This window comes from Phyllobates terribilis, unplaced genomic scaffold (assembly GCF_046119375.1).
Source record: "Phyllobates terribilis strain yellow unplaced genomic scaffold, ASM4611937v1 Scaffold_9__5_contigs__length_417890890, whole genome shotgun sequence".
NCBI classification, from domain to species: Eukaryota; Metazoa; Chordata; class Amphibia; order Anura; family Dendrobatidae; genus Phyllobates; species Phyllobates terribilis.
This window is the reverse complement of record NW_027362769.1, coordinates 256389732-256533910: the sequence shown is the minus strand read 5'-3', so window position 1 is coordinate 256533910 and position 144179 is coordinate 256389732. Positions and strand designations below refer to the sequence as shown.

At 44.8% G+C, this 144179-nt stretch overlaps 1 long non-coding RNA gene across 1 annotated transcript; it reads right to left on the bottom strand.

The window, feature by feature from the left end:
* Nucleotides 1-86141: 86141 nt before the first annotated feature.
* Nucleotides 86142-120515, bottom strand: LOC141160951 (uncharacterized). Its single transcript, XR_012250593.1, has 3 exons — nt 120405-120515; nt 88314-88483; nt 86142-86433 (listed from the first exon to the last, which is right to left on the bottom strand). It is a non-coding gene; the product is annotated as an uncharacterized lncRNA (long non-coding RNA).
* Between the last annotated feature and the right edge of the window lie 23664 nt (nt 120516-144179).

Below are 144179 nucleotides of genomic sequence, written 5' to 3'. Positions count from 1 at the left end.
TGTAATATGCTGTACTGCATGGTTCTTGTAAGGGGCATTGCAAGTTGCTCCGTCCTAATTTTTGGAAGCTTTTGCTTGGAAGGCATAAGCAAATCCTATGGGAGACCCACTCCCCAATAATGGGACTTATGTTTGTAACTAGATGGTGGCCCGATTCTAACGCATCGGGTATTCTAGAATATGTATGCGGCTGACCGGGCGCAATTAGCAGAGCGGTGTTTAAATTTGGCGCCAAAATCGCTGATTGGTCGCGTTTGGCAACCGCGACCAATCAGCAAAGCGGTGTTTAAATTTGGCAGCAATATTGGAGATTGGTCGCGGGCGGCGGCCGCGACCAATCGGCGAACCATGTTAGTGAGAACTGTAGAGCGTGTTTAAATTTGGCACCAAAATCGCTAATTAGTCGCGACGAATCAGCAGAGCGGCTTTTAAATTTGGCGCCAATACTGTTGATTGGTTGCGACCGCCGACCGCGACCAATCAGCAGAGCGATGCAGAGCGTTGTTTAAATTTGGCGCCAAAATCACTGATTGGTCGCGGATGGCGGCCGCGACCAATCAGCAGAGCGGTGTTTAAATTTGGCACCAATCTCGCTGATTGGTCGCGGCTGGCGGCCGCAACCAATCAGCAAAGCAGTGTTTAAATTTTGTGCCAAAATCGCTGATTGGTCGCGGGCGGCGGTCGCGACCAATCGGCGAACAGTGTTAGTGGGGACTGGAGAGCGTGTTTAAATTTGGCACCAAAATCGCTGATTAGTCGCGACCGCAACCAATCAGCAAAGAGGTGTTTAAATTTGGCGACAATACTGCTGATTGGTCGCGGCCGGCAACCGCGATCAATCAGCAGAGCGATGCAGAGCGGGGTTTAAATTTGGCGCCAAAATCGCTGATTAGTCGCGACCGTGACCAATCAGCAAAGAGGTGTTTAAATTTGGCCCCAATACTGCTAATTGGTCGCGGCAAACGACCGCGACCAATCAGCAGAGCGTTGTTTAAATTTGGCACAAAAAAGCGAAGATTGGTCGCGGCCGGTGGTTGCAACCAATCAGCAGAGTGAGGTTTAAATTTGGCGCCAATACTGCTGACTGGTCACGGCCGACAACCGCGACCAATCAGCAGAGCGGTATTTAAATTTTGCGCCAATACTGCTGATTGATCTCGGCCAGCGACCACGATCAATCAGCAGAGCATTGCTTAAATTTGGCGCTAATCTCGTTGATTGGTCGCGGCTGGAGTCCTCGACCAATCAGCAGAGCGTTGTTTAAATTTGGCGCCAATCTCACTGATTGGACGCGTCTGGCATCCGCGACCATTCAGCAGGGCGTTGTTTAAATTTGGCGCCAAGGTCGCTGATTGGTTGCGGCTGGCGTCCGCGACCAATTAGCACAGCAGTGTTTAAATGTGGCGGCAAGATCGGTGATTGGTCGCGGCCGCTATTTAAATGTGGCGCCCAAATCGGTGATTGGTCGCGGGCAGCGGCCGCGACCAATCAGCAGAGCGGTGTTTAACTTTAGCGCCAAGATCACTGATTGGTCGCGCTTAGAGATGAGCGTTGTTCTACTCGAACTGTTCGCCAATCTCAAATTCGAGCTGTTTTGGGCGGTGTTCGAGCCGTTCGGCGAACACGAACAATTTGAGAAAAATTCGGCTGTTCGAGGTTATGTTCGATAACTGTTCGTGCACCAAAATCATAACTGGATATTTTCTCAGTAATGATGAAAATTAATGTTAATACGCAGTTTGAGTGTACAGCGGGGTGGGGGGAGGGGCAGGGGATGGATCTCTGCAGGAACAATGAAGATCTCCATTTTTTTTTCTCTTTCCCGCATTTGCAGTGGGGAGGTGCAATCTGTCAGCCTATCAGCAGCGCACACACGGAGCGAAGTGCTTTTTTTCACACAAGCAAGGGGATGTGTCATTGGCAGTGTATGTCACATGTCCTTGCCCTATAAGACCAAGCCATTTTCCCCGTCGCCACCATTTTCTCACTGCTGGAGCTGCGTGTTAGACGGCACCGCTGTTGCTGTGTGCGCTATACCTTGTTAATTTCAAGCCAATTTTCGCACAAATCTACAGATAGCTTGGGAGTAGGGAATAGTTGTGATTGCAGTCCTTTTAAGGACTAGGTTACAGCATTTCCTACGACTTTTATCAGGCAGGTCTGTGCTCTTAAATAGATAGATTGTGGGAGTAAAGACTAATTGTAATTGGAGTCCTTTTCAGGACTAGGTTACATCAGTTCCTATCAGTTTTTGCCAGGCAGGTCTGTGCCAGTGCTGTGCAAGTTTTTTTCACAGCATTTGGCTGAATCTAGCAAAGCTAATCCTTTTTGGCCTATTGCAGAGTGTGTTAGTCAGTGGAGTAGCCTATCTGTGTTGCAAGATATACCACCTGTGTATAGAATACCAATTTTTTTACTGCACCTAGTGAAGTGAAATCTTTTGGGCATAGCATCATTCTATTAGTCCATCTATACTGACCTCCATCAGGTTGCAAATTGAATATAATTTTTTTCTGCATCTAGCTCTGAAAAAATATTGGGCTTCTAGCTGTGTGTGGGACTTGCTCTATTAATCCATCTGTACAGACCTCCATCAGGTTGCAAACTGAATATATTTTTTTCTGCATCTACCTCTGAAAAAATATTGGGCTTCTAGCTGTGTGTGGGACTTGTTCTATTAATCCATCTATACAGACCTCCATCAGGTTGCAAACTGAATATATTTTTTTCTGCATCTACCTCTGAAAAAATATTGGGCTTCTAGCTGTGTGTGGGACTTGTTCTATTAATCCATCTATACAGACCTCCATCAGGTTGCATACTGAATATATTTTTTTCTGCATCTACCTCTGAAAAAATATTGGGCTTCTAGCTGTGTGTGAGACTTGTTCTATTAATCCATCTATACAGACCTCCATCAGGTTGCAAACTGAATATATTTTTTTCTGCATCTACCTCTGAAAAAATATTGGGCTTCTAGCTGTGTGTGGGACTTGTTGTATTAGTCCATCTATACTGACCTCCATCAGGTTGCAAACTGAATATATTTTTTTCTGCATCTACCTCTGAAAAAATATTGGGCTTCTAGCTGTGTGTGGGACTTGTTCTATTAATCCATCTATACAGACCTCCATCAGGTTGCAAACTGAATATATTTTTTTCTGCATCTACCTCTGAAAAAATATTGGGCTTCTAGCTGTGTGTGGGACTTGTTGTATTAGTCCTTCTATACTGACGTCCATCAGGTTGCAAACTGAATATATTTTTTTCTGCATCTACCTCTGAAAAAATATTGGGCTTCTAGCTGTGTGTGGGACTTGTTGTATTAGTCCAGCTATACTTACTGACCTCCATCAGGTTGCAAACTGAATATATTTTTTTCTGCATCTACCTCTGAAAAAATATTGGGCTTCTAGCTGTGTGTGGGACTTGTTCTATTAATCCATCTATACAGACCTCCATCAGGTTGCAAACTGAATATATTTTTTTCTGCATCTACCTCTGAAAAAATATTGGGCTTCTAGCTGTGTGTGGGACTTGTTCTATTAATCCATCTATACAGACCTCCATCAGGTTGCAAACTGAATATATTTTTTTCTGCATCTACCTCTGAAAAAATATTGGGCTTCTAGCTGTGTGTGGGACTTGTTCTATTAATCCATCTATACAGACCTCCATCAGGTTGCAAACTGAATATATTTTTTTCTGCATCTACCTCTGAAAAAATATTGGGCTTCTAGCTGTGTGTGGGACTTGTTGTATTAGTCCATCTATACTGACCTCCATCAGGTTGAAAACTGAATATATTTTTTTCTGCATCTACCTCTGAAAAAATATTGGGCTTCTAGCTGTGTGTGGGACTTGTTCTATTAATCCATCTATACAGACCTCCATCAGGTTGCAAACTGAATATATTTTTTTCTGCATCTACCTCTGAAAAAATATTGGGCTTCTAGCTGTGTGTGGGACTTGTTGTATTAGTCCATCTATACTGACCTCCATCAGGTTGCAAACTGAATATATTTTTTTCTGCATCTACCTCTGAAAAAATTTTGGGCTTCTAGCTGTGTGTGGGACTTGTTGTATTAGTCCATCTATACTGACCTCCATCAGGTTGCAAACTGAATATATTTTTTTCTGCATCTACCTCTGAAAAAATATTGGGCTTCTAGCTGTGTGTGGGACTTGTTCTATTAATTCATCTATACAGACCTCCATCAGGTTGCAAACTGAATATATTTTTTTCTGCATCTACCTCTGAAAAAATATTGGGCTTCTAGCTGTGTGTGGGACTTGTTCTATTAATCAATCTATACAGACCAAAATGAGTGGAAAAAGGCCTGCTGCTGGTGGAAAGGGTAATAGGCGTGTTGGGAAGGGGAAAAAAGGTTGTGTCCGTGGGGTAGGTGTTAAAGCAACAGTAACATCTGCAGAAGAAAGACCATCTTCCAGCCAAACTAAAATGTCTACTTCTTTTAGCGGACAATGTGATAAGATCCCTTTCTTACGGCCACGCCAATCGCTACAAATTCCAGATGAGGCACAAAAACAGCAGGTGCTTCAACGGATATCAAGTGCTCCTTTAAGTGGGCTCTCCTCCACATCAACTTCAACATCACAAATACTCCAGTCCTCAAAGGTGTCACCCCAATCGCACTTGCTTCCTCACAACTCCCAAATCTCCAGCTGCCCGTCTGAGTATGAGGTAGAACAAATGGTTGAGTCTGCAGAGCTGTTTACTCATACTATAGCCTGGGAATCAGAGGTCGACTCCAGCGCTTCTGTGAATCCAGACGAGGAAATGATCTGCACTGATGCCCAGAATCTTTATGAGTCGGATCCAGGACCAGACGCAGAAGGTTCTGACCATAATGTAGACCCTCATTCCCAAACTGTAACTCCTGTTGGTGGAGACAATGAGGAAGACGATGATAAGACTCAAATACCTGATTGGAGCGACAACTTTAGTTTTTTGTCAGGGCAGGAACAGGTTGGCTCTGAGGACGACGGGTGTGATAACGCACAGGGTGATGATGATGAGGTTGGAGATCCCACTTACTGTCAACCCACAGTCAGCCAAGAGATGAGGTCAGCAGAGGAGGTGGAGGAAGATGCTAGTGACGACGAGGTCAGGTTGCGCCTTCCTGGACAGAGACGTAGTACTGGAAGCACGTCAACAACTGCATCCTCAAACACAACTCTGCCTCTCACCACAAGTCGTGGTTGCTCTTCAGGTCGCATGGGTGCTAAGCCTTGCATAGCCTGGGCATTTTTTCAGATCGATAAAGATGACCCAACTCGTGTTATCTGTAACATTTGTCAGCAAAAGCTAAGTAGAGGCCAAAAAATACATAGTTTGAGTACTTCATGCATGAACCGGCACATGGACATGAAGCATAAGTTGCAGTGGGAAGCTCAGTGTGCTACAATGCGGCCTAGCCGGCCCGGCCAACCACCGTCTGCCATATCTTGTGCATCCGCGGCCTCTTCATCCTCTGTGACTGGGGGGACAGCAGTCACACCTGTTTTGGGGCGCAGACCTGCCACCTCTTTACCCGCAACAGCCAGCGTGATTGGCAGGTCATCATTTTCTTTGGAGGTGGTAACACCAGCTGGTGTTGAGCGCTGTCCGACATCGATAGCACCACCTTTGGATCAAGGCAACCTAACATGTCCGCCTGCATCTTCCTCACAGACCGGCAGTTTGCCGGGGACACCCTTATCAACCCCGTCTAAGCACAATAGCCAGCCCTCGGTCCCTCAGATGTGGACAAGTAAAAGACCATTTCCTCCTAGCCATGAGAAAGCTAAGAGGTTGAATTTCACCATCTGCAAGCTCTTGGCTACAGAAATGCTGCCTTTCCGCCTGGTGGACACAGAGGATTTTCGAGACCTTATGTCCGTCGCAGTGCCCCAGTACCAGATGCCCAGTCGGCATTACTTCTCAAAGAAAGGTGTGCCTGCGCTCCACCATCATGTCGCACACAACATCACCGCTTCTTTGAGAAACTCTGTGTGTGACAGGGTGCATTTCACCACAGACACTTGGACGAGTAGGCATGGACAGGGGCGTTACATGTCGCTGACTGGGCACTGGGTAACTATGGTGACAGCAGGACAAGGGGCTGCTGTCCAAGTCTTGCCGTCCCCACGAGTTGTGCGTCAATCCTCTTTATGTCAAAGTTCCTCCACTGCTTCTGCCTCCTCAACCTCCTCTCGGTCTTCCACCTGCACCCAAAGTCTGTCTGGTCATGCCACAAGCTTTCTAACTGCGCAGAAGGGATCCTGCACACCTCCTTACTATGCTGGCAGTAGGGCTCAACGTCATCAGGCGGTTTTTACATTGAAATGTCTGGGAAATGTGAGTCACACAGCTGAGGAGTTGTGGTCAGCTCTGGAGAACCAATTTCATGAATGGTTGTCTCCACTGGACCTGAAACCAGGGATGGCCGTGTGCGACAATGCTGCAAACCTGGGTGCGGCCCTTCGCCGGGGCAATGTCACACACGTGCCTTGTATGGCTCACGTGTTGAACCTGGTTGTCCAGCAATTTTTAGCCCACTATCCCAGACTAGATGGCCTTCTGCAGAGGGCACGGTCGCTGTGTGCTCACTTCCGCCGTTCGCATCCCGCAGCTCAGCGACTTACATCTCTACAGAAGTCATTGGGCCTGCCACTTCACCGGCTAAAATGCGATGTGCCTACCCGGTGGAATTCAACTCTGCACATGTTGCAGCGACTGTGGCAGCACCGACAAGCCCTGGTGCAATACGTTCTGACGTATAGCCTGGGCCAACGAGATCCAGAGGTGGGGCAAATCACGCTGGAGGAGTGGTCTCAGATCAGGGACCTATGCACCCTTCTGCACAGTTTTGAAATGGCGACGAAGATGTTTAGTGCTGACGATGCCATTATCAGCATGACTATTCCGGTGATTTACATGCTGGAGCACAAGTTAAACAGAATTCGGAGTCAGGTGGTGGCACAAGAGGAGGTGGAGGAAGTAGAGGAGGAGGAGTTGTATGCGGAAGGGCTAACATCTGCAAGGTCCAGACGGTCGGCAGCACTAAGGCGGCAGGCATGTGGGGGTGGGGGAGATGGTTTTACCAGGGCGCATGGTAGCAGCCAAACTAGTGAGGAAGGTGCAGGAGCCCAGGAAGAAGTGGAGGACGAACTAATGGAAGACTCATCAGATGAGGGAGACCTTGATCACATTTCTGTTGTGCGAGGTTGGGGGGAGAGGACAGAGGAAGGAAGCATGATTGTTACCTCGCCACCAACACAACAGGGACTTGGTGCTCCTGGATGCACAACACACATGAGTGGCTTCTTGCTGCACTACCTGCAACATGACCCTCGAATTGTGAGAATTAGAAATAATCCTGACTACTGGGTTGCCACACTGTTAAATCCCCGGTACAAAAGTAAATTTTCAGAAATTATTCCTGCCATAGAAAGGGATGCACGCATGCAGGAGTATCAGCAGAGACTGTTGCAGAATCTTACATGTGCTTTTCCACAAAATACCAGTGGTGCACGTAGTGAATCTCACAGTTCCAACTTGCCAACCGTGGGACCGTCAAGTGTTCAGCACTCAAACTGTAACAGAACCACAGTATCTGCAGGTAACATCAATTTTGCGGAATCATTTCACCACTTTTTTTAGCCCATCCTTTGCAAGGCCACAGGAGACAAGAAGTCTGACACATAGTCAACGCCTAGAGACGATGGTACAGGAGTATCTCCAAGTAAACATTGAAACCACGACTGTGTCACTGGACCTTTGCTCTTTTTGGGCTTCCAATCTGGATAAATGGCCGGAGCTAGCCACTTACGCCTTGGAGATCTTGTCATGCCCCGCAGCCAGCGTTCTGTCTGAATGTGTGTTCAGCGCTGCTGGTGGTGTGCTGACAGATAAGCGCACGCGGCTCTCCACTGATAATGTAGACAGACTCACGTTCATAAAGATGAACAAATCATGGATCCGAAACGACTTTTCTACCCCTGTGTCATCCTGGGGAGAGTAAAAGCTTGATGATTGGTTAAAATCACCCTACCAACCGTTTTAAGCTTTCAAATTACTAATCATGTTTATCTGTATCTTGGCTGGAAAATAATTTGGGCTTTGTAGCAGTGTGCAGCACTGATCCTATTAGGCCATCTATACTAAAGCTTCACCAGATTTAAAATTAATAATAATTTTTAGCTGCATCTAGCCAGGAAAATAATTTTGGGGCTCCGAGATGCGCAAGACACATAAGTGCCTTCTTGCTGCACTACCTGCAGCATGACCCTCATATTGTCAGAATTCGAAGTAATCATGACTACTGGGTTGCCACACTCTTAGATCCCCCAAACTTTTCGATCAACCTTTTCATTTTAATAAAGACCAAAAAAATGGTCATTTTTGAAATTATAAGCATTAGCAGGTTGTTAGAAACTGAAATCAAACAGTTTTCAACTCAAAACTTTATTCTAGGTGATGTTACATTTTCACATAGGACCCCTTGTTCGAAAGGAGCTTCTGAACTCTCTCGTCCATTGAATTTGTCAGGTTTTGGATGGTTTCTGCTTCAATTGTTTTGCATGAGGACAGAATACCCTCCCAGAGCTGTTGCTTAGATGTGAACTGCCTCCCGCCATCATAGACACTCCTTTTAATGATGCTCCAAAGGTTCTGAATGGGGTACAGGTCAGGGGAGCATGGGGGTCACACCATAAGTTTGTCCCCTTTTATGCCCATATCAGCCAGAGATGCAGATGTTTTATGTGCAGCATGAGATGGTGCATTATCATGCAGAAAAATGATCTTGCTGTGAAATACATGGTTCTTCTTCTTGAACCATGGCAGGAAGTGCTGTTTGAGAAAATCCACATACATTATGGAGTTCATCTTTAGCGCCTTCAGGGATCCTAAAGGGGCCGACAATCTCTCTCCCCATGATTCCAGCCCAAAACATTACTCCACCTCCTCCTTGTTGGCGCTGTAGCCGTGTTTGCGTGGGGTGTCCATCAACCAGCCATCCTCCACTCCATCCATCTGGACCATCGAGCGCTGCACGGCACTCATCCGTGAACAAAACAGTTTTGAAATCAGTCTTCATGTAATGTTTGGCCCACTGGAGCCGTTTCTGCTTGTGTGAAGTGGATAGAGGAGGTCGACAGGATGGCGTATGCACAGCTGCAAACCTCTGAAGGACCCTGCATCTTGTTGTTCGGGGGACGTTGGAGGCACAAGCAGCTTCAAAAACTTGTCTGCTGCTATGACAAGGCTTTTTTGCCGCTGCTCTTTCAACCTGACGTAATTGCCTGTAGGAAAGAGTCCTCAATTTGCCCTTATCAGCACGCACACGTGTGTACTGTGAATCAGCTACATACTTCTTGATTGCCAAGACACTTCATCCTGATCATCGCATAATGTTGATTGTAGTCATGCCTTGACCTAAACACTCCACAATTTGTTGCTTCTCAGCAGCCGACACATCCTTTTTCTTTCCCATTTTGGCAGAAAATGTAGGCTGCTTAATAATGTGAGACAGCCTTCTTAAGTAGTCTTGCCTTTCATTGGACACACCTGCCAAACTAAATAGCACAGGTGTCTGCAATTGCTTACAGTGATATTAAGAGCCCTGACACACATCACCATCAATGAGTTTAAATGACAAATAAACAAATTCTTCCCTTATCACTCCTAAACACTTTTTGCATAATAATTTTGAACGCAGTGTACATGTGCTTTTCCACAAAACACCAGTGGTTCACGTAGTGAACCTTACAGTTCTAACTTGCCAACCGTGGTCTGTATGGAGTTTTTCAATAAAGGGCCCAAAATTAAGATAACATAGATGGGAGAGGTCTCTATGAATAGGAATTAATAAGTATTTGATACCCTGTGAGGGCCAGGCAAAGGGAAAGTTGGACTGGATGGAATCCTATATGGATTTGGGGAGGGAGACATCGAGGGCCTCAGACTTCGCTGCATTGATTTTAAAATATGACCATGTAACAAAGTGATCTATTTCAGCCATAACAGCATGGATGGATATATGTGATTGAGTGATATATACTAGGACATCATCAGCAAATAGAGAGCACTTGTACTCGGTGCCTCCCACCTCAATCCACCTAATATTGGGGTTATGGCGAATTGATGAGAGCAGGTGCTCCGTCACTAGGATGTATAAGAGAGGGGACAGAGGACATCCCTGCCTTGTCCCATTGGTGATTGTGAAAGGTGATGAAAATGTTCTGATGCACCCCCTGGGCCTTGGGACACCCGGAGCCGGACCCTTTTTGGTGGATGCTGGTGGTTGTAGTCTTCGTGGCGGCGACCCGGTTCCGTGGCTCAGGGTGGTCAAACCAGTGGCGGAACTATTTATGTGGTTTTGATGTTTAAATGTCCGACTACGCCACCTGTGGATTGCGGTCAGAGTGAACCGCCGCTGCAGGGTAGACCGCTGAGGCTGGTGTTGTGGGTGCAGCAGAGCGTAGCATAACTCCCCACGGGAGGAGTATAGCCTCAGGGCAGTGTATGCGGAGGATGGGGGTGATGGTGCAGGGCAGCAGCAGTAACGACACGGAGTCAGTGATGCAGTCCAGGGCCTTTACTCACAGTTCTTATTATCCAGACCACGTCTGCAGGTAATGGCTGCCCACGTCGTACTGTGCTCACCAGGTGAGGGGCTCAGACAACTCCCAGATAACTTTGGAGCGCTTCACAGGACCCCCTTTGTGTGTCCTTTGTCTGGCCTTTCTTACCAACCCTTCTGTCCGGCTGCCTCGAGCCTCCTCTGACCCTATGTGGTGCCTTCCTAGCGGGTGTAGCGAGGGGCTGCGCCACATAAAATGTCACAGCCTCCGGTTTCTAGCTGAGGGTCGTTTCCTGCCTCCACTAGTTTCGGGGACCGGTCTCACCCTTTGGCCTGACCCCTCCACGCAGGTGGATTCTGGCGTGCGGTGGCGACTCGCCCGTCCGCACTAGTGTTGAGCCACCCCCGTAGTGTTCGAGTTCGGTTCGGTTCGTCGAACACCCGTGTGTTCGCCGAACTGTTCGTCGAACTGTTCGTCGAACACCTTCGAACACCGTTAAAACCAATGGCAGGCAAACAAAAACACATAGAAACACATAGAAAACACCTTCAAAGGTGTCCAAAAGCTGACAAACTGCTCAGAAGACACAACTAACACATGGAAAAGTGACAAGTACATATAGTCATGCGAAAAGAAAAGAGGTGGAGGAGTAAAAGGAGGGGGAGACACAGATATAGGCATGTCATGCCCTTCTAAAATCCAAGAAGTGAGAAGCCGAGACGGCCAGTCCTCTCCTGCCCGTGCCACCTCCGTGTCGCCGGGTTTGTGCCAGAGCCGCGGTGAACCCTGACGGCCAGCCCCCCTCTCCCAATACTGGTGCCTGTCCGCTGGTGGGTCGAGAGAGCCCCCCTGTGGTGGAGGCAGCTCTAAGCTTTTTAATTTAAATTGTCCCTCTAATTTGAATGAATACACTTTAAATCCATTTACAAGGATCTATTGGAGGGCAAGTCTCATGCCAGCAGCCGCGTAATTCCAGCTCCAGTAGCGTCCACTAAAGCTGCGGCAGTTAAAAAGCTTTTATAAGGATCGAGCTCGGCTGTCCACCGCAAGGCATCCTAGTGCCAGTCCCAGCCCCTATGCCTTGGGGTGCCTCCTGATGCTCTTCACTGAGTATCCCGTGGTCCCGAAGCATTTCCTTTGAAAAAATTAAGTGTCCAAACTACAGGTGGTGTAGCTTGCTTAACAGCCGGGATAATCCGCTGACTAGCAGACACTGCTACTAGGCACAAAGTATTTCCTGGGCTAGATGCAGTTAAAAATTTGTAAGTAGATACTCTCGTTGGATGCTGAGAAAGCATTCCATAGAGTCTCCTGGCACGCCATATATGATTCTCTTAAAAAGCTTGGGGTAGGGGTCTAGGGGACCCTTTTATAGCCAAAATCACGGCCCTGTATCACAATACGTCACCTAGGCTGAAGATAAATGGAACTGTAGCACCGAGGGCTCGGTTGCTACAGACGTATTGCACCTCACCCAGAGGTGTGATATCTCACTCTCAGATAAGGATGGAGTGTGGATCAGGACCCGACACCTGCATGCATTACACCACATTGCCGTGGGGCAGGGCGACCAATATGCCCCTGAGATGGGCACGACAGTCCCTGTCCCTGGCTGGAGTGGGGGGAGGGAACACTGAGGAAGGGGAACCCTGCAGTGCAGGAGCAGGGAGGAAGCAGTTCCTGGGTGCATTGAGAAGGGAGTATAAAAGGTGGGCACCATCTTAGTTCAGTGCAGAGAAGTCTGAGCAGAAGTGGCAGGGAGCAGGGGCTCTGCATGAGCTCTGCTCCGGAGGCGGGCCTAGTAACAGAGGCCCAGGCCTGCAAGAGGGAGAAGGAAGGAAGAGGAGCGGAGAAGGCTCCAGGAACGAGGAATGAAGGGATCCCAGGGGTGCGGACGGGCGAGTCGCCACCGCACGCCCGAATCCACCTGCGTGGAGGGGTCAGGCCAAAGGGGGAGACCGGTCCCCGAACTAGTGGAGGCAGGAATCGACCCTCAGCTAGAAACCGGAGGCTCTGACATTTTATGTGGCGCAGCCCCTTGCTCCACCCGCTAGGAAGGCACCACATAGGGTCAGGGAAACTGGCGCCAAGTTTACCAAGAGGAGGCCCGAGGCAGCCGGACAGAAGTGTTGGTAAGAAAGGCCAGACAAAGGACACACAAAGGGGGTCCTGTGAAGCGCTCCAAAGTTATCTGGGAGTTTTCTGAGCCCCTCACCTGGTGAGCACAGTACGACGTGGGCAGCCGTTACCTGCAGACGTGGTCTGGATAATAAGAACTGTGAGTAAAGGCCCTGAACTGCATCACTGACTCCGTGTCGTTACTGCTGCTGCCCTGCACCATCACCCCCATCCTCCGCATACACTGCCCTGAGGCTATACTCCTCCCGTGGGGAGTTATGCTACGCTCTGCTGCACCCACAACACCAGCCTTAGCGGTCTGCCCTGTAGCGGCGGTTCACTCTGACAGCAATCCACGGGTGGCGTAGTCGGACATTTAAACATCAAAACCACATAAATAGTTCCGCCACTGGTTTGACCGCCCTGAGCCACGGAACCGGATCGCCGCCACGAAGACTACAACCACCAGCATCCACCAAAAAGGGTCCGGCTCCGGGTGTCCCAAGGCCCAGGGGGTGCGTCAGAACATTTTCATCACCTTTCACAATCACCAATGGGACAAGGCAGGGATGTCCTCTGTCCCCTCTCTTATACATCCTAGTGACGGAGCACCTGCTCTCATCAATTCGCCATAACCCCAATATTAGGTGGATTGAGGTGGGAGGCACCGAGTACAAGTGCTCTCTATTTGCTGATGATGTCCTAGTATATATCACTCAATCACATATATCCATCCCTGCTGTTATGGCTGAAATAGATCACTTTGTTACATGGTAAAATTTTAAAATCAATGCAGCGAAGTCCGAGGCCCTCGATGTCTCCCTCCCTAAATCCATATAGGATTCCATCCAGTCCAACTTTCCCTTTGCCTGGCCCTCACAGGGTATCAAATACTTAGGAATTCCTATTCATAGAGACCTCTCCCATCTATGTTATCTTAATTTTGGGCCCTTTATTGAACAATTCCATACAGACCACGGTTGGCAAGTTAGAACTGTAAGATTCACTACGTGAACCACTGGTGTTTTGTGGAAAAGCACATGTACACCGCGTTCTAAATTATTATGCAAAAAGTGTTTAGGAGTGATAAGGGAAGAATTTGTTTGTTTGTCAGTTAAACTCATTGATGGTGATGTGTGTCAGGGCTCTTTATATCACTGTAAGCAATTGCAGACACCTGTGCTAATTAGTTTGGCAGGTGTGTCCAATGAAAGGCAAGACTACTTAAGAACGCTCTCTCACATTATTAAGCAGCCTAAATTTTCTGCCAAAATGGGAAAGAAAAAGGATGTGTCGGCTGCTGAGAAGCAACAAATTGTGGAGTGTTTAGGTCAAGGCATGACTACAATCAACATTGTGCGATGATCAGGATGAAGTGTCTTGGCAATCAAGAAGTATGTAGCTGATTCACAGTACACACGTGTGCGTGCTGATAAGGGCAAATTGAGGACTCTTTCCTACAGGCAATTACGTCAGGTTGAAAGAGCAGCGGCAAAAAAGCCTTGTCATAGCAGCAGACAAGTTTTTGAAGCTGCTTGTGCCTCCAACGTACCCCGAACAACAAGATGCAGGGTCCTTCAGAGGTTTGCAGCTGTGCATATGCCATCCTGTCGACCTCCTCTATCCACTTCACACAAGCAGAAACGGCTCCAGTGGGCCAAACATTACATGAAGACTGATTTCAAAACTGTTTTGTTCACGGATGAGTGCCGTGCAGCGCTCGATGGTCCAGATGAATGGAGTGGAGGATGGCTGGTTGATGGACACCCCACGCAAACACGGCTACAGCGCCAACAAGGAGGAGGTGGAGTAATGTTTTGGGCTGGAATCATGGGGAGAGAGATTGTCGGCCCCTTTAGGATCCCTGAAGGCGCTAAAGATGAACTCCATAATGTATGTGGATTTTCTCAAACAGCACTTCCTGCCATGGTTCAAGAAGAAGAACCGTGTATTTCACAGCAAGATCATTTTTCTGCATGATAATGCACCATCTCATGCTGCACATAAAACATCTGCATCTCTGGCTGATATGGGCATAAAAGGGGACAAACTTATGGTGTGACCCCCATGCTCCCCTGACCTCTACCCCATTCAGAACCTTTGGAGCATCATTAAAAGGAGTGTCTATGATGGCGGGAGGCAGTTCACATCTAAGCAACAGCTCTGGGAGGGTATTCTGTCCTCATGCAAAACAATTGAAGCAGAAACCATCCAAAACCTGACAAATTCAATGGACGAGAGAGTTCAGAAGCTCCTTTCGAACAAGGGGTCCTATGTGAAAATGTAACATCACCTAGAATAAAGTTTTGAGTTGAAAACTGTTTGATTTCAGTTTCTAACAACCTGCTAATGCTTATAATTTCAAAAATGACCATTTTTTTGGTCTTTATTAAAATGAAAAGGTTGATCGAAAAGTTTGGGGGATCTAAGAGTGTGGCAACCCAGTAGTCATGATTACTTCGAATTCTGACAATATGAGGGTCATGCTGCAGGTAGTGCAGCAAGAAGGCACTTATGTGTCTTGCGCATCTCGGAGCCCCAAAATTATTTTCCGGGCTAGATGCAGCTAAAAATTATTTTTAATTTTAAATCTGGTGAAGCTTATTATAGATGGCCTAATAGGATCAGTGCTGCACACTGCTACAAAGCCCAAATTATTTTCCAGTCAAGATACAGATAAACATGATTAGTAATTTGAAAGCTTAAAACGGTTGGTAGGGTGATTTTAACCAATCATCAAGCTTTTACTCTCCCCAGGATGACACAGGGGTAGAAAAGTCGTTTCGGATCCATGATTTGTTCATCTTTATGAACGTGAGTCTGTCTACATTATCAGTGGAGAGCCGCGTGCGCTTATCTGTCAGCACACCACCAGCAGCGCTGAACACACGTTCAGAGAGAACGCTGGCTGCGGGGCATGACAAGATCTCCAAGGCATAAGTGGCTAGCTCCGGCCATTTATCCAGATTGGAAGCCCAAAAAGAGCAAGGGTCCAGTGACACAGTCGTGGCTTCAATGTTTACTTGGAGATACTCCTGTACCATCGTCTCTAGGCGTTGACTATGTGTCAGACTTCTTGTCTCCTGTGGCCTTGCAAAGGATGGGCTAAAAAAGTGGTGAAATGATTCCGCAAAATTGATGTTACCAGCAGATACTGTGGTTCTGTTACGGTTTGAGTGCTGAACACTTGACGGTCCCACGGTTGGCAAGTTGGAACTGTGAGATTCACTACGTGCACCACTGGTATTTTGTGGAAAAGCACATGTAAGATTCTGCAACAGTCTCTGCTGATACTCCTGCATGCGTGCATCCCTTTCTATGGCAGGAATAATTTCTGAAAATTTACTTTTGTACCGGGGATCTAACAGTGTGGCAACCCAGTAGTCAGGATTATTTCTAATTCTCACAATTCGAGGGTCATGTTGCAGGTAGTGCAGCAAGAAGGCACTCATGTGTGTTGCGCATCCAGGAGCACCAAGTCCCTGTTGTGTTGGTGGCGAGGTAACAATCATGCTTCCTTCCTATGTCCTCTCCCCCCAACCTCGCACAACAGAAATGTGATCAAGGTCTCCCTCATCTGATGAGTCTTCCATCAGTTCGTCCTCCACTTCTTCCTGGGCTCCTGCACCTTCCTCACTAGTTTGGCTGCTACCATGCGCCCTGGTAAAATCATCTCCCCCACCCTCACATGCCTGCCGCCTTGGTGCTGCCGACCGTCTGGACCTTGCAGATGTTAGCCCTTCCGCATACAACTCCTCCTCCTCTACTTCCTCCACCTCCTCTTGTGCCACCACCTGACTCCGAATTCTGTTTAACATGTGCTCCAGCATGTAAATCACCGGAATAGTCATGCTGATAATGGCATCGTCAGCACTAAACATCTTCGTCGCCATTTCAAAACTGTGCAGAAGGGTGCATAGGTCCCTGATCTGAGACCACTCCTCCAGCGTGATTTGCCCCACCTCTGAATCTCGTTGGCCCAGGCTATACGTCAGAACGTATTGCACCAGGGCTTGTCGGTGCTGCCACAGTCGCTGCAACATGTGCAGAGTTGAATTCCACCGGGTAGGCACATCGCATTTTAGCCGGTGAAGTGGCAGGCCCAACGACTTCTGTAGAGATGTAAGTCGCTGAGCTGCGGGATGCGAACGGCGGAAGTGAGCACACAGCGACCGTGCCCTCTGCAGAAGGCCATCTAGTCTGGGATAGTGGGCTAAAAATTGCTGGACAACCAGGTTCAACACGTGAGCCATACAAGGCACGTGTGTGACATTGCCCCGGCGAAGGGCCGCACCCAGGTTTGCAGCATTGTCGCACACGGCCTTCCCTGGTTTCAGGTCCAGTGGAGACAACCATTCATGAAATTGGTTCTCCAGAGCTGACCACAACTCCTCAGCTGTGTGACTCACATTTCCCAGACATTTCAATGTAAAAACCACCTGATGACGTTGATCCCTACTGCCAGCATAGTAAGGAGGTGTGCAGGATCCCTTCTGCGCAGTTAGAAAGCTTGTGGCATGACCAGACAGGCTTTGGGTGCAGGTGGAAGACCGAGAGGAGGTTGAGGAGGCAGAAGCAGTGGAGGAACTTTGACATAAAGAGGATTGACGCACAACTCGTGGGGACGGCAAGACTTGGACAGCAGCCCCTTGTCCTGCTGTCACCATAGTTACCCAGTGCCCAGTCAGCGACATGTAACGCCCCTGTCCATGCCTACTCGTCCAAGTGTCTGTGGTGAAATGCACCCTGTCACACACAGAGTTTCTCAAAGAAGCGGTGATGTTGTGTGCGACATGCTGGTGGAGCGCAGGCACACCTTTCTTTGAGAAGTAGTGCCGACTGGGCACCTGGTACTGGGGCACTGCGACGGACATAAGGTCTCGAAAATCCTCTGTGTCCACCAGGCGGAAAGGCAGCATTTCTGTAGCCAAGAGCTTGCAGATGGTGAAATTCAACCTCTTAGCTTTCTCATGGCTAGGAGGAAATGGTCTTTTACTTGTCCACATCTGAGGGACCGAGGGCTGGCTATTGTGCTTAGACGGGGTTGATAAGGGTGTCCCCGGCAAACTGCCGGTCTGTGAGGAAGATGCAGGCGGACATGTTAGGTTGCCTTGATCCAAAGGTGGTGCTATCGATGTCGGACAGCGCTCAAGACCAGCTGGTGTTACCACCTCCAAAGAAAATGATGACCTGCCAATCACGCTGGCTGTTGCGGGTAAAGAGGTGGCAGGTCTGCGCCCCAAAACAGGTGTGACTGCTGTCCCCCCAGTCACAGAGGATGAAGAGGCCGCGGATGCACAAGATATGGCAGACGGTGGTTGGCCAGGCCGGCTAGGCCGCATTGTAGCACACTGAGCTTCCCACTGCAACTTATGCTTCATGTCCATGTGCCGGTTCATGCATGAAGTACTCAAACTATGTATTTTTTGGCCTCTACTTAGCTTTTGCTGACAAATGTTACAGATAACACGAGTTGGGTCATCTTTATCGATCTGAAAAAATGCCCAGGCTATGCAAGGCTTAGCACCCATGCGACCTGAAGAGCCACCACGACTTGTGGTGAGAGGCAGAGTTGTGTTTGAGGATGCAGTTGTTGACGTGCTTCCAGTACTACGTCTCTGTCCAGGAAGGCGCAACCTGACCTCGTCGTCACTAGCATCTTCCTCCACCTCCTCTGCTGACCTCATCTCTTGGCTGACTGTGGGTTGACAGTAAGTGGGATCTCCGACCTCATCATCATCACCCTGTGCGTTATCACACCCGTCGTCCTCAGAGCCAACCTGTTCCTGCCCTGACAAAAAACTAAAGTTGTCGCTCCAATCAGGTATTTGAGTCTTATCATCGTCTTCCTCATTGTCTCCACCAACAGGAGTTACAGTTTGGGAATGAGGGTCTACATTATGGTCAGAACCTTCTGCGTCTGGTCCTGGATCCGACTCATAAAGAGGCTATAGTATGAGTAAACAGCTCTGCAGACTCAACCATCTGTTCTACCTCATACTCAGACGGGCAGCTGGAGATTTGGGAGCTGTGAGGAAGCAAGTGCGATTTGGGTGACACCTTTGAGGACTGGAGTATTTGTGATGTTGAAGTTGATGTGGAGGAGAGCCCACTTAAAGGAGCACTTGATATCCGTTGAAGCACCTGCTGTTTTTGTGCCTCATCTGGAATTTGTAGCGATTTGCGTGGCCGTAAGAAAGGGATCTTATCACATTGTCCTCTAAAAGAAGTAGACATTTTAGTTTGGCTGGAAGATGGTCTTTCTTCTGCACCTACCCCACGGACACAACCTTTTTTCCCCTTCCCAACACGCCTATTCCCCTTTCCACCAGCAGCAGGCCTTTTTCCACTCATTTTGGTGTTTAACTAATTCACAACTCTGGAGTTGTTTGCACAAAAAAACAATGGATGGTAACCGAGCAGAGCTGAGTGGCCAAACTGTGGTATTAGGCCAAAACTATTGGCTGGGTTAGATGCAGAAAAAAATTATTTTTAATTTGCAACCTGATGGAGGTCAGTATAGATGGACTAATAGACCAAGTCCCACACACCGCTAGAAGCCCAAATATTTTTTCAGAGCTAGATGCAGAAATTTTTTTTATTCAATTTGCAACCTGATGGAGGTCAGTATAGATGGACTAATAGACCAAGTCCCACACACTGCTAGAAGCCCAAATATTTTTTCAGAGCTAGATGCAGAAAAAAATTATTTTTAATTTGCAACCTGATGGAGGTCAGTATAGATGGACTAATAGAACAAGTCCCACACGCTGCTAGAAGCCCAAATATTTTTTCAGAGATAAATGAAGAAAAAAATTATTTTTAATTTGCAACCTGATGGAGGTCAGTATAGATGGACTAATAGACCAAGTCCCACACACTGCTAGAAGCCCAAATATTTTTTCAGAGCTAGATGCAGAAAAAAATTATTTTTAATTTGCAACCTGATGGAGGTCAGTATAGATGGACTAATAGACCAAGTCCCACACACTGCTAGAAGCCCAAATATTTTTTCAGAGCTAGATGCAGAAAAAAATTATTTTTAATTTGCAACCTGATGGAGGTCAGTATAGATGGACTAATAGAACAAGTCCCACACGCTGCTAGAAGCCCAAATATTTTTTCAGAGATAAATGAAGAAAAAAATTATTTTTAATTTGCAACCTGATGGAGGTCAGTATAGATGGACTAATAGACCAAGTCCCACACACTGCTAGAAGCCCAAATATTTTTTCAGAGCTAGATGCAGAAAAAAATTATTTTTAATTTGCAACCTGATGGAGGTCAGTATAGATGGACTAATAGACCAAGTCCCACACACCGCTAGAAGCCCAAATATTTTTTCAGAGCTAGATGCAGAAAAAAATTATATTCAATTTGCAACCTGCTGGAGGTCAGTATAGAAGGACTAATAGAACAAGTCCCACACACTGCTAGAAGCCCAAATATTTTTTCAGAGCTAAATGAAGAAAAAAATTATTTTTAATTTGCAACCTGATGGAGGTCAGTATAGATGGACTAATAGACCAAGTCCCACACACTGCTAGAAGCCCAAATATTTTTTCAGAGCTAGATGCAGAAAAAAATTATATTCAGTTTGCAACCTGATGGAGGTCAGTATAGATGGACTAATAGAATGATGCTATGCCCAAAAGATTTTACTTCACTAGGTGCAGTAAAAAAATTGGTGTTCTATACACAGGTGGTATATCTTGCAACACAGATAGGCTACTCCACTGACTAACACACTCTGCAATAGGCCAAAAAGGATTAGCTTTGCTAGATTCAGCCAAATGCTGTGAAAAAAACTTGCACAGCACTGGCACAGACCTGCCTGGCAAAAACTGATAGGAACTGATGTAACCTAGTCCTGAAAAGGACTCCAATTACAATTAGTCTTTACTCCCACAATCTATCTATTTAAGAGCACAGACCTGCTTGATAAAAGTCGTAGGAAATGCTGTAACCTAGTCCTTAAAAGGACTGCAATCACAACTATTCCCTACTCCCAAGCTATCTGTATATTTGTGCGAAAATTGGCTTGAAATTAACAAGGTATAGCGCACACAGCAACAGCGGTGCCGTCTAACACGCAGCTGCAGCAGTGAGAAAATGGTGGCGACGGGGAAAATGGCTTGGTCTTATAGGGCAAGGACATGTGACATACACTGCCAATCACACATGCCCTTGCTTGTGTGAAAAAAAGCACTTCGCTCCGTGTGTGCGCTGCTGATAGGCTGACAGATTGCACCTCCCCACTGCAAATGCGGGAAAGAGAAAAAAAAATGGAGATCTTCATTGTTCCTGCAGAGATCCATCCCCTGCCCCTCTCCCCGCCCCGCTGTACACTCAAACTGCGTATTAACATTAATTTTCATCATTACTGAGAAAAAATCCAGTTATGATTTTGGTGCACGAACAGTTATCGAACATAACCTCGAACAGCCGAATTTTTCTCAAATTGTTCGTGTTCGCCGACCGGCTCGAACACCGCCCAAAACAGCTCGAATTTGAGATTGGCGAACAGTTCGAGTAGAACAACGCTCATCTCTAGTCCGCACCCCTGGGATTCCTTCATTCCTCGTTCCTGGAGCCTTCTCCGCTCCTCTTCCTTCCTTCTCCCTCTTCCAGGCCTGGGCCTCTGTTACTAGGCCCGCCTCCGGAGCAGAGCTCATGCAGAGCCCCTGCTCCCTGCCACTTCTGCTCAGACTTCTCTGCACTGAACTAAGATGGTGCCCACCTTTTATACTCCCTTCTCAATGCACCCAGGAACTGCTTCCTCCCTGCTCCTGCACTACAGGGTTCCCCTTCCTCAGTGTTCCCTCCCCCCACTCCAGCCAGGGACAGGGACTGTCGTGCCCATCTCAGAGGCATATTGGTCGCCCTGCCCCACGGCAATGTGGTGTAATGCATGCAGGTGTTGGGTCCTGATCCACACTCCATCCTTACCTGAGAGTGAGATATCACACCTCTGGGTGAGGTGCAATACCTCTGTAGCAACCGAGCCCTCAGGGTGCTACAGTTCCATTTATCTTCAGCCTAGGTGACGTATTGTGATACAGGGCCGTGATTTTGGCTATAAAAGGGTCCCCTAGACCCCTACCCCAAGCTTTTTAAGAGAATCATATATGGCGTGCCAGGAGACTCTATGGAATGCTTTCTCAGCATGCAACTAGAGTATCTAATTACAAATTTTTAACTGCATCTAGCCCAGGAAATACTTTGTGCCTAGTAGCAGTGTCTGCTAGTCAGCGGATTATCCCGGCTGTTAAGTAAGCTACACCACCTGTAGTTTAGACACTTAATTTTTTCAAAGGAAATGCTTCGGGACCACGGGATACTCAGTGAAGAGCATCAGGAGGCACCCCAAGGCATAGGGGCTGGGACTGGCAGTAGGATGCCTTGCGGTGGACAGCCGAGCTCGATCCTTATAAAAGCTTTTTAACTGCAGCAGCTTTAGTGGACGCTACTGGAGCTGGAATTACGCGGCTGCTGGCATGAGACTTGCCCTCCAATAGATCCTTGTAAATGGATTTAAAGTGTATTCATTCAAATTAGAGAGACAATTTAAATTAAAAAGCTTAGAGCTGCCTCCACCACAGGGGGGCTCGCTCGACCCACCAGCGGACAGGCACCAGTATTGGGAGAGGGGGGCTGGCCATCAGAGTTCACCGCGGCTCTGGCACAAACCCGGCGACACGGAGGTGGCACGGGCAGGAGCGGACTGGCCGTGTCGGCTTCTCACTTTTTGGATTTTAGAAGGGCATGACATGCCTATATCTGTGTCTCCCCCTCCTTTTACTCCTCCACCTCTTTTATTTTCGCATGACTATATGTACTTGTCACTTTTCCATGTGTTAGTTATGTCTTCTGAGCAGTTTGTCAGCTTTTGGACACCTTTGAAGGTGTTTTCTATGTGTTTTTGTTTGCCTGCCATTGGTTTTAACGGTGTTCGAAGGTGTTCGACGAACAGTTCAACGAACAGTTCGGCGAACACACGGGTGTTCGACGAACCGAACCGAACTCGAACACTACGGGGGTGGCTCAACACTAGTCGCGCTCTCCGCACGCGACCAATCAGCGAATCGTATTGGTGAGGAGCGGGGAGCGGAATTGTATTAGTGAGGACCGGGGAGCGCCGCTGCCTGTGCGGGTACTTCCGCTGCGAGAACCCGGGACATGATCGGGCGCTCGGAGCAGAAGTATCCCGACCCGCAGCGCCGCTCCCCGGTCCTCCCTTCACACCCTAGCCGCTGATCTCCCCACAGTATCCGCATGGTGTTACAAAGGTCCGGACATTTGTGTTAAAAATCGCTGATTGGTCGCTGGCGCTGCCCGCGACCAATCACCTATTTGGGCGCCAAATTTAAATATCGGCCGCGACCAATCAGCGATTTTGGCACAAAATTTAATCAACGCTCTGCTGATTGGTCGTGGCCGTCAGCCGCGACTAATCAGCGACTTTGGGGCCAAATTTAAACCCCGCTCTGCATCGCTCTGCTGATTGGTCGCGGTCGCCAGCCTCGACCAATCAGCAGAGCGTTGTTTAAATTTGGCGCCAATCTGGCTGATTGGTCGCGGTTGGCGGCTGCGACCAATCAGCAGAGCGGTGTTTAAATTTGGGGCCAAAATCGCTGATTGGTCACTGGCGGCGGCACCGACCAATCAGCGAACCGTGTTAGTGAGGAATGGAGAGCGTGTTTAAATTTGGCACCAAAATCGCTGATTAGTCGCGGCCGGCGACCAATCAGCAGAGCGTTGTTTACATTTGGCGCCAATCTCGCTGATTGTTCGCGGCTGACTGCCGCGACCAATCAGCAGAGTGGGGTTTAAATTTTGCGCCAATACTGCTGATTGATCTCGGCCAGCGACCGCGATCAATCAGCAGAGCTTTGTTTAAATTTGGCGCCAATCTCGCTGATTGGACGCATCTGGCGTCCGCGACCAATGAGCAGAGCGTTGTTTAAATTTGGCGCCAAGCTCGCTGATTGGTCGCGGCTGCCGTCCGCGACCAATTAGCACAGCAGTGTTTAAATGTCGCGTCAAGATCGGTGATTGGTCACGGCCGCTATTTAAATGTGGCGCCCAAATCGGTGATTGGTCACGGTCAGCGTACGTGACCAATCAGCACAGCAGTGTTTAAATGTGGCGCTAAGATCTGTGATTGGCCGCGGCCGCTATTTAAATGTGGCGCCCAAATCGGTGATTGGTCGCGGGCAGCGGCCGCGACCAATCAGCAGAGCGGTGTGTAACTTTAGCGCCAAGATCACTGATTGGTCTCATGCGGAGAGCGCGACCAATCAGAAAATCGTATTGGTAAGGAGCTGGGAGCGGAATCGTATTAGTGAGGAACGGGGAACGCCGCTGCCTGTGCGGATACTTCCACTCCGAGAAGCCGGGAGATGAGCGACTGCTCACAGCAGAAGTATCCCGACCCGCAGCGCCGCTCCCCGGTCCTCCCTTCACACCCTAGCCGCTGATGTCTCCACAGTATCCGCATAGTGTTACAAAGGTCCGGACATTTGTGTGAAAAATCGCTGATTGGTCGCTGGCGCTGCCCGCGACCAATCACCGATTTGGGCGCCAAATTTAAATATCGGCCGCGATATGTCCAGACCTTTGTAACACCATGCGGATACTGTGGGGACATCAGCGGCTAGGGTGTGAAGGGAGGACCGGGGAGCGGCGCTGCGAGTCTGGATACTTCTGCTGCGAGCAGACGCTCATCTCCCGGCTTCTCGGAGTGGAAGTATCCGCACAGGCAGCGCCGTTCCCCGGTCCTCACTAATAAGATTCCGCTCCCCGCTCACCAATACGATTTGCTGATTGGTCGCGCTCTCCGCACGCGACCAATCAGTGATCTTGGTGCTAAAGTTAAACACCGCTATGCTGATTGGTCGCCAACGCTGTGCGTGACCAATCACCGATTTGGGCGGCACATTTAAATAGCATCCGCGACCAATCAGTACAGCGGTGTTTAAATGTGGAGCCAAGATCGGTGATTGGTCGCGGTCGATATTTAAATTTGGCGCCGAAATCGGTGATTGGTCGCGGGCAGCGCCAGCGACCAATCAGCGTTTTTTAACACAAATGTCTGCACCTTTGTACCACCATGCAGATACTGTGGGGACATCAGAGGCTAGGGTGTGAAGGGAGGAACGGGGAGCGGTGCTGCTAATCCGCTCATGTCCCGGGTTCTCGGAGCGGAAGTATCCGCACAGGCAGCGCCGCTGACATCCAATTGGTCGCGGACGCTATTTAAAATTGCCGCACAAATCGGTGATTGGTCGCTGTCTTGGCCCGCGACCAATGACTGATCTTGGCGCCAAAGTTAAACACTATTGTGCTGATTGGTCGCGGACGCTGACCGCGACCAATCACCGATTTGGACGCCAAATTTAAATATCGGCCGCGACCAATCACCGATTTGGGCGCCAAATTTAAATATCGGCCGCTACCAATCACCGATCTTGGCTCCACATTTAAACACCGCTGTGGTGATTGGTCGCGGCCGATATTTAAATTTGGCACCCAAATCGGTGATTGGTCGCGGGCAGCGTCGGTGATTGGTCGCGGGCAGCGTCGGCGACCAATCAGCACAATAGTGTTTAAGTTTTGCGCTAAGATCAGTGATTGGTCGGGTCCGAAGACCGCGACCAATCATCGAATCGTCTTGGTGAGGACCGGGGAGCGGCGCTGCCTGTGCGGCTACTTACGCTGCGAGAACCCGGGACATAGCGGGCTCTCGCAGCAGAAGTATCCCGACCCGCAGCGCCGCTCCCCGGTCCTCCCTTCCGCATGGGGGTCAGCGGCGCCGGCGATCCTTCCGCTGTTGCCGGCCGGGAGATGAGCGCCTCACGCCGGTCATCTCCCGGCTGCATCGCCGCTCAGCTCCGTCCCGCAGATGAGCCGCTAACGGCCGCCATCTTTTTTTAGAAATCCCCCGGCGCTGATTGGCCGCTGCCGGACCAATGAGCGACGCTGGATTTCCTGGACAGACAGACACACAGACACACAGACAGACAGACAGACACACGGACAGACAGGATAAGACGATTATATATATAGATATGCTGTACTGCATGGTTCTTGTAAGGGGCATTGCAAGTTGCTCCGTCCTAATTTTTTGAAGCTTTTGCTTGGAAAGCATAAGCAAATACTATGGGAGACCAACTCCCCAATAATGGGACTTATGTTTGTAATATGCTGTACTGCATGGCTCTTGTAAGGGGCATTGCAAGTTGCTCCATCCTAATTTTTGGAAGCTTTTGCTTGGAAGGCATAAGCAAATCCTATGGGAGACCCACTCCCCAATAATGGGACTTATGTTTGTAATATGCTGTACTGCATGGTTCTTGTAAGGGGCATTGCAAGTTGCTCCGTCCTATTTTTTGGAAGCTTTTGCTTGGAAGGCATAAGCAAATCCTATGGGAGACCCACTCTCCAATAATGGGACTTATGTTTGTAATATGCTGTACTGCATGGTTCTTGTAAGGGGCATTGCAAGTTGCTCCGTCCTATTTTTTGGAAGCTTTTGCTTGGAAGGCATAAGCAAATACTATGGGAGACCCACTCCCCAATAATGGGACTTATGTTTGTAATATGCTGTACTGCATGGCTCTTGTAAGGGGCATTGCAAGTTGCTCGGTCCTAATTTTTGGAAGCTTTTGCTTGGAAGGCATAAGCAAATCCTATGGGAGACCCACTCCCCAATAATGGGACTTATGTTTGTAATATGCTGTACTGCATGGTTCTTGTAAGTGGCATTGCAGTTCCTCATAATTTTTGGAAAGCCTTCCATTCACTGCTTAGGCCAAAAGTGCACAGGAGACCCAGTTGCTATAAATGGAAAAAAAGGTTTAGTTAAGGCCCTCTGACCTCCATGTCATTTCCTAGGGGCATTGGAGTGCCTCGAAATTTTTGGTAGGCATTGCACTCACTGTATGCCCTATAACTGTGTAGCCAAACCGCTCCTTTTGTTACAGAAACATATCCTACACGACATATCTGGTTGACTGGCCTGATATTGATGTGAATGGTCCCTTTTCCTCCTGCTCTTTCTCCTTTGCCACTACCTCATCCATCATTTATCACCTGAAGCTTTGTTTTAACGGTAGTCATAGAACTTGGATAGTAGCAGGAAAACATCCAGCAATCCTCGGAGGAGGTAGGATATGCGCCAATACGCTGACCACCTCAGGCCTAGCCACTACTACATATATGCGCTTGCATTCCAAAAAAACAAAGCAGATGCTAACTTCTATCATCCTCATCATGCTCGTCACCTTGGCACTCTCAACTCCCCTGATGGAGAAGCCAGGGCCCACCGGAGCAGTCTGGTTGTCTGGTGGGCTCGGCCAATGCTGCCCTAAAGCAGGCCAGGCTAAGAAAAGTGTGGCAAAGGTTACCGGGACAAATAGGGGTGGCTGGGGACCGAGTACGGACACCCGGCCGTCCCCTGGAGGCTGGGGAGCAAGCGGGGACATCCGGCCACCGGGCGGCTGGGGACTGAGTATGGATACCAGGCCGCCGACGCAGCCATGGCGTGGTGGCCAGATTCGGCCTCCACATGCCTAAAAGGCCCAATTTAAAGTGCAAGCAAGCAAGCAGTATGGTATTGCAGCCTGGGGGTGGGTGGGTGGCAGTCTGCATACTTGCGCTTGCATTGCAAGGAATGGGAGAGGTACAATTGAACACTGCCCTGGGACAAGGACTTGAACGGGGATAGTTGCAAGTCTGCAATGACAGGTGCAGGGTGGGAGGCATCTTCGCATGTACCATGAACAGGGGTTTGGCATGCACACACTACAGCGGAATAGGCTCTCCTTCCCACTAAATGCACTGGGGAGGGCACAGGTAATGTTTTGGTATATGCGCTTAATCTTATGTATAAGGCACACCAGGACAAATAGGGGCGGCTGGGGACTGAGTATGGATACCTCGCTGCTGAAGCAGCCATGAAGTAGTGGCCAGCTTCGGCCCCCTCCAAACTAAAAGGCCCCATTTCAAGGGCAAGCTAGCAGTATGGCATTGCAGTCTGGGGGTGGGTGGGTGGCAGGCTGCACACTTACACTTGCATTAAAAGAAAACAAAGCAGATGCTAACTTCTGTCATCATCATCATGCTCCTCACCTTGGCACTCTCAACTCCCCTGATGGAGAAGCCTGGGCTCACCGGAGGAGTCTGGTTCTCTGGTGGGCTCGTCCAATGCTGCCCTAAAGCAGGCCAGGCTAAGAAAAGTGTGTGGGGGGGATGTTCCAAGGAGAAATAGGGGCGGCTGGGGACCATTTATGGACACCCGGCTGCCCCCAGGCGGCTGGGAACCGTGTGTGGACACCCGGCCGCGGGGTGGCTGGGGACCGAACATGGACACCCGGCCGCCGGGCGGCTGGGAACTGAGTATGGATTCCAGGTCGCCAATGCAGCCATGACGTGGTGGCCAGATTCAGCCTCCACATGCCTAAAATGCCCAATTTCAAGTGCAAGCAAGCAAGCAGTATAGTATTGCAGCCTGGGGGTGGGTGGGTAGCAGGCTACATACTTGTGCTTGTATTGCAAGGAATGGGGGAGGTACAATTGAACACTGCCCTGGGACTAGAACTTGCACGGGGATAGGTGCAAGTCTGCATCTTCTGATGCGGCAAGGATCACTTATGATGGGCACACTTTTAGACAGTGACCTGGGTGTCAGAGATGCTTCCAGGGGTCTTCCCCATGCTGTTCCCATGTCTTTTCAGCACTTTATGCTTGTGTCACACAGCACATGGCCAGATAAGGTTGTAAAATGTTATAATGACATTTCCCGGTTAATGCATTTGTCACAGTTGAAAGCAATACAAAAGTGCAAAAACGCATAAAAAATGCTACTTGTGAACATAGCCCAAGGTGTGGAGGAGTATTTTTGTTTTTGGTTATTTATTTTACCTAATACACAAGTCTTTACCCTGGAAAAGAAATTCCTTAACATATTTCACAGGAAAAAAGTTTCAGTTTCGTTTTTGAACGTTTTATTGTGAGCCCGTAAAAGTGGCTTAATACCTCTGACCACGTTGTTGACAGCAGTGACCTGGGGGTCAGAAATGCTTCCTGGGGTGATCCCCATGCTGTCCCCATGTCATTTGAGCACTGTCACTATCGTTTTGGGCACTTGTTAGGCTTTTAAAAGACTGCCGGGGGTGCCACCGCAAAAATGCTCGGGTCTCCCATAGACTAACATTGGGCTCGTTGCTCGGGTCAAGCACCCGAGTATCACGGCGAGCTCGGCCCGAGCTTCGAGCACCCGAGCATTTTAGTGCTCGATCAACACTAGGATGGACGTGTTGTGTATGTAGGAATCATTACCCAGATTGGGTGGAGACCTGTTGTGTATGTGGTGCCCCCTGTCGGCACATAGGAACCATTAAACCTCCTACTCCTAAAACAGTATTGTAACATTTTGTTAACACCACACATTCCATTTGCATAGTAAGCCCCCCTTGGCCAGTGTCCCAAGTGCAACACCCCCATAAGTCTGGGTCAGGCCCCCAATGAATATTTTATGCCTGCACTGGATGGGACTAACGCCCCTTCAGACCCTGCCTTGCCCTCCAGCACCTCACATGACACAACCCAAATGGATGCAGCAGTTATACATCACCCTTTTGCTGCTATGATAGACTCACTAGGACAATTACTCAGTCAGGATGGTTAGCTCACCTTAACCCCCTCTGCTGCTCGCCCACAGCTCTCGCCCAGACTGCTACCACTAGCCCTCACACTCCAGTCCGGGGGACCAGATACTAGACAGCACCAGGAGTGTGTGACGTCCCTGTAATCCTAGTGAAATTCTGGCCATGATGAGTAGAATGCCAGATCCGGAAATGTTTCCTATGCAATTTGTTAGAGAAAATTAGAAATGCTTTCTCCTGTTAGTAGAAAAAAAAATATTATACTCGGCTCTGGCAGAGATGGTAGAACTCAGTATATGAGAACAAGTCTAAAGTTCACACCCGTTTACTGTCCTGTGCCTCTGTTGAAGTTTTAAAAGCCCTGATTAAAGAGCCACTAATATTGTCCCACATAGAGTACCCGGCTGTTATACAAAGTTGCCAAGGGTGTGGAAGCAACAAATGCCCTGAATAACAAGGCAAAAACCCGGTCCAGAGCCCCTCTTATGTACGACCAGTCCAGGCAAGGACAAAGTAATTACACATGTTATAATTGTGAGGAGCCTAAAAACACACAAACTGCAGTCCAAGGTCGGGAGGGAGAGGAGAGCGAGATAAACCCCTCCTTCGCCCTTCTCCAGATGGGAGGGGGAGAGTCAGTGGCTCACTGAGAATCCGATTTCTGCTTTATCAATCTGCAGGAATTTCTTTTAACTTTCTTTCACGGCTTACATCTCTCATGCTGTTACTGCCCTTCTTTCTCAGTACTGCTGGACATCTCAGACTTTAATCTGCCCTCCTCATGCCTGATAACTTCACCATTCACTACTCTGAATAGGATGGTAGTGATAATGTGGGTGATCTGCTAGTTAAGCCACAAGAGGAACACAACTGTATACAAATAATGTCCCACGGGGAGGGGGGGTTTCAGTCATGTTACCGATGTCCCAATAGATAACCCAGACCATGAGCTCTTTGTGGATGGATCGCGGTATGGCATGGATGGCCAGTTCTACACTGGATATGCTGTTTTTTCCCTTCATGAAATTGCTGCCCCCACACATGTCCACCCAGGAAGCTGAACTCCGTGCCCTTGAAGACGCCTGCAGACATGCTAAAGATCAGACTGCCATAATTTATACAGACAGCTGCTATGCTTTCATGACTATGGACCTATATGGAGAGCTGTCTCTTTCCTCACAGCGGCAAGTAAGCCTATCAAGAATGATAAATCAATCCAAAGCCTGATGGAGGACCTTCCTTTACCCAAGAAATTTGACATGGTGAAAGTCAAAGGCCATGCAAAGGACAACTCAACTACAGCTGAAGGCTACCATCCGACCAGGCTGCAAATTCTGCAGCTTACCAACCAAGGGACAACCCTGCCAGGGTGACAGCTGCACAGGTGGGCTCAGTTGTAGACCCACTGGTGACCTATGACCTTCTCCAGAAGCTACAAAATAGGCTGGTGTTGAAGAATTTGCCAGATGACAAGAGAAGGGAACCATGCAGTTACCAGAAGGACTGTGGCACGTGGGGGACAAAGGTTGCCTTCCCCGAGTTCTGTATCCTATGATGGCTCAAGCTACCCATGGCAATACCCACCATTGAAAGACTGCCATGACAGACCTTGTCCACTGCCAGTGGTATGCTCTTGGGTTCAGTGTCACTGCATACAAACAAGTTCAAGCCTGTCTTACCTGTGCACTCAACAATGATAGACGCGCCATCAAGACACCTATGGGACACATACTGAGGCCCCTGTACCTGTTCTAGCGTCTTCAGAAGGACTACATTTAACTTCCCGAGATGCAAACCTATGAGTATGTACTTGTGTGTGTTGTTCTCTTCTCAGGATGTACAGAAGCGTACCCTGTGTGTAAAGCCACCGCCAAGGCTACAGCAAAGAGACTATTCTCTGAAGTCGTCTGCAGATACGGGGTGCCTGAGACAATGAAGAGTGACAGAGGAACCCACTTTACCGGAGAAGCAAAGCAGGAAATAACGCCCACCCTGGGAGTGAAAAAGGCCTTCATGCAGTGTACCATCCAAAAAGTAGCGGTAGAGTAGAGAGATTGAATGGGACCATGAAACTGAAAATCCAGAAAGCCATGGCAGAAACGGGCAGACCATGGACAGAATGCATTCCCCTTGCACTCTTCTCAGTCAGGTATACTCCCAACAAAATGACAGTCCTCAGCCCATATGAGGTGTTATTTCAGCCCCTTGGCTAGGGTTGCATTTTCCACAATAGCTCCAGATGCAACATGATAGGCTGTCTTCTTATGTTTTTGAACTTACAAAATGCTGGTCTAACATATATTCTCGAGTTTTCTAGATCCAGATTCTGTGTAAGGGAACCACCCCTGCAGCCCGGAGACTGGGTGGTAGTCAAAAGACACGCCAGGAGAGCTCTTAAGCCTTGATTTGATGGACCCTTCCAAGTCCTGATGTCAACTGAGACGGCTGTAAAGCTCGAGAGAAAATCCAACTGGATCCACACCTTACACTGCAGGAGGACAGCTGAGGCCAAGAAAGCCACCGAGTGATGTAGACGGACACCCTGTGCCCTATCCTTGATAAATGTGGGCTCATCAAAGACTATGTCCCAAGAAAGAGAGAATGGGGAGCTAGTTACCACTTTCTGGTTTGATACCTCAGATCCAGTAGTCCGTTATAAATTTGACTTGTGAAACATGGTTTCCTGCCCTAGGGAGGAGTGGCAGCTTGGGGACACCTATAGACTCACCCAAAGTATATATATGTCACCACCGCCAATACTGGCTATGGGTCTGATTGTAAGTCCTGGAGTATGGTGGGGTAGAATACTGGGGAAAACTGGGCCTATAACCCTTCCAAAGCCCAAGAAAAGACAGAGAGCATGGGAAGAACCCTTCTTACTAGAATGACTGTTACAACCAGAATACGTCTCCAAACTTTGAACAGTAGTTTCCTGCCTTATTTGTAAGTCTGACAACTTTCTTCCCTTATACTTGATGATAGAGAACCCCTCTGTTACTGATGCAGGACTATATATGTGATGGCATAAATATCTTGGGGGCACTGACTGATTAGGACACTTTTACCTTAAAGATATCGGTGATCAATCTATTCTAAATAAGACTGAGACTCTGCAACTTAAGATTTCCAAAGACTTATTTCTGGTGCCCTTCCCTATAAGCGACTAGACAAACCTCATTGTTTTCTTCTGCCTAAGGCTGTGTGCCCACGATGCATTTTTTAAGCGTTTCCGCAGCTGCAAAAACGCTGCAGAAACGCTTAAAAAATGCATGGTAGAAGGCCTGCCATGTTTCCCGATGATAATCCGCATGTGCTGTGCATATGCTGTGGAAATTTCCACAGCGGATTATCATTGCGGAAAAAAATGCAGCACTACCAATTATTTTGCAGAAGCGCTGCGTTTTCGCCGCCATTGACTTGCATTGAATCGCTTGGATTCCGCATCACTGCATCTGTAGATGCGGAATCCAAGCATTTCAATGTGCGGATTGTACCCAGGTGTGGAGGACAGGAGACTTTCCTCCGGACCCGGGTACTGACTCGCCCCCTGGGCCGTGGGGCACACGGATCCTGGCGATAGGGGAATGATGGGGGTAGTAGTAGTGGCGGCCCGGTCCCGCGGCTCAGGGTGGTCAGGCCAATGGTAGTCTGCTATGCGCTCCAAATAATGTTCGACTACGCCACCCGTGGATTGCGGTTATTAGGAACCGCCGCTGCAAGGCAGTCCGCTGGGGCTGATGATGGGTGCAGCTGAGGTGATGTGACTCCCCACGGGAAGAGTGCAGCCCCAGGGCAGTGTAGTGAATGTTGGGAGTGATGGTAGTGCGAGTCCCGGTGCTGATAGTGCTGGAGGCGCGAAGGAGCACACAGACAACAAGTTACAGTCCAGGGTCTTTACTCACAGTTCGTTTGTTCCAGGTCACTTCGGCCAGCAGTGACCGCCCGAGCCGTGCTGCGTCCACCAGGTGAGGGGCTCGGTCAACTCCCAGGCAGTTCAGGAGCATGGCACAGGACCCCCTTTTATCCTTTCTCTAGCCTGCCTCACCAGTGACCCACTTTTGTCCAGCTGTCACGGACCTGTGCGGTTAAACGTGGGCCCCGTCCTCCGCTGTCCTATATGGTGCCTTCCTAGCAGGTTTGATGAGGTGTTTCACCAATATATGATCACGACGACCGGTCTTTGGCTGAGGGTTGTTTCTCCTCCACCAACTTGGGATCCGGTACCCTTAATCTGCCTGACCCTGCACCCTGGATTCTCGTGGGTTCTTAGGGTCCCTTCCACCTTCTTGTTCCTGAGCCCTTCTGTTTCTCTGTCTCTCCTTCTTTGCAGTTCCTTTCTGTTTCTGTTCCTTTCTCTTGGAGCTGAGATGAGCCAGAATCTCAGCTCCCCTTCACCTCCTCCTCGGCCTCTTCTCCAGGCCCACTTCTCCTTCTCCTCTCAGGCCCCGGCCTCTTCCCTAGGCCTGCCTCTGGAGCAGCACTCAGCCTGAGCTGCTGCTCCCTGTCTTCTCCTCTCCACAGAACTGAACCTAGATCTAAGATGGTGCCCACCTTTTATACCTCCCTCTAGCCATGAGCCCAGGTGACCAGCAACCAATGGGCTCCTTCCTACGCTCAGGAACCGGCCCCTATCTGCCCCTACAGCACTGGGTGTTCCACCCCTCCCTCCCCACTCCAGCAGGGACATGGTCGGTCGTGCCTGCACTTCTGTCTAGTGGGAGCACCGTTGAGCTGTCCCTCGGAAATGGGGTGTGTGTGCTGCATGCAGCTAACTGAGCCCTGGTCCACACTCCATCCTTACCTGGGAGTGGAATATCACACCTCCGGTCTGAGGTGCAATACCCCTGTAGCGGCCGAACCCTCGGGGCGCTACAGTACCATAGAACCTGTAAAAAAAAAGAATAAAATAAATATTATATTTACCTTCTGATGGCCCCCGCTGCGCTTGTCCTCCCTTGTCGGCAGATCGCGGTGGACTGAAGGACCTGCGCTGATGTCATAGTCATGTGACGGCAGGTACTTCAGTGTAGTGCACCGCGAGCTGCCGACATTCTTTAAGGTCACACTACATAAATCCATGCCGTTTGCATGGATTTATATAGTGTGACCAAGTTGTCAAGCACTTTCCAAGTGATGCGAAAATCGATTGGAAAGCGCTTGTCAATCCGCATGATAAAATGCATGTGAAGAACGCTTCACATCCGCATGTCCCTGAAAAATGCATGTACAATCTGCATGCGTTTTTTCTGCCAGGGAGATGCAGAAACCCTCAGGAAAAAATCCTGAGCATTTCTGCATCGTGGGCACATAGCCTAATTCTGCTACAGAAGGAGAAAATACTTTAGAGTATAATCTGCTCCAGCAGTTGTATCCCCTTATAAACCTTAAAAACGTAAAAGGCCAGTGGGCCTGGGAAGTACACGTGTTTCCAGAATTTAACATGTACCATTGACCTGAAGCATTTAGGTTCCTCCAACTGAAGTCCCAACACCACCACTAACTTGGTATGGGGCCCTCTAAAATCAGATGGTAGCTAGGGCTGACTTGGGAAATTGGTGACTTTTATCCAGTACTGCCAGTGGGATGGGAGAGCTCTTGTGCTATTGTTAAATTCCTGATACCACTCTAGATTGTGACTCTAAATACAAACAAGCTCCACAAATATGCAACAGAAAATCGTAGACACAAGCGTGACACCAGCATTCCTACTTCTTTCGACCCTCACATGTACATTGACTTTATTGAGATTCCAAGATGAGTACCGGACTAGGTCAAAGCCAGAGATCAAGTAGCAGTAGGACTTGGAATAGTTATTCCACATCATTACAGAGAATACAAATGTTTACTGGATAAATGATATCTACAGTGACAAACTGTTGGATGCCAACTCTGACAAGCACATGAATGTGACACCAGTATAGTTTCCTTGCTTGCTGTGGCTTGAGTGTGTGTGTGTGTGTGTCCATAAGATGGTGTGACAGAAAGACCGATCCAGAGAATCCGGTGTAGCAGTGTAGGAAGACCGACTTCTTCTATTGGGGGAGGAGAATGTATCTGGGGGAGTCTGTAGACAGGCAATGCAGCTGGAACAGCCACCCACTGCTACAAGAGAAGGGAATTGTGAGAGCAGGAGTTATACAGGGTGGGCCATTTATATGGATAAACCTAAATTAAATGGGAATGGTTGGTGATATCAACTTCCTGTTTGTGGCACATTAGTGTATGGGAGGGGGAAAACTTTTCCAGATGGGTGGTGACCATGGCGGCCATTTTGAAGTTGGCTATTTTGGATCCAACTTTATTTTTTTTAATGGGAAGAGGGTCATGTGACACATCAAACTTATTGAGAATTTCACAAGAAAAACAATGGTGTGCTTGGTTTTAACGTAACTTTATTCTTTCAGGAATTTTTTACAAGTTTATGACCACTTAGAAAATGTGTTCAGCATCTGAAACAACGGATACTGGAAGCCTGTGTTAGCATATCTTCTGCGGTGTTGCTATCAGTGTGTCAAGAGTGGGAGAAGAGGGTTGCATTGACAATCCAACACAATCTGCTGCACTTTGAACACATTTTATAAGTGGTCATAAACTTGTAAAAAACTCATGAAAGAATAAAGTTACGTTAAAACCAAGCACACCATTGTTTTTCTTATGAAATGCTCAATAAGTTTGATGTGTCACATGACCCTCTTCCCATTGAAAAAAATAAAGTTGGATCCAAACTTGCCAACTTCAAAATGGCCGCCATGGTCACCACCCATCTGGAAAAGTTTTCCCCCTCCCATATACTAATGTGCCACAAGCAGGAAGTTGATATCACCAACCATTCCCATTTAATTTAGGTGTATCCATTTAAATGGCCCACCCTGTACTTTGTCTATCCTGACTCCATTTTGATTTTTGTACATGCATCTTCTGCTTGCCAGAAAGGAGTTTGAGCCCGCATGTGTGTGTGAGATAAGGAGTCTTTTGGAATGTCTTTGTCTAGAGAATAGAGTAAACAGAGAAACAAAACTAGAAAGTAAGAAATTCCTAAAATCTAAAAGCTAGGTGTAGACAGAATTACCTTTAGCCAATTTGATGTATGTATGCTAAAGCCAGCATATATTTAGCGATAAGCTGAGCCAATTATATTGTTTTAAAGTATGAATACTAATAACCTATATAAACCTGGACCACAGCATGTAATAAAGCAGATCTAGCCTGATGCTCAAATGTATCAGTCTTAGTGATGAGCTAGCATGCTCGCTACTGCTGGGCGCTTGCCCGGGCATCTCACTGCTCGAGATGCTCGGTGCTCGCCGAGTATTTCCGGGGTTGCTTGATGAGAGCTCGGGTCCTCTCCCTCCGTCTTTGGCGCTCTTTAGAGCGCCAATCAACATGCAGGGATTGTCTGCCACACACTGTAATGCCGCAGCCATATTGGTTGTGGCATTACAGTGATTACCTGGCTGCACAGTGTCATCAGGTCTATTTCAGACCTGGCGCCGCCATGCTTGTCACAGTCACTCTGGAATCAGGCAGTGTAGGAAGAGCTGCTGCTGAACTAGGGAGAGATTTGCTTGTTTCTAGTTAGTGTAGGTATACCAGACTATATTAGAGACACATATCCATCTCAATTAACAGTCCTTCTGAGGACTAATCCAGGTGCACAGATATCAGTGCTAGGCAGACAGGCAGGGTATATAGCAGACTGCAGTGCACATAACAAGAGGGTCCGTTCCAGTTCTGTCTGCTGCTGGTGCTTTTACAGGTATTTCTATAAAAAGCCCCAGGTATCAGGGGCCAGGAATATTTTTTTTATATCTTAATCATAATTGTTTGCTTAAAAAGCAATCCAGAGAACACCGTTTTCTGCGCCATTTGCTTGTTGGCACTGCAGAATACAGCCAGGTCCTTTCCATATTACCGCGCTAAAAATCCAGCTATTTAAAACTTTGGTTTGTCCATCACATGGATCACATTGCGCTGAAAATACTGCCATTTCTGGCACCCATTTAAATTTTGTTGCAGCGTGTCAGCGAACTTATTGACAGAGGTCGGCGCTGTTAAAATAAGTTACCTACAGGCCAGCTATTTAAAACTGTGGTTTATCCGTCACACGGATCACATATAATTGCGCTGAAAATTCTGCCATTTCTGGCCTGCATTAATATTTTGTTTCAGTGTGTCAGTGAAATTATTGACACCAGTTTGCTGTTAAAAATAGTTACCTACAGGCCAGCTATTTAAAACTGTGGTTTGTCCATCACACGGATCACATATAAGTTCGCTCCAAATTCAGCCATTTATAGTGAGTGTGGAAGATATTGTCCTCCATTTAAAATGAACAAGGCACGTGGCAAGGGACAGAGAACTGGAAATGATGGTGATGATGCATGCAGAGGCCGAGGCCGTGGGCAAGCTGAAATTGTGCCACAACAAACACCCACATCTTCTCGCTCAACCTTCCTGTCCCAATTAATAGGGGACCGCAGAACACCATTATTGAACACAGAGCAGTGTGAAAAGGTTATTGGTTGGATAGCAGATAATGCTTCCAGTCACTTAGACACCACCACCACCACCCTGTCTTCCACATGGTCAAGTCTCAGTAGCCGTGAGTCTGAACCAGATATTCCTTACCCTAATCTTCCTTCCTCCAACCATGCGAGTGCCCAGAGACAACTGATCCCACACTTGGACACTCTGAAGAGTTGTTCACTTTTCCATTTACAGATTCGGGTCTCTTGCCCGATCCACTTGAAGCGGGGCAAGAGGAGATCGCATGTAGCTATGCAAAAATATTTGAGCAGCCACGGTCATACGAAGGCGACAGTGGGAAAGTGTCACAAGAGGTGGACGATGATGAGACACAATTGCCAGTAAGTCAGGAGGAGGACCAGGGTGCGGAAATGTAAGTCGAGGTGGTAGATGATATAGTAACTAGACAGAAGGCAGGCAACTGTTCCCAATAACACCAACATGACGGAAGTTGCCAGTACAACTGTTAGATCTTCCCGAGTCTGGTTGTTTTTTAAAGACTCAGCCGATAACCCCAAAAAGGCCATTTGCACAACCTGGCAGGCCAGCATCAGCAGGGGTAGCAAAACTATCAGCCTGACCACCACCAGCATGATCAGGCACATGGTAGCAAAGCACCCGACTTTGTGGGTCGAACCCCAGAGTCCAGGAACAGTGTCTGCGGCTGACACCACTTCATCTTCCGCTGATCTGCGTGCAAGCCAATCCCCTGTCCATAGTGCATGTGAAGATGCCTCCTGCCCTGCACCTGACGTTGAACACTCTCAACTAGCACCATCATCAAGCACGTCCTTGTCCCAGCGCAGCATTCAGTTGTCCATACTTCAGTCCTTGGAATGCAAGCGCAAATATGCAGCCAATGCACCACCGGCCACACTTCTAAATGACCACATTTCCCGACTGCTTGCGCTCAAAATGTTGCTTTTTAGGCTCGCGGAGACAGAAGCTTTCAGCAACCTGATGGCGGCGGCCTCACCTTGGTACTCGGTCCCCAGCCTCCACTATTTCTCCCAGTGTGCCGTCCCCGCATTACACAAGCACGTATCCCACAACATTAGCCATGCTCTCAACAATGCAGTTACAAGGAAAGTCCATCTAATCACGGATACATGGACAAGTGCTTGTCCCGACGCCGAGGATTGCAGGCCCTAGGTGAATCAGGGCTGCCCCCACCTGCCACCCACCTGCCCACAGCTCCTGCACCTCATTCTCCTCAGCCTCCTCCTCCTCATCAGCCTCCATCTCCGAAATGATCACATCAGTCACAAGCTGGAAGCACTGCCTCAGCCAAGCGGCAACATGCTGTGCTGAAGCTAATATGCTTAGGTGACAAACCACACAATGCTGAAGAGTTGTGGACAGCTCTGAAAGAGCAGGCAGATCTGTGTCTGACACCGCTGAACCTACAGCCAGGCATGGTCGTGAGTGACAAGGGCCGGAACATGGTGGCGGTTCTGAGGCGAGCTCACAAATGTACCATGCCTGGCCCATGTGCTTAACCTCATGGTTCAGCGGTTTCTCAAATCCTACCCAGAGCTTCCGGATCTGCTTGTCAAAGTACGCCGCCTGTGTGCCCATTTTAGAAAGTCAGCTACAGCTTCCGCCGCCCTTGCCGTGCTTGCCGTGCTTCAGCAGCGTTTGCAGCTTCCGGCTTACAGACTGGTGTGTGATGTCCCCACACATTGGAACTCTACACTGCAGATGTTGGGAAGGATTTGTGAGCAGAAGAGGGCAGTTGATGACTACCAGCATTAACAAGGCTGTTGGTATTCAGTTCAGACTCCACACATAAGACCTCAGGAGTGGACATGGATGTCAGACATCTGTACCATCTGTACCAAAGTTTGAGTACTCCACCAAGATGGTGAGCGGCGATGATGCCATAATTAGCGCCACCACAATCAAAGAGGATGCATTGCAGGTGGAGCACAATGAGATGAGGCAAGGAACCACACAGGGTGATTACACACAGCCCAGCCTCACCTCATCCCAATGTGGATTGGGTGAGAATGAGGAAGAGGAGGAGGAGAAAGAACAGGAGCTAGTTTCATGCGCTATAGACGGTACTACCTGCACAGCTGTCATACCGTCTGTTCAGCGTGGATGGTCTGAGGACAGGGAGGAGAAGGAGGTGGAGGAGGAGTAGAGCATGGTCAGACGTCCTCTTGGTGAGGACACAGAAGTCTTGCCTGGTAGCAGTCTGGCATGCATGGCTGAGTTTATGTTACGCTGCCTTTCTCATGACCCTAGCGTTCTCAAAATTTTGGGTGACAGTCATTACTGGTTGGTGACACTTCTAGACCCACCCTACAAGGGGAACTTTATATCTCTTATTCCTGAGGTGGACAGGTCTACGAAAAAGGGGCAGTACCAGAAGGCCCTTGTTGCAGAACTTTTAAAAAAATTCACATCTGAAAACACTGGTGGCAGAGGTTACAGATCGTTGGACAACCAAGGAATACAGCTGAGAGAAACACAACTCCAATCCAGCAGAGGCAGGGGAACACTGTCAAAGTTCTGGGAGAGTTTTCTCATCCCCTCCCATCGCACAGGCCTTGAGGCGTGGGGTACTCTCACAAGGAGGGAAAAGTTTGGGAAGGTGCTGAGGGAGTACCTTGCCGACCATACCAACGTCCTCCGTGATCCCTCTGTGCCTTATAATTGTGCCTTATAATTATTGGGTATCCAAGCTGGATACATTGAATGAACTGGCTCTCTATGCCTTGGAGGTCCTGGTCTGCCCTGCCGCTAGCATTGTATCATAGCGGGTTTTTAGTGCCGCTGGTGGAAATATAACTGATAAGCGCATCCACCTGTCAACTGAAAATGCTGATAGGCTGACTCTTATAAAAATGAACAAGAATTGGATTGGGCCAGACTTCTCAACACCACGAATGATAGCAGCGTAACATAAACTCAAATCCAGTGTCTTTTTTTGGGAGGTGTATTCACATGCACCTTTTCACACTCACACATGGGTATACGCTTCCTGATTTTGGCTATTTGCTATAGGAGGCCCGCTCCTTTCTAATGGGAACATTTTTTCATGAGGCCCCCCTCCACGTCTATTCCAAGGTGCATTGGAGTGCCTCCCAATTTTTGGCAGCCCTTGCATTCACTGCATAGGTCAACACTATGGGGACCCACTTACTAATAATGGGAACATTTTTTCATGAGGCCCTCTACTTCTCTTCCAAGGGACATTGGAGTGCCTCCAAATTTTTGGCAACCCTTGCTTTTACTGCATAAGCAAACACAATGAGAGACCCACTTCGTAATAATGGGAACATTGTTTTCAGGAGGCCCTCTGACCTCCATGTCTCTTCCAAGGGGCATTGGAGTGCCTCCAAATTTTTGGCCACACTTGCATTCACTGCATAGGCAAACACAATGTGAGACCTACTTCCTAATAATGGGAACATTGTTTTCAGGAGGCCCTCTGACCTCCACGTGTCTTCCAAATGGTATTGGAGTACCTCCAAATTTTTGACAACCCTTACATTCACTGCATAGGCAAACACAATGGGATATTCACTTCCTAATAATGGGAACATTGTTTTCAGGAGGCCCATTGACCCCCACGTCTCTTCCAAGGGGCATGTTAGAACCCTCCTGTTTGTTTTTTCCATCTTGTATTTTGCGGTCACATGACCATTTGCCTTTATATTCCAGCTCCGCCCTTTTGGCTGTGCTGGACTTCAGTGTTTGACTGTTTCTCTAGCCAGGTGCTTCTTTGCCTTTCTCTGTCAGTTTGTTTGGTCCTTCTGGGACCTCTAGTACTTTTTTGTCTGTTTGTCTTTTTGTGTTCTCCAACAACTTCTCTGTTTAGGCGGTGTCCCATTTTTGTCCCAGTCCTTAGTTCTTTTAGGGACCCCTCCCCTTATGCTATAGGTCTTCGTTCAGACTAGCCGAAAACTATGGCGGGTCTGTTCGCTAGGAACAGGCAGCTCGTAACTTCGTAGAAATTCAGCTTAGTTTTACTGTAGGGACAGTTTTCCCTTATCTTTCCTTAGTTCATGTTGCAGATCATAACAGTAAGTCCAGCCCTAAAAAACTAAAAGGAAAGAAATTCGGGGATCAGTATGGTTTCCATCCAGGATTTGGCTCAATGCCTGCAGGGATTGTCTCTGGAGGTGGCCGAGCTCCAGCAACACGTATGTAGCTGGTCTGAAGCGCATTTTGTGGAACCCAAGGTAGGACTGCCTGATGTTTTTTATGGTAAACAGCAATATTTTTTTTCCTTTAAAAATGCTTGTTGTTATATTGTTGTTTGAGACCAAGGTCCTCTGGGAATGAATCACAGTGCATTGGTTTTATTATGTCACTTTTGCGCAATGAACCACAGGGGTGGGCCTTTTCTCTCCAACCTAATGATCCATGTTTAAGATCTGTAGGAGAATTTCTTTCTGCTATGGGGCTATTATATGATGATCCTGATCGAATCTCATCTGCTAAGGCAGAATTCAGGCGTTTGAATCAGGGGTCAGGTGATGTTGAAAATTATTGCACACACTTCAAAAGATGGGCCTCAGAAGTTAAATGGAATGATCCAGCTCTGAAATGTCTATTTCTTGCTGTTCTGAGTGAAAGGGTTAAGGATTTGCTAATTGCATTCCCCACATCTGAGACTCTGCAGGATGCCATGCAATTAGCTGTTCGTGTGGATAGGAGACTGAGATTTAGACAGAATAAGGTAAAGACTCCTGTAATGCCAGGTCCTAGTCCCCAGAAAATCTGCTCTGATGGCGGAGAACCGATGGAGGTTGGGGCGAAGCCGCTACTCTCTCAGGAAAGAGACCGGAGGTTTGCCGAGGGATTGTGTCTTTATTGTGGTAAAGCTGACCATTTGATTAAGTATTGTGAGCTTCGGTTAAGTAAAGAAAGAAAAAAGGTCAGTTACGCCCGTATAGATTGTTTACGCTCTGCAGGAGAATTTCTTTCTGGGAGTACTACTCTGCAGGAAAATTTGATGGAATTTCAGGTATTTGTGGATTGTGGTTCAACACTTAATGTGATTGATAAAGGGATTTTGGAAAACCTTAAATTGAAATCCAAACCTTTGTCATCACCTATTTCTGTGATTGCAATTGATAACGCTCCCTTGAAATGTATTACTCACAAGGTTGCTGCATTTACCCTCACTATCAATGGAGTTCACCAAGAAATTTTGGACTTGGTTGTATTAGATAATTATGTCTCTCCGGTCGTTCTAGAATTGCCTTGGTTAAAACTGCACAGTCCTTTGCTGGACTGGTCTACTAATGTGATTAAGTCTTAGAGTCCGAAGTGCTATGATAAATGTTGTAATGGTCACATTGCGGCTGTGGAAAAGGGGGAATTACCTGTACCTATTCAAGATTTTTTGTGGGTTTTTTCAGAGGAGGAGTCGCAAGTTTTACCTCCTCATAGGGATTATGATTATGCCATTGAGTTTGTTCCTGGAGCTACTCTTCCCAAGAGTCGCTTGTTTAATCTGACTATCCCTAAAAGAAAGGCCTTGGAGGAATACATACAGACTAGCCTGGCTGCTGGTCACATTAGACCTTCTAAGTCACCTGTAGCAGTTGGATTTTTCTTTGTTAAAAAAAAGGACGGGGGTTTACGTCCATGTCTGGATTTTCGTGAAATTAATAAGATTACCGTACGCAATTCCTACCCATTGTCGTTAATTCCTGACTTGTTTAGCCAGTTGGTGGAGGCAAAGTGGTTCTCTAAAATTGATCTCTGGGGGCCATACAATTTGTTACGAGTGAAGGAGGGTGATGAATGGAAAACTGCTTTTAATACTGCGGTAGGTCATTTTGAGAATCTGGTGATGCCTTTTGGTCTTACCAATGCACCTACATTTTTTCAGAACCTTATTAATGACATCCTGAGACCTTTGATTGGTAAGAATGTGGTTGTGTATTTGGATGACATTTTGATTTATTCACTAGATCTAGAGTCCCATTGGCAGAGTCTACGTGAAGTTTTGCATTTATTGAGTGATAATTCACTCCTTGCTAATCTGGAGAAATGTGAGTTCGCTGTGCAGAAAATTAGTTTTTTGGGCTACATTGTCTCCAGCGAGGGCTTTGAAATGGACCCGGTGAAGGTTTAGGCTGTGCAGGAATGGCCTAGGCCTATTGGTTTGAAATCTATACAGAGATTTTTGGGTTTTGCCAATTATTACAGGAAATTCATTAAGAATTTTTCTGTAATTGTTAAGCCTTTGACCGATCTCACCAGGAAAGGTGCAAATACGGTCCAGTGGACTGCTGAGACCATTGAAACGTTTGAGTATCTCAAAGAGAGGTTCAGTTCTGCCCCTATCCTTATGCAGCCTGATGAGACCAAGCCTTTTTTGGTCGAGGTGGATGCTTCATCGGTGGGGGTCGGAGCAGTTTTGTGTCAGGAGAACAAGGATGGAGTACATCCTTGTGCCTTCTTTTTGAAAATTTTTTCGGAAACCGAACTGAATTATGATGTTGGAAATCAGGAGTTGCTGGCTATTAAACTCGCTTTTGAACATTAGCGTCATTTTTTGGAAGGCGCTAGATTTCCTATTCAGGTTTTCACAGATCATAAGAATTTGATCTATCTGAATGCTGCCAAGCTAGGTGGGCACTTTTTTTTTCTCGGTTTCATTTTTCTGTTACCTATATCCCTGGTACTAAGAATGTTAAAGCCAATGCATAACTCACAGCTTCTCTCCTATGGTCGGTGCCGAGGAGGAGGAGAGCATTTTACAGAAAGGAGTTGTGGTAGCGACATTGGACTCTGTTTTGGAGAATGGGATTCTGAAAGCTCAAGATGATGCTCCATCTAACACTCCCCATGGGAGGTTGTTCGTGCCTAGAGCCTTTAGGAGAGATTTGTTTGTGGAGTGTCATGAGTCTCGGTTGGCAGGTCATCCAGGAATTTCGGAGACTAAGAGACTTATCAGTCGCAGTTTTTGGTGGCCTGGATGGCAGAAGGAAGTCATCAAGTGAGTGCATCAATGTACTGTGTGTGCTAGGTCAAAGTCATCACATACTCCTGCTGTGGGGTTGCTTTGCCCTCTGGAGGTTCCTAGTGCGCCTTGGACGCATCTCACAATGGATTTTATTACTGATCATCCTGTGTCCGAGGGTTTTACTGTCATCTGGGTGGTCATGGACCGTTTTAGTAAGATGTGTCATTTGGTTCCATTCATTAAGTTGCCCTGCGCCAAGACACTCGCTAAGGCATTTGTTAAGGAGATTGTCAAGCTTCATGGCGTTCCCACGGATATTGTTTCTGATAGAGGACCTCAGTTTGTGGCTCGCTTTTGGCGTGCTTTTTGTGACAAGTTGGGAGTCCATTTGGCATTTTCGTCTGGGTATCATCCTGAGTCTAATGGACAGACTGAAAGAAAGAACCAGGATGTTGGACAGTTTTTGTGTTGTTTTGTGGGGGACAATCAAGAGGTGTGGTCTGAGTTTCTGCCTCTCGCAGAATTTGCTCTTAACAATCATACATCCTCTTCTGCTGGGTGTTCTCCTTTTTTTTGTTGTACTGGGAGACATCCGTCTTTTGGTTCGCTCTCCAAATTGGGGTCGGCGGTGCCAGAGGAGGAGAATTTTTCCGGTGATTTGGAGAGAGTTTGTCCTAATGTACGTTGCAACCTTCAAGAGGCTAACAAGAAGTCCAAGAAGTATTTTGACAGGAAACATAAGGAGGTTTTGTTTACTGTGGGTGACATGGTTTGGTTGTCATTAAAGAACCTGCAGTTGAGAATTCCCTCTAAAAACTAGCTCTTAAGTTTGTGGGTCCATTTAAAGTGCTTCAGGTTGTTAACCCGTCTGCGGTTAGGTTGGATGTCCCTACTTCCTGGAAGATTAATCCTGTGTTTCATGTTTCCTTGTTGAAAAAGGCTGCTGTATCAGATAGGGATGCCACTGTCTCAGTTCCTCCTGTGGTGGAAGACAGCGAATATGAAATTTCTCGTATCTTGAATTCTAGATGGCATAGAGGGAGATTACAGTATCTTGTCTCCTGGAAGGGTTTCGCTCCCGAAGACAACTCCTGGGTAAGGACGGATGATGTCTCTGCTCCTAGGCTTGTTAAAGCTTTCCACAAGAGGCTTCTGAATAGGCCTGGGCCTGGAGGATCCGGAGGATCCTCATAAAAGAGGGGGTACTGTTAGAACCCTCCTGTTTGTTTTTTCCATCTTGTGTTTTGCAGTCACATGACCATCTGCCTTTATATTCCAGCTCCGCCTTTTGGCTGTGCTGGACTTCAGTGTTTGACTGTTTCTCTAGCCTGGTGCTTCTTTGCCTTTCTCTGTCAGTTCGTTTGGTCCTTCTGGGACCTCTAGTACTTTTTTGTCTGTTTGTCTTTTTGTGTTCTGCAACAACTTCTCTGTTTAGGAGGTGTCCCATTTTTGTCCCAGTCCTTAGTTCTTTCAGGGACCCCTCCCCTTATGCTATAGGTCTTCGTTCAGACTAGCTGAGGACTAAGGCGGGTCTGTTCGCTAGGAACAGGCAGCCCACTACATCGTAGGGATTCAGCTTAGTTTTACTGTAGGGACAGTTTTCCCTTATCTTTCCTTAGTTCATGTTGTAGATCATAACAGGGCATTGGAGTGCCTCCAAATTTTTTGCATAGGCAAACAGTATGGGAGACCCACTTCCTAATAATGGGAACATTGTGTTCAGGAGGCCCTCCTCTAAGTCTATTCAAAGGGGTACTGGGATGCGTCCAAATTTTTAAAGGGGTATTGGGGTGCGTCCAAATTTTGGGAAGCCCTGCCACTCACTGCATATGCAATAACAGTATAGGAGACCCACTCTCTAGTAATGGGAACAACAAAACATAGCCAGCTGATGACTCTCTATGAATAGTGAGGGCTGACAGCTGGCCCTTTAAGAATAGAAAAGGCCACCCGATGGCCCTATAAAAATAGGCTTTGTGACTTTCAGAGTCCCTCCTTCATAAATGAAACAGGATGTGTCTGATCATGTCTCACACACCACATGGCCAGATAAGGTTGTAAAATGTTAAAATGAAATTTACCGGTGAATGCATTTGTCACTGTTGAAAGCAATGCAAAAGTGAAAAAACGCATCAAAAACGCTACGTGTGAACATAGCCCAAGGTGTGGAGGAGTATTTTTGTTTTTGGTTATTTATTTTGCCTTATATACAAGTCGTTACCCTGGAAAGGATGTTCCTTAACATATTTCCCAGGAAAATCCATTTTGGTTTAGTTTTTGTATGTTTTATTGTGAGTCCATAAAAGTGGCATAATACCTCTGACAATGTTGTTGACCGTAGTGACCTGGGAGTCAGAAATTCTTCCAGGGGTCTTCCCCAAACTGTTCCCATGTCATTTGAGCACTGTTTCCATTGATTTGGGCAATTTATGGGCTCTCTGCAGACCGCCGGGGGTAGCTGCCTGAAAAATGCTCGCGTTTCCCATAGACTTACATTGGGCTCGTGGCTCGGGAGATGAAGAGGGAGTGCAGTATTGTTTTTGCAGATTCGTGGTTGAGGAATGTGCGGATCTGGGAGATATTTTTGTGTTGGAGTCAGCAGAAAGTGGAAATGGCTTGGATATGTGGATTGAAGGAGAGATCAGTGTTCAGGGTTACCCCAAGGCAGCGAGCTTGTGGGACTAGGGAGAGTGGACAGCCATTGACGTTGATAGATAGGTCAGGTGGGGGGATGAATGAGATGGTGGAAAGATGATGAATTCTGTTTTATTCATGTTAAGTTTTATAAATATAGCAGAGAAGAAGGATGAGATAGCGGACTGACATTGTGGGATTTTGGTTAGTAAGGAGGAGATATCAGGTCCAGAGAGGTAGATCTGTGTATCATCAGCATAGAGGTGATACTGAAAGCTGTGAGACTCTATGAGCTGTCCTAGGCCAAAGGTGTAAATGAAAAGAGCAGGGGTCCTAGATCTGAACCTTGGGGGACACCGACAAATAGGAGGTGAGTTGAGGAGGTGGTGTGTGAGTGGGAGACACTGAATGTCTGTCTGTTAAGTATGAAGAGATCCAAGATAGGACCAAGTCTGTGATGCCGAGAGATGAGAGAGTCTGTAGTAAGAGGGAATGGTCCACTGTGTCGAAGGCAGATGACAGGTCAAGGAGGAGGAGGACAGAGTAGTGTCACTTGGATTTGGCAGTTAGTAGGTCATTGGTGACTTTAGTCACGGCAGTTTCAGTAGAATGGTGAGGTCGGAAGTCAGATTGGAGGCGGTCAAAGAGAGAGCAGGATGAGAGGTGGGAGGACAGTTCAAAGTGGACATGTTGTTCCAGTAGTTTTGAGGCATAGGGGAGGAGTGATATGGGGCGGTAGCTTTTCAGACAGGATGCATTAAGGGAGAGCTTTTTGAGGATGGGTGTGATCGATGCATGTTTAAAGCATGAGGGGAAGACACCAGTTGTTAGTGACAGGTTGAAAAAGTGGTTTAGGGTTGGGATGATGATAGTGGTAAGGTTGGGGATGAGGTTGGACGGGATTGGGTCAAGTTCAGGTGAGGTGTGATTTGGAGAGTAAGGAGGAAAGTTGATCTTCCGTAATGGTGAAGAAGCTGGTTTTGGAGTAGGAGGATTGAGTAGATGTGAGGAAGGGCTGGGGGGACTTTAGGCACAAGCTTTGCCTGATGGTGTCAATCTTCTACTTGAAGAATGAGGCAAAGTCTTCGGCTGAGATGAGAGAGAGTAGGCGCCGTGGGACGGAGGAGAGAATTGAAAGTGTTAAATAGCTGTTTAGGGTTGTGAGACAGGGAGGATATAAGAGATGAGAAGTATGTTTGTTTTGCTGCAGTGAGTGTGGACTTGAACATAGTGAGGGACTGTTTGAATGTGGTGAAATGCTCATTGGCGTGGGACTATTTCCTTCTACGCTCAGCAACCCTGGAGGCCCGTCTCAGGTCTTTAATCAGGTTGGAGTGCCAGGGTTGCCTGTTGATTGTGCGAGCTTTGATATGTATGAGGGGGGGCGACCGAATTGAGAGCTGCAGCTGTTGTTTTGTTATATAAAACAGCAACATCTGCATCATGTAAGGAATTGATGTCTGTAAGAGGGAGGAGGGATTCAGAGAGTGAGTTTAGGTCAAGGTGTTCAAGATTTCTGCGAGGGTATGCAGGTTTTTGAAGTGGGGATTATTACCCTTAAGAGGAGATGATAGAGAATGTAAGTAGGTTGTGGTCAGAGAGAGGGTGAGGGGAGTTAGAGAGGTTAGATAGGGAACAGAGGTGGGTGCAGATGAGGTCCAGAGTGTGGCCATCTTTGTGAGTAACTGCAGAAGACCATTGAGTAAGGCCGAAGGAGGAAGTGAGGGATAGAAGCTTAGAGACAGCTGAGAGGGAAGTGTCGAAGGGGATATTGAAGTCACCCATGATGATAGTGGGGATGTCAGCAGATTGGAAATGAAGTAGCCAGGGGGTGAAATGGTCTAAGAAGGTGGTGGCTAGTCCTGGGGGACTGTAGATGACAGCCGGTCTTATTAGTTTAGTTCTCCAACCCCTGGTTTCTATTGGTTTAGTTCTCCATGTTCTGGTGTGTATTTGTTTCATTCTCCAACCTTAGCTGTTTAGTAGTTAAGTTTTCCAACCAATGTTGTATATTAGTTTAGTTCTCCATGTTCTGGTGTGTATTTATTTCTTTCTCCAACCCATCCATGCCCTCCCCCAGGGGTTAACGTCTGGTGACGAGAGTTTGGATTCTTCTCTGACCCTACTTCGTCCGGGCCTGGATCAACTGAAAAACAATGTGGGCATCGCTACACATGCTTTCCCCATCTTGAGTCTGTGATGCTTTGGATTAGACCTCTGATACCCCGGAATAGAATGTGTGAACAGCTCTGCAGACTTGCCCATCTGTGCTTGCCCACAGTCAGTTGGCTGGTTGGATAGTTGTGACATGGATGAAAACAAGGTTAATTGGGGTGCCACCTCTGAGGACTGTACTGTGTGTGATGTTAAGGTGGAGGAAGAGGAGCAGAGGCCCCTTGATGCAGCACTTGTCATCTACTGGAGCACCTGTTCTTCCTGCCCTTCATCTACAAGGCGTACCGCTGTGTGACTGCCAAAGAAAGGGAGTGGAGTCCAATAATAGAAGTTTTAAAAATTCTGCACAATTGCTTACTGCAGCAAGACAAACCTACTTCTCACCTCTCATATCATACGTGTCCCACAACCCTAAATAGTTATTCAGTACTTTCAAATCCCTCCTCTGTCCACCAGCTCCCCCTCCCTCTCCTCTCCTTTCCTCTCATCTCAGCTGAAGACTTAGCCTCATTCTTCAAGCACAAGATTGACAACATAGGGCAAAGCTTTTGTTTAAAGTCCCAACAGCCCCTTATCATAACAACTCAACTCTCCTCCTCCAAACCCAGCTTCTCCGCCATCATGGAAGATTATCTTTACTCTCCAAATCACATCTCACCACCTGTGAACTTGACCCAATACCATCCCACCTCATTCCAAACCATACCACAGTCTTCATCCCAAGCCTAACCCTCCTCTTCAACCTGTCACTAACAACTGGCGTCTTCCCCTCATGATTCAAACATATCTCGATCATACCCATCCTCCAAAAGCCCTCCCTTGACCATCCTATGTTTAGCTATCGCCCCATATCACTTCCAGCCCCGGGGCCTCCAAACTGCTGGATCAACATGTCTATTTTGAACTGTCCTCCCACCGCTCCTCCTGCTCCCTCTTTGACTACTTACAATCAGGCTTCCGACCTCACCATTCTACTGAAACTGCCCTGACTAAAGTGACCAATGACCTACTAAATGCCAAATCCAAACAAGACTACTTTGTCCTCCTCCTCCTAAACCTGTCATCTGCCTTTGACACAGTAGACCATACCCTCTTACTACAGACTCCCATCTCTTGGCATCAGAGACTTGGCCCTGTCTTGGATCTTTTCATACCTAACTAGTGTTGAGCCACCCCCGTAGTGTTCGAGTTCGATTCGGTTCGTCGAACACCCGTGTGTTCGCCGAACTGTTCGTCGAACTGTTCGTCGAACACCTTCGAACACCGTTAAAACCAATGGCAGGCAAACAAAAACACATAGAAACACATAGAAAACACCTTCAAAGGTGTCCAAAAGCTGACAAACTGCTCAGAAGACACAACTAACACATGGAAAAGTGACAAGTACATATAGTAATGCGAAAAGAAAAGAGGTGGAGGAGTAAAAGGAGGGGGAGACACAGATATAGGCATGTCATGCCCTTCTAAAATCCAAAAAGTGAGAAGCCGACACGTTCAGTCCGCTCCTGCCCGTGCCACCTCCGTGTCGCCGGGTTTGTGCCAGAGCCGCGGTGAACCCTGACGGCCAGCCCCCCTCTCCCAATACTGGTGCCTGTCCACTGGTGGGTCGAGCGAGCCCCCCTGTGGTGGAGGCAGCTCTAAGCTTTTTAATTTAAATTGTCTCTCTAATTTGAATAAATACACTTTAAATCAATTTACAAGGATCTATTGGAGGGCAAGTCTCATGCCAGCAGCCGCGTAATTCCAGCTCCAGTAGCGTCCACTAAAGCTGCTGCAGTTAAAAAGCTTTTATAAGGATCGAGCTCGGCTGTCCACCGCAAGGCATCCTACTGCCAGTCCGAGCCCCTATGCCTTGGGGTGCCTCCTGATGCTCTTCACTGAGTATCCCGTGGTCCCGAAGCATTTCCTTTGAAAAAATGAAGTGTCCAAACTACAGGTGGTGTAGCTTGCTTAACAGCCGGGATAATCCGCTGACTAGCAGACACTGCTACTAGGCACTAAGTATTTCCTGGGCTAGATGCAGTTAAAAATTTGTAATTAGATACTCTCGTTGGATGCTGAGAAAGCATTCCATAGAGTCTCCTGGCACGCCATATATGATTCTCTTAAAAAGCTTGGGGTAGGGGTCTAGGGGACCCTTTTATAGCCAAAATCATGGCCCTGTATCGCAATACGTCACCTAGGCTGAAGATAAATGGAACTGTAGCACCCTGAGGGCTCGGTTGCTACAGAGGTATTGCACCTCACCCAGAGTTGTGATATCTCACTCTCAGGTAAGGATGTAGTGTGGATCAGGACCCGACACCTGCATGCATTACACCACATTGCCGTGGGGCAGGGCGACCAATATGCCCCTGAGATGGGCACGACAGTCCCTGTCCCTGGCTGGAGTGGGGGGAGGGAACACTGAGGAAGGGGAACCCTGTAGTGCAGGAGCAGGGAGGAAGCAGTTCCTGGGTGCATTGAGAAGGGAGTATAAAAGGTGGGCACCATCTTAGTTCAGTGCAGAGAAGTCTGAGCAGAAGTGGCAGGGAGCAGGGGCTCTGCATGAGCTCTGCTCCGGAGGCGGGCCTAGTAACAGAGGCCCAGGCCTGGAAGAGAGAGAAGGAAGGAAGAGGAGCGGAGAAGGCTCCAGGAACGAGGAACGAAGGGATCTCAGGGGTGCGGACGGGCGAGTCGCCACCGCACGCCCGAATCCACCTGCGTGGAGGGGTCAGGCCAAAGGGGGAGACCGGTCCCCGAAACTAGTGGAGGCAGGAAACGACCCTCAGCTAGAAACAGGAGGCTGTGACATTTTATGTGGCGCAGCCCCTCGCTACACCCGCTAGGAAGGCACCACATAGGGTCAGGGAAACTGGCGCCAAGTTTACCAAGAGGAGGCCCGAGGCAGCCGGACAGAAGGGTTGGTAAGAAAGGGCAGACAAAGGACACACAAAGGGGGTCCTGTGAAGCACTCCAAAGTTATCTGGGAGTTGTCTGAGCCCCTCACCTGGTGAGCACCGTACGACGTGGGCAGCCGTTACCTGCAGACGTGGTCTGGATAATAAGAATTGTGAGTAAAGGCCCTGGACTGCATCACTGACTCCGTGTCATTACTGCTGCTGCCCTGCACCATCACCCCCATCCTCCGCATACACTGCCCTGAGGCTATACTCCTCCCGTGGGGAGTTATGCTACGCTCTGCTGCAACCACAACACCAGCCTCAGTGGTCTGCCCTGGAGCGGCGGTTCACTCTGACCGCAATCCACGCGTGGCGTAGTCGGACATTTAAACATCAAAACCACATAAATAGTTCCGCCACTGGTTTGACCTCCCTGAGCCACGGAACCGGGTCGCCGCCACGGAGACTACAACCACCAGCATCCACCAAAAAGGGTCCGGCTCCGGGTGTCCCAAGGCCCAGGGGGCGCCTCAGAACATTTTCATCACCTTTCACAATCACCAATGGGACAAGGCAGGGATGTTCTCTGTCCCCTCTCTTATACATCCTAGTGACGGAGCACCTGCTCTCATCAATTCGCCATAACCCCAATATTAGGTGGATTGAGGTGGGAGGCACCGAGTACAAGTGCTCTCTATTTGCTGATGATGTCCTAGTATATATCACTCAATCACATATATCCATCCATGCTGTTATGGCTGAAATAGATCACTTTGTTACATGGTCAAATTTTAAAATCAATGCAGCGAAGTCTGAGGCCCTCGATGTCTCCCTCCCCAAATCCATATAGGATTCCATCCAGTCCAACTTTCCCTTTGCCTGGCCCTCACAGGGTATCAAATACTTAGGAATTCCTATTCATAGAGACCTCTCCCATCTATGTTATCTTAATTTTGGGCCATTTATTGAACAACTCCATACAGACCACGGTTGGCAAGTTAGAACTGTAAGATTCACTACGTGAACCACTGGTGTTTTGTGTAAAAGCACATGCACACTGTGTTCCAAATTATTATGCAAAAAGTGTTTAGGAGTGATAAGGGAAGAATTTGTTTGTTTGTCAGTTAAACTCATTGATGGTGATGTGTGTCAGGGCTCTTTATATCACTGTAAGCAATTGCAGACACCTGTGCTAATTAGTTTGGCAGGTGTGTCCAATGAAAGGCAAGACTACTTAAGAAGGCTGTCTCACATTATTAAGCAGCCTACATTTTCTGCCAAAATGGGAAAGAAAAAGGATGTGTCGGCTGCTGAGAAGCAACAAATTGTGGAGTGTTTAGGTCAAGGCATGACTACAATCAACATTGTGCGATGATCAGGATGAAGTGTCTTGGCAATCAAGAAGTATGTAGCTGATTCACAGTACACACGTGTGCGTGCTGATAAGGGCAAATTGAGGACTCTTTCCTACAGGCAATTACGTCAGGTTGAAAGAGCAGCGGCAAAAAAGCCTTGTCATAGCAGCAGAAAAGTTTTTGAAGCTGCTTGTGCCTCCAACGTCCCCCGAACAACAAGATGCAGGGTCCTTCAGAGGTTTGCAGCTGTGCATACGCCATCCTGTCAACCTCCTCTATCCATTTCACACAAGCAGAAACGGCTCCAGTGGGCCAAACATTACATGAAGACTGATTTCAAAACTGTTTTGTTCACGGATGAGTGCCGTGCAGCGCTCGATGATCCAGATGGATGGAGTGGAGGATGGCTGGTTGATGGACACCCCACGCAAACACGGCTACAGCGCCAACAAGGAGGAGGTTTTGGGCTGGAATCATGGGGAGAGAGATTGTCGGCCCCTTTAGGATCCCTGAAGGCGCTAAAGATGAACTCCATAATGTATGTGGATTTTCTCAAACAGCACTTCCTGCCATGGTTCAAGAAGAAGAACCGTGTATTTCACAGCAAGATAATTTTTCTGCATGATAATGCACCATCTCATGCTGCACATAAAACATCTGCATCTCTGAATGATATGGGCATAAAAGGGGACAAACTTATGGTGTGACCCCCATGCTCCCCTGACCTCTACCCCATTCAGAACCTTTGGAGCATCATTAAAAGGAGTGTCTATGATGGCGGGAGGCAGTTCACATCTAAGCAACAGCTCTGGGAGGGTATTCTGTCCTCATGCAAAACAATTGAAGCAGAAACCATCCAAAACCTGACAAATTCAATGGACGAGAGAGTTCAGAAGCTCCTTTCGAACAAGGGGTCCTATGTGAAAATGTAACATCACCTAGAATAAATTTTTGAGTTGAAAACTGTTTGATTTCAGTTTCTAACAACCTGCTAATGCTTATAATTTCAAAAATGACCATTTTTTTGGTCTTTATTAAAATGAAAAGGTTGATCGAAAAGTTTGGGGGATCTAAGAGTGTGGCAACCCAGTAGTCATGATTACTTCGAATTCTGACAATATGAGGGTCATGCTGCAGGTAGTGCAGCAAGAAGGCACTTACGTGTCTTGCGCATCTCGGAGCCCCAAAATTATTTTCCGGGCTAGATGCAGCTAAAAATTATTATTAATTTTAAATCTGGTGAAGCTTTAGTATAGATGGCCTAATAGGATCAGTGCTGCACACTGCTACAAAGCCCAAATTATTTTCCAGTCAAGATACAGATAAACATGATTAGTAATTTTAAATCTGGTGGAGCTTATTATAGATGGCCTAATAGAATCAGTGCTGCACACTGCTACAAAGCCCAAATTATTTTCCAGCCAAGATACAGATAAACATGATTAGTAATTTGAAAGCTTAAAACGGTTGGTAGGGTGATTTTAACCAATCATCAAGCTTTTACTCTCCCCAGGATGACACAGGGGTAGAAAAGTCGTTTCGGATCCATGATTTGTTCATCTTTATGAACGTGAGTCTGTCTACATTATCAGTGGAGAGCCGCGTGCGCTTATCTGTCAGCACACCACCAGCAGCGCTGAACACACGTTCAGACAGAACGCTGGCTGCGGGGCATGACAAGATCTCCAAGGCGTAAGTGGCTAGCTCCGGCCATTTATCCAGATTGGAAGCCCAAAAAGAGCAAGGGTCCAGTGACACAGTCGTGGCTTCAATGTTTACTTGGAGATACTCCTGTACCATCGTCTCTAGGCGTTGACTATGTGTCAGACTTCTTGTCTCCTGTGGCCTTGCAAAGGATGGGCTAAAAAAGTGGTGAAATGATTCCGCAAAATTGATGTTACCAGCAGATACTTTGGTTCTGTTACGGTTTGAGAGCTGAACACTTGACGGTCCCACGGTTGGCAAGTTAGAACTGTGAGATTCACTACGTGCACCACTGGTATTTTGTGGAAAAGCACATGTAAGATTCTGCAACAGTCTCTGCTGATACTCCTGCATGCGTGCATCCCTTTCTATGGCAGGAATAATTTCTGCAAATTTACTTTTGTACCGGGGATCTAACAGTGTGGCAACCCAGTAGTCAGGATTATTTCTAATTCTCACAATTCGAGGGTCATGTTGCAGGTAGTGCAGCAAGAAGGCACTCATGTGTCTTGCGCAACCAGGAGCACCAAGTCCCTGTTGTGTTGGTGGCGAGATAACAATCATGCTTCCTTCCTCTGTCCTCTCCCCCCAACCTCGCACAACAGAAATGTGATCAAGGTCTCCCTCATCTGATGAGTCTTCCATCAGTTCGTCCTCCACTTCTTCCTGGGCTCCTGCACCTTCCTCACTAGTTTGGCTGCTACCATGCGCCCTGGTAAAACCATCTCCCCCACCCTCACATGCCTGCCGCCTTGGTGCTGCCGACCGTCTGGACCTTGCAGATGTTAGCCCTTCCGCATACAACTCCTCCTCCTCTACTTCCTCCACCTCCTCTTGTGCCACCACCTGACTCCGAATTCTGTTTAACATGTGCTCCAGCATGTAAATCACCGGAATAGTCATGCTGATAATGGCATCGTCAGCACTAAACATCTTCGTCGCCATTTCAAAACTGTGCAGAAGGGTGCATAGGTCCCTGATCTGAGACCACTCCTCCAGCGTGATTTGCCCCACCTCTGGATCTCGTTGGCCCAGGCTATACGTCAGAACGTATTGCACCAGGGCTTGTCGGTGCTGCCACAGTCGCTGAAACATGTGCAGAGTTGAATTCCACCGGGTAGGCACATCGCATTTTAGCCGGTGAAGTGGCAGGCCCAACGACTTCTGTAGAGATGTAAGTCGCTGAGCTGCGGTATGCGAACAGCGAAAGTGAGCACACAGCGACCGTGCCCTCTGCAGAAGGCCATCTAGTCTGGGATAGTGGGCTAAAAATTGCTGGACAACCAGGTTCAACACGTGAGCCATAAAAGGCACGTGTGTGACATTGCCCCGGCGAAGGGCCGCACCCAGGTTTGCAGCATTGTCGCACACGGCCTTCCCTGGTTTCAGGTCCAGTGGAGACAACCATTCATGAAATTGGTTCTCCAGAGCTGACCACAACTCCTCAGCTGTGTGACTCACATTTCCCAGACATTTCAATGTAAAAACCGCCTGATGACGTTGAGCCCTACTGCCAGCATAGTAAGGAGGTGTGCAGGATCCCTTCTGCGCAGTTAGAAAGCTTGTGGCATGACCAGACAGGCTTTGGGTGCGGGTGGAAGACCGAGAGGAGGTTGAGGAGGCAGAAGCAGTGGAGGAACTTTGACATAAAGAGGATTGATGCACAACTCGTGGGGACGGCAAGACTTGGACAGCAGCCCCTTGTCCTGCTGTAACCATAGTTACCCAGTGCCCAGTCAGCGACATGTAACGCCCCTGTCCATGCCTACTCGTCCAAGTGTCTGTGGTGAAATGCACCCTGTCACACACAGAGTTTCTCAAAGAAGCGGTGATGTTGTGTGCGACATGCTGGTGGAGCGCAGGCACACCTTTCTTTGAGAAGTAGTGCCGACTGGGCATCTGGTACTGGGGCACTGCGACGGACATAAGGTCTCGAAAATCCTCTGTGTCCACCAGGCGGAAAGGCAGCATTTCTGTAGCCAAGAACTTGCAGATGGTGAAATTCAACCTCTTAGCTTTCTCATGGCTAGGAGGAAATGGTATTTTACTTGTCCACATCTGAGGGACCGAGGGCTGGCTATTGTGCTTAGACGGGGTTGATAAGGGTGTTCCCAGCAAACTGCCGGTATGTGAGGAAGATGCAGGCGGACATGTTAGGTTGCCTTGATCCAAAGGTGGTGCTATCGATGTCGGACAGCGCTCAACACCAGCTGGTGTTACCACCTCAAAAAAGAAAATGATGACCTGCCAATCACGCTGGCTGTTGCGGGTAAAGAGGTGGCAGGTCTGCGCCCCAAAACAGGTGTGACTGCTGTCCCCCCAGTCACAGAGGATGAAGAGGCCGCGGATGCACAAGATATGGCAGACGGTGGTTGGCCCGGCCGGCTAGGCCGCATTGTAGCACACTGAGCTTCCCACTGCAACTTATGCTTCATGTCCATGTGCCGGTTCATGCATGAAGTACTCAAACTATGTATTTTTTGGCCTCTACTTAGCTTTTGCTGACAAATGTTACAGATAACACGAGTTGGGTCATCTTTATCGATCTGAAAAAATGCCCAGGCTATGCAAGGCTTAGCACCCATGCGACCTGAAGAGCCACCAGGTCTTGAGGTGAGAGGCAGAGTTGTGTTTGAGGATGCAGTTGTTGACGTGCTTCCAGTACTACGTCTCTGTCCAGGAAGGCGCAACCTGACCTCGTCGTCACTAGCATCTTCCTCCACCTCCTCTGCTGACCTCATCTCTTGGCTGACTGTGGGTTGACAGTAAGTGGGACTCCAACCTCATCATCATCACCCTGTGCGTTATCACACCCGTCGTCCTCAGAGCCAACCTGTTCCTGCCCTGACAAAAAACTAAAGTTGTCGCTCCAGTCAGGTATTTGAGTCTTATCATCGTCTTCCTCATTGTCTCCACCAACAGGAGTTACAGTTTGGGAATGAGGGTCTACATTATGGTCATAACCTTCTGCGTCTGGTCCTGGATCCGACTCATAAAGATTCTGGGCATCAGTGCAGATCACTTCCTCGTCTGGATTCACAGAAGCGCTGGAGTCGACCTCTGATTCCCAGGCTATAGTATGAGTAAACAGCTCTGCAGACTCAACCATCTGTTCTACCTCATACTCAGACGGGCAGCTGGAGATTTGGGAGCTGTGAGGAAGCAAGTGCGATTGGGGTGACACCTTTGAGGACTGGAGTATTTGTGATGTTGAAGTTGATGTGGAGGAGAGCCCACTTAAAGGAGCACTTTATATCCGTTGAAGCACCTGATGTTTTTGAGCCTCATCTGGAATTTGTAGCGATTGGCGTGGCCGTAAGAAAGGGATCTTATCACATTGTCCGCTAAAAGAAGTAGACATTTTAGTTTGGCTGGAAGATGGTCTTTCTTCTGCAGATGTTACTGTTGCTTTAACACCTACCCCACGGACACAACCTTTTTTCCCCTTCCCAACACGCCTATTCCCCTTTCCACCAGCAGCAGGCCTTTTTCCACACATTTTGGTGGTTAACTAATTAACAACTCTGGAGTTGTTTGCACAAAAAAACAATGGATGGGAACCGAGCAGAGCTGAGTGGCCAAACTGTGGTATTAGGCCAAAACTATTGGCTGGGTTAGATGCAGAAAAAAATTATATTCAATTTGCAACCTGATGGAGGTCAGTATAGATGGACTAATAGAGAAAGTCCCACACACTGCTAGAAGGCCAAATATTTTTTCAGAGCTAGATGCAGAAAAAAATATATTCAGTTTGCAACCTGATGGAGGTCTGTATAGATAGATTAATAGAACAAGTCCCACACACAGCTAGAAGCCCAATATTTTTTCAGAGGTAGATGCAGAAAAAAATATATTCAGTTTGCAACCTGATGGAGGTCAGTATAGATGCACTAATACAACAAGTCCCACACACAGCTAGAAGCCCAATATTTTTTCATAGGTAGATGCAGAAAAAAATATATTCAGTTTGCAACCTGATGGAGGTCTGTATAGATGGATTAATAGAACAAGTCCCACACACAGCTAGAAGCCCAATGTTTTTTCAGAGGTAGATGCAGAAAAAAATATATTCAGTTTGCAACCTGATGGAGGTCTGTATAGATGGATTAATAGAACAAGTCCCACACACAGCTAGAAGCCCAATATTTTTTCAGAGGTAGATGCAGAAAAAAATATATTCAGTTTGCAACCTGATGGAGGTCAGTATAGATGGACTAATACAACAAGTCCCACACACAGCTAGAAGTCCAATATTTTTTCAGAGCTAGATGCAGAAAAAAATTATATTCAATTTGCAACCTGATGGAGGTCAGTATAGATGGACTAATAGAATGATGCTATGCCCAAAAGATTTTACTTCACTAGGTGCAGTAAAAAAATTGGTATTCTATACACAGGTGGTATATCTTGCAACACAGATAGGCTACTCCACTGACTAACACACTCTGCAATAGGCCAAAAAGGATTAGCTTTGCTAGATTCAGCCAAATGCTGTGAAAAAAACTTGCACAGCACTGGCACAGACCTGCCTGGCAAAAACTGATAGGAACTGATGTAACCTAGTCCTGAAAAGGACTCCAATTACAATTAGTCTTTACTCCCACAATCTATCTATTTAAGAGCACAGACCTGCCTGATAAAAGTCGTAGGAAATGCTGTAACCTAGTCCTTAAAAGGACTGCAATCACAACTATTCCCTACTCCCAAGCTATCTGTAGATTTGTGCGAAAATTGGCTTGAAATTAACAAGGTATAGCGCACACAGCAACAGCGGTGCCGTCTAACACGCAGCTGCAGCAGTGAGAAAATGGTGGCGACGGGGAAAATGGCTTGGTCTTATAGGGCAAGGACATGTGACATACACTGCCAATGACACATGCCCTTGCTTGTGTGAAAAAAAGCACTTCGCTCCGTGTGTGCGCTGCTGATAGGCTGACAGATTGCACCTCCCCACTGTAAATGCGGGAAAGAGGAAAAAAAATGGAGATCTTCATTGTTCCTGCAGAGATCCATCCCCTGCCCCTCCCCCCACCCCGCTGTACACTCAAACTGCGTATTAACATTAATTTTCATCATTACTGAGAAAAAATCCAGTTATGATTTTGGTGCACGAACAGTTATCGAACATAACCTCGAACAGCCGAATTTTTCTCAAATTGTTCGTGTTCGCCGAACGGCTCGAACACCGCCCAAAACAGCTCGAATTTGAGATTGGCGAACAGTTCGAGTAGAACAACGCTCATCTCTATACCTAACCGACAGGACATTCAGTGTCTCCCACTCACACACCACCTCCTCATCTCACCCCCTATGTGTTGGTGTACCCCAAGGTTCAGTTCTAGGATCCAGGCTCTTCTCCATCGATACCTTCGGCCTGGGACAGTTCATAGTCTCACGGCTTTTGGTATCACCTCTAGGCTGATGACACGCAGATCTACCTCTCTGGACCTGATATCATCTCCTTACTAACCAGAATCCCACTTTGTGTGTCCTGTATTTCATCTTTCTTCTTTGCTAGATTTGTAAAAATTAACATGGATAAAATAGAATGCATCATCTTTCCACCATCTCATTCATACCCCCCAACTGACTTATACATCAAAGTGAAAGGCTGCCCATTCTCCCCAGTCCCGCAAGCTTGACTCTGATCTGTTCTTCAAACGTCAGATCCAAGCCCTTTCTACTTGCTGCTGACTCCAACTCCAAAGTATCTCTGGGATCTGCACATTCCTCAACCATGAATCTAGAAAAACACCAGCCCACACCCTCATGATCTCTTGCCTTGTCTACTACAAGCTCCTGCTCTGTGGCCTCTATTCTACCACTCTCGCACCCCTCCAATCTAACCTAAACTGTGCTGGCTGATTAATCCACCTGTCACCCCGCTAATCCCAGGCTTCTCCCCTCTGTCAATCTCTGCGCTGGCTCCCTGTTGCCCAGAGACTCCAGTTGAAAAGCCATCGAAAACCTGTCTCCTCTATATATGTTTGACCTAGTCTCCCTGTACTAGTTACCTGCACGCAACTGCCCATCCTTCCAAGATCTCCTTCTCTACTACCCTCTTATCTCTTCTTGTCACAATCGCATACAAGATTTGTCCCGTGCATCTCACCTACTGTGTAACACTGTACCCCAACACATCAGACTGTTGCCTACCGTGGAAACCTTGAAAAGGAAGCTGAAGACCAACTTCTTGTGAAAAGTGTACAATCTGCGGTAAGACTCGCTCCAGCATACCGCTGCATGACTAGCTGTACCCTGACCTACTGTATCCTCACCCATCCCTTGTACATTGTTTGTGCGCCGTGATGGGCGGGGTCCTCTCTCTTCTTGTACCAGTCGGTGACCCCTTTTCACATGTAACGCTCCACGAAATAAATGTCGCTGTAATAATGATAATAATTATACTTCATGTACTCTGAGTCAATTGGTGGCACTTTCCTGGTGTCTACCCCTAATTTGATGTGTTTTGGCAGCTTCTGGGCCCATTTGAAGGTGTTGTATATGGGGTTTTTTTGTCCCCCCATTGAATCCTATGGCATTCGGAAATGTTCGACAAACATTCGACGAACAAATTCGGCGAATGTCTAAATATTCTGCGAACATTTCCGAACCGAACATTGAAATGTTCGCTCATCTCAAATTAACAGTTAGATGCTAATCAATGGTGGAGGCAGAGCTCACCAAGGTTCTAGGTGAGGAGAAGAATTGGATTCATTGGCACAAAATGTCTAAACGAACAAGAAGTGTATCCAGCTTCTTAAAAATTGCAAGTTTATAGAGAAAAAATATTAAAAATTATCCATATCATAATGTAGCAAGTGAGTGTTACTTGCTACATCATGATATGGATATTTTTTCATTTTTTTTTCTCAATAAACTTGCAATTTTTATGAAGCTGGATACATTTCCTTGAATTTAAATTTTGCCTGATCCACTGATCTGTAGTTAAAACCTTACAGGGTATAGTTTATTCCAGATTAGGGCAAGGAGCATTGTCCATTGGCAAAATTATTAGGACCCTAATCTTATTGTTTTAGGGCATGAGACTTCACATGAAATTCTACTCAAATTAAAATGGATAATTATATTCAATTCCACCCCAATCAGTGGAATACATAGAACATTGGTAAAATTATTGTCCTAAAATGGGCAGTTGAGGCTAGCACCCTCAAGAGGAAGTTTAGTTACCATTTCTTAATGTCAATACCATAAACCTTTATAAACCATAGTTAATTCCAGCCTATTGCTGAGAAATATAGAACATAAATAGTGTTTGTTATTGCAGATGCTGACAAAAATGTATGATTAAGGAGCCCCTGTGGTGGACTTTTGGTCACTTCATCCCATAGGGGTATCATTAACCCTATTTCCTAACAGGAACATTTAGTTATATCCCAATCAGTGTAACACATGGAAGGTGTATAGTGGTTAATGTGCCATATGAGACAGTTGGGGTTGACATCATATGTCCCAATATAGACCTTATATTTATCCAAGCCACTCTCCCAATTGAGGGGATACTGTAGATGCAACTTTAGAAGTTGGAAGATGGTTGTCGTCCTATGTCCTAAGGAGCAACGGTTTGGTTTTTGCCCTCAAAAGTACATTTGATCATCTGTCCATATGAGGATGCTGTCTACCCTATATCCCAATTGTCACTATGGATCTATTTAGTAAAACCCAATCGGTGCCCTACATGGAGTATAGAGAGTGGTAAATTTCCTAAGAAGTGGTCAACTAACTAAGAAGGGCGGCTGGAATAAGCGCCAAAAGGAATGGTTAGGAGTCGGACCAGTGCTCTAAAAAGGATGTTTGTTAAGCTCTCCCTTATGCATAATCCTGAAGCCCAGTGTCAAAGTCCGAGAGGAACGACGACCCTTAAATTGCCCTAGCACTGGTACATAAGTGGTGAGGGATCAGAAAGGTATTTCCATTTTTGTTACATTTGAAGCAGTTAACAGTTTTTTTTTAAATTTGTAGCAAATTGACAGACAACTCGGGTCTCTGGCACTATCATCAGTATTGTAACAAGCAATAAAAGCTTCTTCGCAGGACATTGTGGAAATAGTAGAGTTCCTCTTTACTAAATGATAGGAATAATTATATTTTGTCACTAACCAATTTTCAGCCCTGTACCAGGACATTCATCAGGTACAAAACAGTTTTTCAATTAGTGTCTGGACAAACCCTTTAAAATCAGTTGAATTGTTGATCTGTCTTCTGTCCCTTTGGACAGTGCCATTTTCCATTTTCCCCATTGTGATCTCCTAGGCATGCACACTATGAATGCAGTGCTGAGAGACTCTATTATCAGCGGTAATGTTAGTACAGTATACAAGCAATGCATGATTATTATTGACACAGCTCATCGTAGAGTTATTTGCTTGGGGTAAAACCCTCTCATGGGCCAAATCTGAGGGAATAGCAGATTCAGTTTACATATTCATATTAACAAGATAAGCCAGGTGGGAGTCGCAAGGATAAGCATCTGCTAATATATATAGTTCTGGGTTATGGGAAACATCATTTTATTTTAGTAGTTTGCATAATGTGATATGCAGGGCATGCCTCCAATTCCTCATATTTTTTTTCTATTTTTCTTTTTTTGCTAGCTCTGCTGATTCTTCACTGATAAGATATTCTGGAAGGTATCATCTCTTACTATGAGACTTCACTGTTCAAAGAGAAGATTTATTCTTCCTAATCCTACAGGATGTTCTTGTTTGGTTTTCTAGGTACATGGAATGAATGTCATAGCCTCCGAATGAGTAAACAGAGATCCTTCTCCGAGTTTACTGGTACACGACATGATTTGATATAATCTGGGAACCTGTTATTATAGGATGGCAGTGCGAGTGGGTTTACACGATACTTCTGTCAAAACAAAACTATCCAAATACAAAGGACAAGAAAGTCCGATGCAACAACTGTAGTGTTCAACAGCCCTAACTAACTCTTATAAGGTACAATACACACAGAAGCTCCATTACAAAATAATAGTACTGTTGTTCAGTATAATATATGAGAAGTACTTTCCCTCCATTATTTAGTATTATATAGTAAAGAACGTTTCTTCCTTAGAGGTTCTTATAGGCTAACCACTCTCAACTGTAATTAATGGCCATGGATTAGCTTTTATTCTAATAGCGACAATTTTTTTTAATAATTTCAGGACTGGTGCATTTCATCCCATTCCTGACCTGACCTATTTTAAGGTTTTATCATACATTCAATTTTAACAGCTCTAAAAAAATATTCTTGTTTGCATGTTCAAATCATTTTTGCCTTTTGTTCTATTGTTTTATTCTTTTTTTCTTTTGCTAATATTAAGAGAACTTGTAAAAAAAAGGGAAATACCTGACTATTAGTGTTGAGCCACCCCCGTAGTGTTCGAGTTCGGTTCGGTTCGTCGAACACCCGTGTGTTCGTCGAACACCTTCGAACACCGTTAAAACCAATGGCAGGCAAACAAAAACACATAGAAACACATAGAAAACACCTTCAAAGGTGTCCAAAAGCTGACAAACTGCTCAGAAGACACAACTAACACATGGAAAAGTGACAAGTACATATAGTCATGCGAAAAGAAAAGAGGTGGAGGAGTAAAAGGAGGGGGAGACACAGATATAGGCATGTCATGCCCTTCTAAAATCCAAAAAGTGAGAAGCCGACACGTTCAGTCCGCTCCTGCCCGTGCCACCTCCGTGTCGCCGGGTTTGTGCCAGAGCGGCGGTGAACCCTGACGGCCAGCCCCCCTCTCCCAATACTGGTGCCTGTCCGCTGGTGGGTCGAGCGAGCCCCCCTGTGGTGGAGGCAGCTCTAAGCTTTTTAATTTAAATTGTCTCTCTAATTTGAATGAATACACTTTAAATCCATTTACAAGGATCTATTGGAGGGCAAGTCTCATACCAGCAGCCGCGTAATTCCAGCTCCAGTAGCGTCCACTAAAGCTGCTGCAGTTAAAAAGCTTTTATAAGGATCGAGCTCGGCTGTCCACCGCAAGGCATCCTACTGCCAGTCCCAGCCCCTATGCCTTGGGGTGCCTCCTGATGCTCTTCACTGAGTATCCCGTGGTCCCGAAGCATTTCCTTTGAAAAAATTAAGTGTCCAAACTACAGGCGGTGTAGCTTGCTTAACAGCTGGGATAATCCGCTAACTAGCAGACACTGCTACTAGGCACAAAGTATTTCCTGGGCTAGATGCAGTTAAAAATTTGTAATTAGATACTCTCGTTGGATGCTGAGAAAGCATTCCATAGAGTCTCCTGGCACGCCATATATGATTCTCTTAAAAAGCTTGGGGTAGGGGTCTAGGGGACCCTTTTATAGCCAAAATCACGGCCCTGTATCACAATACGTCACCTAGGCTGAAGAAAAATGGAACTGTAGCACCTTGAGAGCTCGGTTGCTACAGAGGTATTGCACCTCACCCAGAGGTGTGATATCTCACTCTCAGGTAAGGATGGAGTGTGGATCAGGACCCGACACCTGCATGCATTACACCACATTGCCGTGGGGCAGGGCGACCAATATGCCTCTGAGATGGGCACGACAGTCCCTGTCCCTGGCTGGAGTGGGGGGAGGGAACACTGAGGAAGGGGAACCCTGTAGTGCAGGAGCAGGGAGGAAGCAGTTCCTGGGTGCATTGAGAAGGGAGTATAAAAGGTGGGCACCATCTTAGTTCAGTGCACAGAAGTCTGAGCAGAAATGGCAGGGAGCAGGGGCTCTGCATGAGCTCTGCTCCGGAGGCGGGCCTAGTAACAGAGGCCCAGGCCTGGAAGAGGGAGAAGGAAGGAAGAGGAGCGGAGAAGGCTCCAGGAACGAGGAATGAAGGGATCCCAGGGGTGCGGACGGGCGAGTCGCCACCGCACGCCCGAATCCACCTGCGTGGAGGGGTCAGGCCAAAGGGGGAGACCGGTCCCCGAAACTAGTTGAGGCAGGAAACGACCCTCAGCTAGAAACCGGAGGCTGTGACATTTTATGTGGCGCAGCCCCTCGCTACACCCGCTAGGAAGGCACCACATAGGGTCAGGGAAACTGGCGCCAAGTTTACCAAGAGGAGGCCCGAGGCAGCCGGACAGAAGGGTTGGTAAGAAAGGCCAGACAAAGGACACACAAAGGGGGTCCTGTGAAGCGCTCCAAAGTTATCTGGGAGTTGTCTGAGCCCCTCACCTGGTGAGTACAGTACGACGTGGGCAGCCATTACCTGCAGACGTGGTCTGGATAATAAGAACTGTGAGTAAAGGCCCTGGACTGCATCACTGACTCCGTGTCGTTACTGCTGCTGCCCTGCACCATCACCCCCATCCTCCGCATACACTGCCCTGAGGCTATACTCCTCCCGTGGGGAGTTATGCTACGCTCTGCTGCACCCACAGCACCAGCCTCAGCGGTCTGCCCTGCAGCGGCGGTTCACTCTGACCGCAATCCACGGGTGGCGTAGTCGGACATTTAAACATCAAAACCATATAAATAGTTCCGCCACTGGTTTGACCACCCTGAGCCACGGAACCGGGTCGCCGCCACGAAGACTACAACCACCAGCATCCACCAAAAAGGGTCTGGCTCCGGGTGTCCCAAGGCCCAGGGGGTGCATCAGAACATTTTCATCACCTTTCACAATCACCAATGGGACAAGGCAGGGATGTCCTCTGTCCCCTCTCTTATACATCCTAGTGACGGAGCACCTGCTCTCATCAATTCGCCATAACCCCAATATTAGGTGGATTGAGGTGGGAGGCACCGAGTACAAGTGCTCTCTATTTGCTGATGATGTCCTAGTATATATCACTCAATCACATATATCCATCCATGCTGTTATGGCTGAAATAGATCACTTTGTTACATGGTCAAATTTTAAAATCAATGCAGCGAAGTCTGAGGCCCTCGATGTCTCCCTCCCCAAATCCATATAGGATTCCATCCAGTCCAACTTTCCCTTTGCCTGGCCCTCACAGGGTATCAAATACTTAGGAATTCCTATTCATAGAGACCTCTCCCATCTATGTTATCTTAATTTTGGGCCCTTTATTGAACAACTCCATACAGACCACGGTTGGCAAGTTAGAACTGTAAGATTCACTACGTGAACCACTGGTGTTTTGTGGAAAAGCACATGTACACTGTGTTCCAAATTATTATGCAAAAAGTGTTTAGGAGTGATAAGGGAAGAATTTGTTTGTTTGTCAGTTAAACTCATTGATGGTGATGTGTGTCAGGGCTCTTTATATCACTGTAAGCAATTGCAGACACCTGTGCTAATTAGTTTGGCAGGTGTGTCCAATGAAAGACAAGACTACTTAAGAAGGCTGTCTCACATTATTAAGCAGCCTACATTTTCTGCCAAAATTGGAAAGAAAAAGGATGTGTCGGCTGCTGAGAAGCAACAAATTGTGGAGTGTTTGGGTCAAGGCATGACTACAATCAACATTGTGCGATGATCAGGATGAAGTGTCTTGGCAATCAAGAAGTATGTAGCTGATTCACAGTACACACGTGTGCGTGCTGATAAGGGCAAATTGAGGACTCTTTCCTACAGGCAATTACGTCAGGTTAAAAGAGCAGCGGCAAAAAAGCCTTGTCATAGCAGCAGACAAGTTTTTGAAGCTGCTGGTGCCTCCAACGTCCCCCGAACAACAAGATGCAGGGTCCTTCAGAGGTTTGCAGCTGTGCATACGCCATCCTGTCGACCTCCTCTATCCACTTCACACAAGCAGAAACGGCTCCAGTGGGCCAAACATTACATGAAGACTGATTTCAAAACTGTTTTGTTCACGGATGAGTGCCGTGCAGCGCTCGATGGTCCAGATGGATGGAGTGGAGGATGGCTGGTTGATGGACACCCCACGCAAACACGGCTACAGCGCCAACAAGGAGGAGGTGGAGTAATGTTTTGGGCTGGAATCATGGGGAGAGAGATTGTCGGCCCCTTTAGGATCCCTGAAGGCGCTAAAGATGAACTCCATAATGTATGTGGATTTTCTCAAACAGCACTTCCTGCCATGGTTCAAGAAGAAGAACCGTGTATTTCACAGCAAGATCATTTTTTTGCATGATAATGCACCATCTCATGCTGCACATAAAACATCTGCATCTCTGGCTGATATGGGCATAAAAGGGGACAAACTTATGGTGTGACCCCCATGCTCCCCTGACCTCTACCCCATTCAGAACCTCTGGAGCATCATCAAAAGGAGTGTCTATGATGGCGGGAGGCAGTTCACATCTAAGCAACAGCTCTGGGAGGGTATTCTGTCCTCATGCAAAACAATTGAAGCAGAAACCATCCAAAACCTGACAAATTCAATGGACGAGAGAGTTCAGAAGCTCCTTTCGAACAAGGGGTCCTATGTGAAAATGTAACATCACCTAGAATAAAGTTTTGAGTTGAAAACTGTTTGATTTCAGCTTCTAATAACCTGCTAATGCTTATAATTTCAAAAATGACCATTTTTTTGGTCTTTATTAAAATGAAAAGGTTGATCGAAAAGTTTGGGGGATCTAAGAGTGTGGCAACCCAGTAGTCATGATTACTTCGAATTCTGACAATATGAGGGTCATGTTGCACGTAGTGCAGCAAGAAGGCACTTATGTGTCTTGCGCATCTCGGAGCCCCAAAATTATTTTCCGGGCTAGATGCAGCTAAAAATTATGATTAATTTTAAATCTGGTGGAGCTTAGTGTAGATGGCCTAATAGGATCAGTGCTGCACACTGCTACAAAGCCCAAATTATTTTCCAGTCTAGATACAGATAAACATGATTAGTAATTTTAAATCTGGTGGAGCTTATTATAGATGGCCTAATAGAATCAGTGCTGCACACTGCTACAAAGCCCAAATTATTTTCCAGCCAAGATACAGATAAACATGATTAGTAATTTGAAAGCTTAAAACGGTTGGTAGGGTGATTTTAACCAATCATCAAGCTTTTACTCTCCCCAGGATGACACAGGGGTAGAAAAGTCGTTTCGGATCCATGATTTGTTCATCTTTATGAACGTGAGTCTGTCTACATTATCAGTGGAGAGCCGCGTGCGCTTATCTGTCAGCATACCACCAGCAGCGCTGAACACACGTTCAGACAGAACGCTGGCTGCGGGGCATGACAAGATCTCCAAGGCGTAAGTGGCTAGCTCCGGCCATTTATCCAGATTGGAAGCCCAAAAAGAGCAAGGGTCCAGTGACACAGTCATGGCTTCAATGTTTACTTGGAGATACTCCTGTACCATCGTCTCTAGGCGTTGACTATGTGTCAGACTTCTTGTCTCCTGTGGCCTTGCAAAGGATGGGCTAAAAAAGTGGTGAAATGATTCCGCAAAATTGATGTTACCAGCAGATACTGTGGTTCTGTTACGGTTTGAGTGCTGAACACTTGACGGTCCCACGGTTGGCAAGTTGGAACTGTGAGATTCACTACGTGCACCACTGGTGTTTTGTGGAAAAGCACATGTAAGATTCTGCAACAGTCTCTGCTGATACTCCTGCATGCGTGCATCCCTTTCTATGGCAGGAATAATTTATGCAAATTTACTTTTGTACCGGGGATCTAACAGTGTGGCAACCCAGTAGTCAGGATTATTTCTAATTCTCACAATTCGAGGGTCATGTTGCAGGTAGTGCAGCAAGAAGGCACTCATGTGTGTTGCGCATCCAGGAGCACCAAGTCCCTGTTGTGTTGGTGGCGAGGTAACAATCATGCTTCCTTCCTCTGTCCTCTCCCCCCAACCTCGCACAACAGAAATGTGATCAAGGTCTCCCTCATCTGATGAGTCTTCCATCAGTTCGTCCTCCACTTCTTCCTGGGCTCCTGCACCTTCCTCACTAGTTTGGCTGCTACCATGCGCCCTGGTAAAACCATCTCCCCCACCCTCACATGCCTGCCGCCTTGGTGCTGCTGACCGTCTGGACCTTGCAGATGTTAGCCCTTCCGCATACAACTCCTCCTCCTCTACTTCCTCCACCTCCTCTTGTGCCACCACCTGACTCCGAATTCTGTTTAACATGTGCTCCAGCATGTAAATCACCGGAATAGTCATGCTGATAATGGCATCGTCAGCACTAAACATCTTCGTCGCCATTTCAAAACTGTGCAGAATGGTGCATAGGTCCCTGATCTGAGACCACTCCTCCAGCGTGATTTGCCCCACCTCTGGATCTCGTTGGCCCAGGCTATACTTCAGAACCTATTGCACCAGGGCTTGTCGGTGCTGCCACAGTCGCTGCAACATGTGCAGAGTTGAATTCCACCGGGTAGGCACATCGCATTTTAGCCGGTGAAGTGGCAGGCCCAGCGACTTCTGTAGAGATGTAAGTCGCTGAGCTGCGGGATGCGAACGGCGGAAGTGAGCACACAGCGACCATGCCCTCTGAAGAAGGCCATCTAGTCTGGGATAGTGGGCTAAAAATTGCTGGACAACCAGGTTCAACACGTGAGCCATACAAGGCACGTGTGTGACATTGCCCCGGCGAAGGGCCGCTCCCAGGTTTGCAGCATTGTCGCACACGGCCTTCCCTGGTTTCAGGTCCAGTGGAGACAACCATTCATGAAATTGGTTCTCCAGAGCTGACCACAACTCCTCAGCTGTGTGACTCACATTTCCCAGACATTTCAAAGTAAAAACCGCCTGATGACGTTGAGCCCTACTGCCAGCATAGTAAGGAGGTGTGCAGGATCCCTTCTGCGCAGTTAGAAAGCTTGTGGCATGACCAGACAGGCTTTGCGTGCAGGTGGAAGACCGAGAGGAGGTTGAGGAGGCAGAAGCAGTGGAGGAACTTTGACATAAAGAGGATTGACGCAAAACTCGTGGGGACGGCAAGACTTGGACAGCAGCCCCTTGTCCTGCTGTCACCATAGTTACCCAGTGCCCAGTCAGCGACATGTAACGCCCCTGTCCATGCCTACTCGTCCAAGTGTCTGTGGTGAAATGCACCCTGTCACACACAGAGTTTCTCAAAGAAGCGGTGATATTGTGTGCGACATGCTGGTGGAGCGCAGGCACACCTTTCTTTGAGAAGTAGTGCCGACTGGGCATCTGGTACTGGGGCACTGCGATGGACATAAGGTCTCGAAAATCCTCTGTGTCCACCAGGCGGAAAGGCAGCATTTTTGTAGCCAAGAGTTTGCAGATGGTGAAATTCAACCTCTTAGCTTTCTCATGGCTAGGAGGAAATGGTCTTTCACTTGTCCACATCTGAGGGACCGAGGGCTGGCTATTGTGCTTAGACGGGGTTGATAAGGGTGTCCCCGGCAAACTGCCGGTCTGTGAGGAAGATGCAGGCGGACATGTTAGGTTGCCTTGATCCAAAGGTGGTGCTATCGATGTCGGACAGCGCTCAACACCAGCTGGTGTTACCACCTCCAAAGAAAATGATGACCTGCCAATCACGCTGGCTGTTGCGGGTAAAGAGGTGGCAGGTCTGCGCCCCAAAACAGGTGTGACTGCTGTGCCCCCAGTCACAGAGGATGAAGAGGCCGCGGATGCACAAGATATGGCAGACGGTGATTGGCCCGGCCGGCTAGGCCGCATTGTAGCACACTGAGCTTCCCACTGCAACTTATGCTTCATGTCCATGTGCCGGTTCATGCATGAAGTACTCAAACTATGTATTTTTTGGCCTCTACTTAGCTTTTGCTGACAAATGTTACAGATAACACGAGTTGGGTCATCTTTATCCATCTGAAAAAATGCCCAGGCTATGCAAGGCTTAGCACACATATGACCTGAAGAGCCACCATGACTTGTGGTGAGAGGCAGAGTTGTGTTTGAGGATGCAGTTGTTGACGTGCTTCCAGTACTACGTCTCTGTCCAGGAAGGAGCAACCTGACCTCGTCGTCACTAGCATCTTCCTCCACCTCCTCTGCTGACCTCATCTCTTGGCTGACTGTGGGTTGACAGTAAGTGGGATCTCCAACCTCATCATCATCACCCTGTGCGCTATCACACCCGTCGTCCTAAGAGCCAACCTGTTCCTGCCCTGACAAAAAACTAAAGTTGTCGCTCCAATCAGGTATTTGAGTCTCATCATCGTCTTCCTCATTGTCTCCACCAAATGAAGTTACAGTTTGGGAATGAGGGTCTACATCATGGTCAGAACCTTCTGCGTCTGGTCCTGGATCCGACTCATAAAGATTCTGGGCATCAGTGCAGATCATTTCCTCGTCTGGATTCACAGAAGCGCTGGAGTCGACCTCTGATTCCCAGGCTATAGTATGAGTAAACAGCTCTGCAGACTCAACCATCTGTTCTAGCTCATTCTCAGATGGGCAGCTGGAGATTTGGGAGCTGTGAGGAAGCAAGTGCGATTGGGGTGACACCTTTGAGGACTGGAGTATTTGTGATGTTGAAGTTGATGTGGAGGAGAGCCCACTTAAAGGAGCACTTGATATCCGTTGAAGCACCTGCTGTTTTTGTGCCTCATCTGGAATTTGTAGCGATTGGCGTGGCCGTAAGAAAGGGATCTTATCACATTGTCCGCTTAAAGAAGTAGACATTTTAGTTTGGCTGGAAGATGGTTTTTTTCTGCAGATGTTACTGTTGCTTTCTTACACCTACCCCACGGACACAACCTTTTTTCCCCTTCCCAACACGCCTATTCCCCTTTCCACCAGCAGCAGGCCTTTTTCCACTCATTTTGGTGGTTAACTAATTCACAACTCTGGAGTTGTTTGCACAAAAAAACAATGGATGGGAACCGAGCAGAGCTGAGTGGCCAAACTGTGGTATTAGGCCAAAACTATTGGCTGGGTTAGATGCAGAAAAAAATTATATTCAATTTGCAACCTGATGGAGGTCAGTATAGATGGACTAATAGAACAAGTCCCACACACAGCTAGAAGCCCAAATATTTTTTCAGACGTAGATGCAGAAAAAAATTGTATTCAGTTTGCAACCTGATGGAGGTCAGTATAGATGGACTAATAGAACAAGTCCTACACACAGCTAGAAGCCCAAATATTTTTTCAGAGGTAGATGCAGAAAAAAAATATATTCAGTTTGCAACCTGATGGAGGTCAGTATAGATGGACTAATAGAGAAAGTCCCACACACTGCTAGAAGGCCAAATATTTTTTCAGAGCTAGATGCAGACAAAAAATTATTTTTAATTTGCAACCTGATGGAGGTCAGTATAGATGGACTAATAGAGAAAGTCCCACACACTGCTAGAAGGCCAAATATTTTTTCAGAGCTAGATGCAGATATAAATTATTTTTAATTTGCAACCTGATGGAGGTCAGTATAGATGGACTAATAGAGAAAGTCCCACACCCTGCTAGAAGGCCAAATATTTTTTCAGAGCTAGATGCAGAAAAAAATATATTCAGTTTGCAACCTGATGGAGGTCAGTATAGATGGACTAATAGAACAAGTCCCACACACTGCTAGAAGCCCAAATATTTTTTCAGAGCTAGATGCAGAAAAAAATTATATTCCGTTTGCAACCTGATGGAGGTCAGTATAGATGGACTAATAGAACAAGACCCACACACTGCTAGAAGCCCAAATATTTTTTCAGAGCTAGATGCAGAAAAAAATTATATTCAATTTGCAACCTGATGGAGGTCAGTATAGATGGACTAATAGAATGATGCTATGCCCAAAAGATTTTACTTCACTAGGTGCAGTAAAAAAATTGGTATTCTATACACAGGTGGTATATCTTGCAACACAGATAGGCTACTCCACTGACTAACACACTCTGCAATAGGCCAAAAAGGATTAGCTTTGCTAGATTCAGCCAAATGCTGTGAAAAAAACTTGCACAGCACTGGCACAGACCTGCCTGGCAAAAACTGATAGGAACTGATGTAACCTAGTCCTGAAAAGGACTGCAATTACAATTAGTCTTTACTCCCACAATCTATCTATTTAAGAGCACAGACCTGCCTGATAAAAGTCGTAGGAAATGCTGTAACCTAGTCCTTAAAAGGACTGCAGTCACAACTATTCCCTACTCCAAAGCTATCTGTAGATTTGTGCGAAAATTGGCTTGAAATTAACAAGGTATAGCGCACACAGCAACAGCGGTGCTGTCTAACACGCAGCTGCAGCAGTGAGAAAATGGTGGCAACGGAGAAAATGGCTTGGTCTTATAGGGCAAGGACATGTGACATACACTGCCAATGACACATGCCCTTTCTTGTGTGAAAAAAAGCACTTCGCTCCGTGTGTGCGCTGCTGATAGGCTGACAGACTGCACCTCCCCACTGTAAATGCGGGAAAGAGAAAAAAAAATGGAGATCTTCATTATTCCTGCAGAGATCCATCCCCTGCCCCTCCCCCCACCCCGCTGTACACTCAAACTGCGTATTAACATTAATTTTCATCATTACTGAGAAAAAATCCAGTTATGATTTTGGTGCACGAACAGTTATCGAACATAACCTCGAACAGCCGAATTTTTCTCAAATCGTTCGTGTTCGCCGAACGGCTCGAACACCGCCCAAAACAGCTCGAATTTGAGATTGTCGAACAGTTCGATTCGAACAACGCTCATCTCTACTGACTATTTTTTTAATTTTATTTTATACTATGTGCCATCCCCCATAAAATCTTATAAGACCTTGGGAAAGAACATTTGATCATATATACCTTACTTCTATTATTGATTTCCCTTGAAACTGGGGTTAGTATTTTAGTCTTAGTTACAGCAGAATTTCAGCTTCCTGGTGGCATAGCAGAGCTGACTGGGTTACCTAGGGCCCAGCAGCTCCTGTTCCCTTCCTAGACTCAATGATCCCATGACCTCTGGGTCCAGAGGAGGAAGCGTTTATGTTGCTTTCTAATCTGTATATGCTAGCGCTGGTTCAGCACTGTGTATACAAAGATCGAGAAGGTAAACATGATGATAAACCATGCTCCATGTGGAGTCTGGCTGTGTCTGATAGCTGACTTCCCACAACCACAGCTTTTATGATTTCCTGCAAGCTGCTTACTATGCAGTGGTGTTTTAGGACATCACTGCAGAGTAAAGTATGAACTGCCCAGACATCTATAGTATACAGGCATTTTAGAAGTAGTTTAACATTTTTAAAATTGATAAAAATCTAAACTTCCACTTTTTTGGGTGTTTTTGACTGACCTTAAGGAAACCAGCTGAGTAAGAGGTCTAAGTAGAAAATGTTCCATAGGGAGAAGTATGCAAATTAGCTCTCTATCAGAACAAAATTAAACCCTAACGAGTGCTTAGTGAGAGACCAACACTCTAAACAGCTGCCCATAGATGAGATTCCTTCTTGTCCATTATCCCTGGTGATGTTTTAAGGATTGGTAAAAATTCTGAAATTGAAATGAAGTGTAGCTACTAGAGTTGTTGCGAATCAATTCACAGAACCTGGTCTATCGGCCAGGTCAGTACTGTATGGCTACTGGACGGGAGCCCTCAGAGCCACCTCTCAACTGATAGCAGCCATGGCTCTTCTTTTTACTAACTGGCCTGGCATGATGTCAAATGTGCATTACGCCACAAAAATGAGGTTGCGCTAGACTGGCTAATTAAAAGAAGAGCCACGGGTGCTCTTGATTTGTAGATCCTGCATTGTTAATCATAACTGTTCAATGCAATATCGCCTGTCATTATTGCCAACCGCTTTCTAAATTCAGGACAGTCTGTAAAAATAGGGGACATATTTCTTGTGTGGATAAAAAATCTGGATGGATGAATGATTTTTATTAGAAGGAACAAATCATGAGAAAAAAAATGTCTACCTGCAGTCATAGTACTAATTTGCAGGATAAATACAGTTTTGCTTGCAAGAAGAAAATGAACTAACATTCTCTGCAGCCCCTCGCTTTTAGCCAAGTGGTTATAAACAGTCAGCACTCACTACAAAGTGAGCATGCAGTAATCTGCTCTGAAGATGGTGTGCGGAGATGGATGTCACTCAAAGTGCAGTGGGTGTGGCTACAGCTCACTCTCTGTATAGTGAGCTCTGACTGCTCACAACCTCCTGGCTCCGCCCTAATGACTGTAAGCGAGTGACTGCAGAGAGAATATAACTTCACGCTCTCCCCACAGCCAAACATTCAGTTAGACTGCCATTTATCAGTATTTATCGATATATTACCACTATTGCTGTAGGGAAATAGCGTTTTTTGATGACCAGTTCCCTTTTGGCTGGAGGAAATTGTGTAGGTTATTGTGATTGTACTATAATCATCATCATTTTACAGCTCATAATAAATACCACTCCACTGATAGAAAGTGGAGTTAGGGGCGCTGGTGGATGTAGTCAGTATTACTTGCAGCAAGTAGTAAGGGGCACCATATACCCCATAGGTAAAGGGAATAGAAATTTGTTAGAGGGCTACTGCGCTAGTGTACTGAGTTCAGGTAAGATACAGGAGGATTGGTTGATAAAAGCGGTTTATTAAATTTAAAAGTAAAAATTAAAAAGTAAAAATTCATAGAATGCAATAATTAAAATTGATAGGAGGGAAGGGGAATCTTGGCTTGGGAATCTTTGGCTGTTGAGAATATGAGGTAACACTGTAATTGAGGGCTGAGATTCACTTTAGTGGGTCTTTCTGGGTGATCCAAGGCGTGTAGGTACCTGTGCAGGGTATATGCAATTGTTATAATATGCTGCTTCAGACAAGTTATCAGGTTACCCTTTTGGGAAGTGGACCGTATATACCTGGAGCACAATTAGGTGGTGTGTATGTTCTATTCGAGGGTAGGTAAGCGTCTCTGGTCAGCTGTATGCAGGGTGACCAGCTAAAAGGGAAAAAACGACCGAATTAAGGGACGTTGTTTGGCCCCTCTTTTATCTTAGTACAGTAAATCTAGATAATTATCTGTTTTAGTTGGCGGAAGAGTGGATTTTGATTATTGATCCTATTGTTCCGTGGAGCTACTTGTGTTTGTATGGCTAGAGAGGTAGGGGACTAAATGGTAATATTAGGTATGATCTGGACAAATAGATATGTACCTGACAAAACATATAATACAAAACTTACGATAGGGTAAAATACTTTAACAGTAAGGAAATGACAATTGATTAGGTGGACTCTATTTGTTCCGTTCTACCCAACGGCTTGTTCTGTGGCAGGTATGACTATTTCGGTCACAGTTTAGTCCACAATTTCACTGTGTTAACCTGTAGGGACTTGAAGTGAATTAATTAGTAAGGATGTATTTATCTCTTGTATTAATGTTATATAGTTTATAAAATATAGAATATAGAATAAAATTACCACTGGCTAATTATGAATTTTAATTATTGCGTTCTATGAATTTTTACTTTTAAATTTAATAAACCGCTTTTATCAACCAATCCTCCTGTATCTTTCCTGAACTCAGTACACTAGCGCAGTAGCCCTCTAACAAACCGCTCCAATTAACCCTTTAACGAGTTGTGCAATATGACTTAGGATTTGTACATAAATATTAGATTTTTTTTTTTTGTAATGTTCAGAAAAGAAGTAATCAGGTTGACAATCATGATTGTAGGATATTTGCTTCAGCCAGCATTAATTCTGTACCTTGGAGATAACATGCAAGACATACCTATAGTCTAGGGTCACATGACCGTTTTCTCTCCATCTCTCCTCAGATATTCTTGAGGTTGAGAGAAAAAAAAAGTTTCCCATAGACATTAATGGTGAGTGCCATCCAATTCTTGGAGACAAGTCATGCATGCTACTACCACTTGGTCCGAGGAGAAAATTGGACATGTGCTCTGCCCCATAGAACAACATGGGGTATAAGTGTGAAAACCGTCAAAACCATGGATAGCACTCCTCCAATTTAGACTGTCATCTGCATGAGGACAAAGGGAGAACAAAGGTTACTATCATATCTGGGATCTTTAGCTTGAGGGGTTCTAAAAGATTCCTCTGCCCGATATTGAAAGCTCCACACAACAAAGGACTTCTGTATTTGGGTCACAAGAGCGTTTTGGTACGCCTCACATAAAAATGATTCTGAATTTAGTGGCAGGAGTTGGGAATATATACAAACACACAATCAATATAAATACACAGAAAGGGACAAATATGTGACAAAGAAGATTAAGATTTGTGGTGTTGCTATCTATAGCATTGGTGAAAACGTATAGATCGGTGGTGATACAAGCGCTGGGACCCCCACTGAATGGCAGAACAGGGCACTTTTATCCCCATATGAACTTATAGATCGGACCCCTAACGAGCTATAAGTTATCACTGTGGATAGATGATGATCATAGGGGGTTGTCTGGCGAAATAAAGCAAAGTTTTTGAGATGAGTTTTTGGTGCTTGGTCCATGTTCTTTATTCAGAGGACTGATGCTTAGGTTCTGTAACAATCCATATTTGATTAGGAGGGTGGGAAATCTCCGATGTAAATGTGTTTGGGGAATTAATTCAAGTGTCTTTGGGAAATTGGGGATGGTGTTTCAGCCGTACCTTTCAGTTATGCCACAAAAATCAGGGCATTAAAGTTTTGCCCTAGGAATCATTTTGGGGTGACCCTAACTGCCCCAAAATTCACACATTTAGGTGTTGGGTTACTAAGTTTAGTCCATTTTGCGCCTTGGTTCTCAGGACTGTCCTAGTAAAATCGGGACTGTAAGTACTTACGGACCAGACTAGAAGAAGATAGATTGTAGTATGTATACAGTCACAGCAGCTTGCACCCGTTCACATTTGCTGCACTCTAACAGGTGCAGGTCAGATATTTTTTTTGTAGAAGGAAGGTAAGAAGCGGAATATCGAGGGCACAATAATGCACTAGTCTTGGCACTTTAGCAAGTAGCCATATTAGCTGAAGGGAAATGGCACCTGCAACTGACAGTTATTAGGAACTAGTCGAGTGCTTTTTGTGACATTGCACATATTTTCTCAGACATGCACAAATAAAGATCACACATACCAATGTGACACAGGGGATAGCAGTAATACTGAATTTTTATGTTTAATATGGTAATCATCTTGTGCATGCAGAATAAGGTAATGCCAGATCTATGGGGATATTTTATCTTTATAATTGGAGGCGACAAGAAAATGTAAGCAGATGAAACATTAATGAACAATATACATGTTAGGCCAAAATTTAAAATGAAATTCCCAGCACTACAGTTTAGAGGATGACAGACACATTAAGAGCAGTAATTAACACGGAAAGCATTAACCAACAACTCACCACGTAAAGCACTTTAAAAAACACCAAACATATGTCATATTTTAGAATTATTGCCGCAGACTTAAATTAATTGATAAAATATTTTAATATGAACAAACGGAAAAAAAAAAAATGTTAAAGCATCTGTTCCAGCGCAGTGTAATTAAATCTGCATGGCTTCCACATGTGCCACCACTAGATGGCAGTGTGGTATCAAATAAAGTGGCCCATATAATTAGCTGCAGGAAAAAAAAATAGAACTGTTTTCCTGTGCACTTAAAGTTTAATGGCTTGGCTATACTTCCTTTGTTCTCTTTGTGTCTCTTTTTACCTCAAATGACTCCACTTTACTGACTGGATAGAAAATATTAGTGTGAGAAGAGACGAAATGGACAATTACATTCTATAGGTTTTTTTTTTTTTTCTCTTCCAAATATGAATAAAATGTGTTAACTAAACCAAAGCAGAGACAAATTAAGCTGAGCATGTGAAATATGGTGAAGTTGATGTTGTTCGGTGGTAATGAGAAATGCTAGCATCCCTTTCATTTCCCTGTGTTTTATAACAATTGAAATGCACAATTGTAATTACTTTTAAATCGCAACGGTCTAGTTTAGATGCATCAGCTACATTTAATGGCAAATTGCAGTAGAAAACTGTTATTACCTTGTTAATGAGACTGATTGTTACAATGGGTCAATTGTATAATCGTGTACAATGCGAGGTAGCAAAATTAGGCTAGACAATGTGTTTTCTCATCACCGTGACTATGTGACTGGAGCGCGAGACTAAATATTCTAAGCAGAGAAAGTAATTTATCAGTATCCTGCCATCTAATAAGTCCACATCCAGGAAAACATTATATACATAGGACTAATGAAAGTTTAGCCTCACGCATATGGTTGTATGGTGCGCTAATAGGCCATTCATTTAACCCCAGTATACTGTACCTCCATATGCTTCTCATTCCATTCATACACATGCAGGGATTTTTCCCCACCAATTTCACCTAAATCCAACTTGTGTTATCTTCCTTCGGAAGCCACATTATATAAGCATTCTTCTGTAGATTCACTGCATCTTGGGAAAAATAAACCTTTATGACGGTATTACATTGAGCACTATATGGTGCCATTATCTAGTGATGTAGTGTGGGATGCCAGCACCTAAGGCAAGTATTTTATGACCTCTAGCCCATGAACTGTTAGCACTCCCCGAGTCACTTCCACCAGTTCAGTACGGCACATTTATTTTAATTTGAGGAAAACATTGATGTAATTCTGGTTTGTGTTCAGACCTCCTTGTTTTTTCTTTCTGAACTCAAACATAAAATTAAAAAAAATATGCATTGTTATATTTTTTTTCTTTATTACATTTTTTCATGTAGCAATTTTATGAATCTAGCCCTATCTCTAACCATAACCCAATCCGTAATGCTATTCTTTAAAAAGCACTCCTCTCATCAAAGTTTTAATCTTCTTAATATATTGCAGTCATCATATTATATAATACTGTGCATTTACAATTGCTCATTTTGCCTTTCTACCCAGTAATTCTTCTCTTTTCCATTAGGTCTATGACATCACGTGATTAAAAACTAACTAGCTGAATCCTTCTAAGCTCTATGTAGAAGCAGGAGGTCAATTTTGTCTGCACAAATCATGAGTTACTGCAAAAGTCTATGGCAATGGGGAAGAGTGGAGCAGCTGGGTCAGGAGGGGAATGATTTCTGCAGGGACAAGAGACTTCCTGTTTCTACATAGAGCAGAGAAAAGAGAATAATTAACTGGGTAGAAAGGTAACATGAGCAATTGTAAGTTCACTGTGCTATATAATATGATGGCTGCAATATATTAAGAGGATAAAAACTTTGATGGGTGGAGTGCTTCTTTAAGCTTTGATTTTGGCTGAATCGCATTCATCTGCACAAGACAGTTTTCTATACTTAAGTGCTATTTTTGCGTCAACCAAGGTTCCAGCATGCAAGGGTTGCTTTTCTTCTCCTTCTCTATAGGATTATGGAATAGCTATACTTGTCATTTTCCAGCAACCCTAAAAATAATGAATTGAGCAGAGGTTAGAGAGTTTCTGATATGAATATAACTGTGTCCACACACATGTACTTCATATATAAAAATATACATGTATAGTTCAATTGTTTTACCTTAACACTTTATGCTTTTCTGGGATGTGTAAAATTATGACATCAAGGAAATGTATTGCCAGAAAATGACCTATTGTTTAAATCTACTTTTTATGTCACATCTGACCAGTGTTACTATATGTGGTAATAACTGTGGAACGCTTCAACTTATTAGGCTGCAAGCTTTTGAGACTACTAAGACCTCTTCATCAGGCATAGAATAACACAAAATTTTGAAAAATATATAGAAAGCCTGAACATAAATAGAAAATGAACAGAAAGTCTGAAGTTTCAAAAATGTTCTTGCTTTATTTGAAATTTACAATATAGAATCCATCGTGAAGCACAAAATAAAACCGAGTTCACAACTTTGCTAGATCTCTTGATATGTTTTGAGAGTCTCACATGCTTTTAGGCCTCATTGGTTGTGTTTAAACACATGCATGAAAAATTGTACCGATGTCATCAGTGTTTTGGATTTGTGTGTCATCAGTGTATCATCTGTGTGTCCGTATTTGTCATCAGTGTTTTGGATGATTGTGTCATCAGTGTTTTTCACGGATGGATAAATAAATAGATAAATCAATTACAAAACTTTTCCTATAGTTTGCAATGTTAAATACGGACAGCACATGAATGTGTTTTTCACGGACCCATAGACTTGTATTGACACTTTTGATCCGTGATACAGGGAAAAAAACTGACATATCTCCATGAGGTTTGTACGGTCACACGGTCTGTGAAAAAACATGGACATGTGAATAACATCATAAATTATAATGGGCATATGTGGCATTCATCGTACGTGCAACATCGACATCTGGGTGAGGCCTTAATCGTAGCACATGATCCAAGAGAGGTCAAGGAGTGGTTTACTAAAATGTTGCTTTAGTCACAAATTTTTCATTTTCACAAGGGTAAAAGAACTCACAATTAGTTGTGCAATTTCTCGTATGTGGTCAGAAACTACTATTTGTGCATACAGCAGGGCTCGGGCTTGGAAACAAAGAAGCGCTATTTCATATATGATTGCGTATTTGGATGGTATAGATTAGATGCCAGGTCACATTTACAGACACTCCAAGGTGCCAAAAGAGCAGGAACCCCCCAATTGACTCCATTTCTGAAACTATACCCCTCAAAGAAATCATCCACAGGTGTAATAACCATCTTGAACCTACTGGTGCTTCACAGAATTCTAAATTATCGGGCCATGAAAATTAAATATTAAATTTTTACATGAAAATCTTGCTTTGGCCTCAAATTTCTCATTTTCAGAAGAGTAGCTGGACAAACTTTTGCATGAGTATGCCTTTAGCTCACATATGGTCAGAAACTATTGCTTGGGCACGCAGGTTTGGAAGTGAAGGAGTACCATTTGACTTTTACACTACAATTTTTGTTGGAACAGACTGTATGTGCTGTGCATCATTTGCAGACATCTTGAGGTGCCGACACAGGAATACCTATTCACAAATTTTTACAGGAATGATAAGTATGACAGATAACACCTGTAAACAGATATCACAAGATTCTAAATGAGTGATGGACAAAGTTCCCTTCTTCCCCCTCTCTCTCTCATTAGGCTATCCCTAGAAAGCTCTCTTATAAAAGTCAATGGTGGACTAAATAAAGTTTGCAAAATACAATTGCGGAATTGCGCTTTTGTCGCTATTTCACCGCACTTGGAGTTTTTTTTCTCACTTTCTACAAATGATCCTGCAAAAAAAACAACTCATATGTTTACGTGGAAAGAATAAAAAAAGTTATGGCTATTGGAGTCGGGAAGGAGTTAAGTACAAACCTTCATTATTTGCTTCATGTTGGTAAAAATCTGTCCTGGTCAAGTGATGGACATGTGGATGTACTGATCGTTACATGACGCTGATTGGATACCCTAGCTGCAATCAATACAACTTCAAGCAGTTATATTGGAAATCATGAGAATTCGAGACATAAATATTGTAGAATTTTTGATCATACAGAAAATAAGCTGAAAAATAATAATACCCCTGTAAGTAAAATAGTCATCACTTTTTACGAAAATAATTCAGCTTTGCGACAATGTATATTTTTCCTGTTAACCCCCACAAAACACCCTTTGAAAATGTGTCTTGTAGGCAGATATCTAGTAGCATTTTATCATTATAATAAAGAGATGCTCACATTGACTTGACTGCCGATCCATTCTGTATTTTAATGGAAGAATATGTCCAGTGTTCACCTTTTATAAATAGAGGCTAAAGTTCAGGCTCAATATATGACAAGGGGAATGTTTGCTACCTTTATTATGATGAAAGTACTGCTGGATGAATGGTACCTCTATGTACAATAAAAGTAGTAATGCTTACACATAGTAGCTGAGAAGCAAGGTCAGAATAGACCATTTCATCAAGATGCTGCCCTGCTGTATAGCCATGATGCGGATTTTATCTCAGTAACTGATGACCAAAAATTATATAGGAATATATACTTTATTTTAATAAATATTTATGATATGATTTATTATGTTATTATAAGAAAGCATCTAGGAAATTACTCCTTTCATCATGTAATACATGTGAATGAGCATTTTTCATTGATGCATCTGTAAGCTTAAAGTGAGTCTGTCCCCAGACTTTTGCTCCCACATCTGAGAGCAGCATGATGTAGGGGCAGAGACCCTGATTCTAGAAATGTGTCACTTACTGGGCTGCTTTCTATAGTTTTGATACAATCACACTTTTTCTCTGCTGCAGATCTAGCAGTTCTCTGAATGCTGAGCTCTGTATAACCCCGCCCCCACCACTGATTGGCAGCTTTTTGTGTACACTGTTCAAAGGCAGAATGTTGAGCTCTGTATAACCCCGCCCCCACCACTGATTGGCAACTTTTTATGTACACTGTTCAAAGGCAGAAAGCAGCAAATCAGAGATATGGGCGGGGTTATACAAAGCTTATGTATATGGAGGATTGGATGTCAGCAGGTTCACTCATCCTCTAGTGATAATCTAATACTGATAAAATATTGATTTTATCAAAACTATAACAAGCAACCTAGTAGGTGACACATCGCTGGAATCAGGGTCTCTGACCCTGCATCATGCTGCTCTCTGATTATATAACAAAACCCGCTGGCAGATTTCCTTTAGATACTGATATCAGAACCTGAGGATGATACAAACCTGAGCAGCCCTACAAAGACATGGTTTCTCTTTCTGCAGGAGCTTATTTTGCTTTTCTCTTATGCCAACCACTCATTGACCGACATATTATTCTCCCAATCTCCTTAAAAAGAGGTTCTACAGCAGTTACAGTATCCAAAAATATTCCAGAAAATTATTATATAGATGTTTTGGAATGGTTTTCTGGAAAATAATGTGATTGCTTCATTTCATTCATTTAATGGTACATACCGGGGAGGACATATCATTGGTGCAACAGGGCCCAAGAGGTAAGGGGGCCCATTTCTTCCTCCAAAGCAGGTGGAATAGTGCATTATAATAAGCTATAGAGCTGCAAAGGGCCCATATATTGTTCTTGCACAGGGGCCACTTATGTCTGTATCCACCAGTGGGTACATAAGTCCTATATTACTTTTCAAAAAAGAGGTTCTGCAGCAGCTGAGGTGTGTATTATAAGGTATAATGTTGCCAATACCCACTATTATAAATAGTTTGGAATATCAGGAACTACCTGTATAATCACACTTGGATCTTGTGCTTTTAAGTGCTCATATTACTCCTTGGTGACTTCATATATTTTTAGAAATTACAGTACCAAGTACATTATTTCATATATTATGCATCTTGGGATGTAGAGTTCTCTGTTTTCAATATATGCTCTCTCTTTTTGAAGACTTGTCATTTTTCATAAAAATAGGAACTTATTTTGCATTCACAAATAATTTTACAAATGTAGTTTTACTCGGGAACCTTGGTGTCTCCTGACATAGATTAACGATGTGTCAGTTCCCATAGCTTGTCATAGATTTAATATCTTCCTTTTAAACCGAGATATCCACTGTATGTTTTTTTTTTCCTTCTCAGTAATAAGCACTGATTGTTATTTAGTCTCTTATTATCTATGGCGGAGCACTATTTTGGGCGGCTACATTGATGACCTGCAGAGTCCACAGAGATAGAAGAGACTATTCTTCTACAGCAAGTAATGTCTCAGAATAGTGAAATGCAATAGATGGGGATAGCAATAACATCTTCTGTTTTATTTAATGGCACAAATCCAAACAGAACTTCTCTAGTATCAACCAAGCAACAATCTAAGTGTTGCTTTACCTCTAAACCAGTATTTTGAACCCATATACTCTAGCGGTGAAGATAAAAAGATCCGAAAAATTATAAAGATATTTCCATTTTGCATTATGATCTTGTTTTATCTAAGATAATAAGGGTGTAATATAAACATCTGTCAAAATATTCCCCCCCCACTAGGTAATGAACTATCACATTGTTTTATTTATCAGCCAAGAACCAAAACTATTCAATTTATTGATACAATGACTATGGAGTCGGGAAGCCAAACTTCCAACTGTGAGTCCTCTGTTCTTTCCAGACTCCAGCTGTGACTCTTCACTTCTTCATATAATCATTTGTGATTCATTTTCTGTAGTAAGATAGTATATAGAGCTTTTGGAATGATAAAACATCACTTATTTATATAATTGCATTTTGTAAACTTTTCTAAATTCTATACAATTTTATAAAAGTAAATATGTCCAGTAAATAAGCCATGCATTTAATAAATTAGATATAAAGTATTAATAATTTTGTAACTCCTAGAAGAGATGTATATAAAGTGCTGCTGTTGCCATCAGGGAGCTGTCACCAGAATTGCAGGAAGGCAGCAGAACTACAACTGCCAGCTCTCCTTGGGACAGCGAGCTGGAGACAAGCAACTGCTACTTTAATAAATATTGCTGACGTTGTATTTTGCAGTGCATCATCAGATGTAAGACACCATCTATATCTAGTATGGTTAAAAGCATAACTGAGAGAGAAAACACGAGGAAGACTAAAGAGAGACTCTGTGATCACCTCCCGTGCCTATACTAAGAGTGGTTTCATCTCAAGGTGATTGTTAGAAATGGATCCTTTCATTTTCCATACCTGTGAAATTACTCCTTTAGGCCACGTTCACACTTTCAGAATTTGGTCAGTATTTTACATCAGTATTTATAAGCCAAAATAAGGAGTGGGACAATCAGAGGAAAAGTATAATAGAAACACGTCACCACTTCGGTATTTATCACCCACTCCTGGTTTAGCTTACAAATACTGATATAATATACTGACCAAATACTGAACGTGTGAACGTGGTCTTACTCTGCTGCAGCTTACTGGTGGCCAATACTATGTCTTCTCTACAAGTCAATAAAGAGTGAGGAATTACGATAATCATTACCCCTCCTGACTACACTGCATCTGGACAATGACAAAAAAGGAACAAGGATACAGTTTAATAATTCAAGTAGTTACTACTACAAGTACTTATATAGTAAATAAGTACAACTATCATTGCTAAAGCCTGCCAACAGCCACAGCAACTAGACCCCAGCATAGTGAAATCATATCTGATATCAACAATGGAGAGTAGCCTATTTTTAATTACATATATTTAGTGATTATATGGTTAGACAGACAGGTGTTACAAACCTGTCCCAGGTACGGGCTTTGCTACCTTCACCCCTGTCCACTCAACTGTGTAGGGTTCTACGTCAGGCTTTGCAAGTGGCCCAGCGTGCTTCCATGTGATCATTTGCCTAGGTGTCATGCTGAGTCACTACTCACAGGCAAGCCATGGGAAAAGTCAGGTGGTCAGAGGTCAGATACAAGGAGGGCTTATTATAGTACAGAGGGGTGAGTCAAAGGCGTGGTCAGGAAACAGTCTGGGGTCAAATTCCAGATGGGTATATCAAGACAAGGGAGTAAAACAAATAAATAGTCAGAGGCCAAGTCCGGGGTCAGATACCTGAAGTCAAAGACCGTCAAGAGCAGGAGGGATAATCTACAAGAATAGTCATGACAAATCCTAGGTCCAGCAACATGGTCAGGAAAGAGACACAGGGCTAAGCAAACACAACTAAGTTAAGCAAAGCTACAACTGACACTGACTACTAACAGCTAGGGAGCTAGGTAGCTTGAAAATCATTAAGGATGGGAGGCACCAGGGGAAACTCCCACACACTAAACCAATTTGAGCAGCAGGACTGTCAATCAAAATGCTACCAGCCCAGCATGCCCCAGGATCAGATTAGATAACTGGAATGTAACTCACAAAACTGACAGCTCAGCACACTCCAAATCCTGTAAGGAGGCTAAGCTATCACTCAGAGTGTTACTTGGCCACAGTCAATGTTGGAACTGCAACACTAGGTCTATATAAGGCCCACTAAGATACACACCGGTGCCTCATTATTAAAACTCTCAGATTTCCTGTGTCCTGTCTGCCTGCAGCCTGTAGAGCTTCTAGTACCTGCTCCATACCTGCTTTCCAGTGTCTTGTCTGCTTGCAGTCTCCAGTGCTTCTTGTTCTGATTTCCCCCAGGTGCCTTACTTGTCTTCTGCATTGCCTGTGGCCTGTGTGCCCACATGGACCTAGGTCTTGAAGAATCCATCTCGCCAGGTGAGCCAAACAACAGAAAGGTGAGGAGTGGCTATGTATTTAGAAAAAAAGAGTCAGCTCATAAATGGCTTAATTTTTGTCTCATAGTTAAAAACTCCATGAAGTAGTTGCTATTATACTTCTGCCATATTAGAGGAAACACTCCTTTGTGACTCCATATACAGCAATCAGACTGGTCCCCTTGGTCATTCTCCTATCACAGAAATCTAGCACCCATATTGTATTTATTTATTCCCCTCTTTGAATTTGGCTAGTGAATAAACCATTAGAATATCATGTGGCACAGTTATATAGTCTCACTGTCCTTGCACTGAAGAATTGCCATCTGTGAGGATGATAAACCCTCTTCCCTCTAAATGTAGAGGGTTGTGCATTGTAATTATGTGGCACCTCAGGGGTCTGGTTGCCACAGTAATAGAAATATTACATCTGAGAGCAAGTGGGAGGTTTCTCTGGTCAGGAGCCCTTAAGCATGCAACACTTCCTGCCCAGACCTGGGAGGGGAGGAATCTGCCCTTATAAACTGGATCTGGGGCGGGATTAGTCAGTTGAGTCAGAGCCTGGAGTGAAGTTCCAGACACAGGGTGAGAAACAGCTAGGAGTTCTGTAGGAGCAGGAGCTGAGTGCCAGGGACTGGAAGCAGATATATTGCTCGTCCTGGCTGAAGAGACTACTACCGGACAACGGAGTCCGAGGCTGTGGGAACCTCTAAATCCAGCAGCAGAAACCAGCCGGCAGGGGATTCCAGGTCCTCTGGCCAAAGAAGCCCGGAGGCTCAGTCACAAGGAAGGGACCAGCACCGCCATCGAGGAGCGGAGGCTATCAGAAGGCCCCAAGTCACCAGCCATACTGGTGAGCACCACACGGTATACTCAGGGACGTGGGCTACTTCCACTCGCTTACAGCAAGGTAGCCAGGAAGAGTGCAGAGAGACGGGGAGGCCTAAAACTCCACCTGGCCAGGGGAACTCCTGCTTGCTCGCAGACTGACAAGGCCCCTTATGCTAGCCAGTACTCCCGGGAGGGTCTGCCTTAATATCATCAGTAAAGACCTTGATCTGCACTGCAAAGACTCTGAGTCGTTCCTGCTTTCTCACCGCATACAGCACTACTAGTACTGGGACGCCCGCGCACCATCACTCCCATCATCCACATTCCCTGCCCTGAGGCCATACTCTTCCCAAGGGGAGTTATCCCATCTTTAGCTGCGCACACCACACCAGCCTCAGCGGACTGCCTCGCAGCGGCGGTACACCCTGACCGCTATCCACGGGTGGCGTAGTCGGACATTAAACCACAAAACCCCATAAAAGATTGCCACTGGTTTGACCACCCTGAGCCATGGGACCGGGTCACCGCCACGGAGACTACAACCCCCAGACACCCGGCTCCGGGTATCCCACACACGTCCACACTAGGCCCAGGGGGCGCGTCAATTTGATCGCCTCTAAACTATAATTTTTCTGAACTAATAACCCCAAGTTTGTTAACCTGTCTTAGTACTATAGTCCACCCATTCCCTGAATGGAGCCTAAGATTGTACACATTTGATTGCCTTAGCAACTCGGCCTCTATTTATGCATTCCATAATTTTATAGTTCTTGACAGCAGCAGCCTGGTGTTGGTCACTAAAACTAATTTTACTGTCAGCCAATACATCTTAGTATAAGGTAATGGCAGTTTTACTCAGTGTTTTAATATTTATAACATAGTTTTCTATTTTGTTTCCTCATGCTAAGTGACCTTACATTTATCTATATTAAACTTCAATAGCCTTCTGTATGCGCCAAGCCACAGCAGATACACCTTTTCGCCAGGTGTTTAGTTTTCGTTATCCTTGCTTCAGTTTTTTAGGGTAACAGCAGTTTTCAATTACTCATTTGTCTGCCCAACATTTTGGATGCAGCTTTATATACTTCCCTCCTACTGGTATTTCCTGCTAGTGATAGTCTCATTTGGATGTCCAGTCATTCTGCTGAAGTTTAAGACAGTCTGTGAATGACCAGCTAGGGTTTATCTCTCTGCTGTGTATGTTCTTTATTCTGCACCAAGTAAAAAAAAAGTTACAATTATTAAATAAATATTCAAATAAAAATAAAAAACTCATTATGCTCACATCTATTCCCCGATGCCCTTGTCCCCTGCAAAAAAAATAAAAAAATCATAATATTCACCTTAACACCTAATCTCTGATTCCATGTCACCTGTAAAAAAGAAAAAATAATAAAGCATCACCACTGGGGGCTGATATTACTAGACAGGGAAAGGGGCCATTAGCCAAAGATTCCCTGGCTATTAATAACAGCCCACAGCTGTTTGATTAGCATTTGCTGGCTAGATTACAGGGAGACCCCACAAAAAAAATTGATATAGGATCACATTATAAATTTTAACCAGCAAATGATAAAAAGACAGCTGTGGACTGATATTAATAGCCAAGGAAGGGGCCATGGACATTAGCCCCCTCTGAGGCTAATAACAACATCCCTCAGCCACCTCAGAAATGGCACATCAATAAGATTTGCCAAATCTGGCGCTTAGCTTCTGGTCATCCCACTTGCCCTGTGGCGGTGGCAAGTGGGATAATGGGGTTGGTGTTCATGTCAGCCTTGTATTGGCAGCTGACGTGAAGCCTAGGAGTTAGGTTAGTAATGGAGAGGTGTCTATAAGATGCTCCCTCTACTAACCCCATCATAAAATGTAATAAAGACAGAGACAGAGCAAAGTCCTTTATTTGAAATAAAAGTCCACAATGTTTTAAATATTTATTTAAAAATAAAAAACACAGCTATACTCGCCTAACACCTAATTCCTGATGCTCTTGTCTCCTGTAGAAAAAGAAAAATAATAAACAATAATAATACTCATCTATCCGACATACTGTCCCACGCCGTAATCCATCATTAGAATGTCACTTATAGAACAGTCACATCAGGAGATGTGACTGCTCTATCCCACAGCTGGCGATACACTGACAGGAGCATGATCGCCCCTGCAGTGTATAGCACTGAGCTGCCGTGAGAGAGGTTAAGCAGTTCATCAGCTGATGAGCCTCGGTGACTTCACTTATGGCACCACCGCTGTGTGAGAATTTTCTCACTCAGCCATGGTGCAATAAGTGAGGTCTCCGGAGTTAATCAGCTGATGAATTCGTGCGACCTCACTTATGGAAGCTCAGTGCTATACACTGCAGGAGCAATTATGCTCCTGTCAGTGTATCGCTGGCTGCCGTATAGGACAGTGACATCTCCCGATGTGACTGTTCTAGAACTGAGATTGGCATGGGACACTCTAAATTACCTGGATCACGGCGGATAGGTGAGGAATATGTTTTTTTTTTATTTTTTCTTTTTTACAGGTGACATGGGCTTCAGGGATTAGGTGTTAAAGTGAGCATATAGTGTTTTTTTTATTTTTTACAGGGGACAAGGGCATCGGGGATTAGGTGTAGGTGAGTATAGTGTGCTTTTTTTTATTTGAATATTTATTTATTAATTTTAACTTTTTTTCTTACTTGGAGCACAGGCACCGACTGAAGAGAGAGTACTCCTCCCATCAGCAGCAGTAACGATGTTACCACCTATCAAAGCCCCTGTTGCCCGCACTGTCACGCAGATGACAGCGTAGGAAGCCACTGATGTTCAGTTCGGAGTCCGTTGAATTTTGCCGATTTTGAGTAAAAATGCTCGAGGGTCCGAACATGAATTTGAATGTGCAATGTTTGTGCCGAATTTGAGATTGGCAAATGTTTTCTGAACATGTTCGCTCATCTCTAGTAGTGAGTGCTCTGGGGATTGATGTCAGCACATTGTGGAAGCTCAGGCTGGTGCATGAGAGGGCTTGACACCTGGCAAGCTTTTTGTGATGTCCTCACTTTGCACTGATCTTCTTAACAAAGTGCTTGACTCTGTGTTAGCCGGAAATCTTGGTTCCTCTGCCACCAGGAGAGCTGTTTTCTGGTCCTTTTGGGTGGCAAAGTGCTCAAAAGAATAATGATGAGAATATCCATAAGTGCAGAGTTTGTACCAGGTCTAAAGCCTCTCGCCAGACACTGGCAGGATTTCATTTGCCTAATGAGGTTCTGTCTCAACCTTGGACTCATTTGTCCATGGATTTCATCACAGATATGCCTAGTTCTGGTGGTAATACTGTAGTATGGGTGGTGATGGACCTTTCCAGTAGGATGGGTCACTTGATTCCTCTACTAAAATTGCCTATGGGTAAGAGTTTAGCTACATTGTTGATCTCTCACGTCATCTGATCATCAGCACTAACAACAACAGGCACAGAAGCCACCACAAAAGTGTCACTGACTGCAATAATGCGAGATCAATGCAGCACACTAAAAACTACACCATCGCCTAGTCTTCCCGGTCTGCGACTGGAGTGAAAAAGTAATATGAGATCCATGACTTGTTCATCTTGATGAAAGTTTGGCAGTCTACATTTCATATGCACTTATCCATGAAGACACCAGCAGTGCTGAAGACACGTTCTGAGTGAATGCTGGCTGCAATGCACACAGTGTGCCTCACTGCTGTTTTGGCGAAAACCACTCTTAAGATTGTCTTCAAGCATGTTTTGATACTTCAGCATGGGCGTGTCCCTTTCCAGGGCAGAAAGCATATGGCAAAATGTACTCTTGAACCGTATATCGAACAGAGTGGCAACCCAGTAGTCAGAACTATTTCTAATCCTAACAATATGGGCAACAATCATGTTGCCGATAGTGCTGCAAGAAGGCGCTCATGTGTCAGTCTCTTTCATGAGGTCCAAGTCCATAGTGTGTTGGTGGCTTGCTTCCTCCATCCCCTCCTGGCAACCACGGACAACAGAGAGAGGATCATTTTCCACTTTATCTCCTAACTGTTGTGCATCCATCACCTTTTCCTCCTCATCCTCCTTCATTTATTCCTTGGCTCCTGCATCTTCATGAACAGTTTGTCTGGTACCATGAGCCCCCCTTGATCATTGTAATCCACTCTACTATGGCAACTGCCTATCCGATGACAGTCCAAAACGTAGAGATATTGTTAGCCCTTTCGCTTCCTCCTCTTCTTCCTCTTCTCCTGGGACCACCACCTCCTCCGGCAGACTATTCAAAGTGTGCTCCAACATGGAGATGACCAAAATAGTGATGCTGTTAATGGCATGGTCAGCGCTAACCATCTTAGTAGCCATTTCGATATTGTGCAGAAGGTTGTAGAGGTCCTACATCTGTGTCCACTCTGCAAGTGTGATTTACATCACGTCCATACTGCATTGGGCAAGGCTATGCAAAATGATATACTGCCTCAGGGCTCGTTGCTGCTGCCACTGTCACTGCAACATGTGCAGAGTTGAATTACACCATGGTGCAACATCACAAGTCAACTGGTTAACCAGTAGTCCGAAAGATCTCTATAGCGATGCAAGTCGATACCCCGGGAGTTGCAAATGGTGGACGTAAGCACACAGCAACCATGGTTTCTGCAGCAGCGCATCCAGGCCAGAATAGTTGTGGGGAAATTGCTTTATCACCAGGTTGAGGATGTGAGCCATGTAGGGCTGCCACCAGTTTTGCACATGGCCTTTTCTGTCTCCAGGTTCAGTGTAGGCAGATATTGCTCAAACTCAGCATGGATAGTTGTCCACGACTCTTGATCTGTATGACTGCGATCTTCAAGGCATATTAATTTAAACACTGCCTGATTGCGGTGAGTCCAGGCTGTGCAGTACGGAAGTGGGGGGATTCTCTCTACACTGTTGGAACATGTTTCTCATTAAGGCAGAGGTTGAGGACGCAGGTGAAGGCCATAGAGGAGGTGGAGGAGGCGGAGGCAGTGAAGGAAATGTTAGATATTGAGGTTCGTACCGCACGCCTTGGGGATTTCAAGACTTGGTGTTTAGTGATTTAGTTTTCCATTCCCTGGTGTGTAGTGGTTTAGTTCTCCAACCTTAACTGTTTAGTATTTTAGTTCTCCAACCCCTCTTGCCTATTAGTTTAGTTTGTGGAAAAACCCATTCCCTGCATGCCACCACAGCCACCAGAGTCATCTAGTGGCCAGTCAGTGAGATGTAACGCCTCTGGCCATGCTTGCTCGTCGAGGTATCAGTGATGAAATGCACCCTGGCAAACAAAGATTTTTTCAAGGAACGGGTGATGTTATCTGCAACATGCTGATGTAGCACAGGCACATCTTTCTTAGAGAAGTAATGGCAACTGGACAACTGGTACTGGGGAACTGCAACAGCCATCAGCTTTGGGAAACTATCTGTATCCTCCAGGCAGAAAGGCAGCATTTCTGTGTCCAATGGATTGGAGATGGTGAAGTTCAAGCTCTTTGCTTTGGCATGTGTTGGAGGAAACAATCTTTTACGTGACTGTGGGACCGAGGGCTGGCTGCTGTGCGGAGAGAGGGTGGAGTAGGGTGAACATGACAATCTGCCAGACTGTGAGAGAGGTGCAGGTTTATATGTTACGATGGATTGAGAAAGATGTGGTGTGCTTGGTGTTTGATATCGGTCAAAAACAGCAGGCATGTCCACTTCCGTAACAGCTGACGTGCTCTCACTTCCGACTGTAGTGGGTAAGTAAATGGAGGTTCTACATCCGGAGAGCTGTGTGAGAACACTTGCCATGGTGACAGAGGAGGAAGGAGCAGCAGTTGCGGTTAATGAGGCAACCGGTGGTTGGCGAGGCCCACTAGTCTGCATTTTAGCGCAGTGAGATTCCCAATCTAACAAATATTGATCGTGCATGTGTTAGTTCATGCATGTAGTAGTCCATTTTTTGCAATTATTGCCTCTACTCAGTCGTTTATAACAAAATTAGCAGATAATTTGAGTTGTGCCCTCCTTTACGGTCTCCAAAAAGACAAAGGCTAGGCAAACCTTGCCACCCCTGCAAACTGCAGACCCATTACTGCTGCTGAGCCAGAGTTTTGGCTGTAGATGCAGTGCTTTTCGTGGTTGCATCACTCCGTGTCTGTGCGGGAAGCCGCAATGTAACCTTCTCGTCTTCCTCCTCCTCCACCTCCTCTGCTGAGCTACTCAACTGTGTGCCTCTGGGTTTACACCAAGTGGGATCTACAACCTCATCATTAACCTATCTGTTTTCCAGCTCATCGCCCTGAGAGTCAACCTCCTCCTCTTCGTGTCCTGACAGCACAGTACAGTCCGCGTGCGCATCTGAGTCTCATCAGTATCATCTCTATGCTGATGAGGAAACAAACAAAAGTAAGGAGGTCCAAAGATAGGCACCAGGCATTATAAATAACCAAAATATCAAATACCAATAAACAAAAAGGATACCAATTTTATTAAATGCACCAGTTATACACAACAATTAAAAACATGTTTAAAAATACAGAAACAGTAATCCCCGTAGTAACACCATCTATATAGTACAATATATGTAGCAATAAATATAAGTGGACAAATATAGGTTGTGGCAATATTTTGGAGAATATGGAAATATCACTCTGATTAATTTTACAGCTTCAGAATTCCTATTTCTTAAAATTTTTTATTGTGACTTTTTTTTTGCCATTAGGCTTCCAAAGATTAAAAATAAACAGAGGTTTACTCACTGGCAGAGACACTGAGCTCAGCGATTGGCTGCAGCAGTCACTTGCACAATAGTCATAACATCACCTCTGCAGTCTGAAAACAATCACCTGAGAACCAGAATGATGAATAAACCTCTTTGTTAATTTTAACCTTTAGAAGCCCATGGGCTAAAAAAATGTTCCCAAATAACACCTCTAATGGATACCAGGGCGTCTGTGAGTAATATTTCCTTCTCTGTCTTTTCAATTGTTGCAAACTTGTTGTAAATGGCAACAGGTACTTTATATATACAGTAGAAAGTGGTGGATTGATCTGCTGCAGATTGACTTGGAGTCGAATTTACATAAATTCACTTGTCCGCGTGAATTCAAACAATTTGCGATTTTATTTAAAAGGATCGAAAAATAAAATCAAATTGCCTGGCGCCATTTTGCACACAACTAAAGACTAAAGGAGTGAGCTAATGATGTCAGGTACCCCATAATGCCTTGTAGCTATCAAATGACATGGTCTAACACAGCCAATTAGGGAGGACTACCACAGCCAGTATAATAGATGGGAGCGGGTTGCTCAGCGACATTTTAGTATTTTACAACCCAACACAACTCATTCCACATAGGGACAGAAAATGGCCTAAATTTGATTGTGTTGTTCTATTGCAATGCTGAAATACATTGAAAATAGAGGTGGTAGTTTCAGTCTATGAATAACAATCTGAAAATTCAAGTAATAGGGAAGTGCTGTGCCTGCATAATCAGTGTCACTGTGAATTGATTGATCTGTGATATACTACAATAATAACACCGTAGTAGCAGCATTTTTTAATCATTATGCACACATCAAACAAGAAGGGCAGTTTAATATCTCACTGTCCTAATTCTGATTTTTTGGCACACAAACTTTTTTTTTTTGAAACGCTTCATGTCTATGTAATAACGACTTGCTGTTCATATATTCAGTTTTTTGAGTTTCTTTTAACCATTTAACTGCTTGACATCTTTGGAAACCAGAAGCAAAGTGAGCATACCAAACGTCTTAAAATATGTTACAATACAAGTCAATAGGAAGTCTCAAAAAATGCCCGAAAGATGCTTGAAAAAAAAAGCTCTAGCGGTTCCTTCACTGTAAATTCCAGTAAAAAAAAGTTGCCATAAAAACATTCAAAAAGACCTCTAACAGTCAATAATTTTAAATAATAAAACCCTTCTCTCCCTCCAAAAATTGTGTCTTAATCTTGAGAGATTCATCATGTTCACCTGCCTGAAAATGATGTCATGTGTACATATCCAAGGTGTGCTTCATGGTTTGAGATGGGCAAGCCATAATTTTTATAATTTTTGTTTTGGTTTAAAAGACGTCCTGTTCCAGAAGGGGTGATAGACACTGGGGAAGTGAGTGCAGCCCCAACCTCCTGTGACATCCTATTTCAGGAGAGGCTATAGATGCTACAGAGAAGTGAGTGCAGCTCCAGCCTCCTGTGACATCACGTTTGAGACCCCTCTAAAACAAAACACCACAGCAAGTGAAGTAAAAAAACACATTTAGGGATTAGATAGATAGGAAAAATGTAGAGTATTGTATAATATAGATAGTTAGAAAAGTGGTTAAGGTGTAAAAATAGATATTTAGAAGGGAAATTATAGTACCGGACAACCCCTTTAATAAGGCTGGGTTTGCATTAAAAAGCTCAAAAGAGTTTCAATACAGTCCTAGGATACTTCCAAGTGTTCTAAACATATTTTTTGGGCAAGGAGAAACTTTGCAGAATACGTTGCAAATCAAATTTTTGGGACAAATTCGTCAAAGCTGGCAACTCTGAATTTAAAAAGATTTGTCAATCTCTAGTGAACAGATAATTTTTAGAGTTGTGGGGTTCCCAACATAAAACATTTAGAAAATTGAAAAAAAAATTGAGAAAGATATCAGATCATCAGAAATTGGAAATATGTAGGATACTGTATGTCAGGCCACATATATTCCAAAAATCTGTTCTCTTACATCCACTGATCGCTCAACTCAAAGTAGTCTTCATACTGTGTTCTTAAATACTTCAATTTCCTGAATCAAGCATTTCTTGTGAGCTAATTATGTGTCCTAATTTCAGATACTCCTAATTGTATTACTAAATGACTATTTCTGAAATACCTTTTAACTAAACAAGTGAATGATTTGCTATGACAATTCTTTAGCCGTAAGTTCACAGAAGTCTCCATTAATCAAATATGAAATAAATCATTAGTATAATTATACCTGCCTGGATATTTCAGCCCCTACTTGTTATCACTTTTGATGACAGTTTTCTTTTTTTTTAATATGGGTGTATTCATTTGTTTTACCCAGTTGGTAGCTTCTCTTAATACTTGAAGAACAGCAAGCAAGAAATTGTAATTATTTAGTCACTTCATGTTTTCTCTAATCTGTTTTTCTGCATCACAACTGAATAATTCTACAGCAACTTGAAACCGACATCAGAGTTTGCTAATTTCAGACAGTTTTAATCATCCTCACCCCCTGCTGTTTTGTATTTCTAATTACAATGTCTCCACAGGTGCTCAATAAATCCCTCGTCTCCATATATCTACGGAAAAGATTATTAAAATAATATAGCTTGTGTCAGATATTATTAATAGCAACAATCTTAAAGACATTGCAGCTAAAGGGACCCTCTTAGCTGCGGACTATCTAGCTGTAGGGATGGCTGTTTAGGATTGAAGATGATACATGCTTGCAGCAAGAATCGAATAGCTCAGTTTTCTACGCTATAAAAGGAGGAAGGTTCTTCTTTCCATATTTCAAAAGAACATCAACATTGGTCTTAATGCTACTCAAAGAGTTATTTAGTGATACTGTGCAAGTAGTATGGCTCATACACATGGTAACATGATGTATATGGAACCTGAATGGAGCACAAGGGTTCATAATATACATAGTGACTTGAGTTGGTACAAATTTATTCGAATTTGAGCAGCCATGACTATCTTATTCCATATCAGGCAGATATTTTCTCCAAGAAGCATAGCTGCATGGTTCAATAGTGAGTCATTTTTAGAGTTGGTATGAATTGATTCACACTTCCCTTTCTGTCAGCCATGACAATGGTCTGTGGCCCTTACCGGCTGATGTCTGTCGTGATGGCCTTGCACGATGTCAAATGTGCATCATGCCATGACGTTTCAAAAGATTGGTTAATAAAATGAATAGCCATGGACATCAGCAGGTATAAGGCTGTACTCCTTCTCCCATGCAGTGGCCACAGACCATTGTCATGGCTGAGGACATGGGAAGTTTGAATTGAGTCTCACCAATTCTAATAGTAACACGCTGGATTGTATCCTGCAGCAATGCTTCTCGAAGAGAATAACTGCATAATACGGAATACGATAGATCATATAGTATTCCACATTTTTTTATGGAGTTGGATGAAACACAGTATGACTTTTAGAACTCTATGATGGTTTCAATGACAAGAGATATAAAATGCCACAGTGTGCATGAAGTCTTAGATTGTAATATGACAGATCTATTGCCCCACAGATACAGTGAAAGCCCCTCTCCCAAGATAATTTTGTATAACATATTTGTGTAATGTGGCTCATTCATAGGGTAACATATGAAAATCCTCTAAGACCATTAGGTTTCTAGGGTATTTTGGGTTATGTTTTACCAATTTGAGGCTTTTTTTTGTAGGCCTTAAAGAGGTTTTCCATGATGTGATCAATGCTTAACATAGTCGGTATTATTATTATTATTATTATTATTGAAACAAAATAAAACCTGTTACAGGGCCCTGTCCCAGCTGGTGGCTACATTCGTTACAGCCCGAAAACTACACATGATTATACATAATATAATCGCTGGCCTCAGCAGGATAAAGCCTGAGATACTGAGGCCAATGACTACAGTACAGTAATTTGGAGCAGCAGGCACACAGGACACTCTGGAAAGGATATGAGGTGAGCAAATATTATTTCTTTGATTTAGCAGTAATACTGACTCTTTCGTGCATTTACCAAAAATTATTAAACCCCTTTAAGTTTTACTTTACATTTTAGCGAAATGAAATGACTTAAGTTTTCCTAGAGAAGACTTTCTTAAAAGCCAGATATTGTCTTTTTTGAGACAAAAAATTAGACTGGAATGTCAACATGAAATGATTAGGGTCTATGCACACAGGACATTTCCATATCATGCACAAATCAGAATTATCACAGCAAAATTCATAGCAAAAAAAATAATTCATTGCGAAAATGGTATGATTTATCCCCAAATTTCACCCTGTGCATTTTTAAGGGAAAAATCTGTAACACCATCCAGAGCATAAATAGGCATGATATAGATCTCACATCCACAATGCAATTCAATTCACGATACATATATTCTTCGCAACGTGTGCTTGAAACTTATTAGAGTCTCAAACTTCCAAATTACTTTAATACATAGCAGATTATGTGTCCGCATAATCCAGATGGGATTTCTGTCATGTATGCACACCCTAAAAATTGTAAACTGCTATATGCATTTAAATTTGAAACCAAATAATGTGTGTTAACATTTTGGGTTAGGTAATGATTTCGGTATTCCCATTTGCAACCTGCTTGACAAATTTTTGGAACCCGAATAGAAATGAATGGAGACAGCCACTTAGGCGCAGTCACTTCCATTAGTCATGTCTGCAACATAAATATTAGATATAAGGATGGGAAATGTATTTCAACAACTTAAAAAGAACACCATTGCACTGCTTGTATGTCTGTAGAAAGTACAGTGAGAACTTATCAATCCCTTTTGTGAATATGTAGTACAAGTAAACAGTAGTGCCTGAAAGTTTGTAAACCCCTCAGTATTTCCCATGCTTCTGCATAAATTTGACCTAGAACCATTTTAAATTTTGCCACAGGTTCAAAAGTAGTTAAAAAGAACCAAATCAAACAAATAAGTCAAAAATATTAGACTTTGTCATTTTTAACCCCTCAGTAACCAAGAAATTTTGACCTTTATGACCAGTCTAAATATTAGAAATCTGACCAGAGTCTCTTCATGTGGTAATAACTCTGGAATGCTTCAATAGATCGCAGTGATTTTGAAATAGTTTTTTTCATGACATATTGTACTTTGTGATAGTGGTAAGATTTTTTTGATATGACTTATGTTTATTTGTCAAAATTTCACAATTATGGCGAGAATTTTGAAAAATAATCACAGAAAAAAAGGTCAACAGTATTTACCTGCCCATGTCTCAGAACTAATGCAGGATGCAGCAAACCCCATATAATAAAGATGGCGGCAACAGAGGTGCAAAATACTGATGAGACAACCACTCACAACCTACCAATTCATGGAGGGGGTGATTGCTTAGTATTAAAATTGCACAACAACAAAAAAAAAGGCTTGCTTAGGGCTCTGGTCACACATAAGTAGTGCACAGTGTCTGGCTTACAGCCTATTAGTGAAACCTATACTATTAGATTAGGCGGACTGCCCAGCACTATGTAAGTGCACCCCTTGAGGACAGACACTCTAGTTTACAAGGCCAACATTGACTTGGCTGCACCCTGAATAAAAATATAACGTGCAAATATATACTCTGTGTGTAATATATGAATATTGGTCGATATTTTTACCAAAATACGCAAGCTAGCATCCCGCATCAAGGGTCCTCATACTTGTGAGTCTCTACACTAAAATGAAAAACAAGGCCATAGAAAGAGGAATTACGTTTCCCCCTAAAGTTATGGGGAAATTTTTTGGATTGTGAGTGGTTGTTTCATCAGTATTTTGCACCAGTGTTGCTTTCTTCTTTATTAAATAGGTTTACTGCATCCTGACAGTGCATTATTTCTGTGACCTACACACGTAAATACTGTTGCCCTTCTTTACTGTGTTAATATATCAAATCAGATCTTCACAACACATTTCTGGAAGTTCATCATGACACAAACAAAGAATATTTCTAAGGACCTCAGAAGACGAGTTGTTAGTGCTGATCAAGTTGGAAAAGGATTTCAAACCATATCTTAAAGATCTTAGGCACCACTAATCCACAGTTAAACCAATTGTGTACAAATAGATTAAATTCCAGACCATTATTACCCTTCCTAGGAGTGGTCATCTAACAAAGATCACTCCAAGAGCATGGTGTACAGTAGTCTGCAAGGTCATAAGTAAACCCAAGGTAACCTCCTAAGCAACTAAAGGCCTCTCTGCCATTAGCTAATGTTCATGAGTACCTATATCAGCAAAATTACCCTCCCTTGTTCAACGAACTCAAGCGGCTACTAAACAAGTGGAACAATCTGCCACTATCACTTTTTGAGAGAATCTCAGCTGTTAAGATGCCTATGCTGCCTAAGCTTATATAAATATTTGAAACTTTCCCTATTAATGTTCTTTATAAGGAGCAGAAAAGTATTATCACAGGTTTACTGTGACAGAGGTGGGTCAGAAAATCACGGTGTTTGATTTCACATACTCTTGCACTTCACCATCATATTAAACAGTGCAAGTTTCTGCTGGCAGTGAAGGGGTTAATCTGTTCAGTTGAGAATTTCTGAATATTTGATGGTCTCAGCTGTTCAGTGTTGGCCACTCCCCTCTGCTATATATACTCGCCTGAAGCAATCTGAGATTGCCAGTGTTAGTTTCATGCTGCCTGGTTCTGGAGTTGGAGGAGCTGGTTGTTTGAGGAGGCGTTTGTGTTATTCTAAAGACTGTTGCTTGGTGATTCGTCTGTGTGCAGATACTCATCCTCTCTCATTTGTTTTCTCCTTCCTTTACTTTCTGGTGTTCCACTCTATTGTTTGTGAGTGCATATTTGTATGATTGGCATTTTCATTTATCCCTCTGTATCTTCCCCTGTTAGTCTGGTTTGTGTATTCTTATACAATAATTAAAAATCAAATTTTGTTAATGGGTAAAAGGAGGGGCAGATTAAGTGTACCTGATGTTATTAAATATTAGTGGGCAACTCATCTATGACACCTCCTAGTCTGGTCAGCGCTCAGTGAATTTTCCATGTGGATGGATATAGAGAAACTGTGGTTAACCCCGATTCACCCAAGCATAACTCTGGGTTACTACCTCCAATAAGCTAGGCAACCTCATGCTGGGACCAATTTCTTTTACTAAGAAAATATGGAAGATGTCAACATGTTGGAACGCTCCCCCATGACCTCCTTCTTATTTAATCCTGCATTGCCCGATAGTATAGATGGCAGCTTGATCCATGGTTCAATAAGCAACTTTGCTACTTTGCAGACATAGTTGATACCCACTCTAGGACCTTATTGCCTTTTGAGACGCTACAATCTCATTTTAATATCCTCCTAAAATCTCATTTTCGGTTCTCTTACAAATCAGATTTACATGTACTTTCTTTTCTCTTCCTTTACGATTTCTCATCCAACCTGATTGGAGAAACTATGTAGGGTATGAGTCACCATCAAGGGGCTCATATAGTGGCTTGTAAAAGTTTGGGCACCCCTGGTCAAAATTACTGTTATTGTGAACAGTTAAGCAAGTTGAAGATGAAATGATCTCTAAAAGACTTAAAGTTAAAGATGAAACATTTCCTTTGTATTTTAGGCAAACATATATACAGTTGAAACCAGAAATTTACATACACTATATAAAAAGACACATGAGCATGTTTTTCTCAATATCTGACATAAAATCAGAAATAAACCTTTCCTGTTTTAGGTCAATTAGGATTACCATAATTTTTAATATTTGCCAAATGCCAGAATAATGAGAGAGAGAGAATGTTTTAAGGCATTTTTATTACTTACTGCAAAGTCAAAAGTTTACATACACTAAGATGCCTTTAAGCAATTCTGGACTGCCCATATGATGATGTCATGTGTTTGGAAGCTTCTGTTTTTTGGCAACATCTGAGTTAATTAAAGACACATCTGTGGATGTATTTTAATGGACACCTGAAACACACTGCTTCTTTGCGCAGCATCATGGGAAAGTCTAAAGAAATAAGCCAAGATATCAGGAAGCGAATTGTGGACTTGCACAAGTCTGGCTCATCCATGGGCACAATTTCAAGATACCTGAAGGTGCCTCATTCGTCTGTACAAAGAATTATATGCTAGTACAAACAAGATGGGAATTTCCAGCCATCATACCGCTCAGGAAGGAGACAGGTTTTTTGTCCCAGAGATGAACGTGCTTTGGTCCGACATGTGCATATCAACCCAAGGACAAAATCAAAAGATCTTGTGAAGATGATGGCGGAACCTGGTAAGATTGTGTCAATAACCAATGTGAAACGAGTACTGTATCAACATGGGCTTTAAGATCACTCTGCCAGGAAGAAACTTTACTCCAAAAGAAACAAAAATGCCAGATTAATGTTTGAAAATGCACACAGGAGCAAAGTGTCACGCAAGGTGTGGGAAAGACTTAGTGCAACACAGAGGGAAGAGGGAAAGGGAGCCCAGACACTAGGGAAAGGGGGGGTGGAGACCTTCTACTCTGGTCTAGTGTCACCCTGTCTCAACTACCGTCCCTATATTGGCTCTTCACCAATCGCCACATGCATTCCTCTCCCTGACTTTAACTAGTGCATGGCTAAGGCTAGGGAAGGAAGGAGATGAGCACTAATCGATCTCCACTAAACTCTATAGACAACAAGGTTAGACAAACAGGAGGAATTGCTTAGCTTTAGATGACTCCAAACAAATGTGCACACAGCCTCAAGCTCCAGAGAGGACGAAGTACTGCTCTTGCTAAGCCTCACAAGTAGTAATGAATATCGCCAGCACCTCCCTCTCAGACACACCAGGTATTTATACACCCAGGCAAGGGAACTAATTAGCCAGAGGGAGGTAGCCACTGGGTCCTAGAGACAGCCAGCCTGTAGGAAGATGTTTGTAATGCCAAACATAGAGATCTCCTGCAACCAACTGCAGGACAACTCTCTGTCACCTCTGACACACCCATGACACAAATACCTTAACTTTTGGAGACATGTCCTGTGGTCTGATGAAACTAAAATTTAACTTTTTGGACATATGTTTGGAGGAAAAAGGGAGAAGCTTGGAAGCCTAAAGACATCATCCAAACTGTGAAACACGGGGGCAGCAGCATCATGTTGTGGGGTTGTTTTGCTGCAAGAGAGACTAGTGCACTTCACAAAATAGATGGCATCATGAGAAATCAAGATTATATGGCAATACTGAAGCAACATCTCAAGACATCAGCCAGGAAGTTAAAGCTTGGGTGGTCTTCCAAATTGACAATGACCCGAAGCATGCTGCCAAAATGGTAACAAAGTGGCTTAAGGATAGCAAAGTCAATGTTTTGGAGTGACCATCACAAAGCCCTGACCTCAATCCTATTGAAAATTTATGGGGAAAGCTGAAAAGGTAGGTGCGAGCAAGGCGACCTACAAACCTGGATCAGTTACCCCAGTTTTGTTAGGAGGAATGGGCCCAAATTCCGACCAACTATTGTGAGAAGCTTGTGGAAGGATATCCCAAATGTTTGACCCAAGTCATTCAGTTTAAGGGCAATGGTACCAAATACTAATGAAATGTATGTAAACTTTTGACTTTGTAGTAAGTAATAATAATGCCTTAAAACATTCTCTCTCTCTCATTATTCTGGCATTTGGCAAATATTAAAAATTATGATAATAGTAATTGACCTAAAACGGGAAAGGTTTATTCTGATTTCATGTCAGATATTGAGAAAAACATGCATATGTGTGTTTTTATATAATATATGTAAACTTATGGTTTCAACTGTATATGTTATAATCAACAACAAGCACTAAGGAAAAATAGGGGAAAGCCGTCCCTACAGTAAGACTAAGCTGAATCCCTACGATGTAGCGGGCTGCCTGTTCCTAGAGAACAGACACGCCTTTGTCCTCGGCTAGTCTGAACAAAGACCTATAGCATAAGGGGAGGGGTCCCTAAAAGAACTAATGACGGGGACAAAAATGGGACACCTGCTAAACAGAGAAGTTGTTGCAGAACACAAAAAGACAAAGTGACTAAAAGGTACTAGAGGTCCCAGAAGGACCAAGCGAACTGACAGAGAAAGGCACCGAAGCACCTGGCTAGAGAAAGAGTCAAACAACACTGAAGTCCAGCACAGCCAAAAGGGCGGAGCTGGAATATAAAGGCAGATGGTCACGTGACCGCAAAACACAAGATGGAAAAAGCAAACAGGAGGGTTCTAACAGTACCCACTCTTTTATGATGATCCTCCAGATCCTCAAGGCCCTGGCCTATCCGGAAACCTCTTGTGGAAAGCTTTAACAAGCCTAGGAGCAGAGACATCATCCGTCCTTACCCAGGAGTTGTCTTCGGGACTGAAACCCTTCCAGGAGACAAGATACTGTAATCTCCCTCTATGCCATCTTGAATTCAAGATACGAGAAACTTCATATTCGCCGTCTTCCACCACAGGAGGAAATACAAAGAGAGAGAGAGCGCAAAGCCCAATAGGGTTACACCTGTAGACATAGGGAATAATAGTAAAAAGGTGGTTCTCACCTGGTTAGGTTGTGTGAGAACACAACTACCATAACATATAAAAGGCAGCTGCAGCGGATCTCCAACAAGTGTCCCACAGGACCAGAATAAATCCAAAGGTGGTGAAGGTAGAGATATACGTCCGCGCCGCTGAAAAATCCTCAAATCAGGAACATATAATAAAATCCTTGTTTATAGGTAAATACCTACTCGTTTCTGGGTGTTCCACACACCTTCATCAGGATATAACTGTTGGAGCCCTGATGAAGGGGTGTGGAACACCCAGAAACGCGTAGGCATTTACCTATAAACAAGGATTTTATTATATGTTCCTGATTTGAGGATTTTTCAGCGGCACGGACGTATATCTCTACCTTCACCGCCTTTGGATTTACCACAGGAGGAACTGAGACAGTGGCATCCCTATCTGATACATCAGCCTTTTTCAACAAGGAAACATGAAACACAGGATTAATCTTCCAGGAAGTAGGGACATCCAACCTAACAGGAGACGGGTTTACAACCTGAAGCACCTTAAATGGACCAACAAACTTAGGACCCAGTTTTTTAGAGGGAATCCTCAACCGCAGGTTCTTTGAGAACAACCAAACCATGTCACCCACAGTAAACAAAACATCCTTATGTTTCCTGTCAAAATACTTCTTGGACTTCTTGCTAGACTCTTGAAGGTTGCAATGTACATTAGTCCAAACTCTCTCTAAATCACTGGAAAAATTCTCCTCCTCCGGCACCGCCGACCCCAATATGGAGAACGAACCAAAGGATGGATGTCTCCCTGTACAACAAAAAAAAGGAGAACACCCAGCAGAGGAGGATGTATGATTGTTAAGAGCAAATTCTGCGAGAGGCAGAAACTCAGACCACACCTCTTGATTGTAAGCCACAAGTCAAAGCAAAAACTGTTCAACATCCTGGTTCTTTCTTTCAGTCTGTCCATTAGACTCAGGATGATACCCAGATGAAAATAACAAATGGACTCCCAACCTGTCACAAAAAGCACGCCAAAAGCGAGCCACAAACTGAGGTCCTCTATCAGAAACAATATCCGTGGAAACGCCATGGAGCTTGACAATCTCCTTAACAAACGCCTTAGCGAGTGTCTTGGCGCAGGGCAACTTAATGAATGGAACCAAATGACACATCTTACTAAAACGGTCCACGACCACCCAGATGACAGTAAAACCCTCGGACACAGGAAGATCAGTAATAAAATCCATTGTGAGATGCATCCAAGGCGCACTAGGAACCTCCAGAGGGCAAAGCAACCCCTCAGCAGGAGTATGTGAAGCCTTTGACCTAGCACACACAGTACATTGACGCACCCACTTGATGACTTCCTTCTGCCATCCAGGCCACCAAAAACTGTGACTGATAAGTCTCTTAGTCTCTGAAATTCCTGGATGACCTGCCAACCGAGACTCATGACACTCCACAAACAAATCTCTCCTAAAGGCTCTAGGCACGAACAACCTCCCATGGGGAGTGTTAGATGGAGCATCATCTTGAGCTTTCAGAATCCCATTCTCCAAAACCAAGTCCAATGCCGCCACCACAACTCCTTTCTGTAAAATGCTCTCCTCCTCTTCGGCACCGAGCATAGGAGAGAAGCTGCGAGATAAAGCATCTGCTTTAACATTCTTAGTACCAGGGATATAGGTAACAGAAAAATGAAACCGAGAAAAAAAAAGTGCCCACCTAGCTTGACGGGCATTCAAGCGCTTGTCAGCATCCAGATAGATCAAATATTTATGATCTGTGAAAACCTGAATAGGAAATCTAGCGGCTTCCAAAAAATGCCACCAATGTTCAAATGGGAGTTTAATAGCCAGCAACTCCCGATTTCCAACATCATAATTCAGTTCGGTTTCCGAAATTTTTTTCGAAAAGAAGGCACAAGGATGTACTCCATCCTTTTTCTCCTGAGACAAAGCTGCTCCAACTTCCACCGATGAAGCATTGACCTCCACCAAAAAAGGCTTGGTCTCATCAGGCTGCATAAGGATAGGGGCAGAACTGAACCTCTCTTTGAGATACTCAAATGCTTCAATGGCATCAGTAGTCCACTGGACCGTATTCGCACCTTTCCTGGTGAGATCGGTCAGATGCTTAACAATTACAGAAAAATTCGTAATGAATTTCCTGTAATAATTGGCAAAACCCAAAAATCTCTGTATAGATTTCAAACCAATAGGCTTAGGCCATTCCTGCACAGCCTGAACCTTCACTGGGTCCATCTCAAAGCCCTCGCTGGAGACAATGTAGCCCAAAAAACTAATTTTCTGCACAGCAAACTCACATTTCCCCAGCTTAGCAAAGAGTGAATTATCACTCAATAACTGCAAGACTTCACGCACACTCTGCCAATGGGATTCTAAATCTGGTGAATAAATTAAAATGTCATCCAAATACACAACCACATTCTTACCAATCAAAGGTCTCAGGATGTCATTAATAAGGTTCTGAAAAAATGCAGGTGCATTGGTAAGACCAAAAGGCATCACCAGATTCTCAAAATGACCTACCGGAGTGTTAATAGCAGTTTTCCATTCATCACCCTCCTTCACTCGTAACAAATTGTATGCCCCCCGGAGATCAATTTTAGATAACCACTTGGCCTTCACCAACTGGTTAAACAAGTCAGGAATTAACGGCAATAGGTAGGAATTGCGTACGGTAATCTTATTAATTTCACGAAAATCCAGACATGGATGTAAACCCCCGTCCTTTTTTTTAACAAAGAAAAATCCAACTACCACAGGCGACTTAGAAGGTCTAATGTGACCAATTGCCAGACTAGTCTGTATGTACTCCTCCAAGGCCTTTCTTTCAGGGATAGTCAGATTAAACAAGCGACTCTTGGGAAAAGTAGCTCCAGGAACAAACTCAATGGCGCAATCATAATCCCTATGAGAAGGTAAAACTTGCGACTTCTCTGAAAAAACCCTCCAAAAATCTTGAATAGGTACAGGTAGTTCCTCTTTTTCCACAGCCGCAATGCGACCCTTACAACATTTATCATAGCACTTCGGACTCCAAGACTTAATCACATTAGTAGACCAGTCCAGCAAAGGATTGTGCAATTTTAACCAAGGCAATCCTAGAACGACCGGAGAGGGTAAATTATCTAATACAACCAAGTCCAAAATTTCTTGGTAAACTCCATTGATAGTGAGGGGAAATGCAAAAACCTTGTGAGTAATACATTTCAAGGGAGTGTTATCAATTGCAATCACAGAAATAGGTGATGACAAAGGTTTGGATTTCAATTTAAGGTTTTCCAAAAACCCTTTATCAATCAAGTTAAGTGTTGAACCACAATCCACAAATACCTGAAATTCAATAAAATTTTCCTGCAAAGTAGTACTCCCAGAAAGAAATACTCCTGCAGAGCGTAAACAAGCTATAAGGGCGTAACTGACGTTTTTTTTTTCTTTACTTAAACAAAGGTCACATTACTTAATGAAATGGTCAGCTTTACCACAATAAAGACACAATCCCTTGGTGAACCTCCGGTCTCTTTCCTGAGAGGGGAGCGACTTCACCCCAACCTCCATCGGTTCTTCGCCGTCAAAACAAATTTTCTGGGGACTAGGACCTGGCATTACAGGAGTCTTTACCTCATTCTGTCTAAATCTCAGTCTCCTATCCACACGAACAGCTAATTGCATGGCATCCTGCAGAGTCTCAGGTGCGGGGAATGCAATTAGCAAATCCTTAACCCTTTCAATCAGACCATCAAGAAATAGACATTTTAGAGCTGGATCATTCCATTTAACCTCTGAGGCCCATCTTCTGAAGTGTGTGCAATAATTTTCAACATCACCTGACCCCTGATTCAAACACCTGAGTTCTGCCTCAGCAGATGAGATTCGATCAGGATCCTTATATAATAGCCCCATAGCAGAAAAAAATTCTTCTACAGACCTTAAACATGGATCATTAGGTTGGAGAGAAAAGGCCCACCCCTGTGTTTCTTTGCGCAAAAGAGACATAATAAAACCAATGCGCTGTGATTCATTCCCAGAGACTACCTTGGTCTCAAACGAAAATATAACAAACAAGCATTTTTAAAGGAAAAAAATCTTGCTGTTTACCATAAAAAACATCAGGCAGTCCTACCTTGGGTTCCACAAAATGCGCTTGAGAACAGCTACTCACGGGTTGCTGTAGATTGACCACCTCCAGAAACAATCCCCCAAGCGTTGAGCCAAAACCTGGACGGAAACCATACTGGTCACCGAATTTCTTTCCTTTTAGTTTTTTTTGGGCTGAACTTACTGTTATGATCTGTAACAAGTACTAAGGAAAGATAGGGGAATGCTGTCCCTACAGTAAGACTAAGCTGAATCCCTACGATGTAGCGGGCTGCCTGTTCCTAGCGAACAGACCCGCCTTTGTCCTCAGCTAGTCTGAACGAAGACCTATAGTATAAGGGGAGGGGGTCCCTAAAAGAACTAATGACTGGGAAAAAAATGGGACACCTCCTAAGCAGAGAAGTTGTTGCAGAACACAAAAAGACAAAGTGACAAAAAGGTACTAGAGATCCCAGAAGGACCAAGCGAACTGACAGAGAAAGGCACCGAAGCACCTGGCTAGAGAAACAGTCAAACACTGAAGTCCAGCACAGCCAAAAGGGCGGAGCTGGAATATAAAGGCCGATGGTCACGTGACCGCAAAACACAAGATGGAAAAAACGAACAGGAGGGTTCTAACAGTATATATATGGAAAAGAATGGCATCACTCTAGACGTGAGACAGTGAAAAGAATTGTGGTCATTATCACCAAGTACGTGATCATACATGGGTAGAGATCAGTGAACCCGAACAGTAAAGTTCAAGGTCTGTACTGAACACCTAGTGTAGTCCGTGTCACTGTTGGGTTTCGACACCCCGAACATGAGGTGTTTCCTGCACTGTCATCTGTGTGCGAGCGCGGTAAACAGGGCTTTTTCCAAATTTCAAACAAAGATATGAAAAACCAACAAAGGTATATAAATCTAGAGTAAACTAGCTGCAGCTACATTTCTTTTCTAACTTTTTCTTTTCAATTTTATTGGTTTTCCAAACAATTTTCATATGTTATCTTTTCTGAAGAATGTTCTTTACAGACATTTTCCCCAAATGTGGTACAATATTGCTCAGTTTTCCTCTCTAAGTTTCTTGGACAAATAAAACAACGCTTTTGTTTTCTTTCTCCTGGCCCTGGAATATCCTGAAACTGTACGCCACACCGTTTCATTGCTTATTTAGTTTGCTTTGGCAAGCATTTCATGTTGCTTCACTCCATTATGTGAGGCATTACAAGTTCATGGCAAAGGTCCTTCAAGAATAGGCGTCTCCTGTCCTTCTTACTTGCATGGAATTCTGGATGGGTTTCTGTATAAATAATGAATGAACTCAGGGCTGCTACATCAAGCATATTTGAAAAAATTACTACAGGTCAACGTCTTGTTTGCCTCTTGCATGAATATTCTCCCACCATTTCATCCATTTTGTCTACACCTCCTTTAGTTTTTTTGTAATACAGAATGATTTCTGGTTTCAATTTCCTGTCATTGCTGTCAATACTGCAATCGAAATGCATGGTACTGAGTAATATAACGGATTTCTCCTTCTTCACTTTGTAAGATACCAGTGTCACTTTGTTGTTGAAACCAAAGACAACTCTCATAAAGTTCTCACTGTCTATTGTGTTTCATTGCTTGAGGAATTTCTCGTCAGTTTGGCTTCATAGTACCAACAAGTTTTTTCAAGCAGAAAATTGCCCAGTGCAACATTGGTAAAATAATTGTCCATGGTAATGTTTCTACCTGAATTGTATATTGGTACAGCAAGTGTTTTCGCAATCTCAGACCCTAGATCTTTTTGTACTGGTGCATTAACTTCTTTGAAACAGTAGATAAGCCCATTTATGCCTTAATAATTTGCAGAATCATACATCCAGAAGATTTTTATTCCATACTTGGCTGGTTTACTGGGCATGTATTGTATGAACTTGCAACGTCCTCTGAAGGGTACAAGTTCCTCATCTACTGTAACATTAGTAGTAGGATTGTAAAGTTTGGTGCAATTTTTGATAAATATGTTCCAGATATAACTGATAGGGGCTAATTTGTCTGTTTGGAACCTCACTGCACGAGTTTGCTTATTATCAAATTGAATGTTTCTTCTAATTTCCTCATATCTGTTCACTGCCATTGACGCTTTATAGCGTAGATCAGAAAGTGGGTCCAGAAATAATTCTCTGATTGGAACATCATAAGATTTATGACTCCCTGCCAACAGTAAAAGTCCAATATATGCATAAAGTTCCTCTTTTGAGATATTTTTCCAGGACTTATTTTTTGCTGAAGCGATATGTCTTCCTTCTAGGCCTTATCACTCCTTCCCAAAATCACATGACATCTTCATATGGCATGATCCACCCCCTGCCCCTCCACCAGCAGCCCTGACTACAAATAAAGTAACTTGAGACACAAACACTGCTGAGTACATGATAAAAATAGCAGGGGCCTAAAAGGCCGACGTTCCGTACAGATGTTGTTTTCCCCAAAAAAGCATTGTTACACAAAAATGCCTATCAAAAAAATTATATGAACAACTGGATATTGCTAACAACGACATACTTGAGGAATACATAGAGTTTCAAAATCTAACTAAAGTAATTTTGCAGATAATAGCAAAAAGGTAAGCACCGGGGCATAAAAGGCCCCAATACGCATTGTAGGGTTAAGAGGCTACTCTGTCCTCCACTCATTACCTGTAGTACTGGCACCTGTTTGAACTTGTTATCTGTATAAAAAACACCTGTCCGCAACCTCAAACAGTCACACTCCAAACTCCACTATGGTGAAGACAAAAGAGCTGTCAAAGGACACCAGAAACAAAATTGTAGCCTTGCACAAGGCTGGGAAGACTGAATCTGCAATAGGCAAGCAGCTTGGTGTGAAGGAATCAATTGTGGGAGCAATAATTAGAAAATGGAAGACATACAAGAACACTGATAATCTCCCTTGATCTGGGGCTCCACAGAAGATCTCACCCCGTGGGGTCAAAATGATCTCACGAATGGTGAGCAAAAATCCCAGAACCACACCAGGGGGACCTAGTGAATGACCTGCATAGAGCTGGGACCAAGTTTATACAGGCTATCAGTAACACACTACACCTCCAGAGACTCAGATCGTGCAGTGCCAGACATGTCCCCCTGCTTAAGCCATTACATGTCCGGGCCCATCTGAAGTTTGCTAGACAGCATTTGGATGATCCAGAAGAGTATTGGGAGAATGTCATATGGTCAGATGAAACCAAAGTAGAACTGTTTGGTAGAAACACAAATCGTCGTGTTTAGAGGAAAAAGAATGCTGAGTTGCATCCAAAGAACACCATACCTACTGTGAAGCATGGGGGTGGCAACATCATGCTTTGGGGCTGTTTCTCTGCCAAGGGACCAGGACGACTGAACCTTGTACATGAAAGAATGAATGCCGCCATGTATCGTGCAGCAAGGGCAAGGGCATTGAAGATGAAATGTGGCAGGGTCTTTCAGCATCACAATGATCCCAAGCACAACGCCAGGGAAGGAGTGGCTTTGTAAGAAGCATTTCAAGGTCCTGGAGTGGCCTAACCAGTCTCCAGATCTAAACCCTGTAGAAAACCTTTGGAGGGAGCTGAAAGTCCGTGTTGCCAAGCGACAGCCCCAAAACATCACTGCTCTAGAGGAGATCTGCATGGTGGAATGGGCCAACATACCAGCAACAGTGTGTGCAAACCTTGTGAAGACTTACAGAAAACGTTTGACCTCTGTCATTGCCAACAAAGGATATATAACAAAGTATTGAGATGAAATTTTGTAATTAACCAAATACTTATTTTACACCAAAATTTAAAAAAAAATTCTTTCCAAATCAGACAATGTGATTTTCAGGATTTGTTTTCTTATTTTGTCTCTCATAGTTGACGTCTACCTATGATGTCAATTACAGGCCTCTCTCATCTTTTTAAGTGGGAAAACTTGCACAACTGGTGGCTGACTAAATACATTTTTCCCCACTGTACACTGTATATATACAGTGGGTACAGAAAGTATTCAGACCCCTTTAAATTTTTCACTCTTTGATTCATTGCAGCCATTTGTTAAATTCTAAAAAGTCATTTTTTTTCTCATTAAAGTACACTCTCCACCCCATCTTGACTGAAAAAAATAGAAATGTAGAAATTTTTGCAAATCTATTAGAAAAGAAAAACTGAAATATCACATGGTCATAAGTATTCAGACCCATTGCTCAGACACTCATATTTAAGTCACATGCTGTCCATTTTTTTGTGATCCTCCTTGAAATGGTTCTATTCCTTCATTGGAGTCCAGCTGTGTTTAATTAAACTGATAGGACTTGATTTGGAAAGGCACACGCTTGTCTATATAAGACCTCGCGGCTCACAGTGCATATCAGACCAAATGAGAATCATGAGCCTAAAGGAACTGCCCAAGGAGCTCAGGTCCAAAGGTAGAAAGAAATTTCTGCATTACTCAAGGTTCCTAAAAGCACAGTGGCCTCCATAATCCTTAAATTGAAGAAGTTTGGGACCACCAGAAGTCTTCCTAGACCTGGCCGTCCAGCCAAACTGAGCAATCGTGAGAGAAGAGCCTTGGTGAGAAAGGTAAAGAAGAACGCCACTGTGGCTGAGCTCCAGAGATGCAGTATGGAGATGGGAGAAAGTTCCACAAAGTCAACTATCACTGTAGCCCTCCACCAGTCGGGCCCTTATGGCAGAGTGGTCCAACGGAAGCCTCTCCTCAGTGCATGACATATGAAAGCCCGCATAGAGTTTGCTCAAAAACACATGATGGACTCCCAGACTATAAGAAATAAGATTCTCTGGTCTGATGCGACGAAGATAGAACTTTTTGGTGATAATTCTAAGCGTTATGCGTGGAGAAAACCAGCCACTGCTCATCACCTGCCCAATACAATCTCAACAGTGAAACATGTTGGTGGCAGCATCATGCTATGGGGGTGTTTTTCAGCTGCAGGGACAGGACAACTGGTTGAAATTGAATGAAACATGAATGCGGCCAAGTACAGAGATATCCTGGATGAAAACATCTTCCAGGGTGCTCTGGACCTCAGACTTGGCCGAAGGTTCACCTTCCAACAAGACAATGATCCTAAGAACACAACAAATAACAAAGGAGTGGCTTCAGAACAACTCTGTGACCATTCTTGAATGGCCCAGCCAGAGCCCTGACCTAAACCCAATTGAGCATCTCTGGAGAGACCTGAAAATGGCTGTCCACCAACATTCACCATCCAACCTGACAGAACTGGAGAGGATCTGCACGGAAAAATGGCAGAGGATCCCCAAATACAGTTGTGAAAAACTTGTTGCATCATTCCCAAGAAGACTCATGGCTGTACTAGCTCAAAAGGGTGCTTCTACTCAATACTGAGCAAAGGGTCTCAATACTTATGACCATGTGATATTTCAGTTTTTCTTTTTTAATAAATTTGCAAAAAAATCTGCATTTCTGTTTTTTTTTTAGTCAAGAAGGGGTGCAGAGTGTACTTTAATGAGAAAAAAATGAACATTTTAGAATTGACCGTATGGCTGCAATGAAACAAAGAGTGAAAAATTTAAAGAGGTCTGAATACTGTTTGTACCCACTGTATATATATAACAAAAAAACTTTTTCTCCACTCATGGTTATTGGTTGGGTGACACCATTTACTGTCAAACTACTGTGTTTTCTCTTTTTAAATCTCAATTTCAACTTAAAACATCCAAATGACCAGAAGAAAGCCATTACTGCGCAAATGCCACAAAGTATCTCGCCTACAATACACCAAACAGCACAGAGACAAGCCTCAAAACTTCTGGAACAAGGTAATTTGGAGTGATGAGACCAAAATTGTTCTTTTTGGCCACAACCATAAACGTTACATTTGGAGAGAGGTCAACAAGGCCTATGATGAAAGGAACACCATTCCTACAGTAAAGCACAGAGGTGGATGGCTGATGCTTTGGGGATGTGTGAGCTACAAAGGAACAGGAAACTTGGTAAAAGTTTAAGGAAGGATGAATGCAGCACTTTATCAGCAAATACTGGAGGCAAATTTGCACTCATCAGCCCGGAAGCTGCGCAAGGGACGTACGTTTTTCTGTGCTCAGTTTGTTTAATCATTGCTGCTTCCTGCATATTTTATGCTTTGTTCTAGTAGTTTGTTTGAAATGTATAATTTACATATCGGTTGGTTTTAGTGCAAAGGTATATTTCATTATTGATTAGAAATGATGATCAAGTGTGAATAATGTATATAATAAATACATTTGTTAAAAATATCAATTAATCTGAAGCATGTTACATGAATGAAAAATTGAATGTACATTTGAATATCAGCAGGTAATACAATGAAAAGTTAAAGTTAGAAAGAGAATTGAAATATGTTTATGAAAAAAATATGAAGTGAAATAAAATTGAATGATTTAAATGATTAAGTAAGTGTGTGGGTGTGTATGGTGAATGAGCACAAAGACAAACCCAAAATGAGAACAAGAACAGGGTCCATGATATTTGAAAGACAATAAAATTCAATACCAAGGTGAACATCATATTGATCTGAATATCCCTGTAGAATAGGATGGAGAAAAGAGTACTCCAGAGATGAAAGAATAAATTTACCGTATATACTCGCATATAAGGCAACCCAAGTATGAGCCTAGGTACCTAATTTTACAAAAAAAAACTGGGAAAACTTATTGACTTGAGTATAAGCCTAGGGTAGAAAATGCAGCAGCTACTGGTAAATTTCCCCATCCTGGTATGCATTGCTCCCTCATCCCCAATCCTGGTATGCATGCCCCCTCATCCCCAATCCTGGTATGTATGGCCCCCTCATCCCAATCCTGGTATGCATGGCCCCCTCATCCCCAATGCTGGTATGCATGGCCCCCTCATCCCCAATCCTGGTATGCATGGCCTCCTCATCCCTCAATCCTGGTATGCACGGCCTCCTCATTCACCAATCCTGGTATGCATGGCCCCCTCATCCACAATCCTGGTATGCATGGCCCCCTTATCCCCCAATCCTAGTATGCATGGCCCCATCACTGCACACATAATAAAATAAACACTTATACTCACCTTCTTTCCTCATCTCTGCTCCAGCGCTGTGTCCTGTTCTCCTGCAGCAGCTCATGTCAGCATCTGAGAGTGCATGTTCATGGGCATACGTGGTAGCTGCATCAGTGGCTACTGTGTGTTCCCAGCTCCTCCGCCACCACAGCACCCCCCTCCGCCACGCAAACCCCCCCACTATCCACCAATGGAATTTCTATATACTCGGGTATGTACCAGAGTATAAGCTGAGGGGGGCTTTTTCAGCCCAAAAAAATGTGCTTAAAAACTCTGCTTATACTCGAGTATATACGGTAAGTGGAATTGAATTCTACTCAAATTTTTCACAAATCCGCATTTGTCAAAATGGAGATTTTTTTGTAATCCGCTTCTGCTGCTGGGTGCCATTTTTCTAAACCATAATGTGCCAACAAATGGTTAAAGAAAATCAAAAGATTGATATACTCAACTCACCATTCACCTCTCTGGCCCCTTTGCTTCTCACCGCCATCTATCTGGTCCTTGTCGCATCTTCTGATCTCCCACCGCTTGTGTTGGAATCTTTGATCCTGGCATTGTGCAAGACTTTTGGGTGTCATAGTGGAGGGGCAAGAGAGGTGAGCAGCGAGGTGAGTATATCATTTTTTAAAATTTTTTACATTTTATAGAGACCCCAGAGCATAATATGGGACATTAGGCAAATTAAATTTCCCGGGAAAAAACGTGCAAATTCAAATTTGATGAAAAAGGGATGCAAGATCACCTGTTGCAGCTATTTAACATAGGAGTGTGGAAATTTATCCCGACCAGACGTTGGAAAATTCTGAAAAAGTTGCAGCATCCAGCTCCAGTCAAAAGTAGAATCCTTTATTGCAAATGATTAAAAAATCTACTCCATGATGTTAGTGAGACAAGACATGGTTAGAAATAGAGAGATATGTTATAGCTATGTGTTTCAGATGCACTCTGGCGTCCTTTGTCAAAGCTTTGTGGGTGGAGTGGTGCTCTGTCCACCGCTGTTACCCTGTTAAATCATTTAATACGTACCGGCAGGGATGCATCGTTCCACACTCCCATCGGCGCGCCCATGACTTGATCACGGGGTGCCGATGGGTTGCCATGATAGCCAAGTATCTGATGAAGACCCCCATGCCTGTCATTATGATCCTCCTGTGAAAGTCAGAGTTTATCTGGCGCTCATAGGAGATTGTGAATTTTTGCCATACATACCAGTTTTTGAAAATATGAAAAAAATAAAAAAAACACAAAAGTTCAAATCACCCCCCTTTTACCTAATTTAAAATAAAAGAATTAAAAAAAAAGGGAAAAATATACATAATTGGTATCACTTCATTCACAAAAGTTAAATCTATCAAAATATAAAATAAATTAATTTGATAAACGAAGTAGTAAAAAACATCAAAATGCCAGATTTATGTTTTTTTGGCAGCAGCAACATTTCAATAAAATGCAATAAGAGGTGATCAAAACATTGTATCTACCCCCAAATGGTATCTGTAAAAATCTCAGCTCAGGGTGCATAAAAATAAACCCTCGCATGGTCCCATTTCCCCAGAAATGAAAACGTTACGGGTCTCGGGAAATGGTGACAAAAGCACCATTTTTTTTTTTTTTTTACAAATTTCTGAATTTTTTATCCCACTTAGATAAAAAAATAAACATCCATGTCCATCTCATACTGACCTGGAGAATCATATTGTCAGGTCAGTTACACAGTTATACAGTTATAGTGAACATGGTAAATAAAAAAAAATAAAAAAAAACTTTTGTGAAATTCCACTTTTTTTCCCATTTTCGAGTATGCTATGTGGTATAATGAATGCTGCCATTCAAAAGTACAACTTGTCCTACAAACAACAAGCCCTCATACGCCTATATTGATGGAAAAAAATAAAAAAGTTATGGCTTTTGGAAGAAGGGAAGGAAAAAACTAAAACAAAATACGTAAAATGGACATGGCGTGAAGGGTTAATAAAGCATACAGGAAATTAATTTTTCTAGGATCGTATGTGTATATCAAAAGTATATTAAAGTAATTGTGATTCAATGTGGCTATAAATGACTAATTTAATCAGGGATCTCTGCCAGATTAAGATTGACCCATTGAACACAAAGAAACTGTGTGAGAATGCAGTCTCCAGTAATTGAACAATGAAATTAATCTGGTCATGATCCATGTTACTCATGGGTAAATAATAAGATACTACTTGGAGACAATAAGAGCATCTGATACTGGAGTAAAGGGAGTCTATGTCACAGGTTATATGTAACATTGTCCTACACACATAGGCCATAACTCTTTTGCAACAAGTCTGAAGTATCATGTATATATGAAGGTAGACACTCCATTAGTGCTATAAGTGATTTATCGATATAATTACAACATCCCCAAATTTATAGGTCTACCTGATGGAGCAGTTGCATTTTTGTGAATCTTAGCAAAAGATAAAAGTCAGAACATCTGGTGCAGCTACCATTAAGCAACGTTAGGATCTTTGGAGATACCGCATGTTGATGTGCTGCCGGCAGTATTTGAGTAAGAGCCACACTGAAGGGTGAGAGAGGGCTGAGTATCATCCTGCAGTTTCTTCAAACTATTCAAACTGTGTCTTTCTCGTATAATATTAGCATTAAATGTGCCAAATTGTATCTGTGCAAATACTTTGGAGACCAGCTTAACAAACAGGCCAATACTCGGGCATGTGGATAAAGGTGGAAATATTTTCAATGAAGGACAAATTGCTGCTGGAATCTTACCTACACCATCTGTCAATGTTCAGCCGGTAGGTCCTCAAAAATCTGCAGAGCCTCCTGTTCCTTAACTGTTGGAAAATGATGTTTAATCTCTTCATTGTGAAATCATTTGAAAAATAAAGATCTCACAAAGATATGCAAATCTTTTATAGCTGTAAAAAAATTGAACTGAGCTCAAGGAGTAAAGTTCAAACCCTTAGAAAACACAGCCACATCAGTTGAGGATAAAATGTGGTTAAATAAATGAATTACCTTGGGCATATTGCGACATGAGTTAGAAGGCAATTGTATGTGTTTATTTTAACATTGTTTCGATTTTAACTTCCTCTTTGGTGGTCTGGCCAAAACGGGACAACATTGAAGAATCTGACTGGTTATCAAATGACACTATAGACGACAAAGATAAAGACCTACTGTGTGTATCAATGGTTATACTTCTTCAATGGTAAACACTCTTCTGTGAAAAATCAACAAGTTTCATGATGATTTCTTCATTTGAAGGTCACATATTTCCTTCTCCCAATCATCAAACTGTTTGTCTATTTGTTGATTAATAGCAATTGAATTTTCAGGAGTAGATTCTTTTGCAAGTTGATTGAACATATCATCATTGTCCTTTCCTATTTCATCCTAAGGTTTTCTTCTTTAGACCAATTAAGAGTTCCATGCATGTCAATGAACTTTTGGTGTAAATCTCCTTCCATTGGGTTATGAACAATTCATCCTCAATGGTAAAGGAGGCAAAGACTTGAACTCTCAAACCTCTGTAATGTAAACCTAATGTAAATAACTTTTCAAAAAATCCTTATTCCACCAGATTTCGGTACCTCTTTGTAATTCTGATGGCATTTTAAATCTCAACCACATCTCTCTAACCAAGCAGCACCAAATCAGTGGACCCTCTGCTAAAAACCTTGTTCAATTGAGACATCCATAAACATTCTCTAGCTTTATAATTCATGCTGGCTGATGCTGTGCAATCTGTGAAAAAAACAGTCAGAAAGTCAATATGCAAAATTACCGCAAACAAAAGGTAGCGAAAATATCAACAGAAAATTAAGAAGTAAAGTAGAGTGCACCTATATAAAGTGTATAACTATAAAATGGCTAAATTACATTGTAAAGAATAAACCACTATAGAAAAATGGTACATAGAAAAAAGAAACATATAAATATGTAATTCCTTATTAGTAAATGTATGATTAAAAAGGTTTAAAAACAGGGGAGTCAAGCAGGAAAGTCATGTATTTACCAATACGGAATTACACATTTATCCGTTACTTTTTTCTACATCCCATTTTTTATAGGGGTTTATTCGATCATGATGGATGTCAACTCTCACAACCACAATAACCCCAATGAATTTCAAAGTTTACTGTGCATAGTTAGACTATGGAACTCTCTGCCACATGATATTGTAATGGTTGATTCACTAAAAAAGTACAAACAGGCCCTGGATGCCTTTTTTGAAAAGTATATTACAAGTTATGGGTACTAGATTCTGTGATGGGATGCTGATCCAGGGAACTAGTCTTATTGCCGTATGTGAAGTCAGAAAAATAGCAAAAACCTGCTTAAAGTACGGCAGGGAAATACCTGAGATTCTTTAACAACAAAACAGCCATGAGGATTCTCTTAAAACTTAACCTTTACTTCTATTTATAAAATTATTGTATCCTCCATCAGCATAACAGAATATACCCCTATTAATATCAGGACACAGACCAGTTACAGATATCAACAATGTTAGGATCTTATACCCATAAACTTAGATCTCTTATACATATTCCTTGTCCTGATTGTTAAATAATATCAATAATCACAAAAAGTGCTTTAGTGCATTATAGAAGGAAAAAATGTGTGGATCTCACCCATTTTGCTTGCAGACACTATCAGGGATTTTCATCCATACACATAGATCTTGTTCTTGGACTAATGCTACCCTATTGTGCCTCTGGTGGTAGCTCCTGCCCTAATAAGAGCAGTACCCAAGTGTACCTTACACTTTATCTCATAAGAATCCCTCCCCAAGTGTTTCTTTCTCCCTTCAGAGAAGTCATCAAGGGAGTATGTTTGGTATTCGAAAAGGCACAAATGCTGCAGAGGAAAGAGTAACTCCATGCTTGTAAAGTACCAAAGTGATTAAAAACTAAAAAATCTTTCAATGAACCTCACAGTGGTGACTGTTCACTCCTAGTGGTGCAGAGTGCTGCTATCACTCCCATTCCAGCAAAAATATATGGGGAGATAACCCCCACACTAGCTTTCTTCATTTAAATAAGTTTGTGTTCCCTACATTTCAGCTATCCTACCTCATTTCCGGGGTGGAGCCTAGATCCTTCTCAATATTAGGTTACTATTAGTGATGGGCGAGCACTAAAATGCTCGGGTTCACGTTGCTCAGGTCGAGCAAATAGGAATGTTCGGGTGCTCGATCCGACCAAAGAGTCCAATGTAAGTCTATGGGAAACTTGAACATTTTTCAGGCGGCTCCCCCCGGCGGTCTGCGGAGGGCCTAAAAATTGCCCAAATCGATGGGAACAGTGCTCAAATGACATGGGAACAGCATGGGGAAGACTCCTGAAAGAATTTCTGACTCCCAAGTCACTACTGACAACAATGTTATCAGAGTTATTACGCCACTTTAACGGACTCACAATAAAACATACAAAAACTAAACCCAAATGGATTTTCCTGGGAAATATGTTAAGGAACATCCTTTCCAGGGTAATGACCTTGTAGCGCCGGCGTCCCTGCCCTCTGCTAGGCAGGGACGCTGTTCCCCTCACCTCCCTGCTCCGTGCCCGGCGTCCTCCTCCCGCTCTGCTGGCAGCGCGCGCTCCTTCCCGCCCACTGTGCTTAGGGCGCGCGCGCGCGCTCTCTCCCTCCCTCTTAAAGGGGCCGCGCGCGCCATCCTAAGGAGTCCCCGGCCAATGGCCGGAGGACTTCACCATATTTAAGGCACCTCCTCCAAAATGGAGGTGCCCGAGCAATGTTGTTGCACTGTTCACTACTCTGCTTCAGCCCTCAGGTCCCGTTGCCAGTTACCTGCCAGTTACCTGCCAGTTTCCTGCCAGATTCCTGCCTGATTATCTGCTACCTGCCTGCTAGTCTGAGGTCCGACGGTCTGCCTTACTACTCCTGTCAGTCTGTCTAAGGACCAGCCTGCCCGCTCACCTGGGAGCGCACATCAGCCACCTGCCTGCTTGCCTGAGGTCCAATGGTCTGCCTTCCATCTCCTGTCAGTCTGTCTATGGACCAGCTTGCCCGCTCACCTGGGAGCACACACCAGCTACCTGCCTGCTAGTCTACCTGGAGGCTCCGCCGTCACGTGCTGTGACCACCTGCCTGTCCAGTGACTCCTGCTCGCTCACCTGGGAGTGCTCATCTGCTGCCTGTCTGCTAGCCTACCTGGAGGCTCTGCCGTCACGTGCTGTGACCACCCTCCTGTCCAGAGACTTCTGCCCGCTCACCTGGGAGCGCTCATCTGCCGCCTGTCTGTTGGTCTTCCTGGAGGCTCCGCCGTCACATGCTGTGATCACCCGTTCATCCAGAGACTCTCGCCTGCTCACCTGGGAGCTCACGTCTATCATCAGCCGCCACAGGTCATACCAACCCTTTACCTAGAGACTGCCCCGGTCACTTGCCGTGACCATCTGCCCGTTCATCCAGAGACTGCCCCGGTCACTTGCCGTGACCATCTGCCCGTTCATCCAGAGACTGCCCCGGTCACTTGCCGTGACCATCTGCCCGTTCATCCAGAGACTGCCCCGGTCACTTGCCGTGACCATCTGCCCGTTCATCCAGAGACTGCCCCGGTCACTTGCCGTGACCATCTGCCCGTTCATTCAGAGACTGTCCCGGTCACCTGCTGTGACCTCCTGCCCGTCTTCCCTGGTCGCCACCCGCTCCCTTACAAGGACTGCCCCCTTGTATAGTAGCTTAGAGGTTCCGCCTCCCAGACCCGTTACAGTTTGCTCGGGCCATGGAACCCGGTGGCACCTAAGCTCCCTCGCTCTCGGACCTGTGTCATGAACTGTCCCGTCAAAGGTCCCAACAGGAGTCCATCCTGGGTCACCTGCAGAATGTCAATACTCGCCTGGACACTCTGACTGCTCCACGAGCAACCTCCGCCAGTGCCATGTCTCGCAATCCGGCAGCTCCGCTGCCCACTAATACCATGTGATATCCTACCCCGGACCCCGGCTTTCTGCACCTCCTCGCTTCGGAGGCGACTCCGCCCAGGCTCGGGGCTTCATAAATCAGTGCACCCTGCACTTTGAACTATTGTCCTACCAGTTTAACTCCGACCGGGCCAAAATTGCATTCATCATGTCCCATCTCACCGGGGAGGCCCTGGCCTGGCTAAATCCTCTATGGGAGAGAGGAGACCCCCTGGTGTCCAACTTGCCTGCTTTTCTCACGGCTTTCCGGAAAGTCTTCGACGAACCCGGACGGAAGACCTCATCCGCATCATCACTGCTACGCCTCCGTCAGGGAAGTCTCACCGTGGGCCAATATGCCATACGGTTCCGTACCCTTGCCTCGGAGCTGGCCTGGGATAACGACGCTCTGGTATCCGTCTTCTGGGAGGGTCTGTCCGGCCGTATTAAAGATGAACTTGCCGGTCGGGACATTCCTACCACTCTCGATGACCTAATAACTCTTGCCACCCGGATTGACCTACGGTTCCAGGAGCGTGCCAAAGAGGTCACCCGTGAGAGGAGGTTTCCACGTCTAGCTCCTACTTTTCAGAAACCCGTCACTCCCTCCGTCTCTACCCAGGTACACTCTCCTGAGTCTATGCAGGTTGACCAGGCCAAGATGGTCAAAACCCGTCAGGATTTACGCCGTGCCGAAGGGAGCTGCTTCTACTGTGGCAGTAGGGAGCACCGGATCCGTGCCTGCCCGGAGAGGTCGGGAAACGCCTGTGTCTAGGTTCGCTCAGAGAGGTCAACCTAGACAAGAATAAATCCTCTCCATCTCTGCTGCTGTCAGTCTCAATCGTCTGCGGGGAGAACCGTTATTTCGAACTAGCCCAACTTGACTCTGGAGCAGCCGGAATCTTATTTCACAGTCCCTGGTAGAGAAATACCGCATCCCCACCAAACCTCTGGCTGTGCCCTTGTCTGTTGCTGCCGTGGATGGGGGTCTCTTACCACGCCCCATCCAACTCATCACCGAATCCATTACTCTGCAGGTGGGAATGCTGCATTCTGAGAGTATCTCCTTTCATGTTCTGCCTGGACTCTCTCACGCCCTCTTGCTAGGCCTACCTTGGTTCCAGAGACATGCACCCGTGCTTGACTGGCAGACCGGAGAAGTCCTTCGCTGGGGACAGGACTGCCATAATACCTGTCTGGTTCCCGTCCATCCCGTCCGTCCTTCTCCTACCCCAGCTAATCTACCTGGACTTCCGATTCCTTATTGGTCTTATGCTGATGTCTTTAATAAAAAGGAAGCAGAGACACTACCTCCTCATAGACCATACGACTGCCCTATCGACCTGTTACCTGGTACTACTCCTCCCCGTGGGCGTATTTATCCTTTATCCGCTGCTGAGACTCGGTCGATGTCCGAATATATTGAGGAGAATCTGGCCAGGGGATTCATCCGGAAATCTACCTCCCCGGCGGGAGCAGGCTTCTTTTTCGTCAAAAAGAAGGACAGCTCTCTCCGTCCCTGTATAGACTATAGAGGCCTTAACCAGATCACGGTGAAGAATAAGTACCCCCTTCCGCTCATTCCGGAGTTATTTGATCGTCTGAGGGGGGCTAGAATCTTCACCAAACTGGACCTCCGTGGGGCGTACAACCTGGTTCGTATCCGTCAGGGGGATGAATGGAAGACGGCATTCAACACCCGGGACGGCCACTATGAATATCTGGTAATGCCCTTTGGTCTCTGTAACGCTCCTGCCGTCTTTCAAGAGTTGGTCAATGACATCTTCCGGGACCTTCTCTACTCCTGCGTAGTGGTGTACCTGGACGACATCTTGGTCTTCTCTCCGGATCTCCAGACTCACCGGAGGGACGTTCGTCAGGTCCTGCTCAGGCTCAGGCAGAATCACTTCTTCGCTAAATACGAGAAATGCCTCTTTGAGCAGACCTCGCTTCCGTTTTTGGGCTACATTATTTCTCAGACCGGCCTACGAATGGATCCAGAGAAACTGTCTGCCATCGAGAAATGGCCTCGACCGGAGGGGTTGAAGGCCATTCAGCGATTCCTGGGCTTTGCCAACTACTACCGCCTCTTCATACCACACTTCTCTTCCCGGACTGCCCCAATTTCCGCGCTCACCCGTAAGGGCACTAATCCCAAAGAGTGGCCGCCCGAAGCAGAGGAGGCCTTTCTTTCCCTAAAACAGGCCTTCTCTTCCGCCCCGGTGCTACATCGCCCGGACGGCAACAAGCAGTTCTTCCTGGAAGTTGACGCCTCCTCCTCTGGAGCCGGAGCGGTACTTACTCAAAAATCATCTTCCGGGAGAATGGTAACTTGTGGCTTCTTCTCCAAACTCTTCTCCTCTTCTGAGCGCAACTACTCCATAGGAGACCGAGGGTTATTGGCCATCAAACTGGCATTGGAGGAGTGGCGTTACCTACTCGAGGGGGCTCTTCACCCGGTAATAATTTACACTGACCACAAGAACTTGGCTTACCTCCAGCATGCCCAGAGACTTAACCCGCGCCAAGCCCGGTGGTCCTTGTTTTTTGCTCGCTTTGATTTTGTTCTTCATTTTCGCCCGGCTGACAAAAATGTCAAAGCAGATGCCTTGTCCCGATCCTTTCTGGTGTCCGATCTTGAGGAAGAACCTAAACATATCATCGATCCCGCCAGAGTAATACAGGTGGCTCCCGTGAGCCTAAATCGTCTCCCTCCCGGTAAGACGTTCGTATCAGTACCTGATCGGGAGAAGATCCTACACTGGGGTCACTCGTCTAAACTAGCTGGCCACGCCGGTCAGAAAAAGACCCTCCAGCTTATTGCCCGGCACTACTGGTGGCCTACCCTGCACAAGGACGTAATAGACTTTGTTTCTGCCTGTGTGTCCTGCGCCCGCAACAAAATCCCGAGACACCTTCCAGCCGGTCGCCTTCTTCTGCTTCCTGTGCCTGCTGCCCCCTGGCAGCATATTGCTATGGACTTCATAACTGATCTCCCCGTCTCTGCCGGTTGTACGGTCATTTGGGTGGTCGCTGACCGCTTTTCCAAGATGGCTCACTTTATTCCCCTGCTTGGTCTCCCGTCTGCACCCGAGCTGGCTAAAGACTTTATCCGCCACATCTTCCGTCTTCATGGCCTGCCCCTCCACATCGTGTCGGATCGTGGGGTACAATTCACCTCACGTTTCTGGAGAGCCACTTGTAAACTGCTAGACGTCACCCTGGACTTCTCTTCTGCTTACCACCCACAGTCTAATGGTCAAGTGGAGCGGATCAATCAGAACCTGACCAGTTACCTCCGGCACTTCGTTAATGCCCATCATTCTGACTGGGTGGATCTCCTACCATGGGCCGAGTTCTCCTATAACAATCACGAGAGCGAATCCTCTTCCAAATCCCCGTTTTTTGTAGTCTTCGGTCAGCATCCTCGGATTCCTTTTCCTATCTCCACCTCTGTGGACAACCCGGCTGCGGAATCTCTCGTTAGCAAATTTTCCTCCATTTGGGAGAGTACCCGATCCGCACTCCTCCAGTCGTCCGAACGGATGAAAAGACACGCTGACAAAAAACGCCTGGATCCTCCGCAATTTCGTCCTCGAGATAAAGTCTGGCTCTCGTCTAAATATGTCCGACTCAAGGTACCTTCTTACAAGTTAGGGCCTCGGTTCATCGGTCCTCTGGAGGTCATCAGTCAGATCAACCCGGTGGCCTATAAATTAAAACTCCCGGCCAACTTACGGATCCCTAACTCCTTCCATGTATCTCTCCTCAAACCTGTGGTACTTAACTCTTTTTCCAAGTCTACAGGTACGCCTCCTGCTCCGGTTTCTGCTGAGGACGAGTTTGAGGTAGAGAACATTCTTGCCACCAAAAGGGTAAGAGGAAAGACCTTTTTTCTAGTAGATTGGAGGGGGTTTGGTCCTGAGGAGAGAACGTGGGAGCCCCGGGAGAACATCCATGCCCCTCTTATCCTAGCTAAATTTCTGTCTGGCCTAAAAAAGGGGGGGCCTAAAGGGGGGGTACTGTAGCGCCGGCGTCCCTGCCCTCTGCTAGGCAGGGACGCTGTTCCCCTCACCTCCCTGCTCCGTGCCCGGCGTCCTCCTCCCGCTCTGCTGGCAGCGCGCGCTCCTTCCCGTCCACTGTGCTTAGGGCGCGCGCGCGCGCGCTCTCCCTCCCTCTTAAAGGGGCCGCGTGCGCCGTCCTAAGGAGTCCCCGGCCAATGGCCGGAGGACTTCACCATATTTAAGGCACCTCCTCCAAAATGGAGGTGCCCGAGCAATGTTGTTGCACTGTTCACTACTCTGCTTCAGCCCTCAGGTCCCGTTGCCAGTTACCTGCCAGTTACCTGCCAGTTTCCTGCCAGATTCCTGCCTGATTATCTGCTACCTGCCTGCTAGTCTGAGGTCCAACGGTCTGCCTTACTACTCCTGTCAGTCTGTCTAAGGACCAGCCTGCCCGCTCACCTGGGAGCGCACATCAGCCAACTGCCTGCTTGCCTGAGGTCCGACGGTCTGCCTTCCATCTCCTGTCAGTCTGTCTATGGACCAGCTTGCCCGCTCACCTGGGAGCACACACCAGCTACCTGCCTGCTAGTCTACCTGGAGGCTCCGCCGTCACGTGCTGTGACCACCTGCCTGTCCAGTGACTCCTGCTCGCTCACCTGGGAGTGCTCATCTGCTGCCTGTCTGCTAGCCTACCTGGAGGCTCTGCCGTCACGTGCTGTGACCACCCTCCTGTCCAGAGACTTCTGCCCGCTCACCTGGGAGCGCTCATCTGCCGCCTGTCTGTTGGTCTTCCTGGAGGCTCCGCCGTCACATGCTGTGAGCACCCGTTCATCCAGAGACTCTTGCCTGCTCACCTGGGAGCTCACGTCTATCATCAGCCGCCACAGGTCGTACCAACCCTTTACCTAGAGACTGCCCCGGTCACTTGCCGTGACCATCTGCCCGTTCATCCAGACTGCCCCGGTCACTTGCCGTGACCATCTGCCCGTTCATCCAGAGACTGCCCCGGTCACTTGCCGTGACCATCTGCCCGTTCATTCAGAGACTGCCCCGGTCACTTGCTGTGACCTCCAGCCCGTTCACTCAGAGACTGTCCCGGTCACCTGCTGTGACCTCCTGCCCGTCTTCCCTGGTCGCCACCCGCTCCCTTACAAGGACTGCCCCCTTGTATAGTAGCTCAGAGGTTCCGCCTCCCAGACCCGTTACAGACCTGTATATAAGGCAAAATAAATAACCAAGCACAAAAATGCTCCTCCACACCTTGGGCATTGTTCACATGTATTGTTTTTGATGCGTTTTTGTACTTTGGCATTTCTTTCAACCAAGACAAATGCATTCACAGGGAAATGTCATTTTAACATTTTACAACCTTATCTGGGCATGTGGGGTGTGACACATCATCCGACACATTCTGCTTCATTTATGATAGAGGGACTCTGAAAGTCACAAAGCCTATTTTTATATGGCCATCAGGCGGCCCTTACTACTCTTAAAGGGCCAGCAGTCGGCCCTCGTTATAGTTAGAGAGCTATCAGCCTGCTATGCTTTGTTGTTTCCATTATTAACGAGTGGGTCTCCTATACTGTTATTGCATATGCAGTGACTGCAAGGGCTTCCAAAAATTTGGAGGAACTCCAATGCCCCCTGCAAGAGACGTAGAGGTCAGAGAGACCCTAAAATCAATGTTCCCATTATTAGGAAGTGGGTCTCCCATAGTGTTTTCCTATGCAGTAAATGCAAAAGCTGCCAAAAATTTGGAGGCACTGCAATGCCCCTTGGAAGAGACGTAGAGGGCCTCATGAAAAAATGTTCCCATTATTAGGAAATGGGTCTCTCATTGTGTTTGCCTATGCAGTGAATGCAAAAGCTGCCTAAAATTTGGAGGAACTCCAATGCCCCTTGCAAGAGACATAGAGGTCAGAGAGCCTCCTAAAAACAATGTTCTCACTGTTAGGAAGTGGGTCTCCCATAGTGTTTGCCTATGCAGTGAATGCAAAAGCAGCCAAAAATTTGGAGGCACTCCAATGCCCCTTGGAAGAGACGTAGAGGGCCTCATGAAAAACTGTTCCCATTATTAGGAAGTGGGTCTCCCATAGTGTTTACCTATGCAGTGAATGCAAAAGCTGCCAAAAATTTGGAAGAACTCCAATGCCCTTTGCAAGACACGTGGAGGAGGTGATATGGTAGATATGGTAGTGAATGATATGGTAATGGAGGAGAAGAAGGACATGAGCAAATAGACAAAATCAGGAAGCGTATACCCATGTGTAGGTGTGAAGAGGTGCATGGGAATAGACCTCCCAAAAAAAGACACTGGATTTGAGTTTATGTTACTCTGCTATCATTCGGTGTTGTTGAGAAGTCTTTCCCAATACAGCCCTTGTTCTTTGTTATAAGAGTCAGCCTGTCCTCATTTTCAGTTGACAGGCAGATGCGCTTATCAGTTATAATTCCACCAGCGGCACTAAAAACCCACTCTGACAAAGGCCAGGACCTCCAAGGCGTAGAGAGCCAATTCATGCCACGTGTCCAGCTTGGATACCCAATAATTATAAGGCACAGAGGAATCACGGAGGACGTTGGTACGGTCAGCATCTTCCCAAGCTTTGCACTCCTTGTGAGAGAACCCCGCACCTCAGGGCCTGTAAGATGAGAGGGTCTAAGAAAACTGTCCCAGAACTTTGACAGTGTTCCCCTGCCTCTGCTGGATTGGAATTTTGTCTCTCTCTGCTGTATTCCTTGGTTGTCCAATGAACTGTGACCTCTGACGCCAGCGTTTTCAGATGGGAATTTTTTTAATAATTCCGCAACAAGGGCCTTCTGGTGCTGCCCCATTTTAGTAGACCTGTCCACCTCCGGAATTAGAGATAGAAAGTTCTCCTTGTAGCGTGGTTCTAGAAGTGTCACCAACCAGTAATGACTGTCACCCAAAATTTTGAGAACGCGAGGGTTATGGGAAAAGCAGCGTAACATAAACTCAGCCATGTGTGCCAGACTGCTAACAGGCAAGACTTCTGTGTCCTCATCAAAAGGACGACTGACCTTGCTCTTCTCCTCCGCCTCCTTCTCCTCCCTGTCCTCATGCCATCCACGCTGAACAGACGGTATGACAGTTGTGCAGATAGTACCGTCTATAGTGCAAGAAACTAGATCCTCCTCCTCCTCTTCCTCATTGTCACCCAATCCACATTGGGATGAGATGAGGCTGGGCTGTGTGCAATCACTCTGTATGGTTCCTTGCTCCATCTCATTGTGCTCCGCCTGCAATGCATCCTCTTTGATTGTGAGCAGAGAGCATTTCAGAAGACAGAGAAGTGGGAAATTGACACTAATTATGGCATCATCGCCATTCACCATCTTGGTGGAGTCCTCAAAGTTTAGGAGGATGGTACATATGTCTAACATCCATGCCCACTCCTGAGGTCTGAAGTGAATACCGACGGCCTTGTTGATGCTGGTAGTCAACAACTGCCCTCTTCTGCTCACAAATCCTTCCCCTACATCTGCAATGTAGAGTTCTAACGCGTGGGGACATCACACACTAGTCGGTGAGCCAGAAGCTGCAAATGCTATTGAAACATGGCAAGGGTGGCGGAAGCTGTAGGTGACTTTCTAAAATGGGCACACAGTGGCGTTTTTGACAAGAAGATCCGGCACTCCAGGGTAGATTTTGAGAAACCGCTGAACCACAAGGTTAAGCGCATGGGCCAGACATGGTACGTGTGTGAGCTCGCCTCGCCTCAAAGCAGTCACCAGGCTCCGGCCATTGTCACACATGACCATTCCTGGCTATAGGTTTAGCGATGTCAGCCACAGATCTGCCTGCTCTTTCAGAGTTGTCCACAACTCTTTAGCATTGTGTGGATTGTGACCTAAGCATATTAGCTTCAGCACAGCCTGTTGCCACTTGGCTGAGGCAGTGCTGAAGTGCTTCAAGATTGCGACTGATGTGGTCATTTCAGAGATGGATGCTGAAGAGGAGGAGGAGGTGCAGGAGCTGTAGAATGTGGGGGCAACCCTGATTGACCTAGGGCCGTCAAACCACTGCGTCGGGAGGACATCTTCCATCCCAAGGTTCAACTGGGTCCCCGCTTCCACTATGTTAGCCCAGTGTGCCGTCAGTGAGATGTACCATCCCTGCCCGTAAGCACTTGTCCACGTGTTCGTGGTTAGGTGGACTTTCCCAGTAAGTGCGTTGTTGAAGGCACGGCTAAAGTTGTGGGACACCTGCTCATGTAATGCAGGGACAGCACACCGGGAGAAATAGTGGTGGCTGGGGACCAAGTACCGAGGGACGGCCGCCGCCATCAGCTTACGGAACGCTTCTGTCTCCACGAACTTAAAAGGCAACATTTCGAGTGCAAGCAGTCGCGAAATGTGTGAATTTAGTAGTGTGGCCTGTGGGGCGTTGGCTGCGTATTTGCGCTTGCATTCCAAGGACTGGGGTAGGGACAACTGAACGCTGTGATGGGACAAGGACGTGGACGTGCTTGCTGATGGTGCTATTTGAGAGTGTGCAACGACAGGTGCATGGCAGGAGTTATCTTTGCATGCGCCATGGACAGAGAATTGGCTTGCACGCACAGCAGCGGAAGAAACAGTGGTGCCACCCGCAGACATTGTTCCTGGACCCTGGGGTTCGGCCCACCTAGTTGGGTGCTTTGCTGCCATGTGCCTGATCATGCTGGTGGTCATCAGGCTGGTAGTTTTGCTATCCCTGTTGATGTTACGGGGAACAGTTTCCCTTCTTCTGTCTGTGTCCACCACACTGCTTCTTCCTGCCTGTTGTGGTGCTATGCCTCCCTCCCCATGTGTGCTGCTGTCCTCGCTCTGTATGTCCCCCTGTCAGGTTGGGTCAGTTACTATATCATCCACTACCTCGTCCTCCACTTCCGCTCCCTGGTCCTCCTCCAGACTTTCTGGCAATTGTGTCTCATCATCGTCAACCTCTTGTGACACTTTCCCACTGTCACCTTTGTGTGACCATGGCTGTTCAATTATTTGGGCATGGCTACATGCGATCTCCTCTTGCCCCTCTTCAAGTGGACTGGGCGAGAGGCCCAAATCTATAAATGGAAAAGTGAACAGCTCTTCAGAGTGTCCAAGTGTGCCATCAGTTGTCTCCGGGCACTCGGAATGGTGTGAGGAAGGAGGATCAGGGTGAGGAATATGCAGTCCAGACTCACGGCTACTGAGACTTGACCATGTGGACGACAGGGTGGTGGTGGTGGCTAAGTGACTGGAAGCATTATTTGCTATCCAACCAATAACCTTTTCTCACTGCTCTGTGTTCAATAGTGGTGTTCTGTGGTCCCCTATTAATTGGAAGGTCGAGCAAGAAGATGTGGGTGTTTGTTGTGGCACAATTTCAGCTAGCCCACAGCCTTGGACTCGTCCTCTGCAAGCCCCATCATCACAATCATGTCCACTTCCCCGTCCCTTGCCAAGCGCCTTGCCCGTTTTAAATACAGGACAATATTTTCCACATTTACTACAAATGTCTGGATTTGAACCGCAGTGATATGTGATGCGTGTGACGGTCTGTAGGTAACTATTTTTACCAGCAACCTCGTGTCAATAACTTCGCTAAAACGCTGCAACAAAATTTCAATGGAGGCCAGAAATGGCAGAATTTTCAGCGCACTTATATGTGATCCGTGTGACAAACAAACCACAGTTTTAAATTGATGGATTTTTAGTGCTGTAATATGGAAAGGATCTGGCTGTATTCTGCATTGCCAACAAGCAAATGGAACAGAAAAATGGTGTTCTCTGGATAGCTTTTTAAGCAAATAATCAGGATTGGGATCTCCAAAAAACTATTCCTGACCTCTGATACCTGGGGCTATTTCTAGAAATATCTGTAAATGCACCAGCAGCAGACAGAACTGGAATGGACCCTCTTGCTATATGCATTGCAGTCCGCCACATACACTACCTGCCTGCCTAGCACTGATATCTATGCAGCTGGATTAGTCCTCAGAAGGACTGTTAGTTGAGATGAATATGTGTATAATATATTGTGGTATACCTACAGTAATAAACAAGCAAATCTCTTCCTAGCTCAGCAGCACCTCTCCCTACACTGTCTGATTCCGGAGTAGACTGTGATGAGCATGGTGGTGCCAGGTCTGATATACACTGCGTGCAATGAGAGGAGATAAGAAGCCGGGCTGATCCTCCGCGCTGGTCCAGAGACACACAAGGATTAATGATAAACCAAACCTTCTTTGTTCCTTGGCCTACGCGTTTGGTGGCTACACTGCCACTTCCTCAGGGCTACCAAGTCAATCACAATCCACATATATATAACATATAACTACAAGTGTCACACATGATGTAATTTCCTGTGAAAACGCCCACATTTTACACAGCAAACTCTAAAAACTAAAAGCACTCATAAAAGCTCACACATTGAACAATTAATCATAAAAAGCATGACATTTTTCGCAATGAGAAATCCAACTTTTATCCCGTACATAATAAGGGACACCATCTTAAAACATTTACGGATTTGGCTCTAAGGGATTTTGAGTCTCTTGATCTGAGGAATAATAAAATAAAAAATCTCTCAATGATTGAAATGGAGGGGATAGAGACATTAAGGAATGATACTAATATTGTTATAAGATCTGCAGATAAAGGGGGGGGGATTGTAATACAAGATAGGGAGGTCTACCTTATGGAGGCAAATAGGTTGCTCTCGGATAGGGACACCTATGTGATATCTAGCCTAGCGGAGTATAATGATGCGGTGAACCAATATAAAATATTAATAGATACTGCAGATAAGAGTGGCATCCTAAATAAATCCGAGAGGGTCTTTCTGAGAGTGAGAGATCCCACTATAGCCACTTTTTACCATCTCCCGGAACTACGCAAAAATTTAACAATCCTCCAGGGTGCCCCATTATAGCGGGTATAGGGTCGCTTACTGCTAATTTGGCAGCATATATTGACCAAATTATGAATCATTCAGTGAAAAAACTTGGGAGTTACCTCAGAGATTCCACCCATCTTATACAAGACAAGGGAATTGCGATGAAAAATGTTTTTTTATTTGTTACTATGGACGTAACAGGATTATATTCCAATATTGAACATGAAATTGGTTTATCATGCTTTGAGTTATATGTGGATGAATTGATTATGCCTATTAGACAGAAACAATTTCTCATTCGGAGTGTGAAATTTATCCTGGAAAATAATTATTTTGAATTTGATGAGGTCATATACCATCAGACGCGGGGGACAGCCATGGGCTCGAGAGTAGCACCTACGTATGCAAATTTATTCATGGGTGTTTTAGAGACCTGGCATGTCCTTCGCGGGCGTTTTGACCGTAACATCGTTCTTTACAGAAGATTTATTGATGATATTTTTATCATTTACAACAATGAGGGTGGGGATGTAGAGAATTTCCTTGAGGATATTGCGAGGAATATATGGGGACTTGAGTTGACACCCACAATAGATGAACAGGCTGTCACTTTTCTTGACCTGTGTATATGCAAGGAAGAAGGTGGGGAGATTCATACAAAGAATTATTTTAAGAAAGTTGACTCGCATGAGTATGTGCACTTTAACAGTGGTCATTACAAACTGTGGTTAAGGAACAAACCCAAGAATCAGTACCTCTGGATCAGAAAGAATTGTACTTCTGATTCTGATTTTAAGGCACAGAGCAAAGTTCTCCAGGGGAGGTTCTCGGAAAAGGGGTACCCCCGTAAACTAATTAATAGAGCATATAGAGAGGTGAAAGGGTTTTCACAGCATGAACTAACGGGCAGAACAGAGAGTGTAAGTAAGGGTAAACTAGATGAATTTGGGACCAATTTTATAACAACATATTCGGTCCACAGTAATCAAATAAAGTGGATTCTAGAGAAGCATTGGGGTGTAGTGCGAAATGATCCAACTCTCAGTAGTATAGCCCCCCTAAAACCTAAGGTGATATATAAAAGAGCACCTACTCTAAAGAATATATTAGCACCCAGTAGAATGAGGAATAGGACCCATAAAAAGGTTTCTAATTCCCCAAATAGGATTGAGCTTTTTGGCTCTTTCCATTGTAATAGGAGAGGATGTCTGTGTTGTGCTTCTATTACCAACGGAGTGGAGAAATTTCATTCATCAGATAATCCGAATAAAGAATGCTGCATTAAGCATAGGATGACGTGTGCAACTAGCTATGTGATATACTTGTTACAATGTGAGTGCGGCAAGCAGTATGTGGGGAGGACGTCCCAACCTCTCCACAAAAGAATAAATTCACACAGGTACAATTTTAGAAAAGGGTATGATAAACATGGATTGTCACGTCATTGTACACAAGCACATAATGGAAATGTACGCTTGAAAGTCACACCTATTGATCATATTCCTGAAAATGCTATAAATAGGTGGCAGAGTCTGAAAACACGCGAGACATATTGGATTTATAAGCTCAATTCTCTTCAACCCCATGGCTTGAATGAGATTAGTGATTTATTTTAGGATTTATAATGTCTAGTGTCCCCTGATGGTTCTATACAGATGGAATGGGTGGTATGAATTGGAGATGTAAAGTCGTTGGTACTGATAATATTTTTAACTGTCACACTCGGATTTAGTAATATTTCTTTTTTAGTTTTACTTCCTTAATATAATGAGACTTCTTGCATGAGTCTTATATGCAGCTACACCAAAACTACTCAGAAGGAGATATGGCTTAGTGGGCTAATACTGTGAATAGGTTTATATGCTTTTGAAGCAGTTAGCTTCATGGGTTTGATTCCAGTGAGTACCACTATTTTAATTGATTATTTTAATATTTTTAGAAGATGAAGTGTGTTGCAGAGAAAATGATTCTGGCATTATTCCTGCTAATATAAATTATTACAACTATTTTTTAGCTAATATTTTCCCCCCTTTTTTATTTTTATTTTTATTTATTTTTTATTTTATTTTTTTTATTTTTTATTTTTTTATTTTTTTTATTTATTTGTACTCCCTATAGTGGTTTTACATGGGGCTACATCTGATGACTTCAGATAGCTATGTGGCTTAGTGGTCTCATGCTATGATACGGCTTACATGTTTTTGGAGTAATGTTGCCTCACGGGATCGATCCCGGTGAATGCCAGAATTTTAATTTTTGAAAGATACTATAAAATTTTCTTGTGGTTTACTAGAGATTCATCTCATTGCGAAAAATGTCATGCTTTTTATGATTAATTGTTTAATGTGTGAGCTTTTAGTTTTTAGAGTTTGCTGTGTACAATGTGGGCGTTTTCACAGGAAATTACGTCATGTGTGACACTTGTAGTTATATGTTATATATATGTGGATTGTGATTAAGTTGGTAGCCCTGAGGAAGTGGCAGTGTAGCCACGAAACGCGTATGCCAAGGAATAAAGAAAGTTTTGGTTTATCATTAATCCTTGTGTGTCTCTGGACCAGCGCGGAGGATCAGCCCGGCTTCTTATCTCCTCCCATTGTTTACTGATCAGCGGGGTCTCCTGCAGCGGCCATCTGACAGGTGCTTCACAGTTGGTTGTGACTCACACAACCTCAGAAGGTGAGTCAGACTGATTGTGGGACCTGGTATTTACTTTTATACGGATAAAGCCCTATGTGCGCTGTGTTTCCTATCTTTTGATACACTGCGTGCAGAGTTATTAGGCAAATGAGTATTTTGATCACATGATACTTTTTATACATGTTGTCCTACTCCAAGCTGCATAGGCTTGAGAGCCAACTACCAATTAAGTAAATCTGGTGATGTGCATCTCTGTAATGAGGAGGGGTGTTGACTAATGACATCAACACCCTATATAAAGTGTGCTTAATTATTAGGCAACTTCCTTTCCTTGGCAAAATGGGTCAGAAGAGAGATTTGACGGGCTCTGAAAAGTCCAAAATTGTGAGATGTCTTGCAGAGGGATGCAGTAGTCTTGAAATTTCCAAACTTTTGAAGTGTGATCACCGAACAATCAAGCGTTTCATGGCAAATAGCCAACAGGGTCACAAGAAGCATGTTGGCCAAAAAAGGCGCAAAATAACTGCCCATGAAATGAGGAAAATCAAGCGTGAAGCTGCCAAGATGCCATTCGCCTCCAGTTTTGCCATATTTCAGAGCTGCAATATTACTGGAGTATCAAAAACCACAAGGTGTGCGATACTCAGGGACATGGCCAAAGTAAGGAAGGCTGAAAAACAACCACCTTTGAACAAGAAACATAAGATAAAATGTCAAGAATGGGCCAAGAAATATCTTAAGACTGATTTTTCAAAGGTTTTATGGACTGATGAAATGAGAGTGACTCTTGATGGGCCAGATAGATGGGCCAGAGGCTGGATTAGTAAAGGGCACAGAGCTCCACTCAGACTCAGACACCAGCAAGGTGGAGGTGGGGTACTGGTATGGGCTGGTATCATCAAAGATGAACTTGTGGGACCTTTTCGGGTTGAGGATGGAGTGAAGCTCAACTCCCAGACCTACTGCCAGTTTCTGGAAGACAACTTCTTCAAGCAGTGGTACAGGAAGAAGTCAGTATTGTTCAAGAAAAACATGATTTTCATGCAGGACAATGCTCCATCACATGCATCCAACTACTCCACAGCGTGGCTGGCCAGTAAAGGTCTAAAAGAATAAAAAATAATGACATGGCTCCCTTGTTCACCTGATCTGAATCCCATAGAGAACCTGTGGTTGATCATAAAATGTGAGATCTACAGGGAGGGAAAACAGTACACCTCTCGGAACAGTATCTGGGAGGCTGTGGTGGCTGCTGCAGTGGCTGCTGCACACAATGTTGATCGAAAACACATCAAGCAACTGACAGAATCTATGGATGGAAGGCTGTTGAGTGTCATCATAAAGAAAGGTGGCTATATTGATCACTAATTTTTTTGGTTTTTGTTTTTGCATGTCAGAAATGTTTATTTCTAAATTTTGTGCACTGATATTGGTTTACCTGGTGAAAATAAACAAGTGAGATGGGATTATATTTGGTTTTTATTAAGTTGCCTAATAATTCTGCACAGTAATAGTTACCTGCACACACAGATATCCTCCTGAGATAGCCAAATCTAAAAAAACCCCACTCCAACTTCCAAAAATATTAAGCTTGGATATTTATGTGCCTTTTGGGTTGATTGAGAACATAGTTGTTGATCAATAATAAAAAATAATCCTCTAAAATACAACTTGCCTAATAATTCTGCACACAGTGTAGACCTGATGACACTGTGCAGCCAGCCAATCACTGTAATGCCACAACCAACATGGCTGTGGCATTACAGTGTGTGTGACAGACAATCCCTGTATGTTCATTGACTCTCTAAAGAGCGCCAAACATGCAGGGAGGGGACCCACGCTCCCGCTGAGCAACCCCGGAAATACTCGGCGAGCGCCGAGCATCTTGAGCAGTGAGATGCTCGGGCGAGTACCAAGTAGGAACGAGCATGCTCGCTCATCACTAGTTATTATGACTACTATTACAGCGGCACTTCCTTTCAGTGCCCGGTCACCTTGACAATGCTGCAAAAACATTTGTGAGCAATGTTGCTGGGGAATCCTTTGATATAAAAAGTTTTATTAATTGTAGAAACAAACTCTTTATATATAAAGCAACATGTATTTGTAAAAAAAAAGAAAAAGGGAAAACTATACCGCAAATGAGAAGAAGAATAGGAGAGCACTTAAATGATATTGCACATAACAGAGATACGCCCATTGCTAATCATGTGAATTCAATGCATTGGGGGGAAATTTGAATGTAATTTCATTTATTAATATAGATTGTATGAAGACTAACAGCAGAGGGGGGGACATGGACAGAGTTTTACAGCAAAAAGAAACTAGATGGATCTTCCATCTAAATACTATGGCTCCAATGGGGCTTAACGAGCAACTTAACTATAGCTGTTTAATTTAGAAAAAGACCCCCTTACATTGACTTGTCAGAAATCAGGTGTTTTGAAATTGTAAAAAAAATCTTTGATGCCCTTGGTAGGCGAAGAAGACTATTATTATGGTATTCATATATTAACATAACCCTAAGAATAAGGGAGATTTATTGATAATCATATATTGAGAAAATAAGATAATGAGATGTGTAAAAGATTAGGTTACTTTAGGACACTGGTGTAACAATCATATTTTTTCATCCAAAAAAATGGTCTGCTTCCCTCAAGCCCTCTCTTGTTTTTTCTCCCGTTTTTTTACATATCATGAATCTATGTGTTTGAAGGGAAATGAAAGGGCTTGATAATGAATGGTTGAAAGTAGTAATAATAAAGACCTATGAAGTTGCAGAAGAGTCGCCATGGAGACGATAGTGAGCAGGAAGTAATGCTAGACATGATGGATCATGTGACCGGATACAAGCGGTCATGTGATCGAGCCGATCCACGTGAGCAGAGGCGGCACATGACAGGAATTGACGAGCGGCCGTGAGTTGTATGGAGGATTGTGTGTTGAAGGATAGCCACGTGATCCGGCCGTGCCACGTGATCGCTAGGTATCATGTGGGCGGAAGTTACGTGTGACCGGTGAGGGGATTGCTCTATATGGGGCAGACAGATTAAAGTTATAATGTGTTTTTTGCAGCGTGGTCTAGGTAACCGGGCACTGAAAGGAAACGCTGTTGTAATATTAGTCATAGATACGCGGACCTTTAGGAAGCCCACAGCAACCAATTCATTGCTCCGATGGGAAAGTGATCTTCCCGCCACCCTAAGGAAGGGCATTCCAACTGTCCAGTATCTGCGGGTTCACAGAAACTGCTCTACTGATGAGACTTTCGAATAACAGGTGAAGGATTGGAAAAAGAGGGTCTGTGAAAGGGAGTACCCGAAGAAGGTTTTGCATGGGGCTTATATCAGTAAATCCAGAAGAAGAACAAGTCTCCTGTCCACTCAGAAGAAGGAGGACAATGAAGGAGTGATGAGGTTCATTACTACCTTCAGTAATGGAGCTAAGGAGGTGAGAGATGTGCCTAAAAAATACTGGTCACTCCTTGAGATGGATAATGATATTGCCCTTTTATTGGGGAGTTACCCAAATATAATCTACAAGAGAGGTAATTTCCTTCAGGATAGACTGGCTCACAGTCATTTTTCCTCCCCAAAACATGAGTCCTGGTTAAAATCGGATGTTAAGGGCTGTTACAAATGCTTAAAGTGTGTTGCATGCCCCTCAATCCAGTGTGGAAAGATCTTCAGGGGGACGAATGTTGACAGAGAGTTTAAGATCCTGGACTTCATTAATTGCCTCATACAGGGAGTAGTCTACAAAGGTACTTGCCAGTGTAGAAAGGAATACATCGGTAAAACCAAACGGGAGCTCAGAAGGAGAATCGGTGAGCATCTTTCAGACATTGAGCACAAAAGAGAGACCCCTATTGCGAGACATATTAATGAAGCTCATGATAAAATGATGGTCAAATTCATGGGCATTGAAAAGGTAACTCGACCCCAAAGGGGCGGTGACTGGGACGGTTAAATATTACAAAAAGAGTCAAGGTGGATCTTTACATTAAATACTGGATCCCCATATGGTCTTAACGAGCAGCTAACTTTTGGCTGTTTTGTGTAAAGTGGGCTTTCTTGCTTGGTACCTATACCTAAGGTTTATTTTGATTCTTCTGAGTATGTTAAAAAATTAAGATAGATGTTATGGCTTTTTGAATCCAAAAAATGCTAAAAATTTCTTACTTCATGTTAGCTTTAATAAGTATAGAGTCTACTAAGTAAAATAATGGAATACAGTTGATCCCCCCCCCTCCAGACTTTGATTCCGGAAGTGACACTGGATGAAGCACATCCTTGTGTTCCATTGAATCGGATGTGCGGCCTCCGGAGTTGGTGCTGGGTGGAGCACATTCTTGCATTCCACAATACTGGATGCGACGTCACTCTGATTCTGGAAGTGACGCTGGATGAAGCGCATCCTTGCGTTACACTGAACCGGATGTGCGGCCTCCGGATGTGACGTCACCCTGATTCTGGAAGTGACGCTGGATGAAGCGCATCCTTGCGTTACACTGAACCGGATGTGTGGTCTCTGGAGGTGGTGTTGGGTGGAGCGCAGTTTTTGCATTCCACAATACCGAATGTGACGTCACTTGGGGCCCCTGGAGCCCATATGTATGTTCCGGTACCATATTTCATGGCACACGGTAGGACTTTGATGTAATTTGATGGGGGGGGGGGTTTCTTTTGTAGGTGGGAGGTGGCTCTGTTCCATTGTCCCTAGAATAGGAGGAGTGTACTCCAGAGGAGGGGTCGCGCTAACACAACTGATACTTATGTGATTAATCCTGGGGTGGATATCCCAGGTATATGTGTGTATAAATAGACTGACTCATATGGCTAGTGTTTGCTGCCTGCTTTACATCCTGATGGAGGGGTGTTGAACCCTGTACTGTTATATTTTTTGTGCCATTCCCCTGAGGAATCATCAAATGATGAAGAAACGCGTCGGGAGACACTTGGTTAGGGTCAGTCCAGGGCTGGCTAGAATATAGGGTCAGCTGTGGACTGTCTTTGTAAGGGCAGGAGTCTTGGAGTCCTATAGTCAGTCGGCTTGAATAGGGACTGACAGGGTCAAGAGATATTATTTTTTCCTATTCGGAGAGTCACAATAAATTATGAGTGGGACGACCCATACTACAGGACGGGTGAAATATCAAATTTCTCTTTTGATATTGAAAATATTGTATGGTATTGCATTGCACTTTATTTTTTCCAAATGAAAGGCCTGAGTTTGTAGCTCGTCTATGGGATTATAGTGCAATATTTAGATTATTATTGAATTCTGCCCAATATTCAGCATCAATTGACCACCGTCATTGTGTGTCCTGTACCGGGACAAGGGCATTTTTGTATATTGTTTTATCTTGTGTGTTACTATGTGAAAACATTTTTTTTAACTGTTGAAGTAAAGGTTATGTTTTATAAGTCACCTTTATGCTGCATAAAATATTAATCATAGTAACCTAATATTGAGAAGGATCTAGGCTCCACCCTGGAAATGAGGTAGGAAGCCTGAAATGTAGGGAACACAAACTTATTTAAATGAAGAAAGCTAGTGTGGGGGTCATCTCCCCATATATTTTTGCTGGAATGAGTGGTGGCAGCACTCTGCACCACTAGGAGTGAACACTCACCACTGTGAGGTTCTTTGAAAGATTTTTTAGTTTTTAATCACTTTGGTACTTTACAAGCATGGAGTCACTATTTCTCTGCAGCATTTGTGCCTTGCTGAATACCAAACATACTCCCCTGATGACTTCTCCAAAGGGAGAAAGAAACACTTGGGGAGGGATTCTTATGAGATAAAGTGTAAGGTACACTTGGGTACTGCTCTTATTAGGGCAGGAGCTACCACCAGGGGCAAAACAGGGTAGCATTAGTCCAAAAACAAGATCTATGTGTATGGATGAAAATCCCTGATAGTGTCTGCAAGCAAAATGAGTGAGATCTTAAGTTTTAAGAGAATCCTCAGGGCTGTTATGTTCATATGTGAAGTCAGGAAGGAATTTTTCCCTAATATGGGGCCATTAACATCTGCCTCATGTTGTTTTTGTCTTCATCTGGATGTTAGGTTATAGGTTGAACTCAAT